Source organism: Lolium rigidum, chromosome 5 (assembly GCF_022539505.1).
Source record: "Lolium rigidum isolate FL_2022 chromosome 5, APGP_CSIRO_Lrig_0.1, whole genome shotgun sequence".
NCBI classification, from domain to species: Eukaryota; Viridiplantae; Streptophyta; class Magnoliopsida; order Poales; family Poaceae; genus Lolium; species Lolium rigidum.
In genome coordinates this window covers 237,535,273-237,643,621 of record NC_061512.1, presented here as the reverse complement: position 1 = coordinate 237,643,621, position 108,349 = coordinate 237,535,273, and the positions used below count along the sequence as shown (strand labels likewise).

At 45.8% G+C, this 108,349-nt stretch overlaps 9 protein-coding genes and 2 pseudogenes across 9 annotated transcripts; 6 read left to right on the top strand and 5 right to left on the bottom strand.

Moving 5' to 3' along the window:
- The first annotated feature begins 1,749 nt into the window (after positions 1-1,749).
- Positions 1,750-2,139, top strand: LOC124655426 (auxin-responsive protein SAUR50-like). Its single transcript, XM_047194322.1, has one exon. The coding sequence runs from the start codon at positions 1,750-1,752 to the stop codon at positions 2,137-2,139; it is 390 nt and encodes a 129-aa protein (XP_047050278.1).
- A 1,753-nt stretch (positions 2,140-3,892) lies between these two features.
- LOC124655425 (indole-3-acetic acid-induced protein ARG7-like) lies at positions 3,893-4,474 on the top strand. The gene has a single exon (XM_047194321.1). It carries the CDS (start codon positions 3,945-3,947, stop codon positions 4,344-4,346), a length of 402 nt encoding a protein of 133 aa, XP_047050277.1. The 5' UTR covers positions 3,893-3,944; the 3' UTR covers positions 4,347-4,474.
- Positions 4,475-8,280: 3,806 nt separating this feature from the next.
- Positions 8,281-10,491, top strand: LOC124652506 (60S ribosomal protein L7a-2-like). Its single transcript, XM_047191518.1, has 7 exons — positions 8,281-8,343; positions 8,504-8,551; positions 8,653-8,854; positions 9,469-9,638; positions 9,752-9,880; positions 9,977-10,069; positions 10,156-10,491. Exons 1-7 carry the CDS (start codon positions 8,341-8,343, stop codon positions 10,285-10,287), a joined length of 777 nt encoding a protein of 258 aa, XP_047047474.1. The 5' UTR covers positions 8,281-8,340; the 3' UTR covers positions 10,288-10,491.
- A 32,191-nt stretch (positions 10,492-42,682) lies between these two features.
- On the top strand, positions 42,683-45,559 carry LOC124654416 (transmembrane emp24 domain-containing protein p24beta2-like). Its single transcript, XM_047193420.1, has 5 exons — positions 42,683-42,790; positions 43,776-43,992; positions 44,214-44,400; positions 44,481-44,588; positions 45,207-45,559. Exons 2-5 carry the CDS (start codon positions 43,780-43,782, stop codon positions 45,338-45,340), a joined length of 642 nt encoding a protein of 213 aa, XP_047049376.1. The 5' UTR covers positions 42,683-42,790; positions 43,776-43,779; the 3' UTR covers positions 45,341-45,559.
- Positions 45,560-46,198: 639 nt separating this feature from the next.
- Positions 46,199-48,362, top strand: LOC124655364 (peroxidase 55-like). Its single transcript, XM_047194272.1, has 3 exons — positions 46,199-46,512; positions 47,215-47,406; positions 47,486-48,362. The coding sequence occupies exons 1-3, from the start codon at positions 46,294-46,296 to the stop codon at positions 48,053-48,055; spliced, it is 981 nt and encodes a 326-aa protein (XP_047050228.1). The 5' UTR covers positions 46,199-46,293; the 3' UTR covers positions 48,056-48,362.
- A 1,615-nt stretch (positions 48,363-49,977) lies between these two features.
- On the top strand, positions 49,978-51,958 carry LOC124657292. The gene is made up of 2 exons (XM_047195866.1): positions 49,978-50,771; positions 50,858-51,958. Exons 1-2 carry the CDS (start codon positions 49,978-49,980, stop codon positions 51,519-51,521), a joined length of 1,458 nt encoding a protein of 485 aa, XP_047051822.1. The 3' UTR covers positions 51,522-51,958.
- Positions 51,959-58,962: 7,004 nt separating this feature from the next.
- Positions 58,963-65,172, bottom strand: LOC124657291. Its single transcript, XM_047195865.1, has 10 exons — positions 65,092-65,172; positions 64,787-64,919; positions 64,525-64,679; positions 63,285-64,145; positions 63,046-63,198; positions 62,624-62,962; positions 61,643-61,772; positions 60,305-60,454; positions 59,582-59,644; positions 58,963-59,084 (listed from the first exon to the last, which is right to left on the bottom strand). Exons 1-10 carry the CDS (start codon positions 65,170-65,172, stop codon positions 58,963-58,965), a joined length of 2,187 nt encoding a protein of 728 aa, XP_047051821.1.
- A 5,792-nt stretch (positions 65,173-70,964) lies between these two features.
- On the bottom strand, positions 70,965-74,233 carry LOC124657290. Its single transcript, XM_047195864.1, has 6 exons — positions 74,008-74,233; positions 73,798-73,890; positions 72,823-72,935; positions 71,700-72,536; positions 71,474-71,626; positions 70,965-71,386 (listed from the first exon to the last, which is right to left on the bottom strand). Exons 1-6 carry the CDS (start codon positions 74,231-74,233, stop codon positions 71,021-71,023), a joined length of 1,788 nt encoding a protein of 595 aa, XP_047051820.1. The 3' UTR covers positions 70,965-71,020.
- A 1,218-nt stretch (positions 74,234-75,451) lies between these two features.
- On the bottom strand, positions 75,452-78,352 carry LOC124653526 (annotated as a pseudogene).
- A 1,181-nt stretch (positions 78,353-79,533) lies between these two features.
- On the bottom strand, positions 79,534-80,744 carry LOC124651777 (flavonoid O-methyltransferase-like protein Os11g0303600). The gene is made up of 2 exons (XM_047190812.1): positions 79,932-80,744; positions 79,534-79,824 (listed from the first exon to the last, which is right to left on the bottom strand). Exons 1-2 carry the CDS (start codon positions 80,742-80,744, stop codon positions 79,534-79,536), a joined length of 1,104 nt encoding a protein of 367 aa, XP_047046768.1.
- Positions 80,745-83,295: 2,551 nt separating this feature from the next.
- On the bottom strand, positions 83,296-86,764 carry LOC124657289 (annotated as a pseudogene).
- Positions 86,765-108,349: the final 21,585 nt, after the last annotated feature.

The following is a 108,349-nucleotide window of genomic DNA, read 5'->3' as shown; positions in this document are numbered from 1 at the left end:
CTGCAACGCCGAGGCGTTCGCCAGGGTGCTGCAGCAGATCGAGGAGGAGAAGCAGAGGGCGGTGGGCCTTGCCAGGAGGAACTCCTACGGGCTACTTGGCTCCGGCCGGCCTGTCATCGTTGGCCGATCCTAGCATATGCACTGGTTTGCATGGTGGCCAAGTTGATGAGCTCTGAGTTTCTGCTGAGCTTCTCAAACTAGCGTGTACACACTGAAAGCAACCTTAGCATTCCCAATTATGGTGAACAACCTCGTCATAGATTGGTATATGTTAGATATTTTCTTTTTCCCTTTTCCTATCTCTATTTCTAGTTTTGTTAGAAGGTACTGTTACATACTGATGTATGTTCCCCTTCTAAGTTGTAGTTACTGTCGATGGGAGTGTTATACAGATACACAACAGAATTCCCTGTAACAAAACATACACAAAGTAGAATTTATGTTTTGCGATGTCTTTGCTTCAATTGGTTGTATACCACCGAGGAAGTTGCCCAAGTTTGCATATGGGAATAGGTGCACACATACCTGTAACAGTCGCCGAAATAGAGCTAATCAGAATCACTGCCCTGTCCCTTCTCTTGGATCCCGCTAATACGACAGCTATTTTTTCAAGCACCCTGCAAGTTCAATGTTTTTGCTTCAGGCTTAGTGATTGATCTAACTCACAAAATTTATCAGATGGCCACTGAGTTTTAACTAAAATGCATCCCAGCCTAAGGTGATTTAAGTCAAATCGCTGTGTATTCAAATGAGCCACAAAGCAGGATGGTACAGTTTGCCGATTTATGTATACAGGTCAACAAAATACAAACATGCTACATGGATTCAGTTTGTCAACTGATGTTTCCAAACGAGATCCGTGCAGCAAAAATACCTTGGCAACAGCAATTCAAAATTCAACAGGGCTCAAGCTATCAGCTGTAGACACATACAGATGAGCAACTGTTAAGTAAAACCTATGCAAACACTATCCACTAATAAGTATACTTTGTGCATTAGGTGTCAAATCTCAGACTGCTGTGACACGTACAGGCGCCCAGTAGCAATCCTGAATACATAAAACAAAGCTACACGCGCACGGTCGGTTTGGAGCGTTGCATGGATTGCTTCCTAGGCTAAGCAAAGCCTTGTGGCTGGGTAGTTTGAGACCTTAAAACCAATTAAAATAATGAATGACAGGTCAGATAGGATTGATTAAACTTTGCAGCTAAATCAATTGCATTATTTCCATGGCGCCACGTCCTTGCCCCCCTCCAGCTCCAAGTCGACCATGATGGCATGGTGTGACGCACGCTGGCTTCCACAGTCGTGGCTGCTCCTTGTTAACCTTCCAGGATGCCAAATCCTACTCTACTTAACATATTATTAAGTGCTACTGTATCATCAATGTGTTATAACTACAAAAGGTACTAATAAAGCAACAAGGTGCACCCTTTCAAAGATTCAGCGAATAAGGTGCCAAGCTCAATTCTATATACACAATAATTCTCTGACTATTTTCCATCTACTTCCCTCAGTTTTTAGTGAAATGATGCGGAAGTCTGTTGTGTGTGTTGGCAATAAGCAAATGAAGTCTTAGAGCCACTCTCACCGGCCCCGCATCTCAAATACGGCCTTTCGATCGACAGGCCACGTCTCGGTCAATCCGTCTATATATCAATCCACCCTCTCCTCCTGACCTCCCAATTCCAAGCTTGCTTAACATTTTTTTTTGCAAAACTGCAAGTTGCTTGCTAAGTTCTGTGCACCATGGGCATGGCTGAGAAGAAGTCTGTGACGTGGAAGGTAGGGCTGATCACCAAGACGCTGGACCGGTGCTGGAGCACGCCAGTGATGAACAAGCTGGCCGAGGGCTGCTTTTCGGTGTACGTCGGCTCCGAGAGGCAGCGGTTCGTGGTTCGCACCAAATGCGTGAACCACCCGTTGTTCTGGGCACTGCTGCAGGAGGCCGAGGAGGTGTTTGGGTACGCGACTGGAGGGCCCCTCGAGCTTCCCTGCAATGCTGAGGCGTTCGCCATGGTGCTGGAGCAGATCGAGCAGGAGAAGCAGATGACGTCGGGAAGGAGGTACGGCCTTGTCAGGCGGGACTCCTACCAGCTGCTTGGCACCGCCTGGCTTGTCAACATCAACCGGTCCTAGCATGTGCACTGGATTGCATGTTGGCCGAGTTGATGAGCTCTGAGTTAGCTTATATTCTCAGACTATCATGTACACACTGAAAGAAAACTTCGCATTCCCAATTATGGTGAACAACCTCATCATAGATTGAGCAATGTTAGATATTTTTCATTTCCATTTTAGGTGAGAAGGCAATGTTAGATGTTCATGCTTATTCCCCTCCAAAGCTGCAGTAACTGTGGCGAAAGTTTTATACAGATACACATCATAATTTAACTGTTGCGATGTATATATATGGTGTAATGCCGTAATTCCAAAATACTCAAGCAGAGGTTTGCTTCAACTGGTCGTATACCAGGGAAGAAGTTGCCCAATTTTGCATATGGCACTAGGAATAGGTGCACACATGTGTGTAACCGATTGCTGGAAATAGAGCTAATCAGAATTGCGGCCTTGTCACTTCTCTTGGTTCCTACAAACAAAACAGCTATATCTACACACTACAATCTCAATGTTTTTTCTCCAGACTCAGTGATCAGCATAACTAAAATTCTTCAGATGGACACTGAATTTGAACTAAAATCCATCCCAGCCTAAGGTGATTAAGTCAGACCAGAGTGTATTGAAACGAGTCATTATATGTCGGTAATGCAGTTTGATAATTTATGGATACAAGGGAACAAAACACAAAGATACTACATGGGGTTAGTTTAATGTCAAGTGATATGTCTAGAGGAGATTCCCTTACTGAAAAACCCTTGGCAATGTCAATTCAAAGTTCAGGGTCAATTCAAAGTTCAGGCCAAGCTATCAGTTGTAGACATGTATGTATCTAGAAACTGTTCAAGTAAAACGATGCAAACACTATCCACTAATAAGTATACTTCGTGTATTATTAGATCCAGGTGTCAATCTCAGACTGCTGCATGTGCAGACACCCAATGGCTATCTATAAAACAAAGCTCCACGGGCACAGTCAGTTTGGAGCATTGCATGTATCGTTGCTAAGCTAAACAAAGCCTTGTGGTTGGGAAGTCTGACACCACAAAACTAATCCCAATCATGTAACGCAGGTCAGAGAGGATTCACTAATTTAAGTTGCGGCTAAATCTAATGCATTATGGCCATGACGGTTGGCATGGGCGGACCTCAGAGCAGAAGTAACCCGGTGTCACTATATCAGGCATACATAATTTTACCAAATTTTGGGGGTGACACACACTATAAATTGATCAAATACATGAAGAAATCAAATAGACCCAGTGTCATGTGACTCCTGCTGGCCTAACCAAGGTACGCCCCTGACGGTTGGCCCCTCCAGCTCCAAGTCGAACATAATGGCATGATGTCACGCATGCTGGCTTCCACATTTGCAGCTCCTCCTTCAGGTAACCTTCTGAGGCTGCCAAATGCTACTCTAATTAACCTACTATTAAGTTATACTGTATAATCAACATATTATAAGTACAAATGATACTAAAACTACAAGGTGTATCCTTTCAAAGGTTAAATAAATAAGGCACAAGCTTAATTCTATATACACAATAATTCTTTGACTATTGTCCCCCGATCTCCCTTTATTTTTTCAATGAAAGAAAGGTCTCTTGATGCTCAAGTCTTCTGTGTATTCGCGAGAAAAGAAAAGCCTTTTGAGTCACTCTCATCAGCTCGATATCTCAAATATGACCTTTCGATAAGAAGACCACGTCTTGGTCGATCCATCTATATATATCATTCCAGTCTTCTTCACCTCAGCCCCCAATTCCAAGCTTGCTACACATTTTCTGAAAATTTTCAACTAGATAGCTTGCAAGGTATTGTGCACCATGGGTATGGCTGAGAAGAGGCAGGTGATGGAGATGAGAGGGAAGAAGCCAGGGCTGATCACCAAGACACTAGACCGGTGCCGGAGCGCGCCGGCGAGGCAGAAGCCAGCCGAAGGCTGCTTCTCGGTGTACGTCGGCGCCGGGAGGCAGAGGTTTGTGGTGCGCACCGAGTGCCTGAACCACCCACTGTTCCGGGCGCTGCTGGAAGAGGCCGAAGAGGCGTTCGGGTACGCAGACGCAGGGCCGCTTGAGCTGCCCTGCAACGCTGAGGCATTTGCCGAGGTGCTGGAACAGATCGAGGAGGAGAAGCAGATGGCCATGGGGAGGAGACGCAACCTTGCCAGGCGGAACTCCTACTGGCTGCTGGGCAGTGGTCGGCTGGCCATTATTGACCAGTCATAGAATGCACTGGATTGCATGGTGGCTGAGTTGATGAGCTCTGAGTTTCTGTTGAGCTTATATTCTCAATATCATGTACACTCGAAAACAATGTTAGTATTCCAAAGTATGCTAAGGAACCGCATCACATATTGGGCAGTACTAGATATTTTTTTCTTTCTATTCTTTTTTTTCTATTTTTATGGGAAGTTAATGTTAGATGTTCATGTGTGTTCCCCTCCTAAGTTGTATAACTGTCAACGATAGTCTTAATACAGATACATAATAGAATCTGTAAGTTTTGTTGTATCCATATATGGTGTGATGCTGTAATTCCCAAACAGAATTGAGCATTCAATCGCCCCACACGAATTACATGTAATTTAGATGGAATTACACTAAGATTAATCAACTATAGTGTTTTTCCATAGTTCATTGTAAAGCATCCATGCTATCCAAATTTTACTGAAGCCCAGTATCACACTGGATTACAGATCCTCGACTCATATGGTGATTTTATTTACGGAGTAAAAATAATAATCTCAAAGCACCACTAGAAACACATCTGCCGACTAGACAAGGGGCACATCAATGGAGGTTTAGCATCAATAAATTGTGTGATCTAATATTTAAAAAAACTAGCCAGAGACAAGGACCAAAAAGGGTAAATCTCGGTTATATTTGTATGGCTACAAGAAATGCAGAGAACAAATGAACAGTTGTTTAGTAGATGATGTAATAGAGAAGATATATATCAACCGGCCATGGTTTTTCCATGGAATTGATCGAATAAAAGGATGATTGTCATCTATAAGGACTGATACATCACAGGCTTTCAGCAATTAAATGTAGTAATATTGGGTTTGGATTGAATTCCAGGTAAATAAATTTATTTAAGACAAAGCTATAGTATCAGTGAATTACTGTACATACCAGTAGCATCGGGCGCCACTTGAGGTCCTTTTTCCAGAAAATACCACTTGACACTTGCTAGGGACATTTCGAAGAACTGAAGAGCCAGTCAATGAGCAACATCCTTAGATTCAGGTATGCTGCATTGGATGTGCTGCAATCAGGACAAGCTTATTGAGACCAGGTATTCTTTGAGGACTGAAGAACATCAAAGCATGGGATCAAGTATCAGTAAGGGGTAAACAGACTCTGCAGATTGCTGAGTATTAGAATTCTCCAAAAAAAACTGATTGATCCTGCCTTTTCTTATAGTTTGATTCTGCAACAAATTAGTTGGACCCATGTAGCGTACAGTAAGCATACTATCATGACTGGACATAGGGATATTCTTTGAGTATCCGAAGGCAGGGGAATAAAGCTTATACGCCATGTCTTAATAAACAGCCTTGACCATTTCTCAGTGCCAGTTGTCAAATCTGTGGCTCTTCTTTTTTCTAAACTTAAATCTCTGGCTCTATATTCTATAGCATGGAGAAGCTAGAGCCATTAGTTTTGGATCCAACTAACAACTGGTACTCCAAGGGTTCTTAAGACGTAATCTCCAACCTCACTTCTATAAAATTGCAGCTAACATTTCCTGACCCCATGGACAAGTGGAACCATTACGCAAAACAAAACAAAAAATTCCTGACCCCATGGACAAGTGGAACCATTATGCAGATGCAAAGATCTTCATATATTATAATATCACCTTAATCATTGACTAATTAATCCAGTGCTAACTTTTGGAGCATTCAACCAACAAGTGTGGGTCAGCAGTACGAAATTACTTAGGACCCATCATAATTTGACCTCTCCAGAGTCAGAAGTTGGGTTGTTTTCACCACCTCCAACTTATTTGAAAAGCTGGAGCCAAGAGCTTGGTGAAACAACCCCGTAAATAAAGTTTATACGCAAGACCAACATGTCTTGATAATGTAAAGGGAGAATTCTAGACTATGGCAGCAAGGGATACACTTTAAAATACACATGAATATCAGCCATGAACATTCCAATGTCGAAACCTATACGTATAGGGTGTGTTTGGTAGGTCGGCTGGTCTCAGATTCTCCCACCTCACCCAACATTTTTCCACTTTTTGTTGTTTGGTAGGTTGAGTCGGTCCAACTGGGCAGTGCCCACCTCACCCGAAAAATGGCTCTCAGCCCTGCCCGATAGAGAAGCTGAAATCGAGCTTCGCATGTGGGCAGGGCTGACCTCGCCCGGAAAACCCCCCGCGCGCCTCTCCCGTGGGCTGAGACCAACAGGGGTCAACCGCCCCAGCCCTCATTCCCCCCAAAACTGCTCTCTATCGCCAGTTCGCCACCGCCCAAACGAGCCCCGCTGGAACCTCCTCGACGCCAGCCTGCGCCGCCGCTCGACGCCGGCCTGCGCCGCCGCTCGACGCCGGCCTGCGCCGCCGCTCGACGCCGGCCTGCGCCGCCGCTCGACGCCGGCCTGCGCCGCCACTCGACGCCAGCCTGCGCCGCCGCTCGACGCCGGCATGCGTCGCCCCCTCCAGCAACGCCACGGATGAGCGCATCAACGTTCAGCGCATCGACGAGCTCCGCCTCCAGCTTCTCGACGAGCTCCGCCACGGCAGCAAGCTCCGCCTCCAGCGCCGGAGGTTCCAGCGGACATGCCACAGCAGCCCGGCCACACGAGCGAGCTCCACCTCCAGCACCTCGACAAGCACGGACGCGTAGCAGAACGCCGGCCACGCCACCAAACTCCGCCATGGCCGAGGAGGGTCAGCGCCGCCACGGCCGAGGAGGGTCAGCGCCGCCACGGCCAGCAAAGGGACCCGATTGCGTTTTCACAAGGACCCGATTGCTTTTTTATTCTATGTACAGGCACCCGATTGCTTTTTTATTCTATGTACAGGGACTCTATTGCCTTTCATTTTGGTATTCAGGGGGTTCTGTGCAATTTCTCAGCACATCTCACCCCATACAGTTCACCAAACAACAGACGCACTCGACCCTTCTCAACACACACGACCTACCAAACACCTGAGAATATCCCAACTCAGCTTAGCTAAGGTCAGCTTGTATGAGTATAGATAGCTATTCCCTAGTGGCCCAGGCTACCAAACACACCCATAGTGTCTGCTCTTGTAAAACTCTGATCAGTTATGCACTTTGTGAGGAATTGACATGTCTCTGATAAAAACATCGATTCAGCGACTTTATTCAAATAATTTTTAAATTCGGAAATTACTTGAAGCTGAACCTACATTACCATACTAATAAACAGTATACAACTGAATGTAAAGCATTACCACAATGCATAGCACCAGCGATCACAAACCATAAGCACCGTAACACTACTACTATTTGCCTAGTTAGCCAAAAAAAAATCATGTACCAGCTGCAACCTGACACCTAAAATTTATACCAAGTAAAATCTGCCTGCAAATTACAACGGCTTTCCCAAATTCCGAGGGGATGAAGTCCTAAACATCACTAGCATTTGACGTCGCGTACAAAGCACCAACCGAAACATCAGTTCTATCCGCGCTCACGCTTAGCTCTAAGAAGAACCGCGAGACCAAGCCGCTGGCCCGTGGGGATCGAATGAAACACCGCCAGAAACGCAGCAAAAAAAACTCCGTGAACTGCATACGTACTGTGATCCAGAAGATAATTTTGTTTCCCTGGGGATGAGCTGCTCCCAGCTCCCGGCTTCGCCTCGCCGCATCGCTCCGCCTCTTCGCCATGGCGCAAGGTTGCTGCTCGTGGAGGGGTAGCTACGTAGTATCCAAATGCTCGAGGGGCTTACCCAGAAAAGTTACCGAACCAATGGGCCCAAACCACAATCACTCCGTACCGTGCGGCCCAGGCCAGACCATTCCGGCCCAAGTTCGACCTCCGAAACCCTAATCCTGGCATCGGACGGCCGAGACCTCCCAACCCCCGCATCCGACGCTCGCAAAACGCCCACGTATCCCAGACGCTTCCTTTATAAAAACTTGCTCTCCGCTCCGCAGCACCACTCGCCGCCTCTCCCTCCGCCTGCTCCGCACCGTCGCCTCCCGTTCGGAACCCCAAGCTCCCCCGCCGGCGAAATGGTACGCCGCCGCCGCCGCCGCCGGTCCCCTCTCAGCTCTACCTCCTCGCGTGCTGTTTCTGCGCGCGCATTTTGATCTGTTCGTTCGACCTCGGGAGTTTAGATGCTTTCGGTTTTATTGCTTGAATCTTGTCTAAGAGTGTCGATGACGAATCTCGCAGGCCCCGAAGCGAGGCGGCAAGGCCCCGGTGCCGGCGAAGAAGAAGCCGGTGCGTGCTCCCTCCTCGGTTCTTGCTCCAAATCACCGTGTTGTTATCTATCTAAGCCGTAACGTGTGTGATCTGATCCGGCTGTGCATGTATTGTTGCAGGCGCAGGTGACGAACCCGCTGTTCGAGAAGAGGCCGAAGCAGTTCGGCATCGGCGGCGCGCTGCCGCCCAAGAAGGACCTGCACCGGTTCGTCAAGTGGCCCAAGGTCGTGCGCATCCAGCGACAGCGCCGCATCCTCAAGCAGCGCCTCAAGGTGCCCCCGGCGCTGCACCAGTTCACCCGCACACTCGACAAGAACCTCGGTATAGATATGCACAACTTCTTTATTCGTGCATCACTGAACTAGCAATACCCAATGCATTGACGTAGATAGAGGATGAACTGTATTGTTTTTGACCTGTGGGCATTAGACCTACATCGAGTAGGTGCCATTGGGAGCTTTCCACCTGTATGATTAGGGCAATGCATGTTGTTGTGTGCTAAGTGTCTGCTATGCCCACCTGCATGGTTATCTCATCCTACATGTTAATGTGCATAGGATATGTTTCTAGTAAATGGATTCTTGTGTTAATCTTTGAATACTTCTCCACCTAAGATGGATTTGGTTCTCAGCTAAGAATGCACAGAATACTACTAAGAGCCTTCTTTCATTGTCTTCCTCAATGACATACATTAGCTGGAACCCCACTAGATTGTGCCTCCATGCCTGTAGAAGTATAGTAATTTAAGAACTTGAGATATTTGTTTGCGGCAGTTTTTCTTGTAAGGATGCCAGTTAGGAAAAGCCATTGCAGTGTAGCTGTACTTTCTGGGAGTCTCATATTATTTGTTTGCTTTTACTTCGTGGTTATCTGGCTTCAGTTTAGTTTCTGTGAAACCTTTGTTGCAACTCTCTGATATGAATCACCTGTTGCAGCCACCAACCTGTTTAAGATGCTTCTCAAGTACCGCCCTGAGGACAAGGCTGCCAAGAAGGAGCGCCTCTTGAAGAGGGCCCAGGCTGAGGCTGAGGGGAAGACTGTTGAGGCCAAGAAGCCAATTGTTGTGAAGTATGGTCTTAACCATGTCACTTACCTCATTGAGCAGGTAGTTACATGAGTCACCTCTTCTGATTCACCTAATTCTTCCTTAAATCACAGCTTACAGTTGTGTTGACTAGAAACAATATTGTGATAAATCTTTTTTTTATTTTGCTGCAGAGCAAGGCCCAGCTGGTTGTCATCGCCCATGATGTTGACCCAATTGAGCTGGTTGTATGGCTCCCAGCCCTCTGCAGGAAGATGGAGGTCCCATACTGCATTGTCAAGGGGAAATCACGTCTTGGATCGGTACATTTCCTCCTGCCTTCCCTGATCTGCATACTCTTTGACGTCTGTAACTTCAACTAGAAATGAATGCTCACTTTGCGTTATAACTGTCTGTAGATTGTTCACAAGAAGACCGCCTCTGTTCTCTGCCTGACCACTGTCAAGAACGAGGACAAGCTTGAGTTCAGCAAGATCTTGGAGGCTATCAAGGTATGGGGCTCATGAAACACTCACCACAATTGATACGGGTACTTGTCCTCTTACCATCCTTCTAACTTATCTGCGCTATTCTGCAGGCGAACTTCAACGACAAGTTCGATGAGGTCAGGAAGAAGTGGGGAGGCGGCGTCATGGGCTCCAAGTCCCAGGCAAAGACCAAGGCCAGGGAGAGGCTCATCGCCAAGGAGGCTGCACAGAGGTTGACCTAAGCATAGCCTTCTATGCTGAGCATATGCCATGTAGTTTCCCTTTCAGTGTCCTGATTTTGAGGAGGAACTTGGAACTCTTTTAGCAGCACCTGTGGAATCAATCGTATTGTGGTTTTCTGATTCTTGTTCTGTTCGCCTAGACCATGTGGAGATCAGATGATGTTACCATGTTTGCTATATAGATTTATGTCTTGTGTTGAGCCAGAGTTGATTGTACGCTCACTGCACTGTCATGGTAGATGGTTTACAAGATCTTGTTACCATGTCTTCATGGTTTTCTACCGGGGTGTGTGTTCTGGATTCATTAACAACTAGTGGATACCCCGCGCGTTGCTGCGGGTCTCTAAGAAGGGCAAAACAATTGATTTTGTGGAGGAAAGAAGGTTCACATCAAAACAAAATATATACTATATATACCATATAAAATTTATTTCAACCATACTTTTGTGTAAGGAGTAAGAGGAGTATAAGACTCATAATATGACCAGTGTAAGGAGTAAGAGGAGTATAAGACTCATAATATGACCGATTGAACGAAACACATAAATTTGCTTGTAGTACAGAAATATTTTGGATGAATAATTTAGTGTACGACAGTAAACATAAATATGTAGACTGAAGTATTTGTTTCCATAAGATTAACTTGGAGATGCCGTGTCTCATTTTTTGTGTAATGAACACTGACACGTGGATGATCACAAGGTATTTGGTGTGTGATGTTAGCACGAGAATACATGCTTTTGAAACTTAGGCATGTCGGTGGCGTTGTAGTTTCCCTCATGCTTTGACTTACATCCATATATTTCTTGGGAGCTCCCCTTGCCAGAGAAACCAAACTGATATGCAACTGGTTATAGATGTATCACAAGTGCGAATTGCCTACTGAAAATAGGTGTTACAAAAATAGTTAATAGGGAAATTTTAGTTAAAACCTTTTACAGTAATAGCTAATTAGGCTCCAACATTTATATTTAGTCTACCATTACAAAATAGTTCAAAATCTAACCTGGAAAGATCAGCAGCAGAAACAGTAATTAAATCAACAGTTCAGTAGCAGACATGAATGGTATAGATCGGAATGAGAAGAGCCGGCAAAGACCTGCAATGCCTTATCCTGGGGACTTTGATTAGGTCCATAACCTCTTCAACAGCAGGCTTCATCTCCTAAACTCTACAGCACGCATCTGTTGGTTTGTTGTACAAATCTGTAAGCTAGCAGAATTTGAATACTATTGGGCAGGAGAGGAGGGGGTATCGACTCCTGTTGTCGTTCCAACCTTGAAAATGACAAAGGTAAAATAGAATCGGTCTTTTTTAAAAGGAAACTCGGCACTTTTTTAGCAAGTCTTGCTGGGATAATAAGAAGGGAATTGGCGAGGCTACTGCCTCCATTGCAAACAGAAGACGGGAAGGCGAAAGATGTTGCCGTGCCAGCACTTGGCATCTCCAAAGAAGGCCTGGGTGATCGACCCGATGGTCCCTGCTTTGAGGACGGTCCTGCATGAGCTTCATCTGACGCCTTCGCGCATAGCCTGAATCGGAGAGTCGGCGTTACCTGGACATGCGCCACGACGGCCATACAGCGACGCATAACCGCGAGGGACTGCGTGGATGGACGTGTGGAAGAGCAGGATGTGAAATCAACTTAGGCTGATTGAGGTTGCAGACTTGCAGTAGCTAGATCCCCTGATTAAATAGCTGGTGTGCTGTGGGAAATAAAGAGGTGTCCGCCTGATCGTCTGCCATGATTAAACGCGCATGCCGGTTCGTTTCTAGACAAAGGGAGAGTGTGCAGCTGGACGGTCGCCAAACGTAAACACTGCAGCCTCAGGAGTCGCGTGGACGTTAGCAAATGGGTGTTAGCCGGAACAGATGAGGACCATAGATTTTGAATCGCAAGGATATAAATAATTGAGATGATGTGGCTACACCAGATTTCAGCTTGCAAACATTAAATGTATTTTAGTGGGGATGAACTTTATAGATATTATAGATGTGTTGTAGACAGTAGACCTTTATTGAGGGGAAATGCACTTTGGCTCATAGGAGCATATGCTCCCATTATGTGAATCCACATTTTAAAATGTTAAAAAATTCTAAACTAAATTTTTACATGTACATCTAGACATTTTATGTTGGTACACAAGTTTTCAAAAGAAAAAACATTTTTCTACGGCTCATGTAAAAAAGACAAATTTTGATGTTGTAACACGACTACGTATAGGCCATTTTTTTTATCTTTTTTGTACACTCTACACAAAATGTTGTGTTTCCACAAAAACTTGTGAACGAACATAGAATGTCACGATGTATACCAAAAAAATTATGTTCTATTTTTTTGATATTTTAAAAATTGTTTTTTATTATTTTCTATAATAGGTGTATATGCACGCGTGTGCCATTGAGTGCCAAAACCTAGCTGAATAGCAAGTTGAAAGCAGGCGGTGACCTAAGGACAACCAAAACTTTAAGATTGGAGGAGCATGTTTATCTAACATTCTGTGCTTGCCGTCTATTACTTGAAAAAATTGCGACCAATCAAATCCGCATGAATAATACGGAGTAGAGAGAATTCCTTATTTGACACTGCCTTAAATTTAGGTTCCCTATTTGACACTGAGAAACTTTTTCTTCCTTATTTGACCCTAAATGCAAATTTCTTTCCTTATATGACACTTCAGTACATTTTGAGGACTAACGGTGTTAACTGAGAATGTAAGAAGACGATTTTACCCCTGGTGCATTATGAGGGTTTTTTTTGACAAAAGCAGCAGATTTTAATTAGAAAATGTTTTCCTCCAATTTTAATTAATAAAAAATTGCAAGATTAGTAAAATTCTGCATACCAAATTACTTCTACCGGCTCGGAATAAAAAAGAGTGAAAAATCGTGCCCAACCTCCTGATTGCCTATCGATTCGGTACTCTCGTGCGCATCCGGGGGTCCATCGCCGACCGGTGGTCCACCGCCACCGGCCGGATAGTCTATGCGCCACCGCCGGCGCCGGTAGCCCAAGCCCCAACGCTAGCCGGGCTCCGGACGCTGCTCTCCTATGCACGGCTCCATCCCCGCTGGTCCCAAGCCCGATGTCTCGCACCACCGAACGGACGTCCTAGCTAGCTCATCGTGTTGCAACGTTGTCGTGCGCGCGGGGCACTGAGAGCCATAGCTCCTTGCGAGTGCTAGTCAGCTAGCTATCCGTCTTTCCAAGTCAACAAGACTCACGGCGTTGCTCATTTAGCTACTGCTCTTTTTTTCCATGGTTGCCTATGCATTGACAAAAGGGTAATTTGGTCCAAGAAAACTAAAAGTGACGGTAGGGACTAACAGAATGGACGTCGGTGTCATATAAGGAAAGAAGTTTACACTTATGGTCAAATAGGGAAGAGGAAAAATTTCAGTGTCAAATAGGGAACCAAATTTTAAGGTAGTGTCAAATAAGGAATTCTCTCTACGGAGTATGTCTAAATAAAATGAAAAATATGTTGATATCCATCATAGTGTCCAGTTCAACCGATGGTGTGCGCTAGGTGGGCTGGGCTTTAAGCACAACTCAGACCAACATCGAGAGGGCGTCTTGGGCCGCAGTCTCTTTGGGCCCACTGTATAGCAGACGCAGCTACTGAGTCTAGCGTGCCCCTCTCTTCTGCTCTCCTCTGTTCCGATCTGCAGCATCTCCACCTCAGCGCCACGCCGGGGGGCAGCTGTCTGTGCCGAAGAGAGGCCTTCCAAGAAAATGAAGCGGCTCCCAAAATCTCCTCGTGTCGCGCCACCCCTGCGCAGAGCGTAGGATCATCAGTTCTTGCTAGATGGTTTGGACGTTCTTATTGCCATGTATATTTTTTCTTTTGATTTTCTAGAAGTTTGTGTGTTCTGGTTTCGTCGCCGATGTATTGTGGACCTTTATAGGTACTTTATAACGAAAATGCTAGGGACAGTTAATTTTATTGCCAAAGAGGAAAAAAAAATCTGAGAATTGAGGCAATGATCTTGTTTTTCCAGATGATGAGGCCAAGATAGAAGATCACATTAGTTGGCGGTGGTCGTGGGTGTACCACCCGATGAACGAGCAACTAGTATCTCCAGCTGCTACACATCCTATCTTCATTTTGCTAACTAGTATCTCCAGCTCAGTAATTTGCATGCTTATTTGTTCGCGATCAAAACAATTAATGACTGTTGGTGTTCTTGGCCCAGATGAAGCAAGGTATCTCCAGCTCCAGGGACATTCGTGCCGTGATGTTGAGCTTCGAGGAAGCCCGTCGAACGGTTCATGCCACTATCCAGAGTGTCCAAGTTTCTCAATAGAGATCTAGTCGCTGCACGTACCGAGTTGTGGAATGCCAGGGTCAACCTTCTTGAATCTGAAGATCATTTTCTTTCAGGTGGTCATGGTTACCTTGATCTGCCAAGACGTGTCCTCGCTGTAGAAGTGCAAAAGGATGTCTGCGAATTCTTGTTGCATTTGTTAAAAACAGATTGCTTCTCTAACACCCTGTTCCATAACCTGCCTATTTTGGGTCCCATCTGCCTCAAGTAATCACACAGTCAGAAAAAAAATGCAGAGACTAGCTGAAGCAATATCCGCTCTCACCCTTTTTTACTTGGGATATCAACCGGAAACCCAAGTGTAGACCGCTTTTGAAAAAGTCAAAATTGGCATTTTAAAGTTTCAAAAAAATGTGAAAATAAATCTGGATATCGAAAATGTTGTGTTCCACAATCGTGTAAAATTTTAACTTAAAATACCTCATATTCGGGACGGGTTAACTTAAAAATCTGACATTTCTAGTAGTAAATTCAAAACCTTAAAAATCTGGCAGATTTTGTCATTTTTATGCAGTTCGGACTATAAGGTATTTCGATTTAAATTTTGTACGTAGGTTGACCACAACATTGTCTACTTCATGATTATTTTTCGACTTTTTTTAAACTTTAAAATATCGTTTTCGATTTTTTTTTGAAAAAAAAACGAGCTATGTGTAGCTCGAGCTACAAAAATCCACTCTCGGATATCAACTTGTTTTATACATAGCTTTAAAATGGCAGCTATAGCCTGATACTCCTGAGGCTGATGTACACAGTGCACCTGAATTCGAAACAGATTAGGAGTACTACTAGGCATGGAACGGGTACGAGCGTAATACACTATTAATTCTTCACGTTCAGTCTAGTATGAATCTCGTCATGAAACTATGTATACTTCTGTTAGGATATAATCCATTGGGCTCACGATAAATAGCAAAAAGTCAAGGCTCTAACTGCGGGATAACTAAAACTTAAATATATATATAGGATATAATTCAACCATTGGGCTCACGATACAGCATAGCAAAAGAATCAAGGCAGCTAAACTTTGAATACATATGTGCTCAAACAGTCAACGGGACAATGGCAGCAGTGGTAGATGAGGCCACAATTGCAACCTCCTTCTATGGTGTAACCATCTTGGACGCCACATCCACCCATTATCCGCGACCAATTGCCAGTACGGAGGTGGTACTGCCAAGGATAATTCTGATGAATAAATACAATGGTATCGCTCTCAACGGTTGGCATCACCCTGCAGCTGCTAGTCATGCTCTTTGAAAGAATAATATCGCCCCTCTGGATGCTCGTGCCCCGTTCGATATCGAGGAAGAGAGTGTTGAATTTTTGACAAAAGAGACCACTTAGCCCAGTGAATTGTCAAAAAGGACCACCTTCGAAAATTATTGTCAAAAAGGACCACCTACGTCGTGGCGGCACGCGTGCCAGGTGACACGTGTTGCCTGCCGCCACAGCCGGAGGCGGCAGGGCCTGCCGCCATAGCCAATGGCGGCATGTTCATAGTATCGTGATCCATGAACAGTAGTCCGTTTTGAATTTTTTAAAACATCTAAAAAAATTCAAAAAAAAAAACCTACATGTAGCTAACTCTATGCACTACAATCGTGCAAAAAATCACTGTAAAATATGTTGTATTTTGGGCTCAGTAAAAAAGACAAATTCAACAAATTTTGTAGCTAACATGTACTGTTCATCGATCAGTATACTGTTTGTTGATCACCGTGGACATGCCGCCAGGGGCAACGGCGGCAGGCCTGCCGCCTCCGGCTGTGGCGGCAGGTGACACGTGTCGCCTGGCACGCGTGCCGCCATGACGTAGGTGGTCCTTTTTGACAATAATTTTCGGAGGTGGTCTTTTTTGACAATTCACTGGGCTAAGTGGTCTCTTTTGTCAAAACTTCGAGAGTGTTGCCTCCAATGCTTGGCATGGGGGAAACTTTGCCCATGGAAAGATCATCAACTTTGTAAACCGCTGCCTTGTCTGTAAACAAATTATCCTCGTAACCAATCAGTAGGATCTGCGAGTCGCATTCCGCTAGGCGGAAGATGCAACGATGATATTCGCTTTTGGGACACGTGGCAATGAACTTTGGCGGTGTCAAAGAAGATGGCACCGTAGCGTGCTCATGGCGAGGTGGACCGATCAGCATAATCGACTGTTCGCCGCTAACTGGGGCGGGTGGCACCAAGATGTATAACTTCCCTTGGAACGAAATTGGCCGGGATCGGGGTGTGAGGTTCCAGGACGAGGCCCTCCATTGCTCGTCCTTGGTGGTAGCGAACAATACGCAGGGTATACATTCATGCACGATCATGACCGCCGATGTTCCATCTGCGCTCACACTAAAGGAGGCAACGAAATCGAGTTGCATATAGTAATGTCGTCCCATGCCAGGAAGCATCGCCCAGTATGATTCCAGGAGGGGCATGAGCGGCGGAAGCTTCACGATGTCGCCGGTGAAGGGGTGAAGGATCAAGATCGTGCCAGTGTCTCGGCGGCGGTGCGGCCCCAGGAGGAGGAGGCCTTCGACCGACACGAGGACACGGTGCTCTGTTAAGAGCGGTAGGCGAACGCGGGCGAAGGCTCCGGTGGAGAGGTTGAGGAAGCGCTTCTTGCCGTCACCGGGGTGGACGCCATGGCCCTCGGGTAGTATCATCCAGCGGCGCGGGTGGAAGCGCGGGTCGACGATGCCACGCCCGAGCGGGGAGACCGTGCTGGACCGCCAGTGTGCGCATACGGCGCGGAACCGGACGTAGTCCAGCAGGTCTCCGGCGAGCACCCGCCAGCCGACCAGGTGGACGAGATCCATGGGAAGAGAAGACCACGGCGGAGCCACGTCGTCGGAGCTGGGGGCAGCAGTGGCCGGAGGGCGGCTGCGATTTTCCGACGGAGACATGTCGATCGATGGATCGGGCGGCGGTATCAAGTCTGCAACTAATTAACACGACAATCTCTTGGTCCGTCCAATTGTCGGTGCCGGGTGTAGTCGGGTCGCACATGCAAAACAAATCGCGCACCGCGTAGTTGCCTCGTCAAGGCAACTCGATTTGGAGCTGCCGAACTTCCAGGCCCGTAACAACTTGCTAGACAGAGCAGCTTTGCACTTTTTTTATTTTATTAAAAAAAACAGCTAGAAAATACACATGTTAGCAGCCGGCATGTTATGTTAGCAGCTTCAAGATGCGTGGTTAGTGTCCATGTTTGAGCTAAAGCATTTGATTTCGTTAAAAAATAGTTGTCAGATTGTTTTCTTTTATTTTTTTGGCTAGGTGAACTTGGTGTTTCTCCCATTGTGATAAAAGACGTGATGTCTCACGTGGGTTTTCAAAGTGGTAGTTGCGCAATAGTTATTCTATGGGGGACTGTGTATGTCTATGAGCTTTTCTTAAGTCTCACTCATCTCAAAAAAAAGTACGACTGCAGTTAAAAAAATAAGCATAACGGATCGAGAGAAAAGTGCAAGTACAACTTATGCACGTTTTTTTGGGTGACTGAGACTTAATAATTTTTTGTTGACAACAAATCTGTATTTTATTGCAAGTGCAACCCGTGCACCTTTTTCGGGTGACCGGGACTTTATAAATTCTTAGTTGATAGCAAATCTGTATTTTATTTTTACTAGCCCCTCCGTCTAAAAATAGGTGTCCACGCAAGGAGTACCTGCAATATCGTTCATATGAATTATGTTTTCTTAATCTAAACTACCAGGTTCGTGCTAGAATCGAGGATGGCGACATAACATCCTCATGGCTTCTAGTTTGGGACAAAAGTCGCTTTATTGTTTGATGCCATTGATCAGTGTCCAACGTTTGTCCAAGTTGATGAATATTGTCGATCTATTAAATCATGTGCAAATATTTGGCTATTATCCTTTAGGAGCATGGGAAAGGAACATGGCTTTGACATTTAAACCAAGCAAATTGATATTTCATTTATTCAAAAGTTGGTTTATATTTAGTACACTTGATATTCTCAAGGTCTAAGGAAACATACACAAGATAAAAACTTGAAGATTATACTAATAACATGTGATGAAAGCATCTCACAATATAACACATAATTGGATCTATTTAGTACCCTTCTTCAAATAACAATGTACTCTCATTGCTGGCATACTTGTTACATTAACTATGCCGATGATAAAAAAAATCATGATGATCATACATCACATGAGCTAGTCCTAGAGGCGGAGCTAGGAACAACTTGGTGTTTATCTATTTGTGATTGTGAGCTTTCCTTCGAATCTCATATTCTGAGAGCCACAATTTTTATACCATAAAAGGCTAAACCTTAACAATGAACATTGAGTTATAAATAAATAATCATGTATTATTATTGCCTCTTGGGCACTAACTTCTTCAACAGCATGAGTTGTATATGTGTGGAGTTGTACTACAACTCTCCCTTTCTATTCCTTATATCCGTCTCTACAATGCCATATTTGCCGTGGTTGGGAGCGGCAATCTAGTAGGTAGCTCACCCTTCGATTTCGATGTACCTTACAAAATTCAAAAGTACACCCATTTTGATTCCTTTCACCAATGCCATCATGTTTGGGGTTGTTTTGGACCGGTTCTCACTAATGTTGTGACTCAAAAATAGAACATAACATAATGTTGTGATTGTAGTTACAAAAATGGTCAACATTCACTCCACATTTTTCTTCTTCATATAACATTCAGTCGTCGTTAGCTCACCTTTTCTGTTTCTATGATAATAACCAACCTACCTTGAGTTTGTCTCACATGGCATGTTAAGATGATCTACGCCAAAACTGTGAGTGACGTGCATGGAAAGCCCGTTCAAATAAAATTTGCCCCGTGACGAATTAAAATAAATATAATTTATATTAAACATTTATACCTATTTATAAAATATTTGAAACACTCTATAATATTAACTAGTATAATGTTATCTCACTTATTTGACAAAGTTAAGGACATATCTATTAGTGTCACTAAGTATTGGTTATAATACTTTTTATCCATTGTATTTAATATCATTGAAAATGCACTTTATATCGCTCCAAATTTAAATCGTATTGTATAAACAAAGTTTTTTATAGATTTTTTTGACAATAGCGTAATGTATCAGCGTATATGTATTTATGGTAAAAAAAAGTAACTTCAAGCGTATGACCTAAGAAATATCTAAATAGTGTTTTCTAGTGTATGATTAGATAAATAATTTGTTTACAGAAACTCTGCAAGGAATCGAGGTGGTTAACCTAGAGGGGGTGGGTGGTGAATAGGTTTCAAAATGTTTTCTTATTTTCTTCACGAGCTTTACTCTTCGCGAATAATAGATGAGCGTAATGCAACTATGTGAAAATAATATATATAATGATAAACAACTTCAACCATGAAGTTACAAGATAAAAGCACAAGAGAAATAGACATTTAGAAATAATACAAGCAATGAAGACGAAGATTTATCCCGTTCACTTCTTTGGGAAGTTAATGAACGTTGGAGAGGTGTTGGTTATCACAAAGGACCCCAACAGTTTGAGAATAGAATTGGGGTTTCGTGGGGTCTAAGCCCTCACGGTCTCACTTTATATATGCATGATCAGGTTACAATCCTGTACAGTACGACTCATACAATACGTACAGCTAGAGGCTAAATACAACTCTAACATACCCCCTCAGTCTTAACCACTATACAAGGTTTAGATTGGACTTAAATCTATCTAGCATGAGTCGTGTAGCTGGTTTAGTAAATGCATCAGCCACCTGATCGTTAGTGGAAATAAATCTGACATCTAGTTCACCTGCAGCTACTCGTTCCCGCACAAAATGGAAATCGATCTCAATGTGCTTTGTTCGAGCGTGGAAGACTGGATTCGCGGTCAGATACGTTGCCCCAAGATTATCACACCACAATATAGGTGTCCGCTGCTTAGTCACACCAAGTTCCTTAAGTAGTGAGTCTACCCATTTGGCTTCAGCAGCGCCATTAGCCAAAGCTTTATACTCAGCTTCAGTGCTTGATCTAGAAACTGTAGGCTGCTTCTTCGAACTCCAAAAAATGAGATTCGGACCAACAAACACAGCAAAGCCACTTGTGGAGCGCCTATCATCAACATCACCTGCCCAGTCTGTATCTGTAAATATACTGATGCCAGCCAGTGGAGACTTGCGGATTTGCAAGCCAGTCTGTAATGTCCCTTTAACATACCGCAGTATACGCGTCACTGCCTCCCAGTGTACTTCAGTAGGCTGTGAGAGAAACTGACACACCTTATTAACTGCAAAGGAGATGTCGGGCGTGTGAGCGTCAAGTACTGGAATGCACCAACGACACTGCAATATCTGAATGAGTCATCCGCACCAAGAGGTGCTCCTTCATCTCGTGATAACCTCTCCGATGGAACAAGCGGTGTAGGGGCTGCATTACAATTCTCCATATTGACTCTATGCAGGAGATCAAGAGCATACTTCCACTGAGTCAATGACATACCCCCTGAATTGTAAGAGGCTTCCAATCCAAGGAAGTATTCAAGAACACCCAAATCCTTAATGGAAAGCTGGCTGATAGTGAACGAATCATAACATCAACAACACCTGGCGAGGATCCAGCAATGAATATATCATCCACATACACAAGCATAACGATGTGAACTCCACGACGCCGAAAAATGAACAGCGAAGTGTCTGCCTTAGAAGAGGTAAAACCCAACTGATATAGGAGATGGCTCAAACGAGCATACCATGCTCGAGGCGACTGTTTCAGACCATAGATAGATCGTTGGAGCTTGCACACATGGGAGGGAAAACGAGCATCCTCAAATCCTGGCGGCTGCTACATATACACATCTTCATTCAGAAAGCCATGAAGAAACGCATTGCTGACATCGATTTGCCGGAGAGTCCAGCCACGTGACACGGCAAGCGAAATAACCAGACGAACAGTAGCAGGCTTCACAACCGGGCTGAAAGTATCACCATAGTCAATACCGTGCTGCTGAGTGAAGCCTCGGGCAACCAGCCGAGCTTTGTGTTTATCAATGGTGCCATCGGGACGATGTTTGGTCTTGAATATCCATTTGCTGCCAACGATATTTACTCCAGGTGGTCGAGGTACCAAAACCCAGGTCTGATTCTGACAAAGTGCAGCAAACTCGTCGCTCATGGCGGCATGCCACGCTGGCTCTTGCAGGGCATTCCGATGGGAGTGCGGCACGGCAAAGAAAGCACAGCGATGTGGATCATACCGGACCGTGCCATCGGTGTACACCTTCTCCTTCCGAGTGTTGTCCTGGTGGCGTGTGGCCATCCGACGCTCGGGCGCAGCAGGGGCAGGTGAGGGAGGTGCAGCCAGTGGTGATGCGACTGGTATAGCACCAGCAGCTGGCGAGGGCTGCCCCGGAGAGGCAGCTGGCGAGGACTCATGGACCGCTGCTGACGAGCCGGGCGACAGACCAGGAGGGGGCATGCATGCGCCATGCACGTCGATCGGGCAGGATGGCTCGACGTCAGGCCCTTGAACGGGCGGCGCTGGTGACGCGGCAGGCGACTCTTCAGCTGCATGTTCCTGTGTAGACAACACAACACTAGGAAGAGGATCAGTAGACAAATAGGTCAGGTCATATTTGGGCATATGCTCACTCGTAATCGGTTCATCTGCAGGAAAGGATAAGGATTCTGCAAGATCAGATACTTGAACCGTGACGCCGGGAGTGGAGAAGGGAAACACTGTTTCATCGAAAACGACATCACGAGATATATATATACGTCCCGTGGATCGATCTAGACATTTGTACCCTTTATGCATCGGACTGTAGCCGAGGAAGACGCAAGCTTTGGAACGAAACTCAAGTTTGTGTGTATTGTACTTGCGTAGGCTAGGCCAACAAGCGCATCCGAAGATGCGGAGGAAAGAGTAGTTGGGCTCAACTCCAAGAAGGCGAAAAAGGGGTGTTTCTTTGTTGATGACCGGTGATGGCATGCGATTGATCAAATAGCACACCGTAAGAAAAGCCTCGTCCCAAAAATGAAGTGGGAGAGAGGAATGGGCAAGAATGGCGAGCCCTGTTTCTACCAGATGCCGGTGCTTGCGCTCGGCGATCCCGTTTTGCTGGGAAGTGTGTGGATATGACACACGATGAGACACACCCATGCGCTGAAAATAGCGAGACAAGCGCTGATACTCGCCACCTCCATCAGACTGAACTGCTTTAATCTTAGCGTTCAGGAGGCGCTCGACATGAGCCTGGAAAGCATAGAAGACTTGCTCAACATCAGACTTATGTTTTAAAAGATAGATCCAGCAGAAGCGAGAGTAATCATCCACAAAACTAACATAGTACTTGTACCCACCGGAGGAGGTACGTGCAGGCCCCCAAACATCAGTATGAACCAATTCAAGTTGGGCAACAGAAACACGAGATGACACGGTGATGCGTGTAGTTGACACGTCCGTTGGGAACCCCAAGAGGAAGGTGTGATGCGCACAGCGGCAAGTTTCCCTCAGTAAGAAACCAAGGTTTAATCGAACCAGTAGGAGTCAAGAAGCACGTTCAAGGTTGATGGCGGCGGGATGTAGTGCGGCGCAACACCGAAGATTCCGGCGCCAACGTGGAACCTGCACAACACAACCAAAGTACTTTGCCCCAACGAAACGAGTGAGGTTGTCAATCTCACCGAGCTTGCTGTAACAAAGGATTAACCGAATTGTGTGGAAGATGATTGTTTGCAGAGAAAACGGTAAAACAAGTATTGCAGACAGATTTGTATTTCAGTATTAAAAGAATGGACCGGGGTCCACGAGTTCACTAGAGGTGTCTCTCCCATAAGATAAAAGCATGTTGGGTGAACAAATTACAGTCGGGCAATTGACAAATAGAGAGAGCATAACAATGCACATACATGTCATGATAAGTATAGTGAGATTTAATTGGGCATTACGACAAAGTACATAGACCGCCATGCAACTGCATCTATGCCTAAAAAGTCCACCTTCAGGTTATCATCTGAACCCCTTCCAGTATTAAGTTGCAAAGCAACAGACAATTGCATTAAGTATGGTGCGTAATGTAATCAACAACTACATCCTCGGACATAGCGCCAATGTTTTATCCCTAGTGGCAACGAGCACAACACAACCTTAGAACTTTACGTCACTTGTCCCGGGTGTCAATGCGGGCATGAACCCACTATCGAGCATAAATACTCCCTCTTGGAGTTAAAAGCAAAAACTTGGCCAGAGCCTCTACTAGTAACGGAGAGCATGCAAGATCATAAACAACACATATGTAATAACTTGATAATTAACATAACATGGTATTCTCTATCCATCGGATCCCGACAAACACAACATAGAGTATTACAGATAGATGATCTTGATCATGTTAGGCAGCTCACAAGATCCAACAATGAAGCACAATGAGGAGAAGACAACCATCTAGCTACTGCTATGGACCCATATCCAGGGGTGAACTACTCACTCATCACTCCGGAGGTGACCATGGCGGTGTAGAGTCCTCCGGGAGATGAATCCCCTCTCCGGCAGGGTGCCGGAGGAGATCTCCAGAATCCCCGAGATGGGATCGGCGACGGCGGCGTCTCGGGAAGGTTTTCCGTATCGTGGTTTTTCGCCTCAGGGGTTTCGCGACGGAGGCTTTAAGTAGGCGGAAGGGCAGAGTCGGGGGGCTGACGAGGGGCCCACACCACAGGGCGGCGCGGGCCCCCCCTTGGCCACGCCGCCTTGTGGTTTGGCCACCTCGTGGCCCCACTTCGTATGCTCTTCGGTCTTCTGGAAGGTTCGTGACGAAATAGGCCCCTGGGTCTTTGTTCCGTCCAATTCCGAGAATATTTCGTTACTAGGATTTCTGAAACCAAAAACAGCGAGAAAACAGCAACTGGCACTTCGGCATCTTGTTAATAGGTTAGTTCCGAAAAATGCACGAATATGACATAAAGTGTGCATAAAACATGTAGGTATCATCAATAATATGGCATAGAACATAAGAAATTATCGATACGTCGGAGACGTATCAAGCATCCCCAAGCTTAGTTACTGCTCGTCCCGAGCGAGGTAAAACGATAACAAAGATAATTTCTGAAGTGATATGCCATCATAACCTTGATCATACTATTTGTAAACATATGTAGTGAATGCAGCGATCAAAACAATGGTAATGACATGAGTAAACAAGTGAATCATAAAGCAAAGACTTTTCATGAATAGTACTTCAAGACAAGTATTAATAAGTCTTGCATAAGAGTTAACTCATAAAGCAATAAATCAAAGTAAAGGTATTGAAGCAACACAAAGGAAGATTAAGTTTCAGCGGTTGCTTTCAACTTGTAACATGTATATCTCATGGATAATTGTCAACATAGAGTAATATAACAAATGCAATATGCAAGTATGTAGGAATCAATGCACAGTTCACACAAGTGTTTGCTTCTTGAGGTGGAGAGAGATAGGTGAACTGACTCAACATAAAAGTAAAAGAATGGTCCTTCAAAGAGGAAAGCATCGATTGCTATATTTGTGCTAGAGCTTTTATTTTGAAAACATGAAACAATTTTGTCAACGGTAGTAATAAAGCATATGAGTTATGTACATTATATCTTACAAGTTGCAAGCCTCATGCATAGTATACTAATAGTGCCCGCACCTTGTCCTAATTAGCTTGGACTACCGGATCTTTGCAATGCACATGTTTTAACCAAGTGTCACAATGGGGTACTTCCATGCCGCCTGTACAAAGGTCTAAGGAGAAAGCTCGCATTTTGGATTTCTCGCTTTTGATTATTCTCAACTTAGACATCCATACCGGGACAACATGGACAACGAGATAATGGACTCCTCTTTAATGCATAAGCATGTGGCAACAATTATTATTCTCATATGAGATTGAGGATATATGTCCAAAACTGAAACTTCCACCATGATTCATGGCTTTAGTTAGCGGCCCAAAGTTCTTCTCTAACAATATGCATGCTCCAACCATGAAGGTGGTAGATCTCTCTTACTTCAGACAAGACGAACATGCATAGCAACTCACATGATATTCAACAAAGGATAGTTGATGGCGTCCCCAGAAGCATGGTTATCGCACAACAAGCAACTTAATAAGAGATAAAGTGCATAAGTACATATTCAATACCACAATAGTTTTTAAGCTATTTGTCCCATGAGCTATATATTGTAAAGGTGAAATGATGGAATTTTAAAGGTAGCACTCAAGCAATTTACTTTGGAATGGCGGATAAATACCATGTAGTAGGTAGGTATGGTGGACACAAATGGCATAGTGGTTGGCTCAAGGATTTGGGATGCATGAGAAGTATTCCCTCTCGATACAAGGTTTAGGCTAGCAAGGTTATTTGAAACAAACACAAGGATGAACGGTACAACAAAACTCACATAAAATACATATTGTAAACATTATAAGACTCCATACCGTCTTCCTTGTTGTTCAAAACTCAATACTAGATGTTATCTAGACTCTAGAGAAACCAAATATGCAAACCAAATTAGCAAGCTCTAAGTATTTCTTCATTAATGGGTGCAAAGTATATGATGCAAGAGCTTAAACATGAGCACAAAAATTGCCAAGTATCAAATTATCCAAGACATTTTAGAGTTACTACATGTAGCATTTTCCAATTCCAACCATATAACAATTTAACGAAGAAGAAACTTCGCCATGAATACTATGAGTAGAGCCTAAGGACATATTTGTCCATATGCTACAGCGGAGCGTGTCTCTCTCCCACAAAGTGAATGCTAGGATCCATTTTATTCAAACAAAACAAAAAACAAAAACAAGCCGACGCTCCAAGAAAAGTACATAAGATGTGACGGAATAAAAATATAGTTTCAGGGGAGGAACCTGATAATGTTGTCGATGAAGAAGGGGATGCCTTGGGCATCCCCAAGCTTAGACGCTTGAGTCTTCTTAGAATATGCAGGGGTGAACCACCGGGGCATCCCTAAGCTTAGAGCTTTCACTCTCCTTGATCATATTGCATCATACTCCTCTCTTGATCCTTGAAAACTTCCTCCACACCAAACTCGAAACAACTCATTAGAGGGTTAGTGCATAATAAAAATTAACATGTTCAGAGGTGACACAATCATTCTTAACACTTCTGGACATTGCATAAAGCTACTGGACATTAATGGATCAAAGAAATTCATCCGACATAGCAAAAGAGGCAATGCAAAATAAAAGGCAGAATCTGTCAAAACAGAACAGTCCGTAAAGATGGATTTTATTAGGCCACCAGACTTGCTCAAATGAAAATGATCAAATTGAATGAAAGTTGCGTACATATCTGAGGATCATGCACGTAAATTGGCTTAATTTTCTGAGCTACCTACAGGGAGGTAGACCCAGATTCGTGACAGCAAAGAAATCTGCAATCTGCGCAGTAATCCAAATCTAGTACTTACTTTACTATCAAAGACTTTACTTGGCACAACAAAACATAAAACTAATATAAGGAGAGGTTGCTACAGTAGTAAACAACTTCCAAGACTCAAATATAAAACAAAAATACTGTAGCAAAATAAACACAAGGGTTATCTCCCAAGAAGTTCTTTCTTTATAGCCATTAAGATGGGCTCAGCAGTTTTAATGATGCACACATGAAAAATAGAGTGTGAAGCAAAAGAGAGCATCAAGAAGTAAATTCAAAACAAATTTGAGCCTAACATGCTTCCTATGCATAGGAATCTTGTAAATAAACAAATTCAAGAAGCATAATGCAACAAGCATAGAAAGATAAAACAAGTGCAACTTCAAGATTTTCAGCAAAAAGAGAGGTATTTTAGTAACATGAAAATTTCTACAACCATATTTTCCTCTCTCATAATAACTTTCAGTAGCAACATGAGCAAACTCAACAATATAACTATCACATAAAGCATTCTTATCATGAGTCTCATGCATAAAATTATTACTCTCCACGTAAGCATAATCAATTTTATTAGTTGTAGTGGGAGCAGATTCAACAAAGTGGCTATCATCATATATAGGAGGCATATTGTAATTATAAATGAAAATTTTCTCCTCAATGCTTGGGGGACTAAAAAGATCATGCTCATCGAGCCGACTTCCCCAAGCTTAGAATTTTCCATAGCATTAGAAACAATGGTGTTCAAAGCATCCATAGTAATAACATTCCCATTAGCATGCATATAAAGTTCCATGGGTTTTTTAATTCTCTCTTCAAACACATCATGTCCTAATTCAAGATAAAGTTCATAAAGATCTCTCATATTTTTGTTGTTTTCCATTATGCTTAATTAGTGAAATAAAAACATGCATGATATTAAGTAAAGTAAAACAAGTAACTAATTTTTTTGTGTTTTTGATATAGCAAACAAGATAGTAAATAAAGTAAAGCTAGCAACTAATTTTTTTGTGTTTTGATATAATGCAGCAAACAAAGTAGTAAATAAAATAAAGCAAGACAAAAACAAAGTAAAGAGATTGAGAAGTGGAGACTCCCCTTGCACGCGTGTCTTGATCTCCCCGACAACGGCGCCGGAAATTTGCTTGATGCGTGTAGTTGACACGTCCGTTGGGAACCCCAAGAGGAAGGTGTGATGCGCACAGCGGCAAGTTTCCCTCGTAAGAAACCAAGGTTTAATCGAACCAGTAGGAGTCAAGAAGCACGTTCAAGGTTGATGGCGGCGGGATGTAGTGCGGCGCAACACCGGAGATTCCGGCGCCAACGTGGAACCCGCACAACACAACCAAAGTACTTTGCCCCAACGAAGCAGAGTGAGGTTGTCAATCTCACCGGCTTGCTGTAACAAAGGATTAACCGAATTGTGTGGAAGATGATTGTTTGCAGAGAAAACAAGTAAAACAAGTATTGCAGCAGATTTGTATTTCGATATTAAAAGAATGGACCGGGGTCCACAGTTCACTAGAGGTGTCTCTCCCATAAGATAAAAGCATGTTGGGTGAACAAATTACAGTCGGGCAATTGACAAATAGAGAGAGCATAACAATGCACATACATGTCATGATAAGTATAGTGAGATTTAATTGGGCATTACGACAAAGTACATAGACCGCCATGCAACTGCATCTATGCCTAAAAAGTCCACCTTCAGGTTATCATCTGAACCCCTTCCAGTATTAAGTTGCAAAGCAACGTGACAATTGCATTAAGTATGGTGCGTAATGTAATCAACAACTACATCCTCGGACATAGCGCCAATGTTTTATCCCTAGTGGCAACGAGCACAACACAACCTTAGAACTTTCCGTCACTTGTCCCAGTGTCAATGCGGGCATGAACCCACTATCGAGCATAAATACTCCCTCTTGGAGTTAAAAGCAAAAACTTGGCCAGAGCCTCTACTAGTAACGGAGAGCATGCAAGATCATAAACAACACATATGTAATAACTTGATAATTAACATAACATGGTATTCTATATCCATCGGATCCCGACAAACACAACATAGAGTATTACAGATAGATGATCTTGATCATGTTAGGCAGCTCACAAGATCCAACAATGAAGCACAATGAGGAGAAGACAACCATCTAGCTACTGCTATGGACCCATAGTCCGGGGGTGAACTACTCACTCATCACTCCGAGAGGCGACCATGGCGGTGTAGAGTCCTCCGGGAGATGAATCCCCTCTCCGGCGGGGTGCCGGAGGAGATCTCCGAATCCCCCGAGATGGGATCGGCGGCGGCGGCGTCTCGGTAAGGTTTTCCGTATCGTGGTTTTTCGCCTCGGGGGTTTCGCGACGGAGGCTTTAAGTAGGCGGAAGGGCGAGTCGGGGGGCCGACGAGGGGCCCACACCACGGGGCGGCGCGGGCCCCCCTGGCCGCGCCGCCTTGTGGTTTGGCCACCTCGTGGCCCCACTTCGTATGCTCTTCGGTCTTCCGGAAGGTTCGTGGCGAAATAGGCCCCCGGGTCTTTGTTTCGTCCAATTCGAGAATATTTCGTTACTAGGATTTCGAAACCAAAAACAGCGAGAAAACAACAAGCGGCACTTCGGCATCTTGTTAATAGGTTAGTTCCAGAAAATGCACGAATATGACATAAAGTGTGCATAAAACATGTAGGTATCATCAATAATATGGCATAGAACATAAGAAATTATCGATACGTCGGAGACGTATCACACAGTATATGGTAATTGATGACTTTTGGCGCGTTGACAAGCATCACACACCAAAGATATATTGTCTGGGACTGTGAACACGAAAGATTATTTGTTCTAACAATAGATTGAACTACATTATTGGATGGATGACCAAAACGCTGATGCCATCGCGAGGGGGTGTTATCACCAGAATTTGACCGGATCAGAGGTGGGCCGCGATTGGAGATGGGCTTGAAGAATATACATAGAAGAAATACATGAATCGGCCTTGTGTACCAAGTTTGGGCTAGATTGCCCGTGTATCTGTACCATAGTAGGATACGTGTCGGTTAGAAGTTGGAGTTTAACCCGTGCACGGTTAGGTGCACGCACTGAATTAGAAAGTCCCCGGACTATAAATATGTATCTAGGGTTTATGAAATAAACAACAATCCACGTTCACCACAAACCAATCTCGGCGCATCGCCAACTCCCCCGTCTCGAGGGTTTCTTCCGGGTAAGCACCATGCTGTCTAGATCGCATCTTGCGATCTAGGCAGCACACGTTTATTCGCCGTTCATGCGTTGCTCGTACTGAAGCCTTTTTGATGGCGAGCAACGTAGTTATCATAGATGTTTTAGGGTTAGCATTGTTCTTCGTATCATATGCTATCGTCGTGCAACCCTTAGGCATCTAGCCGCCCTCACGCCTATCACGGGTGTAAGGGCGGCACCCGCTTGATCATTGTTTAGTAGATCCGATCCGTTATGATTGCTCCTTGTTCTTCAAGGATTAGTTTAATATCCGCATTGTTAGGCCTTACAAACGGGTCGAAGGATCCGGTGGCGCGTAGGGTGTAGTTTGTTAGCCCTAGACGGGATGTTCCGAGGATCAACCTCGTGTTGGTTTTTAGGCCTTGTCTAGGGTCGGTTTACGATCACCGTGCGTGGCCGCCGAGGCTCGATCACGAGTAGGATGTTCCGATTATGCGGTGAAAACCCCAAATCGTAGTAGGTCGCTTCAGCTTTATCTTGATCAAGCGGGACCACCATCCGATCGTACACCTCGTACGTATCATGGGTGGATCGGCTCTTTGAGCCGATTCACGGGACAACCTGAGAGCCGATCGAGGCTCGTATTTAACGTTTACGTGTATGCCATGCGAGGAAACTAAGCGAGGCATCATCCAACACCTTCCCGACCGGGTATAGATCGGGTGGCACGCCCTTGCATCGAGCATCGGACGTGTGTGCGAGAAGGCTTTGCGGGCCGTCGCTCGGAGGGACCGGGGCCGGCCGCAGTCTCGGGAGATTCCCGGCTCTACGGTGTTGCCCGTCGCTGCCCGCCGGTGGGTTTCGACCGCAACACATTCGCGCACGCCCGGTGGGACAATCTTCGACATCCACCGCATCGCCATCTACATCCGAGATGGCGGAAGGCACTCCGGTCAAGTACGAGGATCGGCCGAGGAGCTCAAGAAGAAGCATGACGAGATCAAAGCGGTCCTCTAAGCCGACCTCATCGGCTCTTTTCTACGAACCCGCTCACATGGCATCGGGTGGAAGGGGTTCTCACCGAAGGCGCGCTCGATGGAGTGGACCTGTCCTCCCCGTCGAGAAGAACGCACCGAGTCGGCTGCGTCGGGAGATCAACTTCATGGTGGCTCATTCGCTGCACCGCCACTCGAGAGCCCTGGTGAACACTTTGGAGCGTGTCGCTCTGCGCGTGATCCAGGAAATCATGAGCCATCGGTATTCTCCGTCGGGACCAGCTCTGGGGACTTACAAAGGAGAGATGCCACTCCAGTCCCGTCCGCCGCTGCCGTTCGCGTTGGCGGCACCAGAAGTGCCGAGTTCATCGGCATACGTCGTCTACAAGATTGGTGGTGACCCTAGTGACTACCAATTCTTACATGAGGCGCCCAAGGAGATCCCCCCGGATACACGTGCGCATACGTGCCGGAGCTGCGATAGCTGGGCACTCTCGAACCGAGCTGCAACGAGCGGGGACTTACGGAACAGCGGGAGGAACGTCGGGAACGAGATCTTGAGAAGCGAGACGTGGCTAGCTAAGTACGCCACTCCGACAAACCTCCGGAGCTCAGCTCCTGCCGGTTGGCTCGAGCTGGAAAAGCAAGCATGGCTGGCTAAGTATGCCACCCTGCGCGAATCTTCGGGGTTCGACGCCTTCGGCCATCACCGCGGATCAGATTTGTACGATTCGAAAGACCGGTTCGGCATGATGCCGAAAAGGAGGACAATCGGCTATTCCAAGCCGTACCCCAACGAGTACGAATTGATCCCGCTACCACCCAAATATCGGCTCACTGACTTCACAAAGTTTAATGGATCGGATGGTTCCGGCTCCATCGAGCATGTGAGCCGATATTTGGCACAGCTGGGCACGATCTCGGCATCGGACGAGCTGCGTGTGAGGTTCTTCGCACGGTCCCTCACGGGATCGGCTTTCGGGTGCTACACATCGCTGCCACCAAACTCAATCCGGACTTGGAAGCGGTTGGAAGAACGGTTTCACGTGCGGTATCACTCGGAGGCTTCGAGGCTGGCATTGCCGATCTAGCACAAGTACGACGAAGCGCGGGGAAACGGTGGCGAGAATACGTCCCGGCGCTTCAGGACCATTAGGAACCGATGCTATTCGGTTCATGTAAGTGAAAAAGAAGCGATCGAGTTGGCGGTGGTGGGTCTCTCATCATCGATCAAGGACGTGGCCTCCCAAGCGGACTACCCTTCACCGGCGCACATGGTGCGAAGGCTGTCAGCATATGAACAGCGCCACCCAGATGTTTACCAGGATAAATTCAAGCGTGCGGTGGTCCTGGTTGAGGCAGATGAAGATGAAGGTGCTGCGGGAGATCAAGAGGTAGCAGTGGCTGAATGGACTCGGGGGGCAAGCCCCGTGTCCTGTAAGTGGGTTAAGCCACAAGGTCCTCCAAAAGGGTTTGACTTCGACGTGACCAAAGCTGAGCAGATTTTCGACCTCTTACTCAAGGAGAAGCGGCTAAAATTACCCGAAGGCCACAAGATCCCCACGGTGCAAGAGCTGAACGGAAAGCCATACCGCAAATGGCATAACACGTTCACCCACGCCACCAACGACTCGCAGGGTGTGGCGTCAACGGGTCCAAATGGCGATAGAACAAGGGCGGCTAATTTTCAGCCGGTACGCCATGAAGGTCGACACACACCCCTTCCCCGCCGTTAACATGGTGGAGTATACTTACCATGGAGGGTGCCGGCCAGATTTCTCGTGCAATATCAACATGGTAGGACCTGGGCACCACTACGGTAAGGACGGAGATGAGGGCAGCTGCTCTCATAGCAAGGACACGAGAGGAAGCCGCTCCACGCGATCGGCTCCGCCACGATGGCAAGCGCTACATCACGGAGGGAGAAGTGAGGAACGTAAGATATCGGCGACCTCTCTGCGATCACCTCCTCAACAAGTATGTGGGTCAATACGACCAACGCCGGCGATACAACGACGATGATGAAAAAGATCGTCTGGCTAGGGACGACAGGAGACGTCGTCGGCATGATCGCGACGAGGAGCGATATGAGCGCCACGCCAAGGAAAAGTCGAGAGAGCAAGACGACGAGGATAGGCACTGGGACTGCCCCTTCTTCAGACACTGCTGGGATTCGAGGAATGAGCCGATTGCCTACAATCGGCAAGCGCCCGAGAATGTAAACAAAAGAGGAAGGATGCGGCTAACGTGTCCGTGTTCAAACGTCTAGGGCCTCTCCCGCCTCGGAACAAGCATGCTTGAGTCCGCTCGGGTGGAAGATCTCGAGGAACTAGAGGACGATGATGAAGAAGAAGACAAGTATCATCGGCCAAGGTGGTGCCCCGATGGGCTCGGCCGTTCCCAAAAACGAAGGGTTCGGCGTCTACGTGGGTTGGAGGAAGCCGAAAGGTTATACTGCACACGTTGACGAAGGCGCGGCCCGATCTGGCCGCTAAAATTCAGCGAACCCTGGACGAAGAAGGTCGGCCACAAAGGAAAGAGTGGCGCCCCAGACAAAAGAAAGCCGATGATGAGACATCGGCTGGCACAAACATGGTCTTCATCCTTCCGACGGAGTTTAGTGCTCCAGGATTAGACGAATCACATGTGGCACAACTGGACTGCGGCCCACGGCCGGTCATCTTTGAGAAGCCACGAGAGAGCATCGACATGACAAATGACGGGGTTAGGCTGGTTTTATCCACCGGCCTGACCGTGTAACAAAAGAAACATCGATGGACAAACATGGCGATGCCGATCCATGTGATCGGCCCCAAGGATGTATGGAGGAACATTGCAAAACCTTCATCGAGCAAGTAACATGGAGGCCGATTCTAGCAATCGGCCAAGATTATCCTCACCATTCATTCTGCCTGGGTTCAACGTCGATCTAATGGGCAATGGGTTTGCGTCGGCTGATGCACTGGAAGAAATCCACATTGTCCTTAACAGAGCCGACGTTCACATCATAGTGCCTTGGCTAACCACAGAGCCGATATCAGCAGTTACCTGGCAGAATCGGCTCGGGGGGCACCTAATCAGATGAACATGTGCGATACATGTGCAGTGAAACATTGGGGGCCGAAAAATCGGCCCGTAAAATTTTTTTTCGCATGATATGCAAGGAACAAAGCCGATGCATAGCCATCGACTCTAGCACAATGACACAAGAGCTACCCGCTGCGTGTTCAGGGCACAAGGCAATGCTGTCAGAGGAGTTAAGCCGTTGGTGATTATCTATAATATCGGCTTTCAACAGAAGAAAAGTGATCGGCTCTGGCTGGCTCTGCATGGTAGCTCTCTCAGACATGATCGAGCCCAGGTCCATTCATCTGAATTACGTGTCCTCATCACTGTTTTCACCTCGGCTGAGGCTCGGGGGGCAGCTGACCTGGTAAATGCTCTGTTCCTAGAGGCCAATTGGAGTATCATCGGCTGGTCCTGCGTCGCAACCTTCTTCAAGGACGGTGAGTTTTTGCAGAGGAGGATCACCGGAGCTGGTGAGAGGAATTTAAGGACCCTCGTGAAGGCAAGGGTCTTCCACGTTGTCCACCAGGTCTCAAAGTCATCAGTCGAAGAGTTGAAGGATAGATTGTGAAGGACCGATGCGTTGCCATCGGCTCATTGAGAATCGGCTTAAAGGGAATCGACAAAATCAAATTGGGGAAATTCTTCATTAATAAACAGGATTTCTTACAAAGAAAGAGCCGATTGCTCAAAGAAGGAGGAACAAAAGAAGGGTCTGTTGACCAATCTACTACTACTAGGCCTACACTAGTAGATCCTAGTCTACGGGCCATCGCTGCCCTCGTCGTCATCCTCAGAGCTCTCATCGGCACTACTGCCGGTGGGCTCCTCGTCACTGCTCCCGTAGCCCTCTACGGGAGCTTCATCCTCCTCTTCATCATCGCTGTCGTCGTCGTCCCACCACATGCGGAGGTGTTTCGCTGGCGGGTAGCCCTCGAGGGAGTCGTCGTCGTCTTCCTCCTCCTCTTCTTCAGAGGAGGGGCAGCCGTCCCAGGGGAACAAGTCATCCTCGCTTTCCAATTCCAGTTCCCCATCGGCGAGGAACTGGAGATCTTCATCCCCGCTGGTCAAGGACTTGTCGTCCTCGGACCAGACGGAGGAGGCGTGGTCCTCCTGGTCCCACTCTTCTGGTGCGCGTATGTCCTCCGGCGTCTCGCGGGAGGAGGAAGACCAATTGGAAAGACCGGAAGAGGAAGAGGAGGAGGAAGACATGGTGGCGCAGGGGGGTTTTTTGGGTGCTAATGCGAGGAGGATGAGGGAGAAGCGAACTGTTTGGAACGATTAAATAGAAGGGGATATAATGGAGATTCAATGCCACAATAGTTTCCGAGGAAGTGGTGCCCAACAGAAAAATTTCGCAGGCCACGCGGAGAAGTGGAAGAGGCAAGGCATCATAATGAAGGATACTGCGGCAGTTCTGCTCTGCCACGACATGACCCGACGAAGGAAAAGCGTAATGATTTTGGAAATGTCATTTCCAAAACCAGGGGGGCATGTGTTATCACCAGAATTTGACCGGATCAGAGGTGGGCCGCGATTGGAGATGGGCTTGAAGAATATACATAGAAGAAATACATGAATCGGCCTTGTGTACCAAGTTTGGGCTAGATTGCCCGTGTATCTGTACCATAGTAGGATACGTGTCGGTTAGAAGTTGGAGTTTAACCCGTGCACGGTTAGGTGCACGCCTGAATTAGAAAGTCCCCCGGACTATAAATATGTATCTAGGGTTTATGAAATAAACAACAATCAACGTTCACCACAAACCAATCTCGGCGCATCGCCAACTCCCCGTCTCGAGGGTTTCTTCCGGGTAAGCACCATGCTGCCTAGATCGCATCTTGCGATCTAGGCAGCACACGTTTATTCGCCGTTCATGCGTTGCTCGTACTGAAGCCTTTTTGATGGCGAGCAACGTAGTTATCATAGATGTTTTAGGGTTAGCATTGTTCTTCGTATCATATGCTATCGTCGTGCAACCCTTAGGCATCTAGCCGCCCTTACGCCTATCACGGGTGTAAGGGCGGCACCCGCTTGATCATTGTTTAGTAGATCCGATCCGTTATGATTGCTCCTTGTTCTTCAAGGATTAGTTTAATATCTGCATTGTTAGGCCTTACAAACGGGTCGAAGGATCCAGTGGCGCGTAGGGTGTAGTTTGCTATCCCTAGACAGGATGTTCCGAGGATCAACCTCGTGTTGGTTTTAGGCCTTGTCTAGGGTCGGTTTACGATCACCGTGCGTGGCCGCCAGGCTCGATCACGAGTAGGATGTTCCGATTATGCGGTGAAAACCCCAAATCGTAGTAGATCGCTTCAGCTTTATCTTGATCAAGCAGGACCACCATCTGATCGTACACCTCGTACGTATCATGGGTGGATCGGCTCTTTGAGCCGATTCACAGGACAACCTGAGAGCCGATCGAGGCTCGTATTTAACGTTTACGTGTATGCCATGCAGAAACTAGCGAGGTATCATCCAACACCTTCCCGACCGGGTATAGGTCGGGTGGCACGCCCTGCATCAGCATCGGACGTGTGTGCAGAAGGCTTTGCGGGCCGTCGCTCGGAGGGACCAGGGCCAGCCGCAGTCCTGGGAGATTCCCGGCTCTACGGTGTTGCCCGTCGCTGCCCGCCGGTGGGTTTCTGACCGCAACAGGGGGAGACCTTGCTACTCGAACAGGCGCGACGCGAGGAGGAAGAAGCTCTGCAGAACGGTACGGGGTAGAGACCATCTCAACTTCTACCGATAAGAATGACCCTCCTCGTTGCCTTGTCCTTGACGCAGAAAAAATCCCGGTGAAATTCAACAAAGACATAGTTATCTGAAACAAGGCGATAGACGGAAAGAAGGTGCTTGCGAATATTTGGAACATGTAGAACATCTTGCAAACGAAGAGATGAACCGGGTAAATTAGAGTGACCAATATGGGCAATAGACAAACCTGTTCCATTTGCTACTTGCACCTGATCCTTGCCGGTGTAGCGTTCGGCGAGCTGGAGGCGTTCTAATTCACTGGTGAAGTGGTCTGAGGCTCCCGTGTCCATGATCCATGGGTTGTTGTCGTTGGAGCTGGTCGAGGCAGAGTTGCCGGAGCGTTGGAAATCATGGTTGAAGCGATTGCGGCAATCATATGCATCATGACCCCAGATACCGCAGAGTTGACACTGGGGGCGGTTGCGACGCCCGTTGCGTCCGTTCCCGCCACCGCCTCCACCGTTGTTGCGGCCGCCGTTACCACGGCCACGGCCACCGCCGCCGTCATTGCGAGGGTTTCCATAACCCCCGCCGTTGCCGTAACCTCCATTGCCACGGCCTTGACCACCGTCATTACCATAGCCACCACGGTTGCCTCCTCCTTGATAATTCCCGCCCCCTCCTTGGTACTGATCGGGGGGACAAGGACGCGCTCCATTGCCCGGACCTGGGCGAGCCGCAGCGTGGCCTCGAATTGGAGGACACTGGCATAGAACTCGGCATATGAGATGGGCGTCGTGCGGAAGTTGAGGGTGGCCGTGACGGCGCTGTAGGAGGACCCGAGTCCGGTGACGATGTAGTCGATGAGATCCTCGTCCGGAACGACTGTCCCGGCGGTGGCCATAGCATCGCTCAGTGCCTTCATCTTGTGCATGTAGGCGCTGGCGGTCATGTCCTCCTTTCGGAGAGACTGGAGCTGTCGACGCAGATGGCGAATATTCGGCCGACTCTGCGCGCTGAACATGGCGTGGACGGATGCCCACACCTCTGCAGCCGTCGTGCAGCCGATGAGCTGCGCTGCGATGTCCTCTCCCATCGATCCGAGGAGAAGACCCTTTACCCGCTGATCCTGAGTCCACCAATTATGGTACTCTGGATTGGGGACGGCGATAGCCTTGTCGCCGGTGCCCTGCTGCACAGTCTTCGCAGGGACGACCGTGGTCTTGTCGAGATGCAGGTGGAGGTTTGCGCCTGCCAGATTGGGCAGCTCTAGGCCTCTCCATAGGGTGAAGTTGTTGCCGTCGAGTCGGACCGGGATCGTTGTGCTGATCACGCCGGTCGAGACTGAGGAAGAGGAAGACGAAACCATGGCTCCCAAGGTTCCAGAGAGCTGGAGGGGACCAGACATCACCGCAGACTAGGACGAGCTAGCGGCGGCGGGAGATCGATCTAGCGACGGCGGGTGGGGTTCTCGCGGCGGCTAGGGTTAGCTAGGGTTGGCTCTGGTAAAGTTTGAGAATATAATTGGGGTTTCGTGGGGTCTAAGCCCTCACGATGTCACTTTATATCTGCATGATCAGGTTACAATCCGTGTACAATACGACTCATACAATACGTACAGCTAGAGGCTAAATACAACTCTAACACCAACGTCATGTACAATCACCTTATTCTCCTCTAGCCTGCAACATTAAGTAGGAGTTCAATTACTTTGTGGTAGGTCTTGGGGCTACATCCAAACCCTCACAAAAATTTAGAGCGGAAATCCACAACTTGGAAGATTCCAGCAAGCAAACTAGGCTTGGAGTTAAAACTTGAAACTCGCGAGCAAAATGAGTAACACGTAACGTGACTTGCCGCGACTCGAACTCGGTGTATAATGAACTGAGACAAGTTTCAAATTTTAACGCTAAACATGTTCAAGCTAAACGAGATGAGTTCACCGAACTCACGAGTAGCTCGTTTAGCTCGGTAAAAATGAACCTTATGTTGTATAATCTGGCCAACAAATTAATCTAGCCCTAACTCCCTAAAGCTAAGCGATTCCCCTAATCCTCTCCTATCGGGAAGATAACCTCGGGTAGACCAAACTTGGTGATTAAACGAATTCAGAATAGAGTACACAAGTCGTTCTATGAAGAAGAAATAAGAGAAAGAAAGAAAACAGTAAACTGGGACGACTTAGTGTAAACTCGGCCCAGCTGAGCTCCAACCTGTCCAAGCTTCAGGCTGAAAATCCGACCTTGAGCGGTTGAGCCCCTTCCAACATAAGCCCAAAGTAAAAAATTCCGAGCGGGCCAAATCTTCCCCGGGCGGCCTACCCTCGACGTATCTCCTCCATCCCGGCTTCACCCGGCTTGGGCCGCGAACGGCTTCATCCGGCCTGCTCCGAGTTCGCCCATCCCGGACCGGCTTCGCCTGCCCAGCAACCGGCTTAGCCCCAACCGGCTTCACCGATCCTGGCCCACCTCAGCTCTGCTCCGGCTTCACTGATCTCGGCCCACCTCCGCTCCGCTTCGGCTTCACCAATCATGTGCCGCAACCGCTTCGCCCCGGCCCACCTCCGCTCCGCTCCGGCTTCACCAATCCCGTGCCGCAACCGCTTCGCCCCAGCCCACCTCCGCTCCGGTTCTGTCTGCCGCTGCATCGGCATCCCCCTGCTAGGCCTCTCTCGCTCCCGGATTACTTCAATCGACCCCAGGCCAGCTCGTACGATGTTCCAACGCCAGGCTGCTCCGACACTCTCCCCCGACCCAGTACTCCTCCAGGCAGCTCCCCCTCAACATACTCCCCCTATGCCGGTCCTGGGACGCCCCTTGCTCAGACCGGCATATCTTTCATCAACCCAAGTACGAGAGGATAAGATCGATGATGAGGAGATGTATATACAAGCAAATAAAGACTAGACCAAGGATAGACAAGACGTGCCAAGACCATGCTCATGGCATGGCAATAGTAGCCATCATGACACGTGAACAGTGTGACAAGACCCCAGTAGTCAAATCATAAACAATGTCGTGTACAGTGTACGTAGGGACACCATGTCCCCTAGGCTCCCTATATAAGGGGCACCGGGGGAAGCTCCCACGACGGCCCTGGAGGCCTGATTCTCCCCCAACTCCCTGATATGCTCACCTCTCTTCTTCCTCTAGATAGTTTTTCAGTTCATAGTTGCCGCCATTAGAGACACAACTCAAGGAGCATCATTGTAGCTCTAATATACAGCTCATATATAGTCATACATGCAGTATGTAGGGTTTTTACCTCCTCACGAGAGCCCTGAACCTGGGTACATCGTTGTGTTAGTGTGATTCTTGCGTGTGCGATCTTCACCCCATCACCCCTCCCCGGATCCTCCGGAGTCCATCGGCCCCAACTTAAGCCTACCTAGGCATCTGCCGTGTTCACCACCACGACACCTCCCCTCCGGTACTCACAAACTTTCGAATAGAGGAAGTGAGGAGAGGAGGCGGCGCCCTCCCACCCACCATGGCACCCCCCGTCCGGCCGTCCCCGACCCCCCCTAGATGTCCATTTCGTCTTGTCTCGACCGCCACTCCATGGAGAGGCAGCCCGGCCTGGAGTCAAAGGTAGTGGAGAAGAAGAGGCGGCATGGTCCCACCTCTAAGTTGGCATCACTCGTGTCGAGTCCATCACAGCTCCAGCGCACACCGTGCCAATCTTATCTCATGATCTATTGATTGTTGTGGTTTATATTATTTTGGTACCATACTAATGATTGTTATGCATCATTTCGTACCCTAATATTCAGGAAAAATGCATTGTATGTTTTACATGTTCCATTTGGCAGTTTTAAATGAGATACTCGTGAGTTACTAGCAAGCTTGGTGAGTCGAGCCGAGTATCAAATCTGGACTCGATTGTTAAACAAGTCGAGTCCAGCTAACTTGATTGTTGACCGAGCTTTAGCGAGTCGAGCCGAGAATTCCAATCCTACACCAAACACGACTAGGGTTTCTCACAAACCTAAGAGAGTAACTAATATGAGTGTGAGCTCAAGGGGAATCACTTTCTGATTTTCTAGGATTGTAGATTAGGATCTCATATTTCTTTCTCTCAAAGGATTTGAGTTTGAGTGGCGAGATTTGGATATCTCTAAGCTTGTGGAGTGATACAATGGTGGAGAGAGAAAGAAAGGAATCAATTTATTCCTTCATGAAAGCAGGGAATATATAGGTGTCCCAAAACCTAGCCGTTATGCATGGTTTGTGGCCTTATAAATTTCATCCAGACTTTCTGGGCTAGGATTTTGAGTGAGCTGAAATTTTTCAGGATGGAATTCGTGCCAACTGATAAGTTACTGGGCTGGTCTAGATTACAACAAGACTCTAACTGGAAATATCTAGCCATTCAGAATTCTAGTCAGATTTTTCAGGTCGAATCTGGGATTTGGAGAAATAACAAGTCGCCAAATTTCAAGAAAACTTTGGCTCTCTAATTATAGAATTTATTTCTTGATTATTCTCTTTTATCCAAGTGGAGTACCCCTCTTAATAGTGCAGCATGCCTATGGCTCAAGCAAAGGTAAAGTACATGAAATATAATATTGCCACCTCTTTTATACTTTTGCGTGGTGGGGTATCCTTATATGTTTATATTGTATCATATGTAGGGGTGGGCATAAAAACTGATAACCAAAAACCGAAACCGAAAAGATCGAGATAAAACCTAAATAGAGCGAGACCAAAAAGACCGATAAAAAATTGGGTAGAAATTTTTTTCAGACCAAATTTATATTGGCCAATTTGGTCATTAGTTTCTAATGGCCGAACTGACCGAACTATATGCATGATCGCCCCAAACTCCAGAATTATGTGATGCGTGAATTGTGGCATTGTTGTATGTTGATCAAGCATCTATAACGAGGATTTATTTTTATTTGTTATTGGTGAAACGCTTATTTTCGCCAATTAAAAACAATATATGCATTTAAAAAAGTCAAAGTACAATTAAAATGCTGCCCTTTTTTACTAAATATTGTCGAAGTTTTCTGCTGATAATATCGAGCACACTATATGGTCATAACCGAACCCGCATCCGAATTATCGGTTACCCGAATCTGTCGGGTAGTAAAAATAACAAGTATATTTTGATCTTCATTTTTAGACCGTCGAATTTAAAATAGACCAAAATACAAAGGTCGAATTATCCGTCATGACCGAACACCCACCCATAATCACATGTAACTAATAGCCCAGTATAGACTTGTAGATTGCATTATTAGTCTCCTAATCACAATGTCAACTTCACCAAAACCGCTTGGGAGTAAGATTTTCTTTCACTTTATGGCATGATTCTTTATCTACTTTTTAATGGTCAAATATTTCCTCCAGTTTACGACGAGTTCAGTAAAGACTCGCAACGTGATAGCTAGTTTTCGTTTCTCAAAAGAAACTCGTTTGATTGGGTTATTGATATTATTGAGCCTCGTAGCTTTTTTTGAGAGAATGCCTCATGTTTTATTTACGGAAAGTGCTACCGGAGCCCGGGCTCAATGAAACCCTTTATTTCTTTAAAAATTGAAAACCATTTTCAAATCCTAAAAAATTCTGAAAAAAAAAAGATTACAAGCAGATCCAGTCACAACTATTGTTTTGGTCTAGCCCACGCTCGTAGATGGGCCGGGCCTTCGTTGAAGTGGGTACATCGCAGCTTCAGAGGCCCAAATAATGCCCAGAGGAAACAAAGTCACGCAAACCCAACGAAAAGGCGAAACAACCCTCTCGTTCTCCCCTGCGCTCTCCTCTTCACTCAGGCGGACTCCTCCCCGGCTCACCGCCGATCTGACGACGAACAAGACGAGGTTCCCCGGAACAGTGCACAAGGTGAGCTCCACCCATCCATCGCATCTGTGGCGCTATTGATTTTGCTATTCTATATGTGAATTAGTCAATCAATCAGCCTCGCGGGACAACTCGAATCAGAGTTTTATTTCAGTGATGAAAATCGCCCACCCTCTAGCTAGATTCGTGGGATTTCTCGGGCCATCCCGTGTTCTGTTCTGTGGTTCTTTATCATGAGTGTTTCCGCTGGAATCACGCTGCGCCTTTTGTGTATTGGCTTCTCATTTGGCTCCGCGGATCAGTGGAGAGGGAGAATACGCGCTACCCGCTGATTTATTTCTGGGAGCGCCGTCTAGATCTAGCGGGAATCCTGGGTTTGTAGTTATGGCCATTGCGCTTGTGCCCTAGTTTTGGAGCGGATTTTCACTCTTACCCTAGGTTCCGTGTATTTATTTGGAGCTTGGGTCAGTTTGTTGGAGAGCCAGAGCACCACCCCACGGGTGAATTCGTATATCAGTCTTACGATTTGTTCTACATCTATCTTGTGTTGCAGCAATCATCTGAAGCTGATATAATAGTTCATTCCTTAACTTTCTGGGGTCTGTGACTTTTATTTTTTCCCCTTTGCACCTCCCTTACTAGGGGCTGGGCTCCATTCTCATCAATTACTAGTTAATCTGTTCACGATTAGGGATGGGCGGATACAGCGATACAGTAGTCATGTGTAATGAGGCAATTTTTTTGATGATATGTTGTGTTGAGGCATTTCTGTGATACCACAATGTGACAATGTCTACTCAACTAGTGTACCAACTGTAGTCACGCGTTCATATGGATTTGAAGTCATGTCCACATGTCAATTTGAGAAGCAGATGCTAGTCTGTGGCCTTGACTGTAAGAGTTTCGAACTCAGAAGCGTTAGACCAACTGTCTTGAATGGCATCATGTTGCATTGCTGTCACCTGATAATACTCCAGCCGTAGTTGGACAGGGTCTAACTCTTCCATCACTTTTGTGTTTATGCCAGTCAGATGATGGACGGGAGGAGTTTGAGACTTGGTTGTTTCGTGGTTCTGTGTCTTGTGCCTTTCCTGCGCCATGCCTTGGCTATTCGCTTTGTGATGGATAGGGAAGAGTGCTTCTCCCACAATGTTGATTATGAAGGGGACACTGTTCATGTTTCATTCGTTGTGATCAAGTCGGAAACACCCTGGCATTATTCCGCGGAAGGTGTCGATCTTGTGGTATGGTCTTCTTTCTCTTTTCCTTTCATTTTTATATAGGTCCACTTCTTCTCCATGTGCAAACTACACCAATTTACTGTACTATGCTGAAATTGGTGTTTGCATTATTGGCAAGAACCAATAATTGGCTTTTTTTTTGTATAGTTAAGTTAACTACTTGTTTACCAAACTATTTCTTAACTTTCACACTGCAAAGCTGATTTGGTCATAATTTATTGCAGGTTAAGGACCCTAATGGCAATCAACTCCATGATTCTCGTGACAAGACTAGTGATAAGTTCGAATTCATAGTCCAGAAGAGAGGCGTCCACCGTTTCTGCTTCACTAATAAGTCCCCTTACCATGAAACTGTGGACTTTGATGTGCATGTTGGTCATTTTTCATATTTCGACCAGCATGCCAAAGATGGTAAATAGCCTTTTTACTGTTTTCTTGAACTCATCTAACAAGCAACATGCCCCTGATTCATTTGTCTTGACAAATTACAGAGCATTTTAGTCCTTTGTTTGAACAAATTGCTAAGCTGGATGAAGCTCTCTACAACATTCAGTTTGAACAGCACTGGCTGGAGGCCCAAACAGACCGCCAAGCAATATGTAAGTTCCTCCTCTCACATTATCTCTTATAATTTAAGTGCTAGTGAATTGTAATATCATAATGCTTTCTTCTTGTCCTCTTTCTCTCATCTGAAAAACACCTCTATGTTGCAACTTGTAACCATTGACCAATGCGTGATTTTCTTGTTGCTTAATGGAAAATAGTATTGCACATTGCTAGGAGGTGCGTGCTCCACTATTTAGGATCTTGAGAATGCAGGCCAAGCTATGCTTTGTGTAAGCATCATGTTTTAGTATTGTCCTTTCACCATCCTACTCATTTCTGCTGTCATTTTAGAATTTTATCATGTTTTAGGATTGGGCTGTTCCTTGGAGGAACTAGGGACCAGATTTCCATAGGTAGGAGTGAGGCTCGATCCCAGACTGGCTAGCTCACCACCTCATGTGCTAGCCAGTAAGACCTAGGACTTTTCTCAGGGCGCATTCTAGAAAATATGTTTTAGGAGAGTTTGTCCAGTGCTTTTTTTCCCCTGATGTCAAACTCATTTCTGATGTGATGCCAGAATTTTTATTTATCATGTCTTCTCAGCAATTAATCTTCTGGTGCATATTTGACATTACCATCTAAATCTTCTGTTGCTCTGTGCTGTGATGCAGTAAACGAGAACATGAGCAAGAGGGCAGTTCACAAGGCACTCCTTGAATCAGCTGCCCTTATTGGAGCCAGTGTTGCACAGGTCTACTTGCTGCGTCGCCTATTTGAGCGCAAGCTGGGTGCATCCAGGGTCTAACTTCTGCTTGTAGGCTTGTAGCCATCCTTATACCCACCAACCCAGCTGGATTTCATCACTACATTGTATGGTTAACAAGATTTGCTAAATCTGTTCCCATATCCTTGCGTTTTTCTTCAAGAATTTTGTAATCCAGTACGGTGCAGCATTGACGTGCCTTGTATGATATTAATTGTCATCCCGAGTTTCCTATGATGAGAGATCATGTAGTTTGAGTTATCTAAAAGCATCTTTGATTCTGGTATGATTCCTCGATCTGATTGTGTGGATTTACAAGAGATTAGATGGTGCCAAATCCAAGGAGGTGTAACAGTTGGAACCCATGTGCATCCTCTCCAAGATTTGATTGGGTTTTGGGGTACCACAACCTCTCAAACTGATAGGCATAGAAAGGAACACTGGCAGTGGTATTTGAAAAGTCCAAATATGATTGGCAAGTTGGCATGGCTGTCCCACTAACATCGTTCCAGGAATCTTTTATCAGTGCCATTACCATGAACTAGATCCAGCGTTGTGATTCATAGCTGAGTTTTTTCAGAAGTTAATAACCATTTTGTGGTGCATGGGTTCCAACTGTTTTTACCAAAGCGAATAACCGAAAGTTAACTCAAGTATTCAGTGTGTATTTGTTAAAAAAAGAAGTATTCAGTGTGTAGTCGGCGTGCATGGTACTATCGGGAGAGCGATCTTGTCTTGCATTAATATGTAAACAAGACTGACCTCCATCATCTATAATTGGATCATCATCTGTATAACAATAGTTCTAGAAGAAAAAAGCAAGAAAAACTGTATATGTAGGCCTGTTTTCCCTGTCACTTGGCAATCCTATTCCTATCCCTTTCAGTCACTGTAGTGACCAGTGAGGCAGTAGCTGCCTTCTCTCCACAGCAAACAAAATTCCAGCACGAGCACACGCAAGCACCACAGACCCAGAGGTAGCAGCTTCCGATACCATGGAGCGATGGAGGAGAGGCGGCTGCCTGCTCACCGTAGCGCTGGTGGCGGCCATGGCGGTGGTGTCCGGCGAGGCGAAGCTGTCGCCGGGCTACTACCGGTCGACGTGCCCCCGCGTGGAGTCCATCGTGCGGGCGGCGGTGGCCAGGAAGGTGAAGGAGACCTTCGTCACCGTCCCGGCCACGCTCCGGCTCTTCTTCCACGACTGCTTCGTCCAGGTGAGTGCCGGTGAGATCGAACCATCCACGCCATTGCTGGTTCTTCTGAATTCAGATTTTCTTGAAAAGCTTCCACGATTTCGTTGCTGTAAGAGCTTGGAACTTCAAATCGATCAAGAGTAAAGAGGATTTCTCCAAATTTCCGGCCATAGATGCTATGGCTAGATGCATTTGGAGTGCTGCAAAACATTGCAAATTGCAGCTGCTGCTTTTCTCTTCTTTTTTCCAGCTCAGTAGCACGAGCAGCTTGTCCATGTCTCGTTGTCTCCATCTGTACTGATGATCCCATTAATCTGCCAGGAATCGATTGATTCCATTTAAGCCTAATTTTACCATTACACTAGTACACTGCTCCACTAGTGTGAGAGGTTAGGTAGAGGTACTGTGGCAGATTATTGCTGCCAGTGGACGAAGCTCGATGGGCTCCCGATCACGGGCCCGTCGCTTCTGCCATGTGATCGCACGACCTCTCTGTCAACTGGGCTTGATGGAAATTCAAAGTATTCAGACCAGATTTGTCGGAAGTCCCTGCTGGCAGATCAGGCGCCACGTTGCCGTTTCCGGTCCACGTCACCATGCATTCCCTCGGTTTCACTTTCACCTGAGAAAGAAAGATCCCTTTTACTGCTCGTGCCGTTGTTGTTAATTTGATATTGTCAGCTCGACTGAAACTGAGAATGATGCTGTTGTCTACCGGGCCAGGGCTGCGACGCGTCGGTGATGATCGCGTCCGTCACCAACGACGCCGAGAAGGACGCGCCGGACAACCAGTCCCTCGCCGGCGACGGCTTCGACACCGTCGTGCGCGCCAAGGCTGCGGTCGAGAAGGCCTGCCCCGGCGTGGTCTCCTGCGCCGACGTCCTCGCCCTCGCCGCCAGGGACGTCGTCACCATGGTATATATACCCTCCGTCTTAATCTTGCCATGTTTCGCAGCTCTGTCCTGACAATAATGTCTGTACCGCAATGGGGCAGTCGTCCGGCCCGCGCTGGACCGTGGAGCTCGGCCGGCTGGACGGGCTCGTCTCCAAGGCAACCGACGTCGCCGGCAAGCTGCCGGGGCCGGACATGCAGCCCGACACCATCGCCGCCATGTTCGCCGACAACAACCTCACCGTGGACGACATGGTCGCGCTCTCGGGCGCGCACACCGTCGGCTTCTCCCACTGCACGCGCTTCGCCGGCCGGCTCTACCGCTCCAGCGCGGCGGCGGGCCCGTCGTACTACAGGGCGTCGTACGCGCGGCAGCTGATGGCAGCGTGCCCGCGCGACGTCGGACCGACCATCGCCGTCGACATGGACCCCGTCACGCCCACCGTCTTCGACAACACCTACTATGCCAACCTCGCCGGCGGCCTCGGGCTGTTCGCCTCCGATCAGGCGCTGCACGACGGCGCCGCGTCGCGGCCCGCAGTGGAGGGGTTCGCCGGGAACCAGACGCTTTTCTTCGAGGCGTTCAAGGAGGCCATGGTCAAGCTCGGGAGAGCTGGGGTGAAGAGCGGCCGGGGCGGGGAGATCAGACGAGACTGCACCGCCTTCAACTAGCAGTAACAAGTACACTTGTGATCGAAATGTAGACATTTTCTTCCCAAGAAAACGCCAAAGGTGTTCATGGACACGCCACCTCCTCCCCAGCACATCCCATACTCCTTCCCGCCGGGTGAAACCAGGCATCATAGTGGATAATTCAAATGATTTAGTAGTGGATAGTTTAAATTATCTGGCATTCGTATTCGAAAAGTCGAAAATGGATGTGGTAGTATGAAAAACAATGGAAATGGATGTGCTAATTCTTTTTACAAAACAAATGTGGTGCTCAATTTTGAAACAAATGTGGATATACAAATCGTTTCAAATAAAATTATGTTAATAATTCTAGCCAAATATGCCAGTTAACCAATCTGAAAAAAACACCAAATTGGTCAACATTAAACTATTGTGTTGTATAAATATATTTATATCTCTATCATCCTATAATTGACTCATAATAAGACACGACTCCATTACTCAGCATATTTGTATCCTTTTATATTTGTATCTGTTTTGGATTGAGAAAATATCTAGTCCGCGTCCATATCATATTCGAGTAACATACAATCTACATTTGTATTCGTATCGTGTTTATTTCAAGAATATGAAAGTAGATGTGGAAAGGTAGGATACTACTACAACATCGTTAGGAGGTGGTGAAATATGATGTGATGAACTTTTTCTATAATTTTCATAATGGAACCCTCAAAGTACGGGATGTCGACTAGAAGGAGAGGGGGTGAATAGGCTTATCAAAAATAATTACGGATTTAGCTTGTAGAAATAAGGATTTAAACTAACGTTTATTGTACAAGCACAAAAATCTAAATATGCTAGGCTAAACTAAGTGCAACAACAATAATTTAAGCTAAATAAGATAGGCAAAAGATATATGTAACACAAATGTAGCAAGATATAAGTATATCAAGCATGATGTCTATCACAAGAAACTAAACTCAGGTGGAGACGAAGATGTATTCATGCGTTCCCTCACACGAAGCAAGGTATGTCACGTTGAAGAGATATATGCTACCACAAAGGTCTCTCGAACGAGAAAAAGACTCACCTTCTTCTCCACCTGAGTGTGGCCTTTTTTTTCAGAGTGCTAAGAAGTGAGGCAAGGGACCCAATGACACCTTTTTTGTTCAATATGGTGAGTGAATCCTTGACTAAAATAGTTCTGCAAGCACAATAAAATGGTTTGTTTTGTGGTTTGGCTCCTGACCTGGTTGACAATGGTGTTGCCATGTTACAATATCCCGATGACACGATCCTTTAACAGTCACATAACCTTAAGAATGCCATGAATCTAAAGATGTCCTTTGTGTGTCACATAACTCTGAAAATGCATGTTTGAGTTTATGCTTCGCCCGAAAATAAACTTCATGAGAAGTGAGATTTTTACTATCAATGCGGATAATGAGGTGATAAAGTTCTATTTACTAGATCGAATCAAACTTCTTTTACTAGCATAAATACTCGTGCGTTGCTACGGAAGTTAACAAGAGACTTACAAAATTTACAAATGATGAAATATAACAATGATGCCTTTAGACATTCTAACAAATACATAATACACATGGTCAAAGAAAAAGTATAGAGGAAGAAGAGGGAAATTTCGATCGTCTCAACTCTGAAGACTGAAGCTACCCAAGCCACCGCGGCCGCATCCTCTTGCCTTCACCGGTGAACCAGCCGCGCTACTGCTTCTACTCCCTATCGTCACGGCGGCGTCCTCCGAGCCCCAGTCAGCTGCCGATGCCGCATCACCGGCGACACGTCCTAAGAAACTGTGCTCTTGTCCTGCTGTCACCGTCGCCATCTTGAAGCATTTTGCCTGAAAACCAGCGAGCTCTAGATCCAATTAGACACCGCGGCCGCCTCCCTGGGATTTCGACATCAAAGATCTCCCGGATCGCACTATCAGGGCGAGGCAGATGGCCGGCGACGAGGTGAAGCCCGCTGACTCAGCCGACGGGGACGCGGCAGCCACCGACCCGCAGCCGGCGCGCCTGCCGGACGACGTGCTCGCCAACGTCCTCCGCCGCGTCCCGCCGCGCTGGCTCGCCGCGTCCCGCTGCGTCTGCAGGGCCTGGCGCGACGCCGTCGACGGCCGCCGCCTCCTGCGCGCCGACCTGCTCCCGCTCGCCCTCGCCGGCCTCTTCATCCACTTCGACGACCACAAGCTCCCGGAATTCCTCGCCCGCCCCTCGCCCCGTGCGGTCAGCGGCAGCCTCAGCTTCCTGCCGTCCACCAGCCCCCAATGCGGCCATATCTGGGATGCCGACTGCCATGATTGGCGCGACTACAACATCCGGGATCACTGCAACGGCCTCCTCTTGCTTAGCAATCACCGCGTGGTTAACCCTGCTACGCGATGGTGGAATGCTCTGCCGACGTGCCCGTCGGAGCACGGTACCGGGAGCGTGCTGTACCGTGAGCATCTAGTCTATGATCCAGTGTTATCGCCCTACTACGAGGTGTTTATGATCCCCACTTTGGGTAAGAATCGTCCCGGAGACAAGGTAGACCCCTCTGAATGGGCACCGTCCCTATGCAAGATGTATGTGTTCTCATCAAAGTCGGGATGTTGGGAGGAGAAGAATTTCGTCAGAGAAGGGGATGCTGCAGGGATCTATGGTGAGATGCAAGTGAGTAGTCACGGGCGCTTCAATGCCGTCTACTTGCGAGGAACACTTTACGTGCACTTCAGAGCTAATTTTGTTATGAGGTACCTACTTACTTCGCTTTGTATCTGATTTCACTTTTGTCTTACCGATTTCTGCTTAAGAAAGGGGTTCTTGCATGATTCTGCAGGATATCAGTGTCAAATAATACGTACAGCGTAATTAAACCACCAGTGGATATAGAAAATGATACCAGAGATGATTACTATCCATATGTTCAGATTGCAAGATCAAAAAGGGGGTTGTACTTTGTGGAGCTGGATAAGGGTTGGCATCGGATGAAGTGCTGGCTTCGAGTGTGGATCCTTAATGAATCGTGTGGCCGGATGGAGTGGAGTTTGAAGCATGACAAAGACCTGAAGCTAGCGCCTCATCGGTTTTATCAACGAGTTCAATGGGTCTTAGAAGATATTAACTACAACCTGTTCCTTTCATCTAGTTCTCCAGAAGACCACAAGAAAGCAACAATTGAGAATACATTTGAATGGAACTCTGACAATGATGAAGACTTGGATATGGTTGGAGAATGTTACTTGGATGAAGAGCATTATGATAATTTAGATCCTGAAGATATTGAGGTACTTGGGTTTCACCCATATAAAGAGATTGTCTTCTTGAGTGCATCAGTCCGGACAGGATTGGCATATCATTTGAATGGCTCGAAGATTGAAAAATTAGGAAATATATACCCAAAGGATTATATACATTTCAAAGCGCTAATTAATGAAAGGGAGAGGATCAAATCTTTTGCATACACGCCATGCTGGATTCAAGAGTTCCCTGTAAACAAATAGTCTAGAAATTCATCTCACATAGGATTCTATATTATTTACCATCTACTTGAGCAATATAAGAAATCTCTTGCACAAGATGTTTGAGCTATCTGGATTCTATATTTTTGTATTTGGGCACCAGAATCTCTGCCTTTGATCCTGTGGCTTTCTTTTGTTACAGTCTGTACTTCAAATTCAGTACTTTACTGTAACCATATGCTGTGTTGCAGATGGATCTGTCAATATAGGATGATAATTCTCAAGGTGGCAAAAGATTGAGATATTCTGGGCCAGACCTTCTAGAGTACGTGATGAAATGCTGATAATACGAGAATTCTATTGCAAGTAAAATATCTGCAGACTAGCTAAATGAAAAACTGTGAACATATCTTTAAGCTCAAGCTTTGCTTTTGTTCTGTTGCAGCCAACTCTTTGACAGGAAGTTGTTTTCACCAGTTTAAGATTCCTTGGTAACTTTACAAGAACATAGAGATAACATTTAAGAAAGCGAGATGACCGTTAGGCGCTCCTGCGACGCGCGTGCCCACCGCGGCCTGCCGCCGCCGCGCTTCTCCGGCAGGGCCGCGCCTCCCAGCTCCAATCCACCTTTCAACCACCACCTCCCACCACCTCCGGCCTCCCTTCCGCCGAACTTCAGGCCAACACGGCTCGGCGACGACTCTTCATCGGCACAGTCATCTGCAGATCCAAGGGCTAGGGCGACGGCGCGTCCTCGAGCTCCTGCCGCTCCGGTGCTCGCTGCTGTTGCTCCTCGCCTGCGGAGCGTGATCTGCGGACGCCCCTCCCTGGACGAGCCTGCCTTGGAGGAGAGCGAGTCCATCAACGCATCTCTGGTCGCTTGGCGACGTGCGGGATGCTCGGCCTCTTCTTCCTCGACTCCGTCGGTCTCTTCATCGGCTTCGTCGACTCTAACGGGTATCCTTCGGAGCGCTCCTTCACGAACTACACCGGCTCCGCATGGCACGCGGAAGTCCGTCCGGTTCGTCATTCCTCCGACATCTACGACGGACGCCACGGATCACCCCTGCAGGCGCCTCCAGAACGCTTCATCTGCCCCGTTTTTTCCGGCACGCCAGGGCCCGGATGCCGAGCCGACGGAAGACGGATGGTCTGTCGTTATGTCACGGCGCAAGCGGCGGGAGACACGAAGAGCCGCGGCCCTCCTTGATGAGTGTGGACGCGGACGCTCCACCTCCAGCGCCGCCTCGCCTCCTCTCCATACAAGAGGACCATCTCGTCTGTGCTTCCGATGTAGTTCCACAAAGCACCTGGTTGCAACCTGTCCTCGACCCCGCGTTAGGAGACGCTCACCGCCAGCTTCGCCACCAAGATCCTCGCGGGGACTGTGCATGCCCAACCCTCCGCCGGCGCCCATGGCTTTCCTCGGTCACCCCTCCACGCGAGACGAGGAGGACTCCTGCTACATCGCGACCTCCTACGACCTTGACAGGGAGCGTCTTGACTGGGAAGACACCGCCATCGTGGCATGGGTGCTCGCTGCTCCGTCGGGCACGGACCGCACCGACGTGGAGGACGTCTTCCGCCGCAAATTTCGCCTTCGTTCGTCGGAGCTGCTGGTGAGCTCCCACTTCCCGGAGCAGTACCTCATCAAGTTCTCCTCCGCCGAGCTGCGCAACGAGGTGATGCGCACAGATCGGTGCAACTTCAAGCTTGACGGCCTCGACGTCCATTTTCGGCCATGGCGCGCCGTTTCCAGCGCATACAATGCCGACCTGCTCTTCCGCGCTCATATCGTCGTCGACGGACTCCCTCCCTTTGCTTGGCGGCCGGAAGTCGTTGATCAGCTTGTCGGGCGAAAGTGCGCGGTGCAGCGCTTTGATGATGGTTTCTCTACAATGGAGGATACCTCCTCCTTCGGCTTGTGGGTGTGGACGGTGGCACCACACCGCATCCCAAAAGTTCTGTGGTGCACCTTTGTGAACAAGGGCGCCGGCGGACTCTCTTCAAGGGTGCGTATCGACGAAGACCGACCCGACCAATGGAAGAGAGGGATCTCTTTTCGCATCCTGCTCCATATCGATCGTGTTGAAGATTTCACCGGCGCCCCTGAGTTGGATGGCGGAGAGCCCATCACCGATTTCAGGCCGGCTACTCACTCCCCCCCTCGGTGTCACCTCGGCACGGTCAACGGCATGCCGGTCAATGCTGGCGCCGGCTCCATCATGCCGGCCCCCATCCCGGCGTTGGGCGAGCTGGGACCTGCCTTTGCTCGACGCGATGAACAAGATGATCGCCACGCTCTGGAGGTCCACTCTCGTCGCAAGGATCGTGAAACTCGGGGCCATTCCCGCCCACGCGATGAAGAACGCAGCCGCCCCCGACGCTCACCTTCGAGGGGTTCGAACCGCCACCGTTCACGATCTGCAGCGGAGGAAGGAAAAGGCCATCGATCACGCCACAGCTCTCGATGTGATGACCGCGACATACGCAAGAGGCACCGCCGGGATGAAGATGACGAAGATGACCACCGTGAGTCACGTCGTGATCAGCGAAGGCGTGCTTCCTCCCACTCCTTGCGCACCAAGATCTCTTCTTTGGCTGAGGAACGCCGCGGTGCCCGGGGCTCCGGCCGCACCCCTGGTCGCCCCTCCAGCCGTTACGGGGGGCAACGCCGCCACGTCTCCAAGCGCTGGGTGCCGGTCGACAGGCACGAAGAAGGTGTTGATGCCTCGGTACAACCCTGGAAGACTATCTGCTCGACGGTGGCTCGTAATTCTGCTGTTGCTGCCTCGCCTACGACCTCCGCCGTGACTTGCAGGGACTGGACGCTGGCGATCAAAGATGTCCCTGCAGGTTTCGAGGAAGGCTCATCGCGCCTTGCATCACCTCCTCCCAACGCGGCTGTTGATGCCGCGCCTCTAAGTTCTTGGGGAGAAGAAGATGCCATCCCGGCCTCGACCCCTTCGCCAATGGAACTGCAGATGGAGGTTACCCCGCATGCAACTGCGCAACTCTCCTTCTCTGCGCCGGAGGAGGTGCCTGAGACATGGGAGGATATCGCTGAAATCGAGCGGGCCACGCACCAGGCTGCAAACAGCGAGTTAGAGCTCAAGGGGACCTCCCTGACCTGTGTCGCCGACCTCTTTGTCCGCCCGGCGGCGCCTCTTCTTCCCTGCCCCGTGCCGGCACCGCCACAAGCCTCTCCCAACAAGAGGCAGCCAACTTCCGAAGCCAGGCGCAGCGCTCGCTTCGTCAACAAGCCCAAGATGCACGCGATGGACAAGGCGATACAAGTGCTCAATACAAAGATGGGTGTTGCTAGGGAAGGAGTTCCTCTTCTGCAAGCTAGGAAGGAGTATGTGGAGAAGTACAAAACCCAACTCCCGAACACGACGATCGACGCCCTCGCAAAGCTTTTCAAGCTCAACATCCGCAGCATCACGGAAGCCGATGAAGCGCTCATTGCTATGGGAGGCCCAGGGGGCAGCGAGGCTGCGACACAGGACCTGACCGCCTAAGGGTTGGATCGTTACATCTCGTTTCTGCCATTCGTTTTTGCGTGGACGTTTTCCAGCTTTGTGAACTCTGGGCTTGTCCATCGTCTTTCTTCTTTGTTAAGCGTCATCATGCTGGGCCCAAACTTAACTATTGCGGACTGGAATACTAGAGGGTTGAACGATCAAGGCAGAAAAGACACTGTTCATGCTTTCCTAGCTGATACTTTATGTCACATTGCTTGCATCCAAGAAACCAAGCTCGACTACATCAGACTCCGATCCTTCACGCACCGCCCTGCTATAGGAACCCGGGGAGGCATCCTCCTTCTCTGGAACGATGATCACGTCGAAGTCTCCAATATTCACCTTGGCACGCACTTGATTTCGGCAAATGTCGTTATTCGCTCCTGCGGAACTTCCTTCAAACTTACCACTGTCTATGGTCCTACGGATAACACCGCGAAAGAAGATTTCCTTAATGAAGCTATTGCTGCCAAGCCAACTGACGACTCCAAGTGGCTCATCATCGGTGACTTCAACCTTATTTATCAAGCAGAAGACAAGAGCAATGATAATCTTAATTTCCGATTTATGGGGCTGTTCAGAAGAGCCCTAGTGACATGCCAACTTAAGGAGTTGAAGCTTCAGAACAGAAAATACACTTGGAGCAATGAAAGAGAGTCTCCAACCCTGGTGCGGTTGGACCGGGCCTTCTGCAACGCCAGTTGGGATTTAGAGTTCGAGAATCATGTGCTCCACGCCTTGTCTTCTTCCCTCTCGGATCATTGCCCACTTCTCCTCTCCAACCAAAGCGGACCACGAAAGCCTCCCCTCTTCCGTTTTGAGTCTTTCTGGACCAAAATGCCGGGCTTCAAGGAAACAGTCCAACGTGCTTGGTCGGCGCCTTCTTCTCACACTCAGCCGGTCCACAGGATTAATCACAAGCTCAAAACTACGGCGCTTGGTCTGAAATCGTGGAGTAAATCTCTTCTCTGATTGCAAGCTTCAACTTCTTATGGCCTTAGATGTCATCATGCAACTAGACATTGCCCAAGAATCACGAGCCTTGTCCCCGGAGGAGAGAGGTCTTCGCGCTGACCTCAAAAAGAGGGTTAAAGGCCTTGCAGCCCTAGAACGATCCCGCAAACGGCAAGCCTCCAGAATCCAATATCTTCGCGAAGGGGACGCAAACACTAAGTTTTTCCACCTTCGGGTCAATGCGAGGAAGCGTAAGAATCACATCATAAGACTCAAGCACAACGATGGTTGGGCCGCTACTCATGACGAAAAAGACAAGCTCATCTTTGAGCACTTCTCCCGCACTTTGGGGCGCCCCCTTCTCGCCGCCTAGACTTCAACTGGGAGGCTTTAAACCCCACGACACACCCCTTGGATGACCTCGGCCTTCCTTTCTCGGAGTTGGAGATCAAAGAAGCCATTGAGGATTTACCTCTCGACAAAGCTCCCGGACCTGATGGCTTCTCTATGGCCTTCTTTTCGTTCCTGCTGGGATATTATTAAGGAAGACCTCATGGGGGTCATAAACGCCTTCTCCGAACTTTCAGTGCAGAACTTCCATCTCTTAAATACCGCCAATATGGTTTTGTTGCCGAAGAAGGATGGCGCCGAAGCTATTACTGACTTTCGACCTATTAGCCTCATCCACGGGATTCCGAAGATTATTGCCAAAGCCATGGCACGCAGGCTCAGTCCTAAGATGAATGAGATCGTGTCTCGGAGTCAAAGTGCCTTCATCAAGTCCAGAACTATACATGACAACTTCATGTACGTCAGAAACACGGCTCGCAAACTTCATCGCAAGCAAAACACCAGCTCTCCTCATCAAGCTAGACATCGCAAAGGCCTTCGATTCCGTTCGATGGGATTACTTGTTGGATCTTCTATAGCGCATCGGTTTCCCCCAGAGATGGAGGGCTCTCCTAACGACACTCCTTTCTACGGCCTCCTCTCGGTTCCTCCTTAATGGAATCCCAGGAAAGAATATCAGACATGGTCGCGGTCTCAGGCAAGGCGACCCCCTCTCTCCACTCCTTTTCGACATCGCCATTGACCCGCTACAAAAGGTTCTGGAGGAGGCTACAAACTTGGGGCTTCTTCATGCTATGTCGGGCGGTTTAGAGGGTCCCAGGGTCTCTCTCTACGCAGATGATGCGGCTATCTTCTTGACCCCTACAGCTCACGATCTGTCGGGGCTCGCCAATATTCTTCAACAGTTTGGAGAAATCACGGGGCTGGTGACTAATGTGATGAAAAGTTCCATCGCCCCTATTCAATGTGACAACATAAATCTGCAGGATCTCTTAAATAACTTCCCAGCTGCGATGGCTCCCTTCCCCATAAAATATCTTGGACTGCCTCTCTCACTTGGACGGCTCAAGCGGGCAGATCTTCAACCTTACATCGATAAAGCGGTGGCGCGTCTTAACCCTTGGAAAGGAAGGTTCCTCAACGTAGCTGGCTGCACCGCCCTTGTTAAATCAGTGCTTTCCTCTATGCCTATCTTTCTGCTGACGGCCCTAAAAGCAGACAAGGGCATCCTGAAGGCTTTTGCGAAGATCAGCCGTGGTATGCTTTGGGCTTGTAAGGAGGCGGTTAGTGGGGGGAAATGCAAGATCAACTGGCAAAAAGTCTGTCGGCCAAAAGAGCTTGGTGGCCTCGGGATCCTGGACCTGGAAAAATTTTGTCGTGCCCTGAGACTTCGATGGCTCTGGTACGAATGGACGGCGCCGGATAAACCTTGGGTTGGTTCAGAAACGCCGAACGATGCCTCTGACCGGGACCTTTTCAACGCGGCAACCAGGGTCTCCATCGGTGACGGCGAAAAGGCCTCTTCTCGGTCCTCTTCCCGGCTTAATGGTACCCCCTAAGGACATTGCCCCCCTGATCTTCAAAGCGTCAAAAAGGAAGAACCGGACGGTCCGTGACGCCCTTCAAGATCAAAAGTGGGTGGCCGACATTGCGACCGAAGTTTTCACAGTAGAACACATGGAGAAGTATGTCCGCCTTTGGGATCTCACCGCAAACGTTGTTCTTTCTCCCGGTACTGAGGACTCCATTTCATGCATGGACTTTAACTCCTAACGGGTGCTATTCAGCTAGCTCCGCCTACAAAGCTCAGTTCATGGCGGCTCTCCCTTGTCCCTTTGGCAACATCGTCTGGAAGACCTGGGCCCCTCCGAAGTGTCGTTTTTTCTCCTGGCTCGCGGTTCAAAACCGCCTCTGGACCGCTGACCGTCTTGCCAAAAGTGGATGGCCACATAACCCCTCCTGCCAGCTTTGTAGATGCTCCCCGGAAATGGCCCGACATATCCTCTTCGAATGCCGTTTCTCCAAGAGAATATGGAATGCAGCGGCGTCGTGGCTCTCATGTCCGGACCTTGCCCTATGCCTCAACACGATGAAACCGAAGGTGTTGGACTACTGGAAAGCCATTGCCAAAGTCCCCATCTCCTCTCCCAAGGGCCTTCGGACGGCCATCATGCTTGTCTCCTGGGAGATTTGGAAGGAGCGGAATGAGCTGAGTCTTCAACAACAAATCTTCCTTACCCTCGGTGATCATGCATAAAATTAGGGAGGAGGGCAAGAACTGGATCCTTGCCGGTGCTAAGGGTCTGGGAGAACTTTCAGGCTGATCGTTCTCGGTGGGGTTTTCTCCGGGGGGCTTCCCCCCCCCCCCCTTTTTTCTTGTCCCCTTTTTCTTTTTTATGGCTTCAGCCATCCTCATGTTTCCTTCTCCTATATTAATATAAGGCAAAAGCTTTTTTGCCCGTTTCAAAAAAAAAAAACTTTACAAGAACTAGACTTCCTATAGCTATTTTCCTTATAAGCTGTGTGTGTTGTGTCATATGTCTCGACAAGCCCATAGCAATACAATACATTGTCTCAAGTAAGTAAGTAACAGCGTATTCTTGATTAAATTGTCTTTCTTGCACTACTAATATGTGTATTTATCAAACTTTAACTTATTCAGCATCCACCTTCTTGCATTCTTGTATGCAGTCCACATGAAAGAAGCATGGACCCCAGTACCGGGCGCTCAGCTTTGAGCACACCTTTCTCCCGTAGGCCTGGGATGTAAGCACCTCTGACAAAGAAGAGTTACAACACAACCACATATCAACAACTTTTTCCACATACATCTAGTGTTGGGAAATATTTCGCCTAGTTGCACGGCAAGATGTTTAAATACAAATGTTTGTTTGGAGATGAGCAGCAGTCGCTAAAAACGTTGATTTTTTTATGTACCTGTGTTTTTATTAGAGATACATATGCTTCACTGGAGTACAACTGCAACGATTTTTTTTCTGTATATCTCATAATTGGCAAGTAAAATCTACATGCCAAAGGTAATTGTTTGTTTTGGTTTACGGGATCCTTTGTAACCATGATTTTAAATAAAGAAATAGATAAACAATGCATACAACTTCATAGCAATAGACAACTTTAAATTGTCTTTCTTAAACTAATAAGGGCATCCCTGATGGCTGCATAAGCATTTGCCGGCAAATTTGCTGCAACGGCCCCGAGGGAATCCTTCCTTCTTGCAGTCTAGTACACAGTCGACTCTAAAGAGGCACGGACCATTGAACTTGCCACTCGGCTTTGAGCACACCTTTCTCCCGTAGGCCTGGGATGTAACCACCTCTGAGAAAGAAGAGTTACAACACAAGCACACATCAGCAACTTTTTCCACATATATCTAGTGATGGAAAATATTTCCCATAGTTGTATGGCTAGATGTTAAAGTAAATATGTGTTTGGAGAAGAGCTAGTTATATGGCTAGATATGTTAAACAAATAGATTTTCGTTGTATATACTTAGGTTTTTCTTATACTTATGCTTGTTTGGAGTACAACTACAATGATTTTTGTGTATATCTCATTAATTGACAAGTGAAATCTACCTGCCAAGTGTTTTCTTGTTCTGTTTTACGAGATGATCTGTAACCATGTTTAAAGAAAAAGAAACAAATAACAATGGATACAACTTTACAGTAATAGACAAGACAAAGATACCTTCAATTAACGGGGACAGAAAGAGAAAAGAACTATCTCCAGAGAATACAATGGTCTAGACGGTTTAACTTAATAGTTTGTTCGCCACCCTTTTACTCTATTTATGCACAAATTTTGGACGACACATACTGATGAGTAGAAGCAACATAGCTATATATACTTTAATCCCAAAGCAATACAATATTTTGACCAAGTAACTGCGGCTTCTTGGTTAAATCGTCTTAAAATTTGTTAAGCTAAGAATATGCATTTTTAATACTTTTTAACTTGTCCAACATCCATGGTCACCGCATGTGCAGCGGAAGCCAATACACTGGCCCCGAGGCAACCCCTCCTTCTTGCATTGCTGTTCACAGTTCACTTTAATGATGCAAGCCCCCTTGAACTGGGCACTCATCTTTGCGCACACCTTTTTCTTAGCCTGAGCTGTAACCACGTCTGACAAAGAAGAGATACAAGACAAACACACATCATCAACCTTTTTCACATAAAAGGAAGTTGTCTCACCTATTTGAAGCCTAGATGCCAAAAATACTTATGTTTGTTTGGAGAAGAGTTGTAGTTGCACAAGTAAAAAATAATGTTTCATTTGAAATAATGTTGTATTTCTTGTAAAATCTAACTACCAATTGTTTACTTAAATTCCTTTAATCAGCTAGTTGAAGCTACCCTCTGAAAATAGATAATTTCCCTTCTGTATTCAGTTTATCTGGTATTCTATTGCATCTTATTAATTAGAGATAACATTTGAAATAAAAGACTTATATCCATGATTTCGTAAATATATTTTAGAAATATACAAACAATTAATTTGGATTTACATTAGTGATAGGACACAGATATACATTTACTCATTGGACACAAAGAAAACAAAAGTATTTTTCGAATATAGTGTTTTTTTATTGATTCAACCGAGGAGTTGGTTCACTACAAACTGCACCTTTGAAGACATACCATTTGGATTTTAGTGTCCATATGTTACTTGTAATCTTCTCAAACAATGTTGGCAGCTTGCATCTTCGGGTGCAGAGACGCCAAAATTTTACCATCCATTATATATAAATAAAATGAGTATGTTTATGGAGGACGTATATGTTTGAAAAACCAAGTTTAAAATTCTAGAGGAGTACTGGATTCCCAAGTGTAATAATTTCAGAGCAAGCTTGAACGAAAGAAGTTTGTCGTACAATGTTTCCACGTCAATCAATCAGAGAATTCCTTGTGGCATGGCATGGCTTGCAGTTACCACCTTGAGAGAGATCGCTCATGTTGATCTTGGTCTTTTGTTTCTCCTCTTCTACATTCCTTTTTCGGTTATTGTGTTGCCCTTGTGGCATGTGTGTCTTTTGTTGTCTGCTGATATATGAAAAACAGGCATTTGCCAGATCTTTCAAAGAACAAAAAAAAATCCTACAATTTCCACAAGGGTGTAGTTTGTGGTATTCAAATTTATATATATGCATCAAATTCTGACACCACGACATCGGTCACATGTACGTTTGCAATCAGATTAACGAATGTGACAAACAAATAAACATAAATGAGAGGAATCATGCAGCCTACGCGGATGCATATGGTAGATAATGAAGCAAATCCTAGTGTATCACGGGAGATTTGCCTACTCACCGGTGGTCACGAGGAGCAGCACAAGGACGAGGACGGCAGCGGCAGCCGAGGAACCGCGTGACGACTCCATATTGTTAACCAGCTGATAACTCCGTTGCAGTGCAAACTTCTCAGCACCACGCCCGGCTATCTGATGATTGAACGGCGAATTAGAAGAGTTCTCGAGCAGATTTAGCCTCGTAGATTTAGCCTCAGGCCTATATATAGCCGGCTAATGATAGCAGTAACGTACCTCAGCTCTAGGTATCCCTGGCTATGCAATGCAGAGGACGGGAATTCCCTCCTTTTCCAAAGAACAACAATTTCCTGCTGGCAAGCCACCACCACCATTCACCTGTAACCATACTAACACGTTTCCTGACCGTTCGTTTTATTTCTCAGGAAACATAATCAAGCTTTGAGTATTTATTTTCACAACAAAAAAAATTAGAAGAACCTTATTGTAAGCTACCATATCATGATCATATGATCCTACGATCGGCATCCGGCTACTTTCCCTGGATAAGTTACGTACCATACAGCAGTAAAAGTTGTGGACCCGCCTGGCATAATTTTATTTACACTGGTGCGCATGTCATAAGTGAAATACTAAAAACTGTAGTAGAAGAAAAAACATTACTTGATCTAAAACTTTATTTTCAAGAATCTGACTTGCCAGAATTGCCAGCCTTCCATCAGTAAGTTTTAGTTTAAATTATCTTATACAAATTTCACTAGGAGTATTTTCAGAAAAGTTCACATCAATGATCAATGGCAGTGCCTCCATAAAAATTGCGTACATTGGACAATGTAGCTACTAATACATACTAAGAATGTACTATCACAGACCACCAAACATTGGACAGCTCTGGTAACTTGCGTATGTAAGAAGCAAAAGGGCATCACAACTAGAACTACACAAATGAACATTGGGGTCAGGAACTACAATACTTCGACCTCTAAATTTCACAAAGCATGACACTGGCTGCAAGGCTTAAAAACCTCTAACTGAACTGTAGAGGGAACTTTCCCCTCAATGTACGTCTTCACAGCCATGTTAGACTTGCGCGCCTCCCTGATAAACTCCTTGTCCAGGGCAGGGCATTTCCTGAAACGGTTGTGGCCGCCATAGAGCAGGTAATCCTCATCAATAGTGGTTAATGTAAGGCGCTTCAGTGACCGTGCACTCTCTAGAATATGGCGTGTCAGCTCAACCAAGCTCTTTTGGCAGCAAAAACCCGTGATCCTCACAGTCTTAAGCTTGTCATGGTGGCGTTCCGGCATTTTCCTCAGAGTTGAGGGGTCTCCAATAATCCAGTCATACCTTGATGGCACTGGTACCTGAAGATAAAGGGCTAAGCTATTTGAGTAAATGATTCCACGACGGTTATTAAATAACCCTAGCAGGATAAACATCGACTTACAGACAAGTCAAAAGTCTCCAAGGAAGGAGAAGCATCAAGGAAAGAAACCAAAGATAAAAAATCATATTCCCACATGTGGATCCAACTTTGAACAGAAATACTCAAGACCTTGAGGTGGAGGAATTTGCTTGGTACCATCGGTGCATTGACAATCTGCATTGACATGTCTCAGATTAATTATATTCCAAGATATGGCTACCGTGAAGAACATATTTATCACCTGAAATGCAAGACCATACCTCCTCACGAGAAGACCATAAAGTGAGAGTCTCAAGATTTGGCACACTGGATGCAAGCTCGTCGATAGCATAACTGATAGCACACCAATGGTTCAACTTGAGCTTCTTCACTTGCAACGCCTCTCCAAGCGAGAGTTGTATTTCACCACCCTTAAAATCAAAGCTGGAGATATTTGGAGCTTTATTCTCTATAAGTTCAAGTCTACAGCATTCAGACACCTCCAGGTAGCTCAACCGCTGCATATGGCAAGGTATCTGGAGGCAAATTATATCTTGACATTCTTTGAGTATCAAAATTTCCAGGGCAAATGAATTGGAAAGAAGGCGCCATAACTCATCCCCGGTTACACGCACACTACGCAGATGCAGCTCCGTCAGGCATCTCAAACTAAGGTTAACTGTGGGGCGTAAGACACAATTACCAAGGTGCAGATGCCGAATCGTGTTTCCACTCCCGTCAGATAAAAGTGAGCAAGGGAAGTCATACTTTGAATTCTCTAACACCAGATTAAGGGCAAGTTCTTCCAGGACTGGTGTAATAGCAATTTGAAGCCAACTACTGAGACGATTATAAGATTTGGTATTGAAAGGGCCGTGGAAGTGAAGCTTGAGTGTCTTCACACCAGCGCGTCTGTGGTTTGACAGAACTTTGCCAATATTGTTGTTATACTCTGTCCTGTCTCTTTTATTATCATTATAGGCCCGTGCCCGCCTAAGTAAAATTTTGTTCGAGCACATTGTTCTCATGTCGAAGTTGAGATTGGGATGGCATCTCCAGGAGTGAAGAAAGGCACGAGACACACAGGCAGCCCTGGCAGCGTCTCGCATCGGCATTAGGGAACGTATATGATGCCATATTTCCTGCACGCACAAGTGGACAAGTTCAGCATTTGATTCACCAGAGTTCAAAATCTTCAGGGATAATAGTGTGCCAGACTTGCTTCACAAATCCTGGTTTTAAGCTGAACCTAAACTAGAACAATTAATCGCGGCAAATGAAACATGAGAAATAGCTTATATAAGAGAAATAGCTGTAGCAAGTCTAGTCTTTGTCATGATAACAGAGGATTGAGAACTGTTTTCTGCTGAAGAGTTTGCTGTAACGGATCGAAGCAAAGCTACTGATATACTGCACTGGGACTGTAGGAGATTGCGCACATATTTTTTTTTACTTAATTGCTCTGCTGATATTTACTTGCAGCAGGATTCTCCCATGATCAATCCACATCTCGTGACGTACCTCCGGAAGGTATGGCAATGAACCTCCTGCTGTGTTGCAACCTATTATTCCAAGCAGGCTATGGCCCTTCTCCATTAATTGCTTAATAACGGAAACAACTGCTGTGTTGCTACCTTGAGAATCACCATCATGTTGGCACGGAACAATCGATCCACCTGCAACAACACCGGTGCCAATGATTAGTTATTTCTCCGAACAATCTTGAGATCCACCAATTACATACATCGGGAATCCAAGGAGCTACTCCAGCAGAGAGGCTTACCGTGGGCTTCCGTGCGGCCACGGCTCGCCTTCTGCCCCATGGCTTCTCTTCTCCTCTCTGTCTGAATCTCCCGATCGGTGGTCGGAATTTCAAGGCTCTCGGAGGGGGAGACGGAATCACACTCGGAAACCACCTGGCAAAACTGCCGAGCAGTGTGTGAAAAGAGGTCTCCAACGGATCCTCACCTCGTTCGGCATCGCGCAACTGCTCCGCCCCGGACCCTTCACTGACGCCGGACATTAGATTAGGGTCGGCCAGCGTAGCGGTAGCGCACGGGACGCCCGGCCGGCAACGCCCAAGGCCACCGAGCGGCCGCACCGGGAAGGTAAGGCGTCGGCGGAGAATGGGTAGAGGAGTCCGGAGATGATGTCGGCGGGCGGCGGCATCGGTCGGAGTTGAGCAGAGACCAAGTTTATGACTGAGCCATTTTCAATTTCTTTTGAAGACTAGCCATTTTCAATTTAATCTAGTACTCCGCGGAACATTTTTGTTGCGAAATTCCCAAGTGTATAGGAAATGCTCTTCAGATGAATTACTCCTTGCTGTTAAGCACGATGATATTATTATTATTAACACATTTTATATGACCTTATTCGTTGACTAATTTGTACACTGTATATTTTTTATGCATGCGCTAGCCATTTTCAATTTAATCTAGTAGTAGAACATTTTAGCTTGCGAAATTTCAAAGTGTGAGGAGGAAATACTCTTAGATTGGATATTTTAGATCTAGTAGAACATCTTAGATGAATTACTTCTTTTAAAAGTTAATGTAAAACACAATGATATTACGGGAAACGGCCGGAGTTGAGCAAAGATGAAACAGGAGAGCCAACCTGCGGCCTGAGGGGCGAATAATGGACACACTTCAAATCAAAGAAAAGAAAAGTGTATTAAATCGTAAAATAATCCGAGACGAGGGGCGTGATTGCTTGCTCCCTGTCAAGAAAAAAAATCACCACATAATACGGGTTTTAAAGTAGCGAAAATGGTGTTCAAAATTTAGCTCGCCAGCAAGCTCTATTCAATTCGAGCATTCCTAGTCTGCTAGGCGCCGGCCAACATGAAAATGGAGCCTCTTTGCTCCAGGCATGCAAGCATATTAAGTTATGTAACCTTCTGTAATCTCTAGATCATTTCAATCCTCTTTCGATCTATAAAATGGTGCTTCGGTTTAATATAAGTTCTACACGAAAAAGATGTGTCGGGTTGTGTAACTTTTCTCTAATCTTTAGTACCTTTAAGTTGCAAATCCATTCCCACAATCGGGTTTTAGTTTTGTCGAGATTTTGAATGTCTATTTCGTGTTTCCTTTGAAGCTTTTTTGAGGAATTTAAATTTGTCGCACATGGTCGACCATTTAAAATTTCCTTTAAGAAGTAGCTTCACCTCACCATTTCACACAACTTTCGTGTTTAAAATTTTTGAAGACGAAAGTTGTGTGAAATTGTGAGGTGAAGCTACCCCTCGAAGAAAATTTCAAATGGTCGACAGTGTGTGAAAATTTTGACAAAATTTGTCCAAAAAAACTCCAAAAGGAACATGAAATAGAGTTTTAAACACCGGAAGAAACTACAAATCGATCGCGGGATTGAATCACAACATCGAAGTGCATCTTTTTCATGTAGACCTTATCTCGAATCGACAAATGGTTAGTAAAATTAGAGGGGGTCAAGATAGAACCACAACACTCCCCAACTTGCACATAACCAAACGTGGTGTAAATTTTTTATCATGGTGTTTCATCTGACTTTGTTAGCAATCAATCAAAATGCATAAACAGGCCCAAATCTCTTCCCACCTCATTTAATCTTCACTAGTGTAAATCTCCAAGGATGCGAGCAATTGCCTACAAGCAACCAATCAGGCCCAAGTACAACATACTCATGTTGGATGCGTACAAGTGTACATGTGGTTGCCGGTTGGACTAGGGAATCGTACGAAAGTTTATGCCTCCGGTAGCCATTTTAAATTTTCAGATAGTTATTTTCAATTTAATCTAGAAAATACTCTCAGTTGAATTACTCCTTACTGTTAAGCATGATAGATTATATTATTATTAATACTCCCTCCAATCTATAATAAGTGTTAGGGATTTAGTTTTAATTTGTTTTAATTTGAACTAAAATCCTAACACTTATTACAGATTGGTGGGAGTACTTTTTATTACATTTTATATGGCCTTGTTCATTGACTAATTTGTACACTGTGTGCTCCGGTTGGACTAGGGACCGTACGAGGTTTATTCTTGTGCTAGCCATTTTCAATTTAATCTAGTAGTAGAACATTTTAGCTTATGAAATTTCAAAGTGTATAGGAAATACTCTTAGATTGGACAATTTAGATCTAGTAGTTGAAAATTTTAGATGAAGTACTCCTTTTAAAAGTTAATTTAAAACATAATGATATTATTATTATTATTAATTTTTTGAAATTTCATAAATGAGAAACTTTTCTTTTAGATTGGATACATCGGTAGTGTATGATATACATGCAAGAAGAATACAATGGTTGCAAGTTCACCTTTTTGGAAAGAGGTTAGGGTATTAACAAAAATAGATTTGAGTGAAATACAGAAAACACGCTTAAGAAAATCCATCGAAGTACGCCGAGAAATATGAAATGAACTATGCAATGTAATACTCCTCTATGGCGTAAAAATCCGTCAAATGTAATATTGCAATGGCGAGAAAGACGATGTGGGGCATGGGCATGATGATGATAGCACTGGCTTGAATAACCAACACTATGGGAAGTAAATTCCTATCTTTGAAATTTTTCCGATGTGGAGAGATTATACCGTGGGAAGTGATCTGAAATGTGTAACTCTCCTACCAGAAAAGGTCATACTGCGTGAAAGGGATTTCCCTGACTTACGACCTCAAAGGGTCGCATTGTGGAAAAGATATTTCTCAAACTTCCAACCTAAAAATGTCGCAATGCGGGAAAGATTCCCTAACTTTCAGCTTGAAGAGGTCACGATGTGAGGAAGATATTTTTCTAATGGAGGTGCTCCGATCTAAATCTGAACCATCCCAACAGTACCAATTGTAAGGTGCGTGAGAGTGCTTTAAAAGAGTGTGGATGCTAGGTCGTTCAGGGAAGCAAAAAAAGATTGTTCACATATCGAAGCCTCAACCAACCACAGAGGTCGTGTCGCGTGAGAATATAGAACGGCCAGCGCAATTGTGGTTGGTGATCATAATGAGATTCTATCCTGCAACATCGATTGATAGCAAGTGACATGTGTGAAACCAATATACTCCAAGTTTGTGCCTAGGGAGACCAAGATACTCCAAGTTCAACCAGAAGCAACACTTAGGAGGTGAGCCAATCAGCTGGTCGAAGAAGCATTGCACTACATGTGTCTTGCCATGGTATTACCACAGGAGCACACCATCCACCTTGATGTGTGGGATATGGTTTTTGCGCCATCTCCCGCATGCATACAAGTAAAAGTACCATGTTCAGGTATGAGGTGGCTCCCTCTTTAGGCAACAAGATCCCCGACCGCTGCCTCACAATGTTTCTTTTAAGGCTATCCTACTCCCTCCAACCCAAGGCTTAAGGCGTAAAAAAATTGACACGTCGATTAAGGAGCATCCAGCGAGATAAATCCTTCCAAACATGCCCCTATTAAATCGTCAGATTTGTTCCTTAATTTCCCCTCTAACTGTGAGCTGATTCTTAATTTATCTACCCACTTCCACCGCATGCACATGCATGGCCAATAAACAGCCCCCCATTAACTGCTCCGTTCCGGATTTTCTGGTCAGCTTTCCGCATGCGATATGGCAGGCCAATGGCAGCAGCGCAAATTACTCCTCCCCTCCCGATACTTAAGTTCTTTTAAACGGATTTCAGGGGTAGTACTGGGAGAAAAGTGCAAACCACATCGTGCACCTTATGCTGTGAGGATTGAAAAAAATTATACGGCCTAAGCCTTGGGTCGGAGGGAGTAGTATCTTAGCTAGTATCATGCACATTTGTCTGGTAGCTAATTAAAGAGGAGAGATGAGATTAAAGTATCATAGGTGGATACCGTATCATAGAACATATCACGAGAAAAGTTAATATATCAAACAAATCGTGTACATCAATTTGCATTGAGATTCTAAATAGCAATAAATATAGCATAACTATGGGGATATTCATTTCGGCTCACGGGTGCATATGAACTCACTATGTGAAAATACATTTTAAAATATCAAAAAATTCTGAGATAAAATTACACATGTACATCTAGATATTCTATGTTGACACACAAGTTTTCGGAAAAAAAAAGGATCATTTTTTGTGTTCCATGTAAAAAAGGAAAATATAGATTTTTCTATATTTTATATAATAGGTTCATATGCACCTATGTGCCAAAACACCACCTCTATAACTATGATACTACTTCATGATACTATCCACTATAGGAATAGTATCATACACAAGTATCATATGATACTTAGCACTATGGTCAGCCTAAGAGAGGCTAGTCCTAGCAGTTTCCGCTTAAGAAAGCACCTTAAACCACACTCACGTGGGGATAGGCGACGTGTTCCCATTGCAACATCCAAACATAGGATTTTATCTCATGAGTGATCATGATCTAGAGTTCGTTGTTTTTGATGAAACGGTTGCTTCAGCCGTACAAGTTGTGAGAATCCTCACCATAGCTTCGAGCTTAGCATTAAACCTCTTGAAAGGGTTGGGAATATGAGGAGTTGCGTTCCAAGCATGCTAGACCATCTCCATGAACCATGGACCCCCCACTTTGGGTCAGAAGGCCTGAAAAAATAAATTATTTACCCACCTTCATCTATAGTGCCATGTTTACAACGGATAGTGGTCAGAGACGCTAGACCTCCACGCCGACAAACATGGTGACGGGAAATCATCTTCCTAGTCAGGGGCGGACCCAAGTACATGCGAGTGGGGGCACAGGCCGCCACTCAATTTATTGAATTCCTTTAGTATTTGTTCAAATTTTGAAAGAAAATCGTTCAAGTTCAGCTAAATTATGCAAAGATGCCCCCAGTCAAATGTTGTGCCCCCGGTCAGATTTTTGTCTGGGTCCGCCACTGTTCCTAGTCCATTCAGGAATTAACATTGCCGGTCTTCTCCATTATTGGGTTCTCCCTCTCATTGGACCTCCATCCATCCATTGAGATATAGCTCTTTCAATTCGAGGTCGGACAAGGCCTTGCAAAACCTACCCATCATTCGCAGATGCAGATTTGAGTTGTATTTGTTCTCCGCATCTGTTATGAGGTTAAAGTCCCCGACTTCAATCCACTTGCATGGGTACAAGCTACCAGCTTTTCATGCTAACCACTTTCACCTCTTGTGGTGGATAACCATTTGATGGCACATCAAAGTGCGAGTTTGTGCGACTAAACCTTCGGTGCACATAGCGGACTTATAATTTAAATATTCGCCAGAGTAGAATGTAACAGTAAAAGTAATGCTAAACTAGATAAAAGTGGTTGGATTGGATCTCCACTCCCGGATCCATTCCTTGTGAAAATTAGGTCTGAGCAGATGGATGTTTGACAAGCTACAATACAACCTGAAAAGTCTTTTTTTTTTTTAGAAAAAGCACAAGTACCTAAAAAGGCTCGCTGTGCATATGTGGTATCAAGTTCTGGGATTCCTTTTTTTGGTTCAACATTACCGTTTGCCAACCATGTGTTAACGTGGGGGATTCTGTACTAAGTCAGGATTTCTCTCTGAATTCTTTTGTCACAATTAACGACCAAATCAGGTAGCTGCAAGTAAAAATTGCACACATGCGTGACATAACTTTATGTAGACGAATGTGCATGGCTACCAAAAGAAATCAAATTACAATGTATATTGCCTCAAGCTTCTGTTTCAATATATTAACGGAACCGTAACAAAACAACCGGGCCATATTTCTTTCCAGGTATTGCTAGAAGACTGAACCATATATTACTTGCCAGCCTTCCAACATTTTTTTCTTGTTAAATCATCTTAGATAGTAACTTTTCTTTTCTTTTTTGAATAAAAAAATCACAACAATATGATCCATGTTAGTGAATAAATATATTGGACAGCCTAGTAATACGTTCTATTTAGAATGTATTAGTATTATAAAAACAAAGATTGAACAGATCTGATAACTTAAGCAAAGCACACCACAAATAAAACAACATGATTAAACGTCAGATAACTATCATAATATGACACCTGAATTTCACAAAGCATGACACTGGCTTCAAGCCTTCAAGGCGCCGGAACATTTAACTTAACTGTAGAGGGAACTTTCCTCTCAATGTGTGTTCTTATAGCCAAGATGATGGAACGTGCCTCCATAATAAATGATCTGTTGAAGCGGGGGCATTTCTTGTCCAATGTATTGCCACAATGCTGGTAATAAACAGGAAAAGTGTCCAATGTAAGGCACTTCAGCGATGGTGCAGTCTCTAGAATATGAAGTGTCAGCTCAATGATGCTTTTTTGGAGGCGGAAACCAGTGATCTTGACATTCTTGAGGTTGCCATGCTGTCTTTCTGGCATTTGTCTCAGAGATGAGGGATATTCCTGAAGCCATTCATACTTGTACTTCTTTGATACCTGAACATCACATACCTGAACATCCCATGCCGGGATATTTGAATTACAGATTCAAACATAGCTATTAATTAGATAATTCTTGCAGGATGAACAGTGACTTACATGCAAATCAAAAGTCACCAAGGAGGGAGAAGCATCAAGGAAAGAAACCAAGGACAAATAATCATACTCATGGAAAATGTCCCATCCACAAGTATAAATAGTCAAGAACTTGAGGTGGAGAAATTTTATGCATACTATTGGCACGTTGACCGTCTGCACAAAAGATCCTCCGGATTAAAGATATCAGAAGATATGGCTATTTATCAAGTGGTATCTAAGAGCATACCTCAGAAAAAGTGTGTATGGTAAGAGTCTCAAGATTCGGCACATAGGAAGGAAGCTTGTCAATAGCATAACCGATTGCACCTTTATGGCGCAGCTTCAGTGTCTTTACTGTCAGAGATTCTCCAAGTGCTAGTTGTATTTGATTACTACTAAAGGAAAAACTAGAGAGGTTTGGAGCTTTGTTCTCTATCATTTGAAGGTTCGCACATTTAAGAACCTTCAGGAAGCTGAACCGCTGCAGCAGGCAAGGTATCGCCAGGCAAATTATATCATCACAATATCTGAGTTTCAATTGTTCCAAAGCAAAGCAATGAGAAAGAAGGCATCCTAACTCATCCCCTGTAATACGCACTTTACAGAGATGCAGCATTGTCAGGCTTTTCATAGCAAGTCCAGACGTGGGACGTAACACACATCTGTCAAGGCGGAGATACCGAAGCGCGTTTCCACTTACGCCAGATAAAAGCGAGCAAGGGAAGTTGTACTTTATCTCCTCTGTCCACTGCGGTCGTAATACAAGGGTAAGTTCTTCAATCTTTGGTGTAACAGCAATCTTGAGCCAACAATCGAGACAATTATAATAGTTGCCATCGTATGGACCATGCAATTTAAGTATGAGAGTCTTAGCACCAACGGTGGTCGGGTGGTTCACCAGAATATGGTTGATACTGTTGTTGAACTCTCCTACATCAAACCATTTTTGTTTTGAGCAAATTGTTTCCTTGGTGAATGTGAGATTCGTACGGCATCTCCACAAGTGTAGAAAAGCGTGAGACACGCAGGCAGCCTGGGCAGCTTCTCGCATTGGCACTAGGGAATGTATATGATGCCAGATTTCCTGCGTGCACAAGGGGAAAAGTTCAACACTGGAATCACAGAAGCAAAAGTATGAAGAAAGTACACTTCTGGGATACTGAACAACACTTGCTTTTGTAAATGTGGGTTTTGAACCTGCTAATAAGGGAAATATCTGTAGAATTAGCTGTAACACAACTAAGCAAAAAAAGGTACTGACATGCACTAGGACTCTAGCTAGGAGATTTCCGTGCTTAAAGAGATGCTCATAAATCATGTTCTGCTGATTATATACTTGTACTAGTAGTAGTCCCTCATTACCAACGTACCTCTGGAAGGTCTATCCATGAACATCTGATTCTTTTGCTACCTTGAGAATCATCATCACCATGTTGGCAGGGTGGGGTTTCTTTGTTAGCTAATGAGGTGATTGATCCATCATCTGCAACACAACAGGCACAGGGTTACGTGGGCATCGATCCATGAAAGGAACCAACGATATCAAAACCAGAGCCAGACTCAGATTCAGTTGTGTTTGTGAAAGGATGCAATTGCTCCCCCCAGCAAGCATCGTTAGTTATCCTTCAAATCTAACGTAACTGGATCCCATCAGCAGATATGAATAATAGTACTGTAGCAGGTACGTCGAAGGAGATCGGAGGCGGGGCTTACTGCTAGCTTGGCTATGGCCACGGTCCCGCTCCATAGGCGCCGCCGGCGGCTGGACTGCCCTTGTTTCTGGGGAGAGGGGCAGAATCACGCCAAGAAACCACCAAGCCGCGCGCAAGGCGGTACGTCTGGGCCAAGCGCCTCTGCCCTCGACTGGGCCCAAAATTTAACACGTTAGGGAAGAAAACGGTCTGGGCCGAGGGCCATATCTCGCCATCGATCCCCCGCCACCTCCGCCGGTCCACCACCATCATGACTCATGAGCCTCCCATCTCCGGCGCCGGCGAACCCCCTTGCAACAAACCTAAGCTCTATCTCTGGCCATCTCACCACCCTGTTCACTGGCCCTGCCTCTCTGCCGCAAAATTGGAACTCGTCCACAATTTCAAAACTTCCATGACCTCTGGTCCTTCTCGCTAACCCCACATCAACTGCCGAAGTTTGAAACGCTGTCATCCTCACGACCATCCTATGGAGAATCTCGGACTCAAGAAATGCAATGGTATTCAGAGCAGAAGCCCACCCGGCTCTCCTTCCAGATATTCCATAGCACATACATAGCCATGGTCATCTCCTTCTTGTCATTCAATCTTCCTCTTCGTAATTTAGTCCACCATCTGCCCGTTGTTTGTCACCTGAACAATGAGAGGAGAAGCTTGTTGGAACTGATTCCAGAACTCTTTGACAAAAGGGCAGTGCAAAGCGAGGTGAGCCGCATTTTCGAGATCCTGATCACAGAAACAGCATTTGTCATTGTGAGACCACCCTCTTGCTCTCAAGTCTCAACCGATCTGTCGTCCAGTTTCTGGTTTGCAAACTGAGCCGCACATAAAACTTTATTTTACCTTCTACTCTAGTTTGCCACAAAACTTCCAAGTCAGGCCTCAAACACAGGCCATGAAAGTGAAACTGCGCTTCATACGCCGAAATGGCCGAGTAGGAGCCATCAGCACTGAGATTCCAAGAAATGTTGTCAGGTCGAAGCACCAGCTGCACATACTGTAGCAACGACCAGAGATTAACAAACTGATCTAACTGATCCTTGTTATCAAGACGATGCACTCCTTTCATCCATCTGTTTCGCTGTTCTAGTGCTTGATTGACGGAGATATTCTTTCGTCGGGCTAATTTGAAAATCTCTGGAGCCACCTGGGGGCTTGTCCTTGAAGCCAAAGATCATTCCAGAAATGCACTTTCACCCCATTTCCGAGCCTCGTGCAAGCAGCAAAAAGATCTTTATCACACTCGTTGCAAGGCGTCGGTGTTCCCTTCCATGGCCGATCCTCAGGAGCCCACCTCAACCATTCCCACCTAAGGCTTAGGTCTCCTTCTTTTGGGCTTATGCTTATGGAGAAGCAAGCTTATGGAAACCGGTGGGGATAAGCTGCGGTGGGGAGGAGCTCCCAAAAAACTCTTGGTCCCCTTCTTTTGGGCTTGTGGGGTTTAGGGTCATGAGATGTGTTATCTCTATATTACCCTTGTTAGTCCATAATAAATGAAGATGTTGTATGTATGACAATTTACTAGCTGCAAATAATCTAGAAATGAGTCCATTCACGGTTTAACATTACAGAAACAATATTGAGTAGGCACCTTACTCATGTCGAAAGCGGCAGCAGATTATCCACAGTTTGCGTAGTGCACCCGTATGTTACTACCATCAATCACCTGAAACAATTATCATGTAGATGAGCTACCAAAAGGAAAAGAACCACACTGGGCGCTGCACATTATCCTGCAGGAACTTGACATGTGCTATATCTAGCTACCCACAGCAGCTTCAGTTTTCGAAGTGAAGTTGATGGAACCGTATCCTTTGGATCTGTCTGTCACAGGGCGGCATATGACTTTACTGTCACACACAACCATCATTTCTACAAATTAATCTCTAATCAACCAAAAATCACAGAACACCGACAAGATACAGAACTGATAGATAGATAGATTGGCACCTTCGGATCCGGAAACATCGCTGTGTTGGGAGAATGCATCCTTGATTCCTTGAGGGCTCTCTCATTGGTGTCTGTGGGACAGACCTGCAGGTCAAGTCAGTGGAACAAATAACAGGGCATCAAGAACATCCTGAACCATATCAATGTTCAGACAGTATTGTGCTTGAAACCAGAATGACTCACACAGATTGTTCGTAACATTTCACATTCAGTTAAAACTGGAGACAATACTTGCACGAATTTAACAAGAATAATGCGCTGCAATTGCAGTCAGCAAGCAGGATGATTCAGCATACTTGATAAGATTTTATACAACTTAAGTAAAATGTCATCTCAGCAAAATGATACAGTGGAGTCCACGGCATAATGTTTCCCAATAAGATTTGATCACTTAATCGGTACATGCTCCAGTAAACCCTTATGACTGCAAAGCCAGCATATCAGCACACTTGCCAACCAAATCTCTAGCATCATCATCTTCTTCATCATTATCTCTGATTGGCAGCTTGTACCTACATAGGAGAACTAAATGACCATTGATATGATAGAAATGTGACCTGAAAACACAAGTTCATAACAGCTGTCTAAATATGCACATAACCTTCAAGCTCATTTACATGAGAAGGATCCCAGTAACACATAGTAGTAAGAATATTAGTGACTCAGGTTGTTTACCATGATGAACTGCAATTTAACAATAACTATTGGATAACTTATAATACATTCAGGTTCTTGATCTGTGTTACTCCTATACTGGTTGAACTACAGGCCTATAGCTCGTTGATGGCAGTAGGCCAAATAAAGAAGGCTCCCTTATGTTACGTGATTGGCTGGGTTCAGTTAAATATGAGATGATTCATAATATAATTTCCCCCTAGTGAATCTCTTCTGAATCATGTGTGCTTGAAGAAATACAACTCCCATGCTGGTAAAGTTGCCCAAATTAAAACTCAAAAAAAAGTTGTCCAAAATGAACTCAATTTACTGCTGCCCGCTAAATAAATTCTTCAAAAGTAAGCTCTAATCTACAGAGCCAGTGGCCCTCTACAAGCCAAGCATGCTGCAGCATGCATAATACATTTCTGGATGGACAGATATTCCAAAGACTTGATGACATATTCAAGTTCCAAAACCAGCACATGAACTGCTAAACATCGCAGATTTAACATACATCATACATGATTTAACATCACAGATTCCGAGAACAAGAAACGATATGGAATGAGCACCTTACTCATGTTATCATCACCAGCAGCAGATCATCCGCGGTTTGCATAGTGCACCCGTATGTTCCTTCCATCAAGCACCTGAAACAGTTAGCATGTAGATAGATAAGCTATGTTAGCAAAGGGAGAAGAACCGCACTGAGCACTGCACATTATCCTGCAAGAGTTTGACTTGTACTATATCTACAGAATTACCTCGTGGCTCATCTTCTCCAATGCTGCAGCTGCTTCAACCTCCGAAGAGAACTTGACGAACCCGTATCCTTTGGATCTCCCCGTCAACGGGTGGCAGATAACTTTCACTGTCACACACACCCATCAGTTAGTTCAGTTGTAATCAACAAAAATTCGCAGATCGACCAACAAGAAAATCCATAACTGATAGAGATGACTACCTTCGACAACATCACCATGCTGGGAGAATGCATCCTTCAGAGCGATTTCGTTGGTGTCATAGGACAGACCTGCAACTCAACTTGGCACAAATAGCAGAGCATCAGGATATCCAGAACTACATCAGTGTTCACAATCTAGCATGACACCAGAATGATTTCACACGGATCCTTCCTACCAATTAAATAGTTAGAACAAATAACAGGGCCCCAAAAGCATCCTGAACCACATCAATAGCATGAAACAAAAAATGGGCACACATAGAATCTTCCTAACATTTACATTCGGTTAGAATTGGATCTGATATCTGCACGAATTTCACCAGAACAATGGACTGCGATGGCAATCAGCCAGCAGGATGATTCACAACCTATCATGAAGGCATGAAAAGCCCACGAGATCTCAAATAATAGGTAAGAGATTCGGATCCACGCATCAATCATTTGGCACAAACTGAGCGCGAGACGGCAAAGAGATCCACGAAATCGTACCTCCAACGAACAGTTTGGAGTATGAGGAGAATGCCGCGCTTCGATCCAGCAACCTCCCGAAAGGAACGGCATGGGGAACCGCTCTGGTTCCCATGGCAAACATCGTCTGCAAACCCTAGCTAGAAATAATCCCCAAATCCAAACCGGCCGAGATCAGAACAAAGCTGCAGAGATATCGATCGGCACGCCTCGCTGAACCTAGGAATTGCTATAACACCCTCAAGATGGGCAGGCAGGGGGGGAATTCATGTGAATTGTTGAGCAAAGGATGGAGTATCAAGATCCAAGATTCGATACAGCACAAAAACACAAGTATCTGGAATTCGGAAGAGAGATTGACACGGTGAACATTGGAATGGCTAAGCACTTCAGTTCTCAGATTCCATTAGCAAGAACAGGGGACCAGACACAACCAGATGTTGCCTTCTGAACCAGGATCACATACATACACACACGACTCTAACCCACAACACTCTCTCGCATTCCTCTTTCGGCCAAACTAAACTAGGCTGCAACAGGATCTACTCCTCGGTGGCGGCGGCGGCGCCCTTCTTGGGGGTCTTGGCGGCGGCGGGCTTCTTCTTCTTGGGCGACTTGGTGGCCTCCGCCTTCTCGGCCTTCTCGGCGGCCTTCTTGGGGAGCAGCACGGAGTGGATGTTGGGCAGCACGCCGCCGTGGGCGATGGTGACCCCCGCGAGCAGCTTGCCGAGCTCCTGGTCGTTGCGGATGGCGAGCAGCAGGTGGCGCGGCACGATGCGGCTCTTCTTGTTGTCCTTGGCGGCGTTGCCGGCGAGCTCCAGGACCTGCGCGCGGGGCAGGACCGATGTCAAACACATGGCGGAAACCGGGAATCGGGGGAAGAAGCGGTTTGCGGGAATCGAACGGAGAGCGGGGGAGGGTGCGTACCTCGGCAGCGAGGTACTCGAGGACGGCGGCGAGGTAGACGGGGGCGCCGGAGCCGACGCGCTGGGCGTAGCGGCCCTTCTTGAGGAAGCGGCCGATGCGGCCGACGGGGAACTGGAGCCCGGCCTTGACGGAGCGGGTCACGGACTTCTTCCTGTCGCCTCCCTTCCTTCCGGCCATCTTGCTTCTCCGGCGAACTGGACTGCTGCTCGGGATGCGGCGGTGGCGGCGCTGCTGCCGGTGTGGTGGTGATGCTGTGAACTGGTGGGTTTGGCCGGCGGGGAGGGCCGGGGATTTTGTAGCAACCGGGGGAGTGAGCGTGAGGGGTCGATCCGCGTGACGTGGTCTGGATGCCGTCAGATCTTGGGAGTGGCGGGCGGTGAGGATTGGTCGGGGGTGTCCGATCCGTGGGAGGGTCGAGTGGGCCAATCGCAGCGCAGGGAATTTCCGATCGATTGATGCGGAGCAAGCCGTATAGACTACTGCTTGTGGGCCTCTCTGCCGATCAAATATCGTCGGTCACCTGCATATGCATATTTACTCCACTCCTTTCTGTAGACGTGTTCTCTCTGATTTTCCTTTCTTTTTTTTAGAGAAAATGGGTTTACTCCTGGTTCCATTATTTTTTACACTAATGTGGACTTTATTACTCAATAGGGGTTAATGAGATGCATGTATTGTGTTTCGTAAAACGCAGCGAGTGCCTTGTTAATGGGGGCAATATCGAGTCCGCGAAGGAATCAGATTGGCCATACTCGCATTATCATTGAGAGTGATTTCCAAGTGGCTGTCAATTTTTGCAACTCTGGAGATAATAATAGGCCAGCAGAACTAAGAGCAATATGTCAAGGAGTTAGAGAAATTAGAAGGGCTTTTACTAGTTTTAGCATTTTGGTTGTTAGGCGTGATGCGAATAATGATGCTCACTTATGTGATGGAGCAATTATAACCAGATCTTCTCGGTAACACTCTCGGGAGTGATTGTAATCCTATCATTTAATCTATAAAAGCTCTTGATTCGCAAAAAAATATTGTGTTTCGTGAAAAAAGGCTATTGTCCTCGCAAAATTCACGAGAGGGTGACTAGCTCTATTTTATTTTGCGTTTCATCCACCTTTACAAAAGAAATAAATCTATATTACCTTTAGCAACCGCTAAAAAGATCTGATTTATTAATTTCAGTCTCTCGACCATAGCCTTTTTTCAACGCTAAAAAGATCTGATTTATTAATTTCCACCCAGTTAGGCAACAGATGAAGCCATTTGAGGCATACAGACAAACTGCTACCAGATAAAGATACTTTAGGCCCTACACGAGCACAACAGACTTTCTAGGACTAACAAATATTTGTTTTTTTTTTTTGAGAGAAGACTAACAAATATTTGTTGTAGTCATGCATGGCTAATTAAGGATACAGCTCGGTGATCGACAAGCACCCTACAATGGGCCTCGTCTTGTAGTGACTGAACCCAGCGTCCATGAATATCTTGCGCCACTCATGCTCGTCACGCTCCTTGCCTGATGTGATTACCATCATCAGCAGATCGGACATGACCTGGCCTTCGTAATTGTCTTCAGAAGGAGACCCGACGACGACGTCCATGATGATAACTTTCCCCCCGGACTTGGGGATTGCCTTCCTGCACTCCATCAGGATTTTCACGCAGACCTCGTCGTTCCAATCATGCAGCACGTGCTGCAACGAAATTCAACAGTTTTTTTTTCACTTAAGGGAGAAACACTCAGCACATTAAATTAAACAGTTTATAATAAACTTTCACCCAAAAGAATCTAGTGTTGTACCTTGAGGAACACAGCATCAGCCATTGGGATTAGACTCATCATGTCACCTGCGATGTACTTGACCACACCGTCAGCTGGGGTGGAATTGATCACGATGGGAAGATCCAGAACTGAGCACTTGATGTGTGGAAAGGCCTTGGCGATCGCCCTCGCCGATGTGCCATTCCCGCCGCCGACGTCGACCAGTGAGGTTACCCCGTTGAAGACCTCGCTGCAGTTGGTGACGACGAAATTCATCGTGAACTGGGTGTCGGACGCCATGCCGGCGTTGAAGACCTGATTTATCGTCGGGTCACGGGACATGATTGTCCACAGGTCTGTGCCATGCGCCATCTTGAACGGCGTCCCAGCGGAGGCTGAGCCTTCATCGCTCTTGAACCACTCGGAGAGGTGCAGGGCCGCCGTGACAAGATACCTGTTGGTCTGGGAGAGCACGAACGGCGAGAAGTTCGTGCACCGGTCAGCACCAGCGCCTGTGTCATCGTCCACGAGGAGGCGAGACAGTGGAGTGAGGTGGTAGGTACCGTCTGCGCCACCATTTGCACACTCCCCTGTTGTCGGAAAATCAACAGTAAAGATACCTGATGCGGCAAGGAACCTCATGAGGCGAGGTAGGTAGGATTTCTTCCTCTCTGGTACTGGAAGGGTAGCAAGCAGGTCAGGTAGCGAGGCGGCGCCACCGTAGCGGTGGATGGCAGTGGGAATCCCGAGCTTGATGGCGCACTCGAGCGCCATGGATTTGAGGTAGCTGAAGGTGTGGTTCCAAAGCTCGGCGTGTGCCTGCAATAGCTCATCGCTGGAAGAAGCCGCCATTAGCCTGGACCGATGGTGCAAGTGCTCAGTTCAAGGGGGCCGAGGTCAACATTTATAGGCCCGGATCCCTCGGAGTCCCTTTGACTAAGTCCAAGCCTTACCATGCAACGCTCCAGTACTTGATATGCCACTTGTCAGCATAAGGCTGTCCACTAGCTGGTGCGCCACGTGGATGAATGAGGACAACATTTGCCAAGCTGGAGCACACACAGTGGTTTGTCCGTTTTATGAAACTGTTTTATTTGCTAGGGGATGGTTCTACGGCGAGTAATGCATTCTGTGTCAAGTGGCGTCGCTGGGTTCAATTATCTATACCTAATAATAAAGGAACTAACGTTTCCGTGGTTCGGTCCGTATGTTTCGGTCGTCCATCACGTTTGCTTCGTCCGTTGCTTGCGCTTTGATCGTAGCGCGTTGCAAGACTTGGCCGCAACAGGCAAACAGTACGGAACTCCGGTTTACGGTGAGACGCGAGATAAAAGGAAACCGATCCCTATTCAAATTGGCAACGATCGCGACGCGAGATAAAAAGGAACCCAGAAGCGCACCAACTCCGTCTCGATTCTTTTTCAACTGCCGGGACTCTTTCCTAAATATAACTAGTTGAATGCCCGTGCGTTGCTACGGGCTTTTAAAAATTTATCTAGCTATTAATGCAAACATAATACAATAGGCTTATAGAAGTAGATATCTATATAGTTGAAAAATATGATGCTACTTTGCTTAAAATATATTTATAAAAATATGTACCCAACTAATTATTCTTGTCATGTAGTATTAGTTTGTAATTAGTTAACCTGTCAGAAATCATTATCCCATTCAGTGCTATCTCAAGTTCTGAATGTACTCTCTAAAAATAAACATACATGGTGATCCCATGAGAGCAGTCCTCTACCTGCGCAATATATTATGATATATCTAAATCTTCTATTTTTCTTGTCTCGAGCCTCCCTGCGCTGCCAAGTAGTGAATATGTCATCAACTTGTACTCTACATCATTTGCAAAGAAAACATGCACAACTTTTGCATGCTACATTTATAGTTGCATAAAAATGAGTAGAATCATCATTCTAGTGATTATTGATTATCATTACATTTGTTGGCTAATTGGAACAAAAAAGTTCAAATATGGCTTCTACAATGTTCTAAATTTCACACATAGTACAATTATTCATTTTTTTGCGGGAAGTACAATTATTCATTAATAGAACAAAAGAATTAAAGTTCATCATGAAACACCAACTCCCAATACATGAATATAATAAGGGACCAAACATATTGTGGTGAAAATGGGCATACGTATATACCCAAGTACCAACAAACTTATTATGTTTCTTAAATGTTCACCATTGAGATTAAGACTATACTAATTCAGATACAACTTTGCTTGCTTTAATTTTTGTTTCGTTTATTTAGATTGGTAATCTCGTTGAATAAATATGACAGCGATAGTTGGATGTAACCTCTAAAGATAGAGATAAAGAATAAATACAAGAAAGCTCTTTATAGTAACGATGGCCAAGATATGAAACATGTTCCATAAGCTTTCATTCCTCTAATGTCCCACTGTGCTTAACATGCTACATTCAGAAATCCGATAAAATTATTACCGCTCATTGCAGCGTTCCTAATTTGTTGTGATTTTGGCTTTGCGGCGAAATATTGTTGAATTTCACCTTGGCATCTATCAAAAACTTCCCGCTGTTGGATGACGCGAGGATCAACAAATCATATAGGTAAAAGGAAGGCTAAAGTCTCCATCGTATAGAATATCACACAAACAAAGCCAAGTAATTGTGGCAAGTTCTAGATGGAACATTCCAAATGAGATTCACATAATATAAATACATCGATCTTACCATCTACCGGAAGGCTAGCTCTACCAATTTAGAACTCTGCAAGTTTGCTAACTCAACATGAGCAGGCTAACAATATGTGCTTCAGAACCATTAGATTGCAGGCATTATCTCCAAGTTGATTGTAAAAGAAGTCGTATGGATGCAATGCTGGTGGCGAGAGTCGTCGTGGAGCTGGTAATCACCATGCACATTGATCGGTAGTCGTGTCGGGTGTGGACATTAATTCCAATTGTCCAGGAAGTAAACAAGGAAAATCATCTTGAATCGTTCATTCCAACTGTTCATGAAAATCCACCTCCTTTGATTACTTTGTAGGTCCTAGGCGAGAAAGGGAAAGGTCATCTGCCAATGTAGTTCACTCGTACATTTGTATAGGTCAATATAATAGTTCAGAATGCCATTATCACTTAACATCTACAACGAATCGGGGATGCTCGTACAACCAATTATCACGGAAACTGATTTCAATTATTAAGATTTGAATGAGTCTACAAATTTCTATCATTACTAAGAAGCTGCTGGAAAATTACAGGGAACATTACGTGCTAAGAGTAGATAGTTACAAACCAGTGCCGCGACAATGTAGTGTGGCTGGATTGGGACACATCAGTAGCAATGCGCGCAAAAAAAACGGTTATCCTCAGAACTGCTAGCTTCCTTCTATGTCCTCACATTTGTCACTAAGCCTCAGTCTACCAGACCCCATCAAGGTGCCGCTTCGAGCCAAAGTTAGAATGTCGGTGGAACGCCTCCGCCCTCCTAGATCGTGCTTCGCCACGTGTGATCCATCTCCCAGCAAGCCCGTGGGTGTACACCCTGCTCTGAAGCAGGGCACAATATCCCTGCCCAGATACATCAAGCAGCTATGTAAGTTGCTTGTGCAAAATAGTATTCATTAAAATGAAACACGAACCTAAACTTCTCATGGGCAACAGTATTTGATCAAACAATGCATCAACACTCATGGTAATTGACCGAAAATTTGGTGAATATTTCAACAATCTGGAACAAGAATGCTTCAGAAGGCATTCTTTTATGGAAGATCTGGTGGGGACAAAAAATAATAATGTTAAACTGCAACTTTTAAGGAAAATAAAACAGCCATAAAAGCAAGGTCCTACCTTGTGCCATGGGTGAAGTTTAAATTGTGGGAATTTAAACTTGGTATAATATTTTTCCTAGACTTAATTTCTTCCCGTGTAGGAGTACCTAAAACCTGAGTACAATGATGTAATTAGGAGTAAATATAACTGACATGTGATAACTTCTTTGGAAGAAAGATCGCAAGTTTGCCTTGATGATTTCAACAAGCTGATCAACGCCATTGTCCCCAGGGAATATAGGCTATTAGAAAATTGTGTGATCAGTTACCTTTCCTAGAAGGAGCTAAGGAAGAACACAACCAGCATACCAAACATCAATTGTTGTTGTGTATTCTTTAGCACCAAATATGAGCTCTGGGGTTCTATATTACCTTGAACAGATGTAGGAAATATTTGAATATCCTTTTACCTATCAAGAGTACAAAGCCATAAACATGTCGATTCCGTGCCACAGCTGATGAGTATGTGAATTCACCTAGCAAAAAATTATTTCATCAAACCATTTCACTATACCAAATTAGTCGAAATGCTTCAGAAAGGGTTCGCTTAGCTTGTAATATACGGACCAGAATATACTGAGGCTTGATTTCCCTGCGACACACTTCAATGTTGTTGTGGATGTATTCCAAAGATCAACGGGTTTTGGTATGAAAAACATACACGTTACCTGATCCCAGATGGTCCGCTTCGGTCACAGGTAGGGATAGTCTTTGGATCCCGGAGTTGGTGTCGTCGCTTGTCCTTCTCTAGCTTGAAGGAGGATGGGGCAGTCGTGGTTCGGGCGCCCCGCGCCCGAACAACAACCATAGGGAGCTCGCCTGGATCCGCCAGGCTAGGGATCATCCTCCGGGCCGGCGACAACTTTTCGTAGCGGTGGCTCGAACCTTGGTGCAGTGCGGCGACGCTGGGCGCAAGATGAGAGATGCCTGAGAGGATATCATAATAGAGATGCGCCCGCACGAGGCAAATATTAGTAGAAAGTCCGTGCGCTCGTAAGCTGACTGATTTCTATTTAGTAACCATGGTGATAACGTCCTGATTGCTTTCTATATAGTAATAAAATCTTGCTTTCCATTAAGTAACAGTGGTGATACCGTCCTGATTTCTTTCCATATAATACAAATCATTGTTAAATTTAGCCATGATTTGTGGAGGAGACGAGGAGGGGCCGTCCAGATTGATGCTGGACTTATATGTTTCCTTATTGTGTGGTAACTGGATTGATACGCAATAAATATGTTTCTATTTTTTCCGAGCGACGGGAACAATGTTTGATGGGCGTTTTTAGGAGATCGACGGTTGAGATTTTCTGAATGTTTGATGTCAAAGTGCACACCATCCCCAACTCCAATTTAATAGTAAAGATTAGCCATGATTTGTGGAGGAGACGAGGAGGGGCCGTCCATATTGCTTTCCATTTAGTACTAACATCTGATCGTTGTAATCCTTCTTTTTTACATGATCGTGGTAATCCCTTGATTGTGGCGATTTTGCAATTAATACTCCTGGTTTACTTCCTTATTTGTCTGACGGGTTTAATTCTTCTGATGTTGATTTAGTATGGACGGCTAGATATCAAGCGGGGGTGTTTAATAGGATTAGACGGCCTAGATGGTCCTGATCTTTAACATTAAACACGTTTGACGACGTACCAACTCGAATATAATAGTATAATAAAGATATGTGAAAGTGAATTGGGTGTGATTCTTTCCTTTTTTGATGCTGGACGAGATTGATGCTGGACTTATATGTTTCCTTATTGTGTGGTAACTGGATTGATACGCAATAAATATGTTTCTATTTTTCCGAGCGACGGGAACAATGTTTGATGGGCGTTTTTAGGAGATCGACGGTTGAGATTTTCTGAATGTTTGATGTCAAAGTGCACACCATCCCCAACTCCAATTTAATAGTAAAGATGAGGCAAACCGCCGTGACTTTCCCATATAAATATCCCAGCCCTCTCGACCCAATCTCCACGACAACTTCAGCGCAAAAATATCCGCCGCAGATCGGAACCTTTTGGCAAACGGGAGAAGCTAATGGCACGGCGGAGATCTTCGGCCTCAAGTTCGGCGCAAATCGGGATCATAGGCAACCGGGATAAAGCTAATGGCGTGGCAGATCTTCGGCCTCAACTTCCCGTAAGTCGCTACAACCACGTGCGAGTGTGGAAAATATAGAACCCTAATATTTCGTTGTATTGATCTGGACCCTGGTGAGGGGTTTATATAGGAATACAAAGGGAGGTTCTTGGAGTACAAGACAAGTTGTGCTAAGTTTAAACCGACTATATCTCTAACTCTAGAATACTCCAATATCTCTACGTATTATACTTCTAACATTCCCCCTCAGTCGTAGCGGGAGTGAAACGAACGTTTGCGACTGGAGAAGTCATGTGCGTCCGTCGCCTCCTCCACCCGCCTCCTCCACCTTGTCATCATCGACGTCCCCTTCTGGTTCCTTCTCTTCCCTCTCTTCCCTCCCGCAGTCACAGCGGGAGTGTCATGGGCGCAAACGATGACGCGGATGCTGTTGACTGGAGCTCTTGAGTCGCTGTAGACGTGTGTATGATGTTGATGTCGAGGTAGCCGAGCGTGATGTAGCCATGGTCGTGGTTGTCGCGGTCGGTGTAGCCGATAGAGCCAAATGCGCAAAAAAAAAAAATTGCACGGTTTTGTGTCGTAGGGCGGCGGCAGCAGGTTTTCTGCGACGGCGGCAGGTTTTTGTGTTGTAGCGCGGCGGCGGCAGGTTTTCTGCGGCGGCGGCGGAGTTTTTACCAGGCGGGCGAGGCGATTGTAGGATCGCCCTAGCAGAGCGCCGGCGGGTTTTTAGGCGGCGGCGGCAGGGTTTCTGCGGCGGCGGCGGGTTCTTGGTTGTCATTGGCAGCGTGCGGCGGCGACTCGCATCGGAGCGGCGGCGACATGCGGCGAGGTTTTGTTTTTGATGGCTTTCGGCGATGACTCGCATGATGTAGACCTTGGCGTTGTTTGGTGTTGGCGATGTAGAACTCGACGAAGAGCTTGATGTAGTTGTACAGCTTGACGTAGTTCTTCATGTTGGTGCAGATCAGCGACGATGTAGTTGTCCAATGTCGATGAAGATCTTGATGGTGCTGAAGCTGGGTCGATGTCGTTCCGGCTTGACGCAGTGTAGATGTCGGTGCAGTGCAGATCCTTGCAGATCCTGGTGTTGACGAAGTCGCGATAACATTGTTGGTCGGTGCGGGAGGTCGCGGCAGCTCTGCATGAGCCTGAGAATCGATCTGCTGCACGCCCATGCACAAGCATGCATGCATCTCCAGTTCTCCACATAGAAAAAGTGAATCCTTGATTGCCTGTACGTACCCTGAAACAAACTTGCTGCTGCATGCCCACGCCGCCGCGCGTGAAGAAACAAGCAGAAAGTCGCGTGGCCGCGGCCTCTGGATGCGTACCGCGGCTCGAACGTACGAGCGGACAGCGGAGGGAGCGGGCAACCTGTACACCGCCGTATGATCCGGATTTTTGCACTGATTTGGACCGGACGAGGACAATGAATCTGGTAGATTTAGGGATTTTATTTCTGGCTAATTGGATAGAATCTGGGAATTTGAGAATTTCGAAATTTGGAGCTAAGCTAGGAACTCGAATTTGATCTAAGATCTAAACTGAAGAACCGATCCGATCTTTGATCGAAACCGGGTGCCGCGCCCCGAGGAGAGATCTCCCTGGGGGCGGCGCGATGCGGAAGTGGTGGGAGACCTAGGATCGGCGCCGTGAGGCTAACCGCTCTGATACCATGTGGAAAATATAGAACCCTAATATTTCGTTGTATTGATCTGGACCCTGGTGAGGGGTTTATATAGGAATACAAAGGGAGGTTCTTGGAGTACAAGACAAGTTGTGCTAAGTTTAAACCGACTATATCTCTAACTCTAGAATACTCCAATATCTCTACGTATTATACTTCTAACAGCGAGAAGGAGCAGTAGTTAAGAAAAGGCCATCTGCAAGCGCACCGAGTACATGAACTGCCTCGCCTCCTGCCTCGATGCCGTCACATCTCGACACCAAGGCCAAGATATCGGCAAGTCCTTGGGCAGCACCCTCGACTGATCCCTCCAAACGGGCAACCTAGATGTGTCTGAAACCATGGACAACTTTGAGCGGTAGTTCATCAACATGGATGTCCAGACTGAGTTCATGGAGAGCGCTACGGCCGGTTCCACCTCGCTAACCACGCCCGAGACGGAGCTACTAAGTACAACAACCTCATGCAGCAGGTCGTAGATGACTACAGGCTTGCGATTCTTGGTCGGCCAGCGGCTACCAGTGACATCGGAACAGCCTCATGCAGGATGTGGCGGATGACTACAGGTTAGAGATTCTCGATCGGTCGGGCTGCCGTAGGCCACCGTGCATCTCCTTGCCGCAGGCCACAAGTGCAGTCCATGCTGAGATCGAGAGAACTGCAAGGTCTGCTGAAACTAGCTACCAGCTGCACTTGTGGTCTTTCGCCTCAACAATCTGAAAACGAGTGCCCTCTTATGATTGGACCAGCTGTTCATGTAGTATATGTGTTCCCAGGTTCCATGTACGTAGTATTTCGTTATTTGTCTGCGATTTAATTAAAATTTAAACTATTAATCATAGTCTAACCCCCACTTATGCAAGTTTCAAAGAGGGCCAAGGTGCATGCAGGATAGCAATATGATCAGTTAACCTCTGGTGATTATAGACCAAAATATTGTGTGACTTAGACATGATAAAGTTGCGGCCTTGGCTATATCTTTCAAGCTAAGCAGGCTGACCAATGAATATCACCTATCTTTAATCTATATTTTTTTCCATGATTATGCAAAAATATTACCTAGATTATTGAGATGATGAATAGGGTGGCATGGCTGAATCGGCGAACGGAGTAGGAAGTGCTGGCACGCTTGACCACGAAGCACATTTTGGACGCGGTAACCTTGGCTGGTTTTTGCAAAAGTGTCAACACAAATGGTTTGTAGGAGTGGTTAATTATTTATTACTCCCAGTGCAACGCCCGGGCATTTTTGCTAGTTTTTCTTAAAGGCTTTGGATTCTGGACTGCTCTTCAAAGCCCGTACTACGAAACCTAGTTTTAGAAAGATTAAAAAAATATGATCCGACTCTCTCAAATATAGTTACTCCAATTTCGAAATACCAAATGGATGCCGAATCATAGTTATTTTCATATAACATGAAGAAATTTTCGTGAAAACATAAGTTCTTCTGTGATTAGTGTGATTGGCGCACTTCACTTCCTGGTGGTCACCAGGATGTTCCTTGGTAGGATGTTGAGTGTGACTTACAACCCGGTGAAAAGATAGAGCATTTCTCTAGGAGCTGAATAGTAAGACAATTAAAGCACTCATTGTGACAGAGGATAGAGAGAGATTTATATTACAACAATACTCTGAGAAGGTATATGAGAGAAAAATAACTCATGACCCGAGAGGCCAATACACAATGTCAACTTTCCGAAGAATGTGACTCAATGCTCAATACTATAGTACTATATATTAAAGTTGAACCCTTTTGCTTGCAGGAGAGTGCTCCACTTTCATGCACTGTAGATACCCACTTCCTTCCAATCAATCTCTAACACGTGGCATATGCTACAATATATTTTTATTTTCTTTTTTTCCTCTTTTGAGAGTTTTGAATCATAGTTTTAGACACAACAATTTTCCATCAGAAATTTGCTGGCTGTAGCTACCTACGTATACCTCTCAAACAAAAAGTTACCTACATCTGCAATGCGTTTTTAAGCCTCTTCTTTTAAAATTTCTTGGTGGGAATTCTGGACATACCTTTATGGCTATAATTTATAGATGGCATATTTTTAGCTCTTTTTTTAAATTACTTGAAAGAAATCTTCTGGCATAACTTTCCGGCCGTAATATTTAACACAACTGGATTCAATACACATTTTCGGCCGTAAGTTTCCGACGGCAATTAGCGTACATCTACGATAGTATTTTTCTCCAACTCTTTTTAATTACTCGATGGTCATTTTCTGGCAAAAATTTCCGCGACCTAAATTTCAAGTGGTAGTTACCCTATCACAAGTCTTTGAGATTGCGCAATTTTATGGCCGTAGTTTGATGTCGGATATCAACCGTAAATTTTCCGTTAGACAGTATGTCTCTGACACAACTTTCTAGCCGTAGTTTCTCTACGCGGTTTCCATACTCTCACTCTTCAAGGGTGCATAATTTCCCGCCAGGCTGTAAACTTCGCGTGTTACTACACGCCAAAAAATACACATCGGGCATAATATATCGTGTAACCGGTGTATACATATATACTATATACCGGTGTGAATATATATAGATTTCTAGCTCACAAAGCTCCACTGGGTGTAATTTCGCGCCAGGCTGTAAACTTCGCGTGTTACTACACGGCAAAAATACACATTGGGCATAATATATCGTGTAACCGGTGTATACATATATACTATGTACCGGTGTGAATCCAGGGGTATATATGATGCCCCCCATAGGGGGCCTCACAGCGATCCGAGCACGTGGACCGTTAGATCATTTTATCGGTGCATCTCGTCCGTTTATTTTGGGCACTCCTTCCGCAGGGGTATTTTCGGTATTTCACGCTGCCTGGTATAAAAGCGAGTCTCGAGGGCCAAAAAAACCCTACCCGCCTCGCGCGCCCCCGCCCCTGCCCCGCTCCATTCGTCTCCTCCCCCAATCCCCTCCTCCTCGGCCGCCGCCACCGCTGCTCGTTTGGCTGGCCGCCAACCTCCTCTCCGCCCCTGCTTCTCACCGCCGGCGACTGCGGCCACCGCTGCATCGTGCGGGTATCCCTAATCCCCGCGCGTGGGTGCTCCTCCCCGATCCCCTCGTTCTCCTCCTCTCCCAATCTGGTCACTTCTCTCCTCTCCAGCAATCCCCTTCCTCCATTTCATCTCCGGTGAGCCGCCGTCCCTCGCGTCCTCCCTCTCCGGGTCATCAAGGCCAAGGACGAGAGCGAGGTCCTCATGGTAGGAAAGCTGGTGCTGCAACTCGGCTCTAGCATGGCCGCGCTTTCTACGGAGTTCGTCGGCTCCGGCGAGGCATGGAGGTGGGCGTCGGGCGTGGCCGTCCTCAGCGGTGCGCTGGCCGCGCCGGTGAACACGATGGAGCATGAATTTTCTTCCCTCTTGCGAAATCTTGAGCTAGGGTTTGTGGGGGCAGCAGATTCCTGAGTCCACTCCATGAAATCGAGAGCAGGAGGTGGTGCCTTCTGGTAGGTTTTGATGTGCTTCTCATTCTTCCCCTTTGATTTTTTGCAGCCATGGAGCTCCTTTGCCATGGATTGGTTGAGGTGTGCTTCTGGTTGACCCCTGCAGATTCGATTTGTTTTGCTCCTTATTACGTCTCTGTAATATCCCAGGTTTAGAGACGATCAAGGGGTAGATTTTAGAAAGGAATGTGCATTGCATCGTAAATTCTGGGAAAATTTCGCGCTTTTAAAACAAAACTGCATCGAAGGGTGACAGGTTTCTCTCTCGACACCTTACAGGGTTAGGGTTTCGAGAGTGCGACAAACTTGTTCCTACTCAACTAAATTAGGGTTTTGGAGAAGAAAGAAGAGATATTGCATTACAAACTTAAGTTGCATGATTGAATTCAAATTTAAGTTGCATGATTGAATTCAACTCCAAAGTTGAATTTGAATTTAAAATTCAAACATTAAATAAATAACCATAATTCAATTATGAGGAAATTCATCAAGTCAAATGTAAATAGTATACATTATGAACAATACAAATAAGAAGACAAGCTCATTAGAGAAAAACTTGAGCTTTATTGATTAACACACATTATACAATGTCTTTACATTATTCACAAATGAAATAAAGGAATATTACAACATATTACAAGAATTGGACAAAAATAGAAAAAGAAAAGAAAAAGAAATTACAATTCAATGATCTATCCTAAAACTACAAGCTAAACTTCATTTAGTCTTGTACTTGATGATCTACATGATCATTTGATCAATTTGATCCCTGCACACAAACACAAAGAAAACAAGTGTTATGCCAAGTGGCATAGCCACTTGGCAGGTTAGAAATCAAATGAAATTGGAGAGGATATGACCAAAGCTGCCGAGCTGATCCATTCTCAGCCTAGACACAAGCCAGATACCAAGCATGTGCACACACACACAGCCAGACTGCTCACCAAGCAGTGTGCATGCAGCACAACACACACACACAACTCAGTGTGTCACCAAGAGAGGCCAGGCCTTGCTGTCGACCAGGAGATCAACACAAGGTTCATATAAAACCTTTTCCACCGCCAGAACCAGCAGCTCATCGACAGACAGCAGCTGGGTAAGTTCACAAGAACACAAGAACACAAGAACACAAGAACAGGTTGAACAGCCACTGCTGTTCAACAAATCTTCACAGACCACGTAAGCTGAATCAAGCACCACAGGCTTGCTAGGAGGAGCAGGGCAAGCATAAGATCATCACAAAAGCAAACCCTCTACACCAACAACATTTCTAGGAGCTGGAGTGAGGTATACATCAAATCAACCTGAACAAAACCAAGTTCTGCTCATAAATAAGCATCCAATGCATCACAGAAGCACAGAAGGGTAGGATACCCTGTTTGTATCATCATTTGGCTGTAAAGCCATTTGGTGCAAGCAAATATGGGTAAAGATCACTAGGCAATCATCATATGGGAACAACAGTTATGCAAATTAATGCATAACTGAAGAAATCCAACAAAAGATGAAGTCACAGCTAGCCTAGCCCACACACTTAGCACCTACAGCTGTTTATGCCATCAGATTATAGAAAAATTCTTGTCTATATATTTTGTCAACATCAAAAGGCCACTGGAAGTCCAATATTGGATCAAGCCAGTGAACAACTATTCCATTCCAGCAAGCAATCATAAATCATAGCATGCCACAGAGAGGGGAGCAACCATGACAGCATCACAAGTGCTGCCAGGGCCACCTCAACCCTGAGCCAGCACAAGAACCACACATCATTATCCATTTGGGATTCAGTAGAGGGCTAGGGTACACAACTGAGTGTTGGCATCCATCTAGCCCTAACACATTTAATAGGATGATCACAACTGCAAAGAAGCTCACATCACTTATCCACTTCAGTAAAATTCAGGCAATATAGATAAGTGAACAACATAAATAAATCAAAGCACCAGGGCTTTGCTGATGATCCAATGGATCATTGCAAGCAACAGCTGCTGCTTAAGTAAGCACCAGCACACACCGGGACCAGCTTGTGTGATACACATACATCATAGATTGAACAGAATTGAAGCACCGAAGAAACACGGTAGCTTTTACAAGCAAGCGATGATCATATGATCATCGAAGCTTGCTAGAGCATGCCGGGGCATGCTAGGGCATCAACGGCATCAACACAGGAATCATATAAATGAAACAGCCACAATTAAGTAACAGTTATATCATAGATAATCACATAATTAACTCATGATTGTATCCAGTAGCACCTCAAATGATTGATGAACCACTGGATCATATTACACAAGCAGGCATACATCAATTCATTACTGAATCACACTGTTAAGGCCACAGTAATGCTCAATTGAGCATAATCATGAATTGAGCACAAGGATTAGCACACAATTGTTCTGGCACTTGCAAATTTGCAAGAATTTCACACTGTAATTAAGCCAGGGAAGCATACATGAACACACATGAGTGAGCGGCAAGCATAATAACATGAACAGAAGCACAGAGCAAGAATCTAGCAAGAATGGCAAGCACTGGCATGGCCAGGGCAACAATAGCCAAGGCCAGTAGAGGCAGTAGCATGCACAACATGAGCAGCACAGCAGCAACAACAACACATCAGTAGGGCTAGCACAACGGCTAGCACAGCAACCCAAGCGGCGTAGCAGCAGCACAGCAGCACAGCAGCACGAGCAGAACATCAGCAGCATCACGGCATGGCCGCACCTCTACGAGGCACGGCAAGCCAGTGACCAAGCTAGAGGAAAAAGAGGAGGAGAAGAAGTAGATCAGGTAGAAGAAGCGTAGGCGGCGCACATACCTGGAGCAGCAGCACCACGGCGTGCCATGGCGGCACGGCGGCACGGGCCGACCTCGGCAGCGCCAAGCCGCGGGCCGAGGCACAGCGTCGCCGGCGCGAACGCTCCAACACCACCACGGTGTGGCTCATGGCCGCACCACCGCGTCGGATTCGCCGGTGAGAGGCGAATCGCCGCGAAATCCCCACGGCCGTGTGGGCGAACACGATGGGGGCGAACCAAGGCGAAGCCGAAGACCAGATCGAGACGGTGGATCTGGTGCGCCGTCGAGAGGCGGTCCATATCGGCACCACCTCGTCGCCGGCAAGGGCTAGAGGCGGCCGGAATCGAGAGGCGATGGCGGTGGCGACGCGAGTCGCCAGAGGAGGATTAGGGTTAGGGTTCAGACACGCGCGATCGAGGGGAGAGAGTGAGCGACCGCTCGGGTCGGTTGGACCCGAGCTGGTCTAGCTCAACCCGCTGGGCCTCACTGACATGTGGGCCCAGGGGCAAAAGGGTCTTTTCACAATTCTTTAAAATCCAGAAACTTTGAAATTGCACCATAAATGTTTAATGGCTCTAAAAAATAATTAAAAATATGAAAACCACTCAGTATAAAAAACTCTATCATAATAAAATATGAAGTAGAATTTTTGAAGATAAACAAGAATAAGTTCAAATTTGATGATTAAAATAATCATTTAAAATAACATATATTATTTTCAATAATGAAAATAAGTCCATAAATTCTTTTGGACTTTAAAAACACCTTGACAACATTTCAAGGTTGTATTTGCCCTAAATAGAGTATCTCCAAATTATTCTTAGTATTAACCTCTCACATGAAATAATAACGACATCGGAAGGGGGAACAAACCCTAAAACTGGAATCATGCATCAATGCTTCTTTAACCATTGCCCTTATCGGACAATGATGCTATTTTTCAGCAACAGAGGACAAGGGTCAGTCCACACCATCCAACTGCAACACTTTGCAGTATTCAGGCAAGTTCATCACTTGCTCATGTTATTTGAGTATCTTTATCAAATTACTTGCAAAGTACTATGATTATCACTATTGCATAAAAAACCAAAACCACTATTTTCATAACTATGAATATGACTATGTGGTTGGCAATGGAACCATGGATTGTGTTGATATGGTGGAGGTTCCATTGCAAGGGTTTATATCCATCTAGGATTAAACAACAAATGTCGTCCAGTGATTCTTGTGCCGTAAAACCCGTGTTAACCATAAGATCTGGAGTGGGACGGAGTAGTCAAAAGTGTTTCCACCTCTCGTACATCAACGGACGCGCTTTACCGTAGACACTTGTATCCGTCGGGGGCAAGCGGTGAGGTCAGGGAAGCCTTAAGTCCCCACGGCATTGTCCATAGACACTTGTCGCCCGAGGAACAAGCGGTAGGCTGGGGAAGCCTTAAGTTCCCCACGGTATTGCGGTCTATGATGGGTTGCAGCTACCGGCGAAGGAGTTTGGTTAACGAGTCCCAAACTGTTGTCGTGGTCGGGGTCCACCCGTGAGTGGGTGATGGCGTGTATTTCACACGTTCGTTGGGCAACCCCAAGAGGAAGGTATGATGCGCACAGCAGCAAGTTTTCCCTCAGAAAGAAACCAAGGTTTATCGAACCAGGAGGAGCCAAGAAGCACGTTGAAGGTTGATGGCGGCGGGATGTAGTGCGGCGCAACACCGGAGATTCCGGCGCCAACGTGGAACCCGCACAACACAACCAAAGTACTTTGCCCCAACGAAACGAGTGAGGTTGTCAATCTCACCGGCTTGTCTGTAACAAAGGATTAACCGTATTGTGTGGAAGATGATTGTTTGCGAGAGAAAATAGTAAAAACAAGTATTGCGACAGATTTGTATTTCGAGTATTAAATAATGGACCGGGGTCCACAGTTCACTAGAGGTGTCTCTCCCATAAGATAAAAGCATGTTGGGTGAACAAATTACAGTCGGGCAATTGACAAATAGAGAGGGCATAACAATGCACATACATGACTTGATAAGTATAGTGAGATTTAATTGGGCATTACGACAAAGTACATAGACCGCCATCCAACTGCATCTATGCCTAAAAAGTCCACCTTCGAGGTTATCATCCGAACCCCCTCCGGTATTAAGTTGCTAACAACGAGACAATTGCATTAAGTATGGTGCGTAATGTAATCAACAACTACATCCTCGGACATAGCGCCAATGTTTTATCCCTAGTGGCAACGAGCACAACACAACCTTAGAACTTTCTGTCATCGTCCCGGTGTCAATGCGAGCATGAACCCACTATCGAGCATAAATACTCCCTCTTGGAGTTAAAAGTAAAAACTTGGCCGAGCCTCTACTAGAAACGGAGAGCATGCAAGATCATAAACAACACATGTATAATAACTTGATAATTAACATGACATAGTATTCTCTATCCATCGGATCCCGACAAACACAACATATAGAATTACGAGATAGATGATCTTGATCATGTTAGGCAGCTCACAAGATCCAACAATGAAGCACAATGAGGAGAAGACAACCATCTAGCTACTGCTATGGACCCATAGTCCAGGGGTGAACTACTCACTCATCACTCCGGAGGCGACCATGGCGGTGTAGAGTCCTCCCGGAGATGATTCCCCTCTCCGGCAGGGTGCCGGAGGCGATCTCCTGGATCCCCCGAGATGGGATCGGCGGCGGCGGCGTCTCGGTAAGGTTTTCCGTATCGTGGCTCTCGGATGCGGGGGTTTCGTCACGGAGGCTTTAAGTAGGCGGAAGGGCAAGTCAAGAGGCGGCACGGGGGGCCCAGACCATAGGCCGGCGCGGCCAAGGGTGGGGCCGCGCCGCCCTAGGGTTTGGCCACCCCGTGGCCCTCTTCGTTTCGTCTTCGGACTTCTGGAAGCTTCGTGGAAAAATAGGCCCCTGGGCTTTGATTTCGTCCAATTCCGAGAATATTTCCTTACTAGGATTTCTGAAACCAAAAACAGCAGAAAACAGACAATCGGCACTTCGGCATCTTGTTAATAGGTTAGTTCCGGAAAATGCACGAATATGACATAAAGTGTGCATAAAACATGTAGGTATCATCAATAATATGGCATAGAACATAAGAAATTATCGATACGTCGGAGACGTATCAAGCATCCCCAAGCTTAGTTTTGCTCGTCCTGAGCGAGGTAAAACGATAACAAAGATAATTTCGAAGTGATATGCCATCATAACCTTGATCATACTATTTGTAAACATATGTAGTGGATGCAGCGATCAAAACAATGGTGATGACATGAGTAAACAAGTAAATCATAAAGCAAAGACTTTTCATGAATAGTACTTCAAGACAAGCATCAATAAGTCTTGCATAAGAGTTAACTCATAAAGCAATAAATCAAAGTAAAGGTATTGAAACAACACAAAAGAAGATTAAGTTTCAGCGATTGCTTTCAACTTGTAACATGTATATCTCATGGATATTGTCAACATAGAGTAATATAATAAGTGCAATAAGCAAGTATGTAGGAATCAATGCACAGTTCACACAAGTGTCTGCTTCTTGAGGTGGATAGAAATAGGTGAACTGACTCAACATTGAAAGTAAAAGAATGGTCCTCATAGAGGAAAAGCATCGATTGCTATATTTGTGCTAGAGCTTTGATTTTGAAAACATATAGAGAGCATAAAAATAAAGTTTTGAGAGGTGTATGTTGTTGTCAACGAATGGTAGCGGGTACTCTAACCCCCTTGCCAGACAAACCTTCAAAGAGCGGCTCCCATTTTATTTTATTTTTGGGTGGCACTCCTTCCAACCTTTCTTTCACAAACCATGGCTAACCGAATCCTCGGGTGCCTGCCAACAATCTCATACCATGAAGGAGTGCCTTTTTATTTTAGTTTTATTATGATGACACTCCTCCCAACCTTTGCTTACACAAGCCATGGCTAACCTGAATCCTTCGGGTGCCGTCCAACAATCACATACCATGGAGGAGTGTCTATTTTTGTTAATTAATTTGGGACTGGGAATCCCATTGCCAGCTCTTTTTGCAAAATTATTGGATAAGCGGATGAAGCCACTAGTCCATTGGTGAAAGTTGCCCAACAAGATTGAAAGATAAACACCACATACTTCCTCATGAGCTATAAAACATTGACACAAATCAGAGGTGATAAATTTTGAATTGTTTAAAGGTAGTACTCAAGCAATTTACTTTGGAATGGCAGGAAATACCATGTAGTAGGTAGGTATGGTGGACACAAATGGCATAGTGGTTGGCTCAAGTATTTGGATGCATGAGAAGTATTCCCTCTCGATACAAGGTTTAGGCTAGCAAGGTTATTTGAAACAAACACAAGGATGAACCGGTGCAGCAAAACTCACATAAAAGACATATTGAAAACATTATAAGACTCTACACCGTCTTCCTTGTTGTTCAAAACTCAAAACTAGAAATTATCTAGACTTTAGAGAGACCAATTATGCAAACCAAATTTTAGCATGCTCTATGTATTCTTCACTAATAGGTGCAAAGTATACGATGCAAGAACTTAAACATGAGCACAACAATTGCCAAGTATCACATTACCCAAGACATTATAGCAATTACTACATGTATCATTTTCCAATTCCAACCATATAACAATTTAACGAAGAGGAAACTTCGCCATGAATATTATGAGCTAAGAACACATGTGTTCATATGAACCAGCGGAGCGTGTCTCTCTCCCACACAAGCATGATGTAATCCAATTTATTCAAACAAAAACAAAAACAAAAGCACACGAGACGCTCCAAGTAAAGCACATAAGATGTGACCGAATAAAAATATAGTTTCAAGAGAAGGAACCTCGATAATTTATCGATGAAGAAGGGGATGCCTTGGGCATCCCCAAGCTTAGACGCTTGAGTCTTCTTGATATATGCAGGGATGAACCACCGGGGCATCCCCAAGCTTAGACTTTTCACTCTTCTTGATCGTAGTATATCATCCTCCTCTCTTGACCCTTGAAAACTTCCTCCACACCAAACTCGAAACAACTCATTAGAGGGTTAGTGGACGATAAAAATTAACATGTTCAGAGGTGACACAATCATTCTTAACACTTCTGGACATTGCATAAAGCTACTGGACATTAATGGATCAAAGAAATTCATCCAACATAGCAAAAGAGGCAATGCGAAATAAAAGGCAGAATCTGTCAAAACAGAACAGTCCGTAAAGATGGATTTTATTAGGCCACCAGACTTGCTCAAACGAAAATGCTCAAATTGAATGAAAGTTGCGTACATATCTGAGGATCATGCTCGTAAATTGGCGTAATTTTCTGAGCTACCTACAGGGAGATAGACCCAGATTCGTGACAGCAAAGAATTCTGGAACTGCGCAGTAATCCAAATCTAGTACTTACTTTTCTATCAAAGACTTTACTTGGCACAACAAAACATAAAACTAAGATAAGGAGAGGTTGCTACAGTAGTAAACAACTTCCAAGACACAAATATAAAACAAAGTACTGTAGCAAAATAACACATGGGTTATCTTCCAAGAAGTTCTTTCTTTTTAGCCATTAAGATGGGCTCAGCAGTTTTAATGATGCACTCGCAAGAAATAGTATTTGAAGCAAAAGAGAGCATCAAGAGGCAAATTCAAAACAAATTTAAGTCTAACATGCTTCCTATGCAAGGGAATCTTGTAAATAAACAAGTTCATGAAGAGCAAAGTAACAAGCATAGGAAGATAAAACAAGTGTAGCTTCAAAAATTTCAGCACATAGAGAGGTGTTTTAGTAACATGAAAATTTATACAACCATATTTTCCTCTCTCATAATAATTTTCAGTAGCATCATGAACAAACTCAACAATGTAACTATCACATAAAGCATTCTTATCATGAGTCTCATGCATAAAATTATTACTCTTCACGAAAGCATAATCAATTTTATTAGTTGTAGTGGGAGCAAATTCAACAAAGTGGCTATCATCATATATAGGAGGCATATTGTAATCATAAAAGAAAAATTTCTCCTCAATGCTTGGGGGACTAAAAAGATCATGCTCATCAGAGCCAGCTTCCCCAAGCTTAGAATTTTCTATAGCATTAGCAACAATGGTGTTCAAAGTATCCATAGTAATAACATTCCCATTAGCATGCATATAAAGTTCCATGGGTTTTTTAATTCTCTCTTCAAACACATCATGTCCTAATTCAAGATAAAGTTCATAAAGATCTCTCATATTTTTGTTGTTTTCCATTATGCTTAACTAGTGAAATAAAAACATGCATGATATTAAGTAAAGTAAAACAAGTAACTAATTTTTTTTGTGTTTTTGATATAGCAAACAAGATAGCAAATAAAGTAAAGCTAGCAACTAATTTTTTTGTGTTTTGATATAATGCAGCAAACAAAGTAGTAAATAAAATAAAGCAAGACAAAAACAAAGTAAAGAGATTGAGAAGTGGAGACTCCCCTTGCAGCGTGTCTTGATCTCCCGACAACGGCGCCAGAAAATATGCTTGATGGCGTGTATTTCACACGTTCGTTGGGCAACCCCAAGAGGAAGGTATGATGCGCACAGCAGCAAGTTTTCCCTCAGAAAGAAACCAAGGTTTATCGAACCAGGAGGAGCCAATAAGCACGTTGAAGGTTGATGGCGGCGGGATGTAGTGCGGCGCAACACCAGAGATTCCGGCGCCAACGTGGAACCTGCACAACACAACCAAAGTACTTTGTCCCAACGAAACGAGTGAGGTTGTCAATCTCACCGGCTTGCTGTAACAAAGGATTAACCGTATTGTGTGGAAGATGATTGTTTGCAGAGAAAATAGTAAAAACAAGTATTGCGAGCAGATTTGTATTTCAAGTATTAAAGAATGGACCGGGGTCCACAGTTCACTAGAGGTGTCTCTCCCATAAGATAAAAGCATGTTGGGTGAACAAATTACGATCGGGCAATTGACAAATAGAGAGGGCATAACAATGCACATACATGACATGGTAAGTATAATGAGATTTAATTGGGCATTACGACAAAGTACATAGACCGCCATCCAACCGCATCTATGCCTAAAAAGTCCACCTTCGGAGTTATCATCCGAACCCCTCCAGTATTAAGTTGCTAACAACGGACAATTGCATTAAGTATGGTGCGTAATGTAATCAACAACTACATCCTCGGACATAGCGCCAATGTTTTATCCCTAGTGGCAACAAGCACAACACAACCTTAGAACTTTTCGTCACTCGTCCCAGGTGTCAATGCAGGCATGAACCCACTATCGAGCATAAATACTCCCTCTTGGAGTTAAAAGTAAAAACTTGGCCGAGCCTCTACTAGAAACGGAGAGCATGCAAGATCATAAACAACACATGTATAATAACTTGATAATTAACATGACATAGTATTCTCTATCCATCGGATCCCGACAAACACAACATATAGAATTACGGATAGATGATCTTGATCATGTTAGGCAGCTCACAAGATCCAACAATGAAGCACAATGAGGAGAAGACAACCATCTAGCTACTGCTATGGACCCATAGTCCAGGGGTGAACTACTCACTCATCACTCCGGAGGCGACCATGGCGGTGTAGAGTCCTCCGGGAGATGATTCCCCTCTCCGGCAGGGTGCCGGAGGCGATCTCTTGGATCCCCCGAGATGGGATCGGCGGCGGCGGCGTCTCGCAAGGTTTTCCGTATCGTGGCTCTCGGTACCGGGGGTTTCGTCACGGAGGCTTTAAGTAGGCGGAAGGGCAAGTCAAGAGGCGGCACGGGGGCCCACACCATAGACCGGCGCGGCCAGGGGTGGGGCCGCGCCGCCCTAGGGTTTGGCCACCCCGTGGCCCCTCTTCGTCTCGTCTTCGGACTTGTGGAAGCTTCGTGGAAAAATAGGCCCCTGGGCTTTGATTTCGTCCAATTCCGAGAATATTTCCTTACTAGGATTTCTGAAACCAAAAACAGCAGAAAACAAAGAATTGGCACTTCAGCATCTTGTTAATAGGTTAGTTCCAGAAAATGCACGAATATGACATAAAGTGTGCATAAAACATGTAGGTATCATCAATAATATGGCATAGAACATAAGAAATTATCGATACGTCGGAGACGTATCAGTGGGAATAATGGGACCGACGAGGACCCAGGGTCGGGGTATGCAACAAAGGGTGGGTGTGCGAGGTAGCGAAGGAACATGATTGGCTAGACCTTATACCGGGCCTCACACCAAAGGAAGTGTGGACGGGAAAGCTGCCTGGTTGGCACCAAGGTTAAGATCTCTTATGGGTAAAGCAACACACCTCTGCAGAGTGTAAAGAACCGTTACCTGTCACTCCCTGTTCCGGGATTTGGAACTGCGAACGCGGCCGGAAAGGAACTCCATGAAGTTCTAGTAAACCGGTGAAGGCTGACGGACATAGCTCTTTGTAATAAAAGCAACCTCTTGAAGAAATGTTTATCAAAACTTGCATTGGTATTAGACTTTCTGGTCTAGTATCGTAGCTAGTGCATTAAACACCTCTTTTCTATAATGAACTTGTTGAGTACGCTCGTACTCATACCACTCTTAAATCCCCTGCTTAGATTGTCTGAATCGTCTGGAGGAGGACCACGACAACCCTGAAGGAGCCGAGATCATCGGCTATGAAGAACCAGACCTCTCAGGAGGTGTTGAAGGCGTAGACTACCTTATAGTCTACGGAACCGGGGAGGCTTCCGGAGGAGATCAAGTCTAGAATCACCGAGTAGTAGTAGTATCCGAGCAGTGCGAACTCTTAATACTTAGCTGCTCGATGAAATAAATGTATAACCTAGTTAAACTTCTATATTGTAAGTTAAGTTGGGTTCGCCTCGAACCCAGGAGTATTCCTCTTAGGACCCAAGAGGAGCTCCGAGATGATATGTATATTATGCTTGTAATAATAAATGAATGAGTTATGGACCTGCTATGTTCTGTTGTACTACTCTGAGGGATGTAATATTTGCGAAATGGTACTTCGTGAATGTTATATCAACGACTAGCATACTACAACATGCAGTGGTATGCAGGGTCACCACAGTCTCTCTCCCTCTTGAGATTTTTTCTTCTTGGTATTTTACTCTTCTTCCTATCTGGAAGCGTTTTGGGTCTCTGACCTTTTTTGTTTCTTTTCGATCTCTTCATTACCTCACCGTTTTTTCCAAAAAAAATTGCAGGTCATTGTCTTCCTGGAGATTACCGCCTTGGACCTGCATCTCGTGGTACTGCTGTAGCACCAATGCTACAAGATGTGAGGGCCTTTCTCTAAAATCATGAGGGCAACACTCGGTTAAGCTATCCACACAGGTTTAATTTTGCAACATTGACTTTTCCTCAAAATATGTTTTGTTGTTTTGGTGGTGAGCAGACTAAATGTAGTACTCCATTTTGATGAATTGATGTTACCATACTTTTGAGCAGCAAAAATTCTATCGCTTATCCTGATGGATTTCTTGAACGAGTTGTTGTTACTTGTAGCTTGTTACAAAATACAGATCTGAATCTGACCAAAATATGACCTTTTTCTTAAGTTTCCTAATGTGTTTTTAGGAATCAAAACACTTGTTCTGTAAAAGGATAACATCCCCCTTTACTTTTACTATTGCGTATGCTTCTTTTTCTTGCTGGATCGAGCAAGCACAGTAAGAAAAGAAGTTGTATCAAATGCATTCTGCACTAGCAGGTTCATATGTCTGACATGCCTTTTTTTCATTAGAACTTGCAAGTGGACATCTAAAAGTTAAATATTCCTAATAACTTAGAACATATGTGTTGCTTTGTGGTTAATTGCTTTTCTTAATGGTTATTTGAGTTAAGTGTAGAGTTTAGAAATGAGTTGAACCATATTACTTCAGAGAAGAGATTATGCAACTGCATAGCTGTAGTAGTTGTACTACTTTTGAAACAATACAATTCGGTGTACATTATACCCAGGTCCAGGAAATTTCTCAAGTCAAGTACTATTACTATGTGCATTTAGCAACAACAAAATCATTGATTTAAATATTCATAAATAAAGTATCACTGTTTGCCAAACCTTCGCTTATGTAAAACCCAGGTTATGTAGGACTGTATCTGTATGGTTAGCTGCACAAGCACCTTAGTGTAAAGTTCCTTTGATTTTCTCACGTTCAATTTTTCCAGGTAGTCCATTGACAACCCATCCACGCCATCGTCCTCGCCTCACAATTTTCATTTGTTATGCATAGAGAACTTTTCAAGGTTGTATTTTTCTTTCGCAACTTTCACTACTAGGAAAAGGCCTAGCCGTAAGACTGCCATCAGTGGCGCACCATGGCTGCCGTGCGCCACTACTACTTAGCAGTGGCGCACCACAAAACGGTGGGCCACTGTTACAAAAGTAGTAGTGGCGCACCTTGATTCCGGTGCGCCATAAGTAAGTGGTGACAGGAGGCCAGATCCTCCCCCAACCTAGTAGTGGCGCACGTCTCCGGGGTGCGCCACTGCTACATTCCTTACCTATGGCGCACGTTGCAGATGTGCGCCACTGCTAGGAGGTGTCCCGAGACCGTTTAGAGATGATAGGCTTAGCAATGGCGCACTGCCCTGGTGCGCCACTGCTACATAGGTTACCTATGGCGCATGTCATTAGGTGCGCCACTGCTAGGGGGTGGCCAGAGCCCCTTTTTAGAGATGAGAGGCGTGGCAGTGGCGCACCACTTAGTAGTGCGCCATTGCTATGTCTTAGCTTAATAGGTAAGTAGTGGTGAAGCTTTCTTAGCTTAATACCCTACTCAATCTCAACTTTTTACATCATCCAACACTCTAGGTCTCGCCGTATCGGTAACTTTGTTGGTTTTATGCTTTGTGTGTGACCGGTTCCGATCGTCTTGCACACACACGTATGTGCGCATGCGCGAAAAGCGTCTCGATCACGTGCATGTGTGTTGTATGCGAAGCCTCCACATGTGTTGTATATGCAAAGCCTCCGATCCACACATGTGTTGCATGTGTTTGTTTGCAGGGATTTGAAATGCAAAGGTCACCGCGAAATATGAGCCATGGGTACTAGCTTCCCAAGTGGACCAATGCTTCTTCATTACCGACCCGCAAAAGCCCAGCCGTGTTGTCGTGAGGAGAGGCAAAAGGAGCATCATCGGAATGGATGGAGCCGCCAACGAGCTAGACTTTGACAAGTACGGCGATCCGAAGATGGAAGATGACGACGACGATGATGAAGAACCATACACAACAAGAAGAAGCAGGACCACCCTACCTAAAGGCCGTCCATTCAAGAGAAGAAGTCTAGGAGTTCCGGGGCTAAATTATTCAACCGCGAGAAAGAAGGGCAAGAAGATTGTGAAAAGATAATATGTATCATTTTCTTGTATGAATAATGGATGTCATATTGTTAATCTACACATTGTACCGATCAAAATAGACATATAATTTATATTTTTGGATATTTTCTAGATTCTATAGTATTTTAAATATTCTACATAATTATAATTATTTATGCCTTTTATTTTGGTGTATTATGCTATTTTGGATGTTTATTATAGTGTTAAATCAATTGAAAAAGAAAAGGAAAAAATTGGGGCCGCCAGGGTTCGAACCTGGCCGGCAGGGTTTGGCACAAACCAACCAGGGACAGAGCCAGTGCGGTACTAATCGGAATATGTCAAATCCCCACGCGTTTTGCTTTTGACCTAGACATAAAGTGGTAGTGGCGCACCCCTAGAGGTGCGCTATTGCTAAGCCTCATAGTGGCGCACCACTAGAGGTGCGCTATTGCTAAGGGTGTCTGGGACTTAGCCAAAAATCCCCCGTCCCGACCACGCATCCTCCATTACCCATTCTTCCCCGCACCACTCGATCCTCTCCGACGCCGGCGGCCGCCCTCCCCGAACGACGCGAGCGACCCCGGCGACGCCCTCCTCTCCTCGCCACCTCTCTCGACGCCACCTCCCACCGGCGGCCACCCCTCCTCTCACGCGAGCGGCCATAGACACCGGCGCCCGGATCCCCTCCCCTCGATTACCGCCTGCCACCGTCGCGTCGCCGCGGTGAGGCCCGTCTCTCCTCCCTCCCTCTCTCGACCTAGCGGCGTCCCTCCCTCTACTAACCACGTCATGGACACCAGCGCGGGCGCCCCGGTTCTTCATCGGCCACCAGTTCGTCAACGGCCCCAGTTCGTCGGCCACCGCATGGCGCTCAACCTCCCTCCCCGACCCCATCTGCCAACCTGCGCAAGGACACCATCCGCCTCGTGCCCGACCCCGAGGACCCCAACCGCCTCCAGCCAGCATCGCCGTCGCCGCAGGTGAGGCCCTCTCCCCTCCCTCCCTCTCTGACCTAATTGGTGCACCTACATTGTTCCATTTTTGTTCAATTTAAGGGGAAAAAAGAACACAAATGCTACTTGTTGTAACCTTAATTTGTAGCTTGTGTTGAGGTGTAACGATGGAAGTTTGATTTTCGATGCTCTGTATGCACTATGCAATGATGCTCTGTATGCTTCACTATGTGCTTCAAAAATGAATGTAGAGTGTTTGCTTTCACTTGCCAATGCAGAGTGTTGATAGGTAGTTGTAGTTTTCATGCCTAGGTTACCGAATCTTACCGAGATTTCTGAGTTTTCATCTCGTTACTTGGTGTTGTTGCTGCTGCTAGATAGGTGCCGACCAGGTGAGCATTTCCTTCTAAAAAATACAGAGCTACCCTTTAAGAGTGAAATAGGCCAAATCTAACTAACTTGTCATTTTTAAGGTTGTTGCTGGTGCTAGATAGGTTGCTCGCTTGCTAGATAGGTTGTCGCTGCTAGATAGGTTGTCTGTTGTTAGGTGTCTGCTTGCTTGCTTGCTATGTCGTCGCTATGTGTTTTTCCCTAAGTGATGAAAGAGTGCAGTAATTCATACATGGATGTTTCTGTTCCTCAGTTTGAACTCCATAGTACCATGAACAAGTTTGTTGTGGTGTAAAGTGAATACTTTGCTAGCTCCCTGACATGGTTTGCTTGCTGGTAGTGTGCAAAGTGTTGATATGCATACTTTAAACAGATATGCTGCTTATACATGGTTACTTTATTTGATGGCTGGCTTGTGGCCTTGCTTGCTTTTCTGGTTCTACTTAGTTGGCCTAGGAGTGATTTCCTGGACCCTAAGTATATACTTCTACCGCTAGTGGATTTCGGTTCGGTGAAGGGATGTACTATATATTTTTGATAACAACAAATGATGTACTTGATTCTTTGGCCCTGGCAGCATATTATTGAATTAATTAGGAATTTGGAACATGGTGAAATGATATATTTCAGAATCACTAGCATATTTGAAATGCTGCTCGCTGGTAATTGCTTCAGGCCTGCTACTTACGTTGCTATAGCTTGTTGCTGCTAGCTAGCTTGGTGCTAGCTGCTCTGCTAGGTTGCTTGCTGCTGCTAGCTTGGTGCTGCTCGCTAGCTGGTCTGCTACTAGCATGCTACTAGGTGCCGTTGGATGGTGCTATCGGCTGCTCAAACTTGCTGCTGCTACTTGCATAGTTTACAAGGTTGCTTGTCAGCTTGGGCATTGGTGTACTTTTGTTAAATTGTAACCATTGTTTTTGTGGAGCAAGCACATGGAGAAGCACTTAGTGCATTTTATTGTTGATGCTGATGCTGCTGCTAGCTGGTGCTGCTAGCTAGCTGTTGCATGCTCCTTGCCATCTGGTGCATTTTGTTGTTGCTACTGCTGCTAGCATTTTGTTGCTGGTGTGTATATGGTGTCATTTTCTTGTGCAGGGATCGACAGAGTTGCCCATTATCGCCGAAATGTTGATTCATTTCCGTTTCGGCGAAAATGGGGCACTCATATGTCCATAAATTAGCATAGGTCATGCCCAATTTTTCCGTGAAATCTTGCGCTAACTTTATGCATTTTTTCCTACTTAGTTCGAACATGGCCAACAACGAAGAGGCCGAGCGGCAGCGGTAGCAAGCCATTCCGGATGCTAACCGATGAAATGGAGGTGATGGAGTCACAACCTCGCCGCGACGACGGCGAGGATGATGGCACCGATCCGAGTACCGAGCGGACGATGCCGCCGATGCCGACACCACCGATTGTGCCGCCGAGGATGACACCACGGATGGTACCGGCGAGGATGACACCGGCGCACCGAAGAAGCTACGGAGGGAGCGTCGCCCGAATGTGCTCAGCACCGTGAAGCAGGCATTCACCGAAGTGAACGCCACTGGGCTTCCAACGGCGCCCCCTAATTTAGTCAAAGTTTACGCTGCCCAACTCGGGTGCATCCTCCGGAGCACGGTCTCGATCAACACCGAGAACCTCGAGCATCCCGACCGAGCGAATTTGCGCACCCTCCTCTTCCGTAAGCCGCACGAACGATACGAGTTCCCGGTGGACCTGCTCGGAAAAGCGTCTCATGCGGAACAAAGTGCACAATGCCGCCCTCACGAAGATGAGCACCGCCCTCGCTAGTTGGAGGAACCGAGTGAAGACAATGATTAATAATGGTGAGAGTTACGAGAAGATCAAGGAGTCAAATCCCTCGATCACCGAGCAAGACTACGCTGATTTCAAGATCAAGTGCGAGAGCGAGTCAACGTC

Coding starts and splice junctions, on each gene's coding strand:
- LOC124655426 (XM_047194322.1), top strand. CDS start 1,750: ATGGGCATGGCTGAGAAGAAGTCTGTGACGTGGAAGGTAGGGCTGATC.
- LOC124655425 (XM_047194321.1), top strand. CDS start 3,945: ATGGGTATGGCTGAGAAGAGGCAGGTGATGGAGATGAGAGGGAAGAAG.
- LOC124652506 (XM_047191518.1), top strand. Junction 9,639..9,751: donor TCACTTACCTCATTGAGCAG/GTAGTTACATGA, acceptor ATTTTGCTGCAG/AGCAAGGCCCAGCTGGTTGT. Junction 9,881..9,976: donor GGAAATCACGTCTTGGATCG/GTACATTTCCTC, acceptor AACTGTCTGTAG/ATTGTTCACAAGAAGACCGC.
- LOC124654416 (XM_047193420.1), top strand. CDS start 43,780: ATGATGGACGGGAGGAGTTTGAGACTTGGTTGTTTCGTGGTTCTGTGT. Junction 44,401..44,480: donor CGACCAGCATGCCAAAGATG/GTAAATAGCCTT, acceptor GACAAATTACAG/AGCATTTTAGTCCTTTGTTT. Junction 44,589..45,206: donor AACAGACCGCCAAGCAATAT/GTAAGTTCCTCC, acceptor GCTGTGATGCAG/TAAACGAGAACATGAGCAAG.
- LOC124655364 (XM_047194272.1), top strand. CDS start 46,294: ATGGAGCGATGGAGGAGAGGCGGCTGCCTGCTCACCGTAGCGCTGGTG. Junction 46,513..47,214: donor TCCACGACTGCTTCGTCCAG/GTGAGTGCCGGT, acceptor CTACCGGGCCAG/GGCTGCGACGCGTCGGTGAT. Junction 47,407..47,485: donor CCAGGGACGTCGTCACCATG/GTATATATACCC, acceptor GCAATGGGGCAG/TCGTCCGGCCCGCGCTGGAC.
- LOC124657292 (XM_047195866.1), top strand. CDS start 49,978: ATGGCCGGCGACGAGGTGAAGCCCGCTGACTCAGCCGACGGGGACGCG. Junction 50,772..50,857: donor AGAGCTAATTTTGTTATGAG/GTACCTACTTAC, acceptor ATGATTCTGCAG/GATATCAGTGTCAAATAATA.
- LOC124657291 (XM_047195865.1), bottom strand. CDS start 65,172: ATGCCGCCGCCCGCCGACATCATCTCCGGACTCCTCTACCCATTCTCC. Junction 62,963..63,045: donor TGGAGACTTTTGACTTGTCT/GTAAGTCGATGT, acceptor CTTTATCTTCAG/GTACCAGTGCCATCAAGGTA. Junction 60,455..61,642: donor GCTGCTCCTCGTGACCACCG/GTGAGTAGGCAA, acceptor CTTCTTTGTCAG/ACGTGGTTACAGCTCAGGCT.
- LOC124657290 (XM_047195864.1), bottom strand. CDS start 74,233: ATGAAAGGAGTGCATCGTCTTGATAACAAGGATCAGTTAGATCAGTTT. Junction 72,936..73,797: donor CTTCTCCTCTCATTGTTCAG/GTGACAAACAAC, acceptor GTTGTGTTGCAG/ATGATGGATCAATCACCTCA. Junction 72,537..72,822: donor CATGGATAGACCTTCCAGAG/GTACGTTGGTAA, acceptor TTGTGCACGCAG/GAAATCTGGCATCATATACA.
- LOC124651777 (XM_047190812.1), bottom strand. CDS start 80,744: ATGGCGGCTTCTTCCAGCGATGAGCTATTGCAGGCACACGCCGAGCTT. Junction 79,825..79,931: donor CTGATGCTGTGTTCCTCAAG/GTACAACACTAG, acceptor ATTTCGTTGCAG/CACGTGCTGCATGATTGGAA.